Here is a 136,068-nt window from a genome sequence, read left to right on the forward strand (position 1 = left end):
GAAGATTGCTTTGGCCCCCAGGCGCACCGACAGCTGGAAGGATGGAAGCCAACCTGGAAGGGACCCGCCCTCCTGTTTAAAGTGGCCCTGACCACACCTCTCCTCCAGGTATTGGCCAAAAGACAAGAAAAGCTCCAGGCCTTCCCACCTTCTAGCCTGTGGATGCCTCCCCGGTGGCCTCTTCAAAGCCCAGTCAAGGGTGGGATCCAGGGAGAAACCCCCCTCCCTCCTCACCCACTGCCATCCTTGCGCAAGAGATCTCCGGCTGCCCTGGAGGGAAACCTAGGATGGAGGGGGGGGGGACAGCCCCAAGGATGGCTTCAAAGCCAAGGGAGGAAAGGGGGGGAGGGGTGCAAAGGGGCCACCGAGGGTCTCAATCCTGGGGGAAGATGATGAGGGCGATCCAGCTCTTGGGGTCCTCAAGGGGTTCTGAGTGTTGGGTCAATGATAAGGTTCTACCATGACTCAAGATCTAAAATGGACATTTAACATCAAAAACGTCATCAAAAAAGCACAACAAAGAATGTTCTTTCGGCGCCAACTCAGAAAGCTCAAACTGCCCAAAGAGCTGCTGATACTGTTCTACAGAGGAATTATTGTGTGTGTCATCTGCACCTCTATAACTGTCTGGTTTGGTTCTGCAACCCAACAAGACAGACACAGATTTCAGAGGATAATTAGAACTGCAGAAAAAACAATGGCTACCAACCTGCCTTCCATTGAGGGCCTGTATATTGCACGAGTCAAAAAGAGGGCTGTGAAAATATTTACAGACCCCTCGCATCCTGGACATAAACTGTTTCAACTCCTACCCTCAAAATGCTTCAGAGCACACAAGAACAACTAGACACAAGAACAGTTTTTCCCAAATGCCATCACTCTGCTAAACAAATAATTCCCTCAACACTGTCAAACTGTTCACTAAGGCTGCACTACTATTAATCTTCTCATTGTTCCCATCACCCATCTCCTCCCACTTATGACTGTATGACTGTAACTTTGTTGCTGGTATCCTTAAGATTTATATTGACTGTTTCCTAATACGATTTGATTGCTTATTTGTACCCTATGACTATCATTAAGTGTTGTACCTTATGATTTTTGATGAATGCATCTTTTCTTTTATGTACACTGAGAGCGTATGCACCAAAGACAAATTCCTTGTGTGTCCAATCACACTTGGCCAATAAAGAATTCTATTCTATTCTATAAAGAAAAGTGACTTTGCTTTGGAGCTGTGAGCTTCCAGACATGTCTGTGGGATGCCACCTTCCACACTTGTGCAGCACTGCAAAGGCTGGTCTCTTTCTTTCCAACGACTAAAGGTATATAAATGCACAAATGAGGCATTTCCAATTTTTCAGAGGGGAAGGGGCTGCTTCTGTTGGATAGCTGCCTGTTATGTTGCAGTGCAAAAGAGAAAGAGAACTTTAAGAGCAAGGAAAAGGTAGGGCGGGGCAACCTTAGCTCATAGCTTTGAAAGCGGTAAGAAACAAGGTGCTGGTTTTATTTGGAAGGAGTGTCCTTTTATTTATTTATTTTACAGAACTTCCAGTCTGTGGCCATCTGTATCATACCTAGGCAGCTCACAAGGAATAAAAACACTCCCTCTACGAATTTACTTACATTTACGTCTTCATTTTCCCACTGAGACCAAGGCAATGTAGTAGAGTGTATTTTAGTCTCTCAACTATTTCAGGGAGGCAGGTTAAGGAATGGTAGTTGGTCCAAAATGTCACAGCTGTGGCTATTTAGATCTGATTTGCCTAGGCCATGTTAATAGTTGCAGAGATTGGGGTTCCCTGATATATATATTGAGATCATTTATAAACCTTGATTATAAATCTCTCAAACTGGAGATTATACAGATTAAGATACCTAAACTATTAATTACACTTTACTCAGTTCTGGTGGCTTTACTGCCTCCCTTTAAGCAGCTTTCTTTTCTCCCCTCTCTATAATATTGTTAATTTACTTATAGATAAAAGTTCCTGCCACTAGTAGTTTCCGACCTTAAGGGGCGGTGCTCATCTGTTTCATTTACTCATATAGCCCAATCCAAAAATATTCAAAATTAAAACCTATTTAGGTCAATGGAACTAGAAAGTGTTAGAAAGAACTCTCACTAGTATCTAACTGTGTTTAGGAGTGGGACATTTCAGCTGCAATCTTATGCAGATCTGCAGCTTTTTTTTGCAATGCAATTCACTGGTGTGTAACCTTAGCTATTTACAAGGTAATTCTAAAGTTGGAGTTTAGCATAATTCTAAGTTGTTTATTCAAAAGTAAGCACTACAGCCTTCTATGGAGCTTTGCCATCCAGGCAACTTTAATAAAGCCACAGCCTTAAAATTAAGTTGTATATATATATTTTCTCAGATGTAAGCCCTGCTGAGTTTCATCCTTCTTACTCCCAAGTGAAAATGAATAAAATTGCAGCTTTGTTGTTTGGGAGCTTACCACTTTGCATTCCATAATGTTTGTATCACAGAAGAAAACCCCAAAGAGACTAATAATAAATATGGTGCTAGCTTATAAAATAATGAAAGTATGCAACAAAATAACAAATGCTAGAGAGACTTTTTCTTCAACTTTTAAACAGAAAGTTCATACACTTGAATCAATAGATAGGGTCTCATCTGTATAAGCATTGCCATCCCAAAGCTGGATCTTAATGTGTGGTTACTGGAAGGAATGTATAGCTTGAATACAGTAGTGTGCACTTTCAATAGGATTTGTGGGATCTCTTCCCAATCCATCACTTTTTTTTAATTCATATTTATAAACCTTCGAATTAAGTTTGTTGTGAAAAGGGACCAGGAAGAAATTTTCTGAGCAATTGGGTCCAAATTGTTGCAACTGGCTTCTTTCCCCCATTCCTTGACTCCTCTTATGTCATTTATACCTGCAGTATTAATTTATATTTTTATTTGCACAAATAAGGGAAACACGTTCTGGGTGAGCTTAGAAATCTATCCTAAACTTCAACTTCGGTTCTTCTGTTCTTGCAACTCGGAGCAGCTGTGACCAATTTCACCTGAGACACTCAACCCTTTTAATCATCTTACTTACTTTCCTGGAAGTAAATTACTGAATTCAAGTGGGTTTACTTTGGAGTAAGCACATATCGCATTATTTGTATCCTTGGGACGTGTTGGAGGGCAGCAACTATAATGATGAGAATGTTACTGAGATTGAGAATTGCAACCTGCTTTCGGAGTGTGATATGGGAGAATGCTTTTAAGGGATTTGTTTGGAAATTAGACCAGGAATTCTAGTATGACAGATTGAAAAATGGTCTCTCAGCCTAGTTTCCCACTTTATACATAATCTGGTAAATATTGCCTCACATCATTTTAAATTATTCTTTCCTTCACAAGCAGTCAAGAAATACACCACAAAGTAAGAGAGAAGGAAATCAGAAGCTGCTTCTTGTTTCTTTTTTTTCTCTGCCCTTTTTGTTTTTTTCTGTTTTCTTTATTCTGTCTTGGTGTTAGTTTTTCTCTTTTAAAACTTTTAATAAAATTAATATTCTGCTTAGCCTCAGGAAGGGCATCTGGCCAGTAAATGCTCAGTTTTATCCAGTCGCCCTGACTCTATACCAAATTAAGGGATCCTTACAGAGTCGTAAATAGGAGTTTTATGTATATGGGGGGGGAGGATCTTTAAGACACCAAATTGATTCCGTGATATATCAATAAATATATTAACTTGTAGACTCAGCCCAAAATAGTTAACTTTAGGAGAAGTGAAGAAATGCTTAATCTGCATTTACGGAAGCCCCGTTTTCTCTTTCCAGGCATCTCTGAGGAGTGCATAATGTGATTTACTTTCACATTTTCCCATACAATAGCTCGTGAGGTAAATGTGGTTGAGGAAGAACAAAAGTTAAACTCAAAGGTAAAGCAGAATAGGTTTTTTTTTCGTCTGCTTTATACATTTCATTAGACTTTTTTTTAAGAATGGTTTTTAAGATCCTTTTTAAAAAAGTTTTTAAATTTTATATTCTTTCATACCCCATAAACCATTTGAGTGATGTGTATGTATGTACTTCAAAGGAGAAATGTACGGGAGGAGGAGGGACATACTTTTTATGTAAATAAATAGAAAAGAAGCTTAGGGAAGCTTTCAGTTTCATCCAACTTTACAGGTGAAACCAAAGAGTTATTTATTCTCCTCTTTTTATATCCCACTGTGCCTTCCTAGAAGATCAGAGGAAAACCATTGTGTGAAGTGAGATAGGCTGAGAAAGGATTAACCTACATTTCAGCACTCTAGGTAACTATTCCAATGGTATCTTATTCATAATAAAATTCAATTTCATGGATTTTTATATTGCCTTCCATACATAACATATATGGGTATAGGTGTTGAAAATGTTGGACTGCTTTGGGAGGGAGAGAAGATCCAGGTTGTAATTTGCCCCCCTCCCCTCCTCCAGCCCTAATGCTCTCTGGATCAGGAGTCTCCAACCTTGGCAACTTTAAGACTTGTGGACTTCACAAGCAAAGCTGGCTGAGGAATTCTGGGAGTTGAACTCCATAAGTCTTAAAGTTGCCAAGGTTGGAGACCCGTACTCTGGATGATTGTGGACTAGTTACTTTCATTTTTGTCCAGCCTACCACATAGGATGGTTGCTATGGAGGAAAAATAGGAGGAAGAGACACTTCTGTTGTTCTGCCCCAGCTCCGGATTCCTGAGGATATTGACACACACCAACGGTCCTTATCAAATTTATTAAGTAGCAAGAATAAACCAAAGTCGGGCAAAGGTTGGCAACCAGCCCAGAAAACAAGATATGATAAGATTTTTCCAAAAATGCTCTGATGATAATTACAAGTTGTTTCTAGCAAGAAACTTACTAACGGCGTGTGACTTAAATAGGCTAAGGGAGTGGCCAATTATCCTCAAGCCTTACTCTCGAGAAGACCTCCTCCTCCTGAGTAGCCACTCCTGCCTTTTGGCAGCCCTGCGTGCTCGAGCATTGAGGAGAGGCTCCTCCACTTCGCTCTCTCCACTTGAAGGAGCCTCTGGAGGTTCTGAAGGCCCTGGCTGAGTCTCTGCCTCTGGCACCACATCCTCTTCGGCCTCCTCGCTGTCCGACGCGAGCGCCGGCTGCGCAGGCTGCTGGCGTGACACCACACCAGCCTCCTCGTTGTCAGGATCAGCCACAATCCGTGCAGGCCGCTGGTGGGCCACAACATCTGTTCCTGAAGGAAAGACAAGATGTTAATCAGATTTGTAAAACAGCAGGAGATTGTTAAAATAACCAATAGATTAATACCATGTACCAGTGTTTCTCAACCTTAGCAACTTTTGAGATGGTGAAATTCAGCTCCCAGAATTCCCCAGTCAGCATGGGGGAATTGAAAACCTTCGGAGGTTGTGGAAGCTTCATCACTTGAGACTTTCAAGAAAAGATTGGACTGCCATTTGTCAGAAATGGTGGTAGGGGTCTCCTGCCTTGTGGGGTGGCGGTTGGACTAGATGACCTATAAGGTCCTTTCCAACTCTGTTAATCTATTAACAATATATCTTAAAGTTGCTGAGGTTGAAAAATATTGCTGTATAAGTAGTCCTTGACTTACAACAGCTTGTTTAGTGACCGTTTGAAGTTACATCACTGAAAAAGTGGTTTATGCCCGTTTTTTTCAAACCTACAGCTATTACGGCATCCCCATGGTCATGTGATCAAAATTCAGATGCTTGGCAACTGACTCATATTTAGGACGGTTGCAGTGTCTCGGGGTCATGTGATCCCCTTTTGCAAGCTTCTGACCAGCAGAGTCAACAGGGAAGCCAGATTCACTTAAACAACTGTTACTAATTTAACAGGTGCAGTGATTCACTTCAACAACCGTGGTAAAATGGGGCAAAGCTCACTTCACAAATGTCTCACTTAGCAACAGAAATGTTGGGCTCAATTGTGGTTGTAAATCAAGGACTTACTTGTATACTGTTAAAAACATTGAATATAGGAAAACCAACTGGGTGACCTTGGGCCACTCACAGCCCAACTTACCTCACAGGATTGTTGTTATGGGGAAAATAGGAGGAGGAAGGTCTTTTTGGCCATGTTTGGTGCCTTGAATTAATTTTATACAACAATAATAAAGGTGGGATATAAATAAATAAATAAATGCTCTGGCTGCACTACTCCTTGATTGTAGCAAGCCACAAATCATGGAACAAGTGTTTTGCCTCAGTACTATAATCTTTATGACTCCGGCTGCTATGGAATTGAGATGTAATGAAATCATTAGTGAATCTAGAGCTAGATTGGATTAACAGCTTAATTCTGGCAGAGATGAGAAGATTTTTTTTTTCTAAAGAAGAATTAGGGTGACATGATAGCAGTGGTCCATTATTTGAGAGGCTGCTACAAAGATGAGTGGGGCAATTTATTTTCAAAAGCACCAGAGATACTTTTGGCACCAAAGCAAGAAACAATGGATAAAAACTAATCAAGGAGAGAAACAACCTGATCAGATTAACAGAGTTGGAAGGGACTTTATAGGTCATCTTGTCCAACTTCCCACCTAAGCAGGAGACCCTACACCATTTCTGACAAATGGCAGTCCAGTCTTTTCTTGAAAGTCTCAAGTGATGAAGCTCCCACAACTTCTGGAGGCAAGCTCTTCCATTAGTTGATCGTTCTCACTGTCAGAAAGTTCCTCCTCATTTCCAGGTTGTTGGTCAGTTTCCATCCATTATTCCTTGTCTGGCCTTCAGGTGCTTTGGAAAACAGCTTGATCCCCTCCTCTCTGTGGCAGCCCCACAAATACTGGAACACTGCTATCATGTCTCCCTGGTCTGAACCTAGAATTAAGGAGAAACTTCCTAACAGTGAGGACAATTAACCAGTGGAAAAGCTTGCCTTCAGAAATGGTGGGTGCTTCATCACTGGAGATTTTAAAGAAGAGGCTGGACAGTCACTTGTCTGAGATTGTATAGCTTCTGGACTAGAAGACCTCCAAGGTCCCTTCCAGCTCTATTCTATTCTAATTTTTTTTTCTTTCTTTCCCTTTCTCTCCTTACTTTCAGAAAACTTATTTTGGCACCTACTGTTGTGAGCTTAAAAGAAAGCAAGGCAGAGGAAAGACCTGCTTCCAAAACTCACCTGCCTACTTTGACAGCCATCAAACTTAATGTAGTTTCAATTAAAGTGATGGATTGCATTTTTAAGGCAATTCAAAAAGCAATGAATTTTACGAGCCTCCGTAATGTAGGCTCCTGTGTTTGCTCTTAAATCAGTCCGATATCAATGGCCTCGCCAAAGGAGCCTTTCAGGAATTAGACCCATTAAGGAACAACCTGCCTTATAAAATAAAAAGCCAGTAGATATTATTATACCTTAAGATATTGAAGATCATGATTTAACATTTCCATGGAGGGGTGGAGGGTGGAAATAAAGAAGCTAACTCCTTAGAGAATTCACACCCTTGGCAGATTGCACCCCACAGTTGCAATCTAGAGTATTATTGTGCAATCAATACTTTCTGATCTTACTCTTGAGGTAAATGCCAGCACACCTTCCCACCCTTAAAAACCTTCCTCCTTTTTGAAATGTCCCAATCCGCCCCAGGGGATGCTTACCCTAACCACTAGGCCCCATGGCCCCCAGACATTCCAGAAGGCATGACAAGCCTTGCCTTGGCCTGGCCGGGTAGTGCTCATCAGGCCTTACAAAGTGATAAAACCCCAGCAGATAGCTGAGAGATAAAACCACAGGAGTCAAGGTCTCCCACTCTTTTCTCAGCCCCTCCCTCCAGGACAATGTATCAAAGGGCCTTCAGGCTCCATTATCTTGCTAAATGGGCTGTCAAGTTATCAATTGCTCTTCTCAAGTCCTTGATGGCTCTCCTGGTGGGTTGGTTTCCTGGACTCCTATTTTCTCTTGCCTACAGGGGCTGCAAGCCTCCCCCCCTCCTCCCAGCTCACTTCCAAAAGGATCCATCAGCTTCCCCCAACAATGAGGCATTCACACCTCTCTGCTTTCTGACAAGCGCCTCCTCCCCAAATTTATCCAACTCTAGTTGTAAACAACCTTCATCCTCTGCCTGGCAAAAATCAAGGTCATTAGATCCTGCAAGAGATCTCAGGCTCTGCTATAGCTACCTATCCAGTGCATTTTTATTATTTTAATTTTAATGTTGAACCGATGTCCCATCAGAGCTAAGAGGCTGAGTGACAAGAATCAGATCGTGGTCTTAAGCAAGCCAGCGTCTGGGATTAAGCCCACCTGTCTGCACAGATGTAAACCAGGCAGGCTTATTTGGTGGAGGTGTATAGATTACAACTAGATCCAGATAATATTTGCAACAGCTTCTTGCATGAGAAGCAAAATGTTTTCAAGGGGGAAAACCCCCCAAAAAAGTCCAGTTTCCTTTTAGTTACTAGTTACTAAGTCTACATTACTATTAATCTTCTCATCCTTCCTATCACCCATCTCTTCCCACTTATGACTGTATGACTGTAACCTTGTTGCTGGTATCCTTAAGATTTAAATTGACTTGTTTCCTAATACCATTTGATTGCTTATTTGTACCCTATGACTATCATTAAGTGTTGTACCTTATGATTCTTGACAAATGTATCTTTTCTTTTATGTACACTGAGAGTGTATGCACCAAGACAAATTCCTTGTTGTCCAATCACACTTGGCCAATAAAGAATTATATTTTGGAAAAGCACCTTTGGGACAACCATGACCTGGATGATTTGAGAATCTCCATTGACTTTGGTGGTGTGTTGTGCAAAAGCCCATTGACTGCCATTTGTTTAGGGTTGCGTATAGTGTGCAAACCAGGTAACTTGGTTGATTCAGTGAATTAAAGGCTAAATCAAACTGAGATGAGCAAATTGTTGCAAATATTATTTAGATCTTGTTGTACTCTATACACCTCTGCTAAATAAACGGTCTCTTTGCAGATGAGAAGCTAAATGTTTTCAAGGAGAACCCCCCCCCCCCAAGAAAGTCCAGTTGCCTTTTGGGACAACACATGCTAAATTACAGAAAAGCTACCCTAGATTAAAACTAATCAAGGATATTGCACAAACTTGTGTGCATGCATCTGAGGAATATAAAGACAGAAGTATTGTATTGCGTATTTCACCTTGAGCTGGAAGAAAGATAGGATATGGCTCTTAAATAAATATGAAACACCCAAAAGAGCTCTAAGTATTTCCAGAATTATTACTCAGGTTACAAATCTATATTCACTGCAATATGCAGCTTTGTTTACCATCATGCCAACTGAACAATATTCCAAAACCTGATGCCATTTATATGTTGAGTTGTGACCGGGGCCGGGTTTCATTAAATATTTTTTTTTTTAAAAAATTTTTTTACAACTTTCTTCTTTTCAACAATTTCACATCAGTAAACATTTCTTACACATCCATTTTTCTCCCTTATTTCAATTTGCCATCTATACATATAGTTCATATATTGATTTATATACATAAAGATAACAGTGTGCTCAATCGCGATCATACATTCTGTGTCTATTCCATTGCCACTCATATGTTACTGCATTTCAACTCCTATATCTTCCTCATTTACTCTTTCCTTGCCTTTTATCCCTGTCCTCTAAACATTCATACCATTTCTCCCATACCATATAGTATTCTGTTTCTAACTTTTCTTGTATTTCTTTTGTAAGTTTGTTCATCTCTGCACACTCCAAAACTTTTATAATCAAATTTTCTTCTGTTGGTATATTATTATTTTTCCAATTTTGTGCTTGCTGCTGTTGTAATATGTATAATTAAATATTGTATTTTTTTTCCATAGGTCCCTGAAAGTATTTCTAATACAAATACTTCTGACTTCATCTCTATACGCTGTCTGGTTATCGCTTCTAATTTTATTCTAATTTTACTCCAATATTGTTTTGCTTTGGGGCACATCCACCACATGTGGTAGTATGTTCCTTGATGTTGTTTACATTTCCAGCATGTTGATGGGGTATTGAGGAACATTTTGGTCAGTCTCGCCGGCGGAAGATGCCACCTATAAAACATTTTATACATATTTTCTTTATAGGCTACAGACATTGTCAGTTTATAATTTTTGTTCCATAATTTCTGCCATTTATCCAATTCAATGTTATATCTGAAATTTTTAGCCCAAATTATCATGTTTTCTTTGACTACCTCCTCCTCCATTTTGTATCTTAATAAGTAATTATAAATTAAAATTACTTATTAAGGGGCAGGTTTCAAAACCCGTCGCTATCGGTTCGCTTGTGGGCGCTCGTGAGCATGCACGACGCTTTGTGCATGCGCAGAAGCATCCGGGTGGGTGGGCGGAGCCTCCTGCCACCACTGCTACCCGTTTCCCCCCCCCCCCCCGATCTAGGGTGAACAGGTAGCAACCCACCACTGATTGTGGGTTCCAGAGTTGCTGATTGGAATGAATGGAGTCTATTGTCATACATATGAATGATAGTTGGGGAAGGACTGGTTATATGATAGTGGCTGGGGAAAGTAGAAGTTGTAATACCATGCCTCAGGGGGCGTGCCGAGGTGCTGGCTTAGAAATGTAGAAACTGTGATTTTTACTCTCACTTTAGCCATGAAAACTGGGTGAGTCAGTGGGTTTGGGCCAGTTTCTCTCTCTCTCTCTCTCACTCTCTCTCTCTCTCTTTGTCTTTCTCTCCCTTCCCCTCTTCCCCTCTCCCTCTTTCCCTCTCTCCCCAACTCACCTGGTTGTTGTGAAAATAGGAAGAGGAGGGAGTATTAGGTATTGTCACCATTTTGATTTACTTATAAAGTAATAAAGATGGGATAAAAATCTAAATAAAAATAATTAGGAAGGCCGACAACGTCTTATGGTGTGAAGCTGAATCGAGTAATAGCAAAAATATAGACTATGTCAGGGTGAGGAGTTTATTATAAAAATGATCTTTTTACATCCCAATCTCAAATTAACCTATAAGACTGAAAGAAATATGCACACATGGGTTTTCTCCATCTTTTGATGTATTAGCAGATCTTCCTTCAAGCCATAACAACAGGCGTCAAAGTCAGTGCAGAATCTTAGGATACTAGATTGAAGAATGACTTGAGTAGGTGTTTCTCAACCTCAGCGAGGTTAAGATGCGTGGACTTCAATTCCCAGAATTCCCCAGCCAGCCATGCTGGGAGTTGAAAGTCCACACAATCTTAGTGGTTGAGAAATATTGAACTACAGTTTTAATGTTTAATCAATGCATGGGAGTTGGGGGGTCCTTCTTTAAAAGAAGTATTATGTAGACAGGATAAGGTCAAGCAAATACTGTAATTATAAGGTGATGCGGAATTTTTTTTAAAAAATGGGAGGCATATCTTGATTTTTTTCCCCCATACCTTTGATGCAGTTGTAGGAAGTTAGCACCCACCCCTTTCCTGGAAGAGTGAAATATTTTAGGAAATATGAAAAAGGCAGAATATTATATTTCCCTGGATGAGAAATGGATAAGCATGTTTTGAAGCAGCTCCCATCTTCCTGCCCCCCCACCCTTTGTTAATGGACCAGAGGCAGAAAACCCAATCCTTTGTCAAAGGACATTTGCAACACAATAGCAACAGAAACTAACACAATGAGCCCCATCTGGCAACCAAAACTCACCACATGTGACCTGGGAAGCACATGTGACCATCAGCTAGCAAGGCTAGCTAAGACCCCCACCCCCTGGGAGTCTGACAACCAATCAGGATAATCTTTTGGGACCCCAAGAAATGCAAAGCCAGAAAGAGCATTAAAAACCCGTGGACTCGCTGTATTCCTCCCTTTTCTGTTCAGGAACTCAAGCCATGTGATCCTGTCCACCATTAAACCATCTTTCCAAGCAGTCTCCATGTTTCCAGTGTCTTTTTCCCCACTTGGAGCAGAACCCAGAAGGATGTTTCTTCCAACACAATAGAATAGGAGTATGCAAGCTTGGCAACTTTAAAACTTGTGGACTTCAACTCCCAGAGTTCCCCAGCCAGCAAATTCCCCATGAATACATACAATGGAGGTTGCATCCATATATTTTGAAACAAAATTGCCTACTTTAGTCAGCATTTCATGACAATATTTTTGGTAATTTTATGCACAGGTGACAACAAATGTTGTGTGATGGAATACTGACCACCCACCACCACCACCCTGTCAAATCAGCAGATACTTTAAAGCAGTGTTTCTCAATCTTGGAAGCTTGAAGATGGGTGGACTTCAACTCCCAGAATCCCCCAGCCACCATTGCTGGCTGGGGGTTTCTGGGAGTTGAAGTCCACCCATCTTCAAGCTTCCAAGGTTGAGAAACACTGCTTTAGAGCATGGGTGTCCATTGTCCAACAATGGCAACTTTAAGATTTGTGGACTTCATTCTTGTCTTGTGCTATGCTCACCACCCTCTGTAATGTCTTTCTATCCGCGGCTGTCAAGCCAGTGTTGGAAGAAACATCCTTCTGGGTTCTGCTCCAAGTGGGGAAAACAGACACTGGAAACATGGAGACTGCTTGGAAAGATGGTTTAATGGTGGACAGGATCACATGGCTTGAGTTCCTGAACAGAAAGGGGGCAGATACAGAAAATCCTCGGGTTTTTATGCTCTCTCTGGCTCTGCATTTCTTGGGGCCCCAAAAGAGTATCCTGATTGGTTGTCAGACTCCCAGGGGGTGGGGGTCTTGCTGGCTGATGGTCACATGTGCTTCCCAGGTTACATGTGGTGAGTTTCTGCTGCTATTGTGTAGAGGGCTAATCCCATCTTTGGCAATTCCTACTATAGCTCTGCCTGAAGGAGGTAGATCTTTGTTATGTAGAGTAGACTGGCCCAGGCCTTAATGGCCCATTGACAAAGGGTGGGGGGCAGGAAGGTGGGAGCTGCTTTGTCTGTAAAATATGCTTCTCATATTTCTGCCTTTTTCATATTTCCTAAAATATTTCACTCTTCCAGGAAAGGGGTGGGTGCTAACTTCCTACAATCCCTACTCTTTTTTTTTTTCAAAACATGAGTTTTGAAACAAGTTCTTGGCAAAAGATTAAAATTGATCACATCAGGGAGCCTTAATGGGTGCTTTTAATTTTCTAATGCAAAGGGGAGGCATTGATAGAGGCAACAGAAAAGGATTCCTTCAGTGGCTTCCAAAAGCTTTCAACCATGAAGGTCTAGCAGCCAGGAAAAAATTTCTGGTAAGAATTTTACAGTATCCAATTTTCCATGCCAATTAATTTCAGATTTCAGATATTACTTTCTGTGAGCTTCCAGTCAGGTTTCAAGCAAACACATGTCCCAAAATTTTTCGCAGCCATCATTTTCCTTTAAATTGCAGGCTGCCCATTTCCAAGGGTTGGTTACTGAACCTGTCCTAGCTCTTAGTTTAGTGCATCCAGGATTTGTGAGTCCAAATTGAGGTTAGCCAGTGTACAATATCCATTCTTTTTTTTTTTTTTTTGGTGTTACACATAATGAGCCCTGGGATTTCTACTCATGAGACCACCAGTGCAATATATCTTCCTTTACTGGGCAACTGGGCAGCATCATTTGTGAGTCACAGTCAGGGCTTGGGTTTTGGAGATCACTTTTTCTGCTATCTCTTCAAGTGAGGGAATTGCCTGAGGGGGGATTGCCCCCTCCCTATGGAATTAGCAGGGAGATATGACTTCTTGGGCTTTTAGTGCTACAGAGCAAAAATCAACCTAGGAGAAGCTTTGTGTGGAGGTAAGGGAAGGGAATAGTTGCAGTCTAATTCTGAATAATGTGTGTCTCTCTGTGTGTGCATGTGTATGCAGCTACTTTTACAATACAGGCAATACAAACATTTTGGACATATTTCTCCTCTCCACCAGACAGAAATCTAGAGTGTACATAACTTGCTGTGGCAATCACTCCCAAATACAATTTTTACAATAAACTGATTACAATATAAATGAGACAAGAAAGAAAACCTTACAATGAATTTCCACCCTCCCCCATAGTCTTTCCAGCTGTCTTCTGGGAATTGAAAAGAGTCTTTTGGTCTTTACTTATACATCTCAAGGGTCTTTTCTTTCATGTCTGCTGGGTAGCATGCTTGATGGTAAGGCTGGTCAGTCAGGCTTGGAAAGGTCTGCTCCACTCTGGTTGCTGTGCTGACTTTCAGTGGAGGCTGGATTCAAACCCAATTCCTGGTTCAAACAGATGGAGGGTCTCCTTTGGAGGCAGCATCTGGATCCATGTGCTCTGCTTCCACAGGTTGCAGAGTCCTTTGTGCAGGGCTGAAAGACATTAGAACAGGGTCCCCTCCCCCCTTTGTGGGTAATCTTCCCAGGAAAGGCAATGTAACAGGATTAGAGATGGGGGGGGTGTAGATAGCTTGCAAGCAGAGTTTGAAAACAAACAACACAACAGTATTGCAGTTACTAAACAGATGATACAGTTCCAACAAAATGGAGACACAACAGATAAGAAAAAAACTGGATTCACATGCTTCAGGAAAGAGATGAACAGGTAAACCCATTTAAACACATACAGTAAATGCAAGACTGATTTTTTTTCTTGTAAACAAACTTAAAACGTTTCCTTATAAACTTGAGTTGTTACTTTAAGATACAGAGAGAGGAGGAGGAAAAAAAAAACAGAAATGAAATGAAATGCTCTCTTTAATCTGTGTTTGTTGGCCGGACAAACACAGGGCAAAGGCTCTTTCTTTCCTTTTTCTCTCTCTCCCCCATTTTCATTGCTTCAACCCTTTTTTTTTTTCCTTTTCTAACAATTTAAAATTCTTGTCTCTAGAGATCAGATACATTTTACAGTTACAATTACCTCGAGGGCGCACAAAGACTTAGACACACACACATAAAACAAGGAAGACAAAGAGAAGACAACAGAACTCTGAGATTTCACACACACTGATCATTCCCACATAAATCTCAGTTAAATTAGGGAAGGCACAAATCTTAAACATACCACGTGGTTGCATAGAAGACAGAGAGACAAACAAACAAACAAAACAAACAAACAAAACAAACAAAATCCCCAACATTCCTATTTATATATTTCCCTTTTCTTTTAAGTACCTTTATTTAGCCAAATTTGTCTCCCGGTGTTATCTCTTAGCAAAGCCCACTTTTGACACAATTTTCCTAATTTCCTTTTATCCATGCCCCTCAATATGGGCACCCGCCTGGCGTCCCAGGCCGCGAGCACTTCATCTACTGGGGTCCCCGCCACCCGTGAACTATCGCTACCCATGACCCTTTCCTTTTCTCTGGAAGGATCATTTCGACTTAGCCGGGTGGCACGCTCTCAGTTTTCAGAGGAAAAAGCTCTGGGAAGGACTTCGATTCCCTTGCGAAGTATGGGCCCCTTCCTCTAGGGAATCACCACAACTTTTCGGATCCAAAAAGGGGATCCGCGAGGACCTGCTGACCCCTGCAGCCAGGTGTGGGCACCTCCTCTTACACAAACACACGCTCGCCCCGTGTCTGGGCTGGACAAAACCGGGTTTCCCTTTCACAATTTTATTACCCCCCTCTTCACACGCTTCTGTTCGCTCGGCTTCCATTCCTTTTAAACACAAAGTTCCACGTTTGGCAACCCCCCCTTGCTTTCTCTATCCTACCGGTCATGGCTCGGTGGAGCTAGCAGTAGGCAGAGGGGCGGCTAGAGGTCACTCAAAGAGGTGAAATCAGACTGTTTTCCAGGTGGAATCCCACACACACACTTCCTCCTTCCCTAACAGAAGGTCCTGTGCTCTGGCAAAACCCCCATGCTCTCCAGACTGTTAGTCTTTCTGCGGCTAGGAAATGCACAGAGGAAGCAAGATCCAGCTGTAATTGGGAGAAGGGCCTTCACTCACACACATGCAGGCATACACAAATTTCCCATGCTTTTCCATACTTTAAAATTAAAATTTAGAGGTACTCACCTTCTTTCCAAGCAGCCTTTGAGCTCAAACTCAAAACCCCTTTAAAACCTAGTTCCAAATGGCCAAGGTCCATGAAAACATGCCCACAGACTCAATGGGTCTGCTGCTAGCAAGGGAGGCTTACCTGGGCCTGGTCCATTGGTTAGGTTAGCTTGGAGTCCCATCTGGGTCGCCAATTGTTGGAAGAAACATCCTTCTGGGTTCTGCTCCAAGTGGGGAAAACAGACACTGGAAACATGGAGACTGCTTGGAAAGATGGTTTAATGGTGGACAGGATCACATGGCTTGAGTTCCTGAACAGAAAGGGGGCAGATACAGAAAATCCTCGGGTTTTTATGCTCTCTCTGGCTCTGCATTTCTTGGGGCCCCAAAAGAGTATCCTGATTGGTTGTCAGACTCCCAGGGGGTGGGGGTCTTGCTGGCTGATGGTCACATGTGCTTCCCAGGTTACATGTGGTGAGTTTCTGCTGCTATTGTGTAGAGGGCTAATCCCATCTTTGGCAATTCCTACTATAGCTCTGCCTGAAGGAGGTAGATCTTTGTTATGTAGAGTAGACTGGCCCAGGCCTTAATGGCCCATTGACAAAGGGTGGGGGGCAGGAAGGTGGGAGCTGCTTTGTCTGTAAAATATGCTTCTCATATTTCTGCCTTTTTCATATTTCCTAAAATATTTCACTCTTCCAGGAAAGGGGTGGGTGCTAACTTCCTACACCAGCATACCACACCGTAATGCAATGAGGGAGGACGCTTTCTATTGTGGACCGGTAAAAGGAGATCATCAGTTGTTGTTCCACTTTATTTTTTTCGCAATACCCTAAGGAAGTGGAGTCTCTGTTGGGCCTTTCTGGCCATCTGGGTCGTATTGATTTTCCAGTGAGATCTTCACTGAGATAGACTCCCTGGAATTTAAAGGAGGAAACTGTCTCTCCACACAGCCCCCCTCGAGGGCAGGTTCCTCTCTCTTCTTCCGGAAGTCTAACCCCATCTCCTTTGTCTTGCTGATGTTCAGGTACAGGTTGTTTTGTAAGCACCATGTGGATAGTTTTTGAACCTCCCCCCACCCCGTACGCTGTTTCATCTCCACCTGTAATAAGACCAGGGGTGGGTTCTAATTATTTTTACTACTGGTTCTGTGGGCGTGGCTTATTTTGTAGGCGTGGCTTGATGGTCATGTGACAATTATTTAGGATTTAGCAGAGGTACTGGTCTACCAGGCTTTTTACTGCTTGCAGAGTTGTACCGATCTACCCATTTATTTTTTGCAGGCACTGGTCTACTCATGTATTTTTGCAGGCACTGGTCTACCCATTTATTTTTTGCAGGCACTGATCTACTCATGTATTTTTGCAGGCACTGGTCTACCCATTTATTTTTGCAGGCACTGGTCTACCCATTTATTTTTGCAGGCACTGATCTACTCATGTATTTTTGCAGGCACTGGTCTACCCATTTATTTTTGCAGGCACTGATCTACTCATGTATTTTTGGAGGCACTGGTCTACTCATTTGTTTTCTTTTAACACTGATCAGCTGGAGGGCGGCCCTTTGAAGCCCGGCAGCAAGAGTTTAAACAGTTTTTTCCTCTCTAGCCATCAGCTGGGACTCAGGAGGCAGCAATAGATTGAGGGGTGGGGCCAAATAAAAGGTAAGAATAATGTGGGGGTGCGGGCCGAGGGGCAGAACTGGTTCAGTGATGTCATATCATCACCGCTACCAGCTCGGGAGAACCGGGCCGAACCGGGAGGAACCCACCACTGAATAAGACCCAGTATGGTGGTATCATCTGCAGACTTAATGATCACAGTGGATGGGTCAGACAATACGCAATCCTGTGGGTATAGTGAATATAGGTAGGGACTGAGCACACAGCCCTGTGGGGAGCCAGTGCTAAGCTTCAGGGAGGTGGATATAACAGACTCAACCCTCACTGTTTGTGGCCGGTCCCTCAGAAAATCTTTGATCCAGATTTCTTGACCCTCTCTCTCCTTTCTGCACATCAGGCCTATGATGGTGATATGAAAACTTAGAAATGTTTTGACATCTGGGTCTCTCTCCAAGAAATAACTAAGGAGGGTAAAAAATTGCACCATCCCTAGAAGATGACCAAATTTGTCTGAACATGCCTAGTGTAGGAACAGCAATGTTTTGACGGTCAAGAGTCACACTTAACACTTTTAACCTCTCGCCTCTTTGCTGCATTATTGGGGAATGACACAACGTTGGTAGGTCTGGACCTGTCGTGGGTTTCAAATTTTTTTACTATTGGTTCTGTGGGTGTGGCATGGCTTGGTGGGCATGGCAGGGGAAGGATACTGTAAAATCTCCATTCCCTCCCCAATCCAGGGGAAGGTTACTGCAAAATCCCCAATTTCCTCCCGATCAGCTGAGACTCAGGAGGCAGAGAATAGATGGGGGTGGGGCCAGTCAGAGGTGATATTTACCGGTTCTCCGAACTACTCCAAATTTCCACTACCGGTTCTCCAGAACTGGTCAGAACCTGTTGAAACCACCCTCTGAATCACAGTAAGCATTATTTCCCCCCCCCCAAGAAACAATAGAATAATGTAATTACCTGACAAATTGTGCTATGTCATGGTTTATTTAACTGCAGTTTGTTGGAAAAATTACAATTGTTTGGTTTGGCACAACACACTAAAATATATGTTATAGTCTGCAAACCACAATAAGCTATTTTGGGACATCATGCTAGGGCATAACCTATTTTGTTTTGGCATGGCTAAATTATGCTAAACCAGAATTTTGGAGTAGCTGATATGATCATTTTGTACATTCTTCTTCTCAGCTTCCAACTCTGGCTTGTTCGGGAGTAGACAGAAGCTAAACATTAACTTCAGAGGAAGCTTGTGTAGTCGGTTTAATGCAGGAAATGCCAAGGTAAGGAGATTAAATTCATCCACAAGATAGGATTCCAGTTTAACATGACATACGAAACACAGCCCACGTGTGATCAGAGTTTATCTGCTCTTTGGCTGGTGAAAAATGGTTCCCCTGTTCCACACATGGAAATATTTGTGCACACATGTTCCTGAATGAAGAGTCATCAAACCTCCTCATCTAAGAGACTAGATGTTTTAAGAGATGGAAAAGAAGTCAACAATAACTTTCTAGTAACTCACGTTAGCTACCTTTATTAAGGTATCTCCTCAGGTCTCCAAAATAATAATTTTTAATTTCATATTAATTATATTTTCATTAAGTTAAATCAGCCAACATGGTGAAGGCATTGAGCTAGAAGTAGGGAGATTCTAATTCCCTTTCAGCCGCAAAGCTTCCTGGATGACTTCCAGGCCAATCATTCTCTTACAATTTAACAGAATAACAGAGTTGGAAGGGACCTTGGAGGTCTTCTAGTCCAACCCCCTGCTCAGGCAGGAAACCTTTTTAGTATCCCATTTCAGACAAATGGCTGTCCAATCTCTTCTTGAGTACTTCCAATGTTGCAGCATCCACAAATTCTGGAAGCAAAGCTGTTCCAGTGGGGTGGTGGTGGTGGCATTTTGGGGGGAAAACTGGAGGAGGAAACATTACTATATGTCTTACCCTTCTCAAGAAAAGGGACAATATAAAGCTAACGTATAAAATAAATAAATGGAGGGTAAATTGTCCTTCAAAGATCCCCAAAGTTTTGCATTTCTACTAGATTTACTCAGAACTGTGATCTATCAGGTTCAGCTGAGCTTCTTAATACAAAAGTATACATACAATTAACCTACACATAATTCCCCGCCCTTTTATTGTGACTTATTACTGAGAGCCAGTATTGGCTATTCACCTTTTATTCTCTCTCCTGAATGGTCTTAGTTGCCCTTTTATTTCCATATTCTACCCAATGACTGTTCGATTTAATTACCCAGCAAATCTTAAAGGTGCACATTTATCCAGGAAACCTCTCCACCCTTCTACAAGACAGAGATCTCCAAACTTGGCAGCTTTAAGACTTTAAGAACCCCCAGAATTCTCCAGCCAGCTATGCTATGCTAATTCTCTAGCTATGCTGGCTGGAGAATTCTGGGAGTTGAAGTCCCCAAGTCTTAAAGCTGCCAAGTTTGGGGACCCTTGCTTCAAGGCGATACTTCTTAGATTGGCTGGACCACGACTTCCATCAACCCATGGGGCATTTTCAGTAGATCTATTCCATGATAGAAATGCCATATTCAGGAAGATTTGTCTTTAGTTTAATCCCCCCCTGTCTGGCACATGACAATTCTTTACCAGCTTGGATGAGTCAAAACAGGACTTGATAAATTGAAGTGGATGACATTGGGTAGTAGTTTTCTCCCATCTGCTGCCTCGTCCTGTGCCATTCTACATCAATTTGAGGCACCTTGTGGCAAGCAACCCCCTGCATTTCTCCCTCAATGGAGAGGAATAAAACCTCAACCATTGATAAAACCTCATAACCATTGATACCAGCAGCAGAAACACATTGTAAATTATTGCTATTAGTTCAACTCCATTCAGTTGCTAAGCTGTGCTTTGTCTCATCCTGGTTTCTTGAGCAAAACCCAATGGGTTAGGATTACACAAAGCCACACGTTAGGCTTTAAAAACGATCATGGTTCACATAATATATGGAATCGGTGCCGCTCAATTCAAATGAACACGGCGAAGAGAGGTTTTCTGTCTTCTAGTAGGCATGAATATTTTTGCAGCTTAATTCCAGCAACCCTACATTAAGCCAAAATTAAAGGGGAACATCCTATTTATGTATTTTTATTTTTTTGGCCTGAAGGCAAATTTACAAGTGAATTTCCAGGGGAAAAAGACCTTTAAAGGCACAAACCAGTGTTTTTCAAACTTGGTAACTTTAAGATGTGTGGACTTCCAACTTCCAGAATTCCCCAGCCAGCCATGCCCATTCGTTTATGAAGAGGCTATGTGTAAAACAGTGTTTCTCACCTTTAGCAACAGATGGGTGGGCTTCAACTTCCAGAATTCCCCAGCCTGGCTGAGGAATTCTGGGAGTTGAAGTCCACCCATCAGTTGCTAAGGTTGAGAAATGTAGCTATCCAGAGGATCCAACATTGTCAGGCCTGCCCCCATCTAGAATAACAACTATTCCTCATTTGCAATTGAATTTCATATCCCCCCCCCATCGCCCATATGGCTTAGTTCTGTAAGAATAAGGAGGAATAAAAACTCCGAAACAAGTTTGTCTGCAACACCGAATGTATATGGTGTGCCCATATCTGCGGACACAATCTAGGTCCAAATTAGTGGATCAGGAAGGAGAAATGGTGAGCCCATTCACAAGACAGGTATAAGACTACAATGCTGTTGTTTAAAATAGCAAATTAGAAGGTCTTGTATACCTCCCCTTTCTCTCAGGGAAGAGGCGGCCTTTTTTTAAAGACAGGAAGGAACATGCTACGGGTTAAGAGGATTCCCACTATGACACATGATCACACTGCTTCTCAAAAATAGGCTCATGCTTCTCTAATATAGAACGGCTTTTCTACATTTACACATTAGCTTGCAGGAGGGGGGGATTCAACTAGAACCTGATACAGGAGTGTGTGTGTGTGTGTGTATATACACCCGTGCGCATTGAGGTGTTGTATGTAGAGGCCATGCAAGCTACCCAGCAGTTTTTCATTCCACAAGCATACACTGGTGTGTGTGTTTGCACACATGGAAAAGAGATCTGTGATCATGCATGCAACCCACCAGGAGATGAGCCGATTTCATGCCTGCCCTGAGGCAGCCGTGGGGTGATGGTGCAGCTCCCCTTGATTGATCAAGGTTCAACATAATACCGGTTGAAAGGAAGGTGCCCAATTGGGCATCAACCTATGTAGAAGTACAACCTATTTAAACAAACCGTTCAAGTGCTATTTAGGCCTTTGGGGATGAAAAATATACTATAATACTGTGTTTCCCCCAAAATAAGACTCTGACTTATATTTTTTTGAACCCCAAAATAAGTGCTTGGCCTTATTTTTGGGAAGGTCTTATTATTTTGGGGCATGTGGAGCAAGACGGGGTTCCTCTTGCCCTCTTACCTGATTTCCAGCTCTGTCTCCCTAACCCTAACCAGAGGAAATGGTGGGGACCGGCTGTGCATGCATTTAAATATTTTCGGGGAGAGCTTATTTTCGGGGGAGGGCTTATTTTTGGGGAAACACAGTATCTGATACTATACCATCTAAGACAGGGGTCCCCAACTCCCAGGTTGCAGCCCATTACCGGGCTGCATTCCATTTTGAACCGGGTTACACAAGCAATGGACGAGTGCGCGCAACTCCATTTGCACCAGCAACAGGCACTCGTGCTCACAGGTAGCACTCAATTTGTGTTTGCACCTGCCGCGTGTGCAAATGGAGTTGCACCAGGGGTGACATGCTACCAGTTCGGATTGGTTCAGCTGAACTGGTAGCGATGGCGGTGGGTGGTTCAGAGAATCGGTAGCGATGGCAGCGTGAGGCTCCGCCCACCCGCCCGGTCACCGTTACTTCCTGGTTTTACCCAGGAAGTAACCTGTTTTTTACCCTCTGCGCAGGCTCAGAAGGGTTTGTGCTTGCGCAGCACGTACATTTCCGAACCGGTAGAGAAGGTAAGTAGATTTCACCCCTGAGCTGCACACGTGTGCCTGTCGCTCACACAAAACCATCCTCTCCCCCTTCTGAGCCGCCAAGCCGAAAAGCTTGGGGACCGCTGATCTAGAGTATCTTAAGTGCTCTGTTCCTCGATTCTCACCAAGTTGCAACAAAGTGAGGCAGGGACCCCAAAACACATCCGTGGGCCTCTCATATCGAGCCTTTCATGCAAATGAGAGCTGCTTTCTAGCCAAGGGGAAGGGGATTCAATTGCCCAGGATTTACGCATCTGAAGTATGAATTTGAAACTATCAAAGGATCATTTTAAGGCAGAAATATGAATCTGTTAAAAAAAAAGTTCTTTCAGCGTTTTGGATTCCCCCAAATCCTCCTTTTGACTTGACCACTGACTTCAGTAGATGAAAATAATAATAATAATAGGAAAAAACAGCACATTGACACACAACGGGAGAGATTAGGTCTGTGTGTTGAGGATGGGGTGATATTCAATGAGCATCTTGTCTCTATGACAAACTTTTGGGAGTTTGTCTGCAGTCCCGAAAGAGAAGCTCTCTACAGAAACATCTTATTGCTCTTCCCTCTCCTTCCTTTATATACAATCCCAAAATCTTGTTTGCCACAAACAAATCCACCTATGAAAAATCATCCAAGTAGAGAAGACTAGTGTGATCTCTTGGTCTTGTGATCAATGACTCCAACGTCTAAGATAAGTCAGGTCCTGCAGCGGAAGCCATAAACAAGCAAGATTTGGATGGCTAACACATGTTATTATATAGAGTGCATGATATCCAATCCACACAGGGCATCTGCCGCCTCACTCTGTGATTGTCAAATAGTTGAAGAGGAGAAAAATACCAGGAAGGGAAAAGCAACATCAGTTTCAGCTGGCTCAAGGATGAGTGGAGAGAACTTCAGGAATGGTGAATCTCCCCCAAGACCTTGCTTTTCGTACGTTTTGGCCGCTGGGTTGCAATGGAATATTTTAGCATTATTCATTGCTTAAGACTCTTAAAAATAACAGCATGGTTTTATAAATACATACATAAATAAAAAACACCATCAGGTCCCTAGCCCCAGCTTTGTTGAACTTGCAAGCTCATTCTAGAAGGAACTTGCAAAACTCATTCTAGAAGGAGTGATGGTGTAGGGGATGACCAGGCTGAGCCCGAGGGAGGGGTCAAACCATCATAAGTCACGAGTTCCTTTGTGCCTGCAAGAGATTTAAGTCCAACCTACCTTGAATTCCTTTCTTAACTCTCTTAATGGTCATTTGGCCAGATTTTTCTCAAGAACTTAAGCTTGCAATAAATCTTTATATTCATTTGAACTGCCTGAAGCTCCTGATCTCCCCGATGCTTAACAGGTGGCCTCAGATAGAAGTGTGCATTTTTTTTCATTTAAAATTATATCTATCCAGCAACAGCACCCAGATGACATATGGAGCTGGGGTGGGACAAGGTCTATTCCAACCATGGAGCAAAGCGAGACAGGAGACTTAAGTTATCATCATGAAAATGTAGCAAATTATATACTGTTGCTCTTATTAATATTATTATTGCCGAGGAGAGGTGTTTTATGGGATTTTCCGCCTCCGGTGACACGACAAATTGACTAGCTTGTATATTATATACACTATGTATATATATATATATCGTCCCGGAAAGAGTGGACACCACTGATGAGCAAAATGCTTTGGGTCAATCTTAGTCCTCTAAACGTGCCTCTCCATTCTCTTTTGGTACATGACAAATGAAGTCTTCTGCTCCTTAAATCTCCACAGCTAGATTGGATACAATAATAAACCCTTCCAGTTCAAGTTGAGTTGATGGCATTAGGAGAGCTTGAATCAAGATCTCCAAACGATAATAGTAACTTCCAGGATAAAAGTTCATTGTCAGAAGACCTTCAACTGAAGCAAAGCTATGATAGAAAATCTCCTAAAAGCCTGAAAGCATTCCCGTAGTATTAGCATGAGAGGATATAGGAATAGGTGGGATGGATATGATTTCCCCTCAAAGGAAGAGGACAGACAGACGGCACCTTGGGGGTGTTTGTAAGTTTGAATCTTTCCTACGTGGATCCAGAAGATGACAAGATAAGATGAAGGAAGGAAGAAAAACAGGAGGGTAATTAGGGGGGACATCGGTGGAGGGTGGAGGTGTCGAAGAGAGGGTTGTGGATCTCCATTTCTCCACTCTGAAAAGAGAAGAAGACACTAAATTAATCAAAGCATTCTTTTAAAAGAGGGGATAATGCAAGACTAGGGGTCAATGTCTACTACATTGCCATCTCCATCACTGGATAGGTAAAGTACATGTTTGAACATGTCCCTTTGAAAGCAGTGAGATCAGCCCAACCTATCTCACAGGATTCTTATTGTGGGGAAAAGAGGAGGAGGAAGGAGTATTGGGTATGTGCACCGTCTTGAGTTAATAAAGGAGGGATAACCCCCCCCCCTTTTTAGTTTTTTAGTTGTTTAGCTTTTAATCTGTAAATGGGTTTCAATTCGAATTGTTTTATAATTGGGCCAAAGTATATAATTCTTTTAATAATTTTAAATTTTGTATTGTTATGTCTTTTAGTTTTGGCTGTGCACCGCCCTGAGTCCACTAGGAGAAGGGCGGTATACAAATTGAATAAAATAAAATAAATAAAATAATAAAAATAAACAAATAAATTTCTCATCGGTACCATGATAGTATCTCAAAGGAAAATATTTTAGGTTAACTTTATCATATTTTAGGTTTAACTTTATGCAGGGAAAGTTTTCTTTTCTTTCTCCATTAAAAGAGCATTCACCTTTGATTTTTCTACTTGTACCGTGAACAATATCCCTACACTTAGCTAATCCCTTTGTAACAGAATTGAACTCTGAACTCTTATCATACGAAATGTGAGCTTTACAATATGCCAAGAGATCTACCGTGTTTCTCTTACAATTGTGCAAAGTTATTAAATTAGGAAAGCCCACTGTTTTGGGCCAGCTGGGCAAACAATGTCTAATATGGAAATTATCCAAGCATCCAGGTAACCCTGTATTTACAGCCAGTCAAAGTTAGGGGTTACCTGAAAAAGAGGACTTATGATCCAGGATCTGAAAGTTCTGATGGTTCTCCACCTGATCACATTATTGCAGTTTGTGTGCTTGGCAACATGGTGGCATCTACGGGTATTTGCAGCACCCCATGGCCATACCACAGTTTTGATGAAAATGGCATTTCTGGTTTTTGATAAAAGTACGCCATAACAAACAATGGGTCCATTTAAAAACTGCAGTTTTTGCACTTAAGACCATAGTCTCTGCTTAATGACCATTGCAAAAAACGTCATTACATGATTGATGATGGTTTTATGCCTGTTACAGCTTGCAACGGTAATGGGCAGGCTCCATTATGGTTGCAACTCAAGAACTAACTCATCAGATCCTGAAACCTCATGTATATAGAGCCTGATTGGGATGGTTAGATATTTGCCCTTGAAACCATGTCAATTTTTTTGCTTTGCAGTTGGTAGGAAGCAAACCGGAATGAACAAAGGAAAGGAACCACAGCTTTGTGTGGAGGAAGTGAAGTCAGTGAACACTCAAAGAGAGAAGTCACGGAAGACATCTCAGCCAACGTCCACCCAAACCTGGAGGTGAGACTTGAAGCTAGAACTTTGTCTGCATATGCAAATATGAAATATTTCTGGATTCCTATCTCTTTCTTTAATCTCCTTACTTGTTCTCTAGTTTTAAACGCTCCTCAGATGGATACATCTGGTTAGTTATTCGATGGGACTATTAAGATGGAGATGATCAGACCAGACTTGGAAGTTTAAAAACAGAAAAAACCCAGAAAAAACCACACGGGCAAACCACTCCATTTTTATTGCACAGAGTAGGAGCTGAGTTCAACTCAAAGTTGTCCTTCCTTCCTTCCTTCCTTCCTTCCTTCCTTCCTTCCTTCCTTCCTTCCTTCCTTCCTTCCTTCCTTCCTTCCTTCCTTCCTTCCTTCCCTTCTCCTTCTCCTTCTCCTTCTCCTCCTCCTCCTCCTCCTCCTCCTACCCCTACCCCTACCCCTACCCCTACCCCTCCTGCTCTTACCATGCACAGAGCTGATTCTGAGCATGACCCCTTTCTCTCCTCACATGGTTTAATTCTGAGAATGCCCTTTTAGTTGTTTTATTGTATGCTAGTCATGCCTTTATATTATGCATTTATGTATCTGATTATTATTTTATTTATTTTTATTGTTTATATTTATATACCGCCCTTCTCCCAAAGGACTCGGGGCAGTGAACAGCCAACAGATAAAACACAAGAAATACAAAATTTAAAAACAGTATTAAAATCCAATTAAATTAATTTGGCCCACAATTAAAAACACCCCTGTATTAAGACCCATAATTAAACAATTTAAAAATCTAAAACAATTTAAAAGAGTTAGGCCATTGTTACACGTGGGGGGTTTTCTAAATCTTTTTTATGTATGGTTTGTTTTTTATACTACATCGTGTTATATATCTACATCGCCTTATATATCTAATCAATCAATGGCTACTTGATGCAGTAGGCAAGAATCTTATCTTGGGTATTTTTATCATTACTTTGGAATTCTCCACTCTCCAGCCAGAAATCGATTAGGTCTACATCTTCCCCATGTATCGAAGGGGATGGAAGCTATTTAAGATTAAGTAGTCCTTATGGAACAGCCTCCATCCTGAGATTAAGAGGGTCTTTCTTTGGCCTTCTGAAGGTTACTAAAAACCTGGTTTTCTACCCAGGCATTATAATACTGGGATGCTAGGGGAGCCCAAAATACGTGTTTGTGACTATGAAGATTCTCAGTCATCCAGATCATGGTTGTCCCAAAGGTGCTTTTTCAAGAGGCAACTGGATTTTCTTTGTTTTTCCTTGAAGTTTTTTCGCTTCTCCTCCAAAGAAGCTGAACTGAAGAAATGTCTTCAAGGAGAAACAAAGTCCAGTTGCCTCTTGAAAAAGCACCTTTGGGACTAGGTGTGTTTGTAATTACTATTAATCTTCTCATCATTCCTATCACCCATCTCCTCCCACTTATGACTGTCTGATTGTAACCTTGTTGCTGGTATCCTTAAGATTTAAATTGACTGTTTCCCTATGACTATCATTAAGTGTTATACCTTATGATTCTTGACGAATGTATCTTTTCTTTTAGTACACCGAGAGCGTATGCACCAAGACAAATTCCTTGTGTGTCCAATCACACTTGGCCAATAAATAATTCTATTCTATTCTATTCTATTCTATTCTATTCTATTCTATTCTATTCTATTCTATTCTATTCTATTCTACTCTACTCTACTCTACTCTACTCTACTCTACTCTACTCTACTCTACTCTACTCTACTCTACTCTACTCCACTCCACTCCACTCCACTCCACTCCACTCCACTCCACTCCACTCCACTCCACTCCACTCCATTCCATTGTGGGATTATTAGCTATACCAAAGTAATTTTGTATTGGATTATTTTTAACTTCATCTTTGTCCAGTTTTAGGGTTATTGTTTAATTTTTATGTTTTTGACTGTGTGAACTAGTTGTGAGCTGCCCAGAGTTGTGCTTTTAAGATGGTCATATGAATTTTAGAAGGCAAACCCCCCCCCTCACCTCCTACTCCATTTAGCAAGTCTTCAGCATCAAATCTAACTACAGCCCAGAGAGGTGGGTCTAATGTGACTTAGGTACAAAATAACTCATTTTAGCATATAACCTGGAGCTCCACAACCTGTGATTCACAGGCAAGATATCCTGAGCCTCTTTTCTCCATTCCCTGGGGCCATCCATAATCCAGCTGTTGAAACTGGTGGCAAACTATCCAATTATGAGGGCTTCCCCCCCCCATTTGAAAAGTAATCAGACAAACGTGTGTGATTTAATGCTTCTATTTTACTAAAAGGGAAAGGGAAAATACTAAAAGAGAATCAAACATTGTGTCCTTACTGCTTTCACATAATTGTTCTTCCCACTATCCCAAAGGCTTAAAATACTTTTTTTTACCAAGGCCCAGTTATACCTAGAAAAAGGTTGTCCACCTATACATATTAACCGTTTTGGTATATTCAATTAATTCCTATAGAACCGCAGCTATCTCTGTATATAGCTATCTACTATTACAATGCTTAGGGATGCAGTGGCTCAGTGGCTAAGACACTGAGCTTGTCGATCGAAAGGTCGGCAGTTCAGCGGTTCGAATCCCTAGTGCCGCGTAACAGGGTGAGCTCCCGTTACTTGTCCCAGCTTCTGCCAACCTAGCAGTTCGAAAGCACGTAAAAAAAAATGCAAGTAGAAAAATAGGGACCACCTTTGGTGGGAAGATAACAGCGTTCCGTGCGCCTTTGGCGTTTAGTCATGCCAGCCACATGACCACGGAGACGTCTTCGGATAGCACTCTTCGGCTTTGAAACGGACATGAGCACCACCCCCTAGAGTCGGGAATGACTAGCACATATGTGTGAGGGGAACCTTTATCTTTATCTTTATTACAATGCTTAAAAGGCAAAGGAACTTTATCAGCAAAAATATGCAGGGGATTTCCCCTTTTCCCCCGCCATTTTCTTTTGTGTGCTCTATATGCTATTTAGATTTACATCATGGTGTTCCTGTGTTCCTGACTATCTTGTCTACTGTAAATATAAATGTAAAATATATCTATCTATATAAAATTTACAAGTTTGTGTCAGTGTCTCTGACTTCATTTGGACACTTGCTGCACAATTCCCTGGCAGGATCTTTGTCAGCCGAAATAGGGAGGGGAAGGGTGGATGAATGAATCAGAATCAGAATAGAGCTGGAAGGGACTTCGGAGGTTTTCTAGTCCAGCCCCCTGATTGAGCAGGAGATCCTATCATTTCAGACAAGTGACTGTCCAGTCTCTTCTTAAAAAGCCCTAGTGATGAAGTGCCCACAACTTCTGAAGGCTGGATGGAAGGTGGACGAATGGAAGGGTGGACGAATGGTGGTTTATTGCCTTATTATAACTAGGAATAGTTTCTTGGCTGTGCTTAAAGGTATGGATTGGGGGTAGGGGAAGCTCGGGACTGGAGCAGAGGTGGGTTTCAGCAGATTCTGACCAGTTTTGGAGAATGGGTAGCGGAAATTTTTAGTACTTCGGAGAACCGGTAGTAAAAATTCTGACTGGCCCTGCCCCCATCTATTCTCTGCCTCCCGAGTCCCAGCTGATCGGGAGGAAATAGGGATTTTGCAGTAACCTTCCCCTGGATTGGGGAGGGAATGGAGATTTTACAGTATCCTTCCCCTGGAGTGGGGTGGGAATGGAGATTTTTCAGTATCCTTCCCATGCCACGTCCATCAAGCCACACTCACCAAGCCATGCCACAGAACCGGTAGTAAAAATATTTGAAACCCATCACTGGACTGGAGTGTGTTAAGAGGTCAATGCAAAATATGTATCCCAACAATCTCAAAAGAACTACGATAAAGTTAACACATTACTAACATTTTCCGAAGAAAAATTCAGCCCAGTATACTTATTCTCTTGAAAGTCATCCTAGTGGCTTTTGGTCTTGTTAGATGTAACGCCTCCAGAGCAGTTTAAAACATAAAAACTCATTAAAATGATATCGATCAAATTGCATAAAGGGTAGTCTCACATTGACCGCTTATTGAGCAATTTGGCTAAGAACTGTTTGCAAAGTTGTGTCTCCACTCCAGTTGTTATTGTTTAGCAGGACACCTGAGGCTTTGTTGTTACTTCTTATCTAGATTATGCTAGATTGTAAAATATGGGCCTTGCTTATTCACTCGGATAAGTAGATTATGTCTTGGTGAATTAAAGCCATTAAAAGAGATACTTTATATATTTACTATCTTTGTATACCAGCAGTGGGTTTCACATTTTGTTACTACTGGTTTGCCGCACACATGCTTGCTTCGCAGCGCGCCCCCCGGTTTGTGCGCATGCCTGCCTTCTGTGCATGCGCCCAGCCTTCCGCGCATGTGCCCAGTCTTCCGCGCATGCGCCCAGCCCTCTACGCATGCGCCCGGCCTCAAAAATGTGCCTAAATAAGACAGCATAGAGCTGGGGCGGGTGGGCAGGGCCACCCGTGATTTCTACTACCAGTTCGCCCGAACCGGTCTGAACCAGCTGAATACTACCTCTGTGGTATACCGCTTCTCACTATTGCAAATACAGGTAAGCCTTGATTTACAACCACAATTGAGCCTGTAATTTCTGTTGCTAAGTGAGTTTTGCTTGGTAAGTGAGTTTTGCCCCATTTTACGACCTTTCTTACCGCATTTCTTAAGTGAATCGCTGCAATTATTAAGTTAGGAAGAAGGTTGTTAAGTGAATCTGGCTTCCTCATTGAGTTTGCTTGTCCGAAGGTCACCTGACCCCAGGACACTGCAATAATCATAAATATGAGCCAGTTGCCAAGCGCCTGAATTTTGATCACATGACCATAAGGATACTGCAGTGGTCGTAAGTGTGAAAAGCGTTCATATCTCACTTTTTTCAGTGTGCTGTTGCAATTTCGAACTGTCACTACATGAACTGTTGTAAGTTGAGGACTACCTGTCCATCCATCCATCCATCCATCCATCCATCCATCCATCCATCCATTACATACCGGGGCCAATCCAGGACATTCATATACAGTATAGTCTCCATTTTCACTCTCTGATTCTGTAGGGTTCGGTTCCACTGTTTTGGGAGATTGTCTCCTGGGGAGAAGAACACAAGATAAAAGTGATGGGATGTTACAGAGATCATAGAGTCCTCATCGGTTAGTTAGCGTCATCAGGTAGACCAGACTAAGAAGTCAATTTCACAGGAAGGCTGAAGCTCTTTTTAATGAGCTCATGCGTTGGCTGAGGAATTCTGAGAGTTGAAGTCCACAAGTCGTAAAGTTGCCGAGGTTGGAGACCACTGTCCTAAGTGATCAAGTGTTTGTCTGCTCAGCGTTGGGAGATCTGTTTCCCAGCTCTGGAAAACAAATCTTTTAAAGATATCCCCCAACCTAGAGATCTTTTCTCTTGAGATAAAGAGAGAGATGAAAGTTCTGCTCTCCCGTGTCCTCTGTCCCAAGGAGCCATGGCTTTTCCAGTTCTGAGACTTGCTCCATTCTCGCAGCTCTCCCATTCCCTCCCACCTCCAGGGAAAGTTCTAGAGAAAAACACTTACTCTTCACCAGTAAGAAGTTTCTTCCGATGCTGATAGTGGTGGACTTGACAAGACTGTGCTAGCCTGGAATCCATATACTGAAAAAGAGGAACAGAAGATGATTAAGGAGAGCCTCATGAGATCAGGAAAATCATCTTCTCAAGCATCCTCCACCAACCCAATGTCTCTTCTGAAAGCTGATAGGCAAGACAATTATGATGGAATATTGTCCCTCCCACCCCACCCTTCCCCTCCTAGGAGTCTCCACGCGACCCATTTTGGATGCCAGGTAAGTGCAGGGTCTGCATGGAGACGCTGGGAGGGCAAAAAACGGGCTTCCCAGGAAGTTCTGGAAGTCTGGAAACGGGCCCGTTTCTGGCCTCCAGAGGGCCTCTGGAGCCCTCCTGGAGGCTCAAAAAAAGCCTCCAGAGCCTGGGAAGGGCAAAAATACACTCCCCCCCCCCCCGGCCATGGTGCAGGAGGCTGAGTAGGCCAGGCCCACCATGGCCACGCCCACCCAGCAACCGGGCAGAGAACCGGTTGCTAACATTTTTGAATCCCACCCCTGGTAGCAATCAATAGACAATACAATTTAAATAGTTTGTGACGGAGAAAAAGGATGTGAAAACAGCTCCTCCTTAACACTTCCCAGAATATATGGCCTGGGGTGCAAAGTAGCCTGCTTTAGTTTGGCAAGATTTCTGTCTATGGGCGAGGAACAATAAAGAAAAAGTTTAGAAGAGGCTCAATATGTCTTTCCTGATTTTTGGAGCCCTGTAGGCAAGAATACCAATTCAACCTAACTCTGATCTCTGGGACGTTATCCAACTGTCATCATTCATGACCACTAGAATATCCTCTGGAAACTTTGATTTTGGGATTTACCAATTAGATAGATTTGTTGTTATAGAAATGGCTAGTTTCTATGATTATGAAAAAGTAAAAAAAGTTGAGGGTAGAGCTTAATGCCTTAATTTACTGCACCAAAGGAGTCAGAAGTCAATGCCTAATTCCCCAAATATTTGCTTTTCCATTTTTTTTATATGTCATATTATAAATTAATAAAACTATTAACAGACTATTGACTGTTTCCTAATATGATGTGATTGCTTATTTGTTCCCTATGACTATCTTTAAGTGTTGTACCTTATGATTCTTGACGAATGTATCTTTTCTTTTATGTACATTGGGAGCATATGAACCAAAGACAAATTCCTTGTGTGTCCAATCACACTTGGCCAATAAAGAATTCCATTCAATTCTGTTCTGTTCTGTTCTGTTCTGTTCTGTTCTATTCTGTTCTATTTTATGAGAAAGCAATGACTACTAGAATATCCTCTTCCCCCCTCCCCCTCCCCCTCCTCCTCATTTTCATTCCATTGAACACAATCTACTAAGCCCCATTTGATTGAGTTCATACGATACAACATGAACTATGATTTCCAAACCATAAACACAACATGCTACAGTATATATAACATATCCTATAAGCAAGGTCTTCATCTTTCATTAACAAATCCCATTTTGCAAAGCCAACGTACTGCACTGGGTTGATGGTATCGGTACTGGTTCCCCCGAGTAGCTGTGTATGCCATCTTTTGAGCCAAGCGTACTTCTTTCTGAAGCCTGCAAATTAATCATAAATGTTTTGAGTGAAACACAACAACAAAAAATAGGAATAACTCCCAACGCATTGTTCTCATTTTCCCGATTCATAGATCATTAAATCTGCAGCCCAGTTCCCCCTCAGCAATAGGAAAAACAAGGAATAAAGGAATTTTACTGATCATGGGCAGAGCTTCTCCCAAGGTGTCCTCGGTGCTCTCTGAGCTTGCTTATTTTCTTGCAAATGTTTTATTACCCTAACTAGGTAACATCATCAGTGCTAGTCTGTTTCTCCCACCTCAAACATGAAAATAGTGATCATTATAATAATAGAGAAAGAATATATGAAAAAGGGGGCGATTGTTGTGGTCTGCCAGCAGCCTGCGGAGCTGGCAGCAGAGTCAGACAGTGAGGAGGCTGGGGAGGACAATGGGCCAGTCCTGGAATCTGGGGAAGGCTCGGACGAGGGTTCTGCGTTGGAGGCAGAGATGGGGCCAGGGCCATCTGGGAGTTATGTGCTGACTCCGGAGCCTCCAAAGTCTGACGTCAGTGAGGCAGAGGAACAGGGGCAGCTTGTTCCCAGTGCGCACATGTGCAGAGCTGCCAGAAGGCAAGATCAGTTAAGACAAAAGGGGCGACTTGGGAGTAAGGCTTGGAGATGATTGGCCCCTCCCATAAGACATAAAGGTGGAGCAAAGGGACATGAGCCTTTGTAGGAAGCAACTTTGTTCGTTCTGATCGGTTTAAATTCTGAAGCTCTGTTTTGACTCTGTGCTCCATGTGGCCTTGCAAAGCTAATTGCCAATTAGGTCTTTGGCAGCGTGTCAAGGGAGATAAAGGCGGGTGCTTATCCGCCTTATCCCGAAGGACTGTGGCAGACTTCTGTCGGACTCTTTACAAACTATTTGTGACTCATCACGGGCTGGGAATGAACAGAATTCACAGCCGTTGAAATAAAAAGAGGGTTTTGGGGACTAATCGTGTGCTTTTTACTCTCTCAGGAAGCCTAGGTCAGAACAATGATCAGATTCATACCTGTACCAGCAAATGGCTGCAACCACCAATCCAGAGACTCCTGTCACTGTGCACATGACCACAAGAGCTGAAAGGAACATAATGAACAACTCTGAGGGTTGGACCCACAAGGATATGACAAAACACTGCTTTGCCAGCTATGCAAACACAAACATTTCACCATTCAGCTCTTCTCCTCGTTCTTGCCCCATCTTTTCTGGTTCCCTAAAAGAAGACTAAACTAATGCCAACAGGTGCAAAAAAGCAGCCTTAAAATTGACAATGAAGCTATCAAAATTCTACTCTTCAATGAAGCCATCATAGCGTCTCCTGTTCAAGATCAACCATCCACAGTAAAGGAACAAGCAGTCAAGAAATATGCTGCAGGCTAGCACTTAGTAGAGCAGCCATGAAGGCCCTGGAAATGATACTCAAACACCATGATGTGTCTATACCTACAAAGTTAAACAGACCACGGTATTAACAGAGTAACAGTTGGAAGGGGCCTTGGAGGTCTTCTAGTCCAGGGGTGTCAAACTCACGTCGTCACGGAGGCATCACATGACTTATCAGGATTTTTTCCCCCCTTTGCTAAATCAGGTGTGGGCGTGGCCAGCGTGTGATGCATCTGGCCTGTGGGCCAGTGGTAGAATTCAAATATTTCTACTACCGGTTCTGTGGGCAACCAGCCAGTCAATGTCAGTCACAAAGAATCAGGACCACATGTTAAGATCTAGTTAAGTTAATTTATTGCTCATGCCTATATATTAAGGATCTAGTCAACTAATGGTCAGCACTAAATTGGTGCTAGGTAAGAGTTAACAGAATTCAAGATGAGTTAAACTTAGCAATAGCAATAGCACTTAAGACTTATATACTGGTTCACAGTGCTTTACAGCCCTCTCTAAGCAGTTTACAGAGTCAGCATATTGCCCCCAGTAATCTGGGCCCTCATTTTACTGACCTCGGAAGGATAGAAGGCTTAGTCAACCTTGAGCTGGTGAGAATTGAACTGCCAAATTGCAGGCAACCGGCAGTCAGCAGAAATAACCTGCAGTACTGCATTCTAACCACTGCGCCACCCACAGCTCTTCTTAGACTGCTTATGAGAATGTAATGACTCTAGGCTGGTTACTCTCTTGACTCCACCCCCAGACTCTGCCCGTTCTCCTATGGTCAATTAGTCAGTCTACTCACTAAGAGTCACCGCTTTATTCATGCTAGTAACTGGAGGACGCGACCTCTGTTTGAAGTCCACTCTTACTCTCCTTGGTGGTATGGTGGCTGAAATTGGAGTGATTTCATATGACTGAGAGGAAACTGCAGAAGTGTTCCCAGAATAGGAAACGCTTGTTGGCTGAGAAGTCGGGAAGTCAGTCTGAGAGCTGGATGGTTCAAATACCTCAGTAATACCTGTAAAATCAAAAGACATTAATTTTAAAGAATGCCATTTTTCCCCCTGCCTGCTTTCTATTCGCTGCTGTTTAGTACCAGATCCTGCAAATTTCTCTGTGAGACAAGTCTTTGCGATAGTTTCATCAATCTAACAGCAGAGCTAAGCTTAAAATTTGAAAATAGGCCAAATTCTAAACATTTTTGGAAATATAGTCCAGTAAGCAATGTTGCTCAGAGATGATAAGGAACTGACAACAAGTGTGATATTCTGTCTTTAGTCTGTGAGCTAATTTTTACTCTAGGTGAGAAAAATAATTAAGAAATAATCCCCATCCCCATCCATTCAGTTGTTTTCCTCCAGATATACAATAGTAGAGGGATTGCCTGGTGTCTACCTTTCTATTCCTATTCGACTATTCTACTATCCATCCATCCATCTAGCTATAACTGGAAGAACTGAAGGCCATTTCCTTCAGGGTTGTTTATGCAAACTCTCGAGTACCATTTCCTGTGGGTTTGGAACAGGATTTCTCAACCTTGACAACTTTATGATGGGTAGATTTCAATTCTAGGGAATTCTGGGAGTTGAAGTCCACTCATTTTAAAGTCACCAAGTCTAAGAAACATTGCTCTGGAAAATGCTGTGCCTTTTGATCGAGAGAATGTAAATTCTGGCCTGCAGCTCATATGTTTTCCCCTCTTCCTTATTTTCCCTGCCTTTTATCTTCTTCTTCTTCTTCTTCTTCTTCTTCTTCTTCTTCTTCTTCTTCTTCTTCTTCTTCTTCTTCTTCTTCTTCTTCTTCTTCTTCTTCTTCTTCTTCTTCTTCTTCTTCTTCTTCTTCTTCTTATTATTATTATTATTATTATTATTATTATTATTATTATTATTATTATTATTATTACCATGTTTCCCTGAAAATAAGACCCTGTCTTATATTTTTTGAACCTCGAAATAAGTGCTTGGCCTTATGTTAGGGGATGTCTTATTATTTTGGGGTGCATGGAGCAAGATGGGGCTCCTCTTGCTATCTTACCTGATTTCCACCTCTGTCACCCTAATCAGGGGAAATGGCGAGGAATGGCTGCGCATGCGGTTAAATATTTTTGGGGAGGGCTTATTTTCGGGGAGGGCTTATTTTCATGGGGGGCTTATTTTAGCACATGCACTCAAAAGCCCGATTGGGCTTATTATCAGGTGATGTCTTATTTTAGGGGAAACAGAATATTATTATTATTATTATTATTATTATTATTATTATTATTATTATTATTATTATTATTATTTACATTTGTTGATGTTTAATCAATAAGCCTAGGGAATACTGAACTGAAGGGTATGTGTGCTTGCTCTCATCTGGATGCGGGGAATGACTGGGAAAATGCTGGATGCAGTTTGAACTGGAAATGATCTCATTTTCCAACACAGTTAAGAGATAAAAATAGATAGTGGATAAAATCATAATGCATATTCAATCTTACTTCCAGGCAGTACAAATGTCAGAGAGACAGGGAAATAAATATATATAGAGAGAGAGACTGGCTCAATGCTTTGGATTAAAATTCATTGGAAAGTAGACATTGCCATGTAATTTGAGGAGTGGGGTGAAGCACAATCCAGAGTCAAGCTCTCCAAATTCTGTGCCAAAGTTTCCATGACGGTGGCAATCAGAAGGTGCCACATGACCCAACAATCTCTTGAATCATGAATCATTCCAAGGCATGGCATTATTATGCAAATACTAAATGCACTTAGAAATGAATGCAAAGCAGACTCTAATCTTACACATGTAGCCCTCGACCTACGACCACAATTGAGCCCAAAATTTCTGTTACTAAGCAAGAGGATCGTTAAGTGACATTTGCCCTTGTCTTGCCACAGTTGTTAAGTAAATCATTACAGTTGTTAAATTAATAATAAGTGAATCTGGCTTCTCCATTGACTTTCTTTGTTGGAAGTTGGCTGGGAAGGTTGCAAATAATCGCAATAGCATACTTCATACAATATATACCACTTCACAGGGCTTTACAGCGCTCTCTAAGGGGTTTACAGAGTCAGCCTATTGCCCCCAACAATCTGGATCCTCATTTTACCCACCTCGGAAGGATGGAAGTCTGAGTCAGTGAGAATCGAACTACCGAACCACTGGCAGCCGGCAGTCAGCAGAATTAGCCTGCAATATTGCATACTAACCATTGTGCCACCATGGCTCTTAAAATGGTGATCACATGACCCCACGACACTGTAAGTTACCATTATAAATACATGCCAGTTGCCAAGCGTGCGAATTTTAATCACGTGACTATGGAGAAGCTACAACAGTGGTGTGAAAAACAACAATAAGTCACTTTGTGCAGTGCCAGTGTAACTTCAAACGATCACTAAAGGAACGGTTGTTAAGTGAAGAGCTACCTGTATGCAGTCACTTGCTCTGCCAGTATTAGTGCGTGTGTGTCTGTGTGTGGTTTCCTCCTTGATAGTTACTTGATTAATCTGTTCAATGATTTGAAATTATTAAAGAGAATTGGGCCCGGGGGTGGGCTTCAAAAATTTTAGCAAGAGGTTCTCTGCTCGGTTGCTGGGTGGGCGTGGCCATGGTGGGAGTGGCCTAGTAGGCCTCCTGCACTACGGGGAGGCGTTTTTGCCCTCCCCAGGCTCTGGAGGCTTTCCTTGAGCCTCCAGGAGGGCAAAAACGGCCTCCCCAGGTTCCGGAGGCCCTCTTTCTGGCCTTCCCAAACTTGTGGTAGGCCTGTTTTTTGCCCTCCCTGAGCCTCCATGCGCGCCCTACACTTACCTGCATCCAAAATGGGCTGCGTGGGGACTCCTGGGAGGGGTGGGGTGGGCCAGCCAGGAGTGGGATTTGCGGGTTCTTCGAACTGCACAGAATCATAGCTAGAGGTTCTCCCGAACCCCTGTGAACCCCCAGCAGAACCACCCTTGATTGGGCCCCTTATGCTGATTCCTTGCGTTAGATAGGAAACACCCCAAATAATTTGTTCCCTTTTGGAGAAAGAACGAAGAGTTGGTGAATTTACATACCAGGTACGGTGGTCTCCATCGTGGACGGTTGCAATGCCTTTTCATGCTTAGCCAAAAGGTAACGCAAAAGACCCGGCAAATCATTAGGTCTCTTCTGAGTTTTGAGTTTGCTTTCTGAAAGAGAGGAAATGGAGAGGGGAAGTGCAGCCAGTAACACACACAAACACACACACACACACACACACACACACACACACACACACACACACACACTAACACTGGCAGGACAAGTGTTTAATGTTTGACATTCAGTATCATGTTGATGTTGAGATTCTGGAAAAAGTGCAAAGAAGAGCAATAAAGATGAAGAGTGGATGCAGGAAATGGGTTTGTCTAGTTTAGTGAAAAAGAAGGACTAGGGCAGTGATGGCTAACCTTTTTGCCATCGCGTGCCAAAAGCAGGGGGAACACTGGGGGGTCATGCGCCTGCGTGCCCACATCCATAATTAAATGCTCCCCCCACACACTCCCCCCGCTTTTGGCCTGGTGGGCCTGGTAGGCCTGTTTTTCGGCCTCCCCAGGCTCCAGAGGCTTTCTAGGAGCCTGGGGAGGGCGAAAACAGCTTTCTCCACCCCCCGGAGGCCTTCCAGAGGCGGGAAACAGCCCGTTTCCCGACTTCCGGTGGGCCCAGAAGGCCCAAAAATCAGCTGGCCTGCATGTGCATGTGCGCTGAAGCTGAGTTAGAGCAATGCTCATGTGCCCACAGATATGGCTACGCGTGCCATCTGTGGCACGCATGCCATAGGTTCGCCATCACGGGAGTAGGGTGATATGATAGCAGTCTTCCAGTATTCAAGGGGCTGCCACAAAGAAGAGAGGGTCAACCTATTCTCCAAAGCACCAGAAAGCAAGACAAGAAAGAAGGATGGATGGAACCTAACCAAGGAGAGAAGCAACCTAGAAATGAGGAGAAATTTCCTGACAGTGAGAACAATCAACCAGTGGAACAGCTTTGCTTTCAGAAATTGTGAGTGCTCCATCACTGGAGACTTTTAAGTCTTTTAAGGCTTAGGACCTGGTTATTTACGGGACCGCCTGCTACCACCAATAGCCTCCCACCGACCAGTATGCTCCCATAGAGAGGGGCTCCTCCGGGTGCCGTCGGCCAAACAATGTCGACTGGCGGCCCCCAGGGGGAGAGCCTTCTCTGTGGGGGCACCTACTATCTGGAACAAGCTCCCCCCGGAGATACGGAGGATCCCAGATCTGCGTACCTTCCGTCGCGCGCTCAAGACCTTCCTATTTCATCAAGCCGGCCTGGCCTAAGTCTTTCCCCTTTTTAAATGGAAATTTTAAATCTGGTTTTAAATTATTGGGGTTTTAAATTTGTTCAGCCAAATTATTTAATTCGTTTTAATCTATTTTAAATTTTGTATTTATATGTTTTATTCTATGGCTGTTCACTGCCCTGAGTCCTTCGGGAGTAGGGTGGTATACAAATTCAATAAAATAAATAAATAAATAAAGAAGAGATTGGACATCCGTTTGTCTGAAATGATATAGTGCTAAGATTGCTCTTCTTTAAGATTAATCATCTTTAATCATCTTAGTTGCTCCTAATATAAAACATATGAAGAATGGTTGCAGGAATTGGGTATGGCCAGTTTAGAGAAAAGAAGGACTAGGGGTGACCTGACAGCAGTGTTCCAGTATTCGAGGGGCTCCCACAAAGATGAGTTGGGTCAAACGATTTTCCAAAGCACCAAAAAACAAAACAAGAAACAATGGATGGAAACTAATCAAGGAGAGAAGCAACTTAGAACTAAGGAGAAAATACCTAACGGTGAGAACAATTAAACAGTGGAACAAATTGCTGTCAGAAGTTGTGGGTGCTCCATCACTGGAGGTTTTTAAGAAGAGACTGGACAGCCATTTGACTGAAAACGGTATAGGGTCTCCTGCTTTGAGCAGGGTTTTGTTTTTGTTTTTGTTTTGGCAGCAGCAGCAACTGTTAAGCAAACCCATTGTTTCCTATGGACAGAAAAAACATTGTAAATCACAGTCACATGACTGTGGGGCACTGCAAACAGCCATAAATGTGGACCGGTTTCCAAATGCCCAAACTGCAGTCACATGACCACGGGATTTGCGGAGGGGATAAGGCACTTCAGAACCGAGTTGTCAATAGCTTTTGGATGTTTCATTGTAACTTTGAACAGTCACTAAGTGACTGGTCATAAGTCCAGGACTATCTGTACATTGTGGCTGAAAAATTCTGGAATTTTGTTTAACCGGTGGCAAATCATTGTCTGGTTAAACACAGCGGAGCAAAGGCAATAGTTTTTTTTAATATATAAATATTTATTATTATTTTATATCATACATTTCCTTTCTATGTTGAGCAGTGTGCTCTCTAGATGTCCAAGATGTTAACATACAAACGTGCAAACATCATCATCATCATCATCATAATTATAATTGTATATATATATATATAAACAAATATGCGGTAATATATAAACAAATATGCAGTAACATCAACATCAACATCAATGATGGATTTATACAGTATATACTGAGTTGAGAAGGAATTACCAAGAGGAACAGGAGGAAGAGCTGCAATCAAAACAATTGTCAGATAAAAGAATCTGAGTCTGGTACAGAACTGTAATGTGAGAAAGCTTCTCTGACAAAACCCTCCCTAGTTCTCCTGAAGGGAGGGAGGGGGAGTAAATGTATTCAGACTTGCAGGATTGCATTACTTTAATCTTATAATAAAAGTAATATTAGCATTCATAAATGTCCTACTCTGGTGTATGTTGAAGGGCTGGCACCATTTACCTAAGTCAAGATGTACCTGCTTCTTATCAGAAATTTTACTACTAAAAATCTGAATGGAAGACGAAAGGAACATGATGAAATTTAAGTATGAAAAAAGCACACAGAAAAATCCAACCACTCATCCTTTTCCCAGCAGTTAATTTCGCCAAGAGCCCTCTTTTATTAGCTGGTGGAATCAAAATTGCCCGTTTTATGATGATGGCGATGAATTATGACAAGCAATATAAAAACACTTCAGAAAAATAATGAGGTACGTCGGCACCTCACCTTCCGCCACAAAACAGCTCCATAATTCCTTTTTATTGGAAGAAAGACAGAAATCAGAGGAACAGAATACAGAGTTGGCATTTGTTTCTATTTTGACCCAGGGCTTAGATCAGAGGAAGAATAATGTACCCAGTTTTTACAATGTTGGCAGAATTTTCAACTCTTATTCTCTGATCTCGACTGTTGGCTTCTGATCCTTTAATAATACGCCAATCTCCAAGTGGAGGTACATAGAGTGGAGTGACAGATAGCAAGGTCATCACTTGGGACTGGGAGAGAAAATCTCTTTGGGTGTGTGAGTCACTTTTATTTATTTAGCGTATGGCTGGTCACACACAATATTAAAACACTTCATTTTTACAGGTTAAAACAATTAAACAATTTTTTAAAAAAAGCAGTAAGAAAACCTAAGAGGAAAACAGAAATAACATTTCAGAGTTTAATGTCGAGTTTGGAGATCCAGTCAGTAGCTGTCGTTGTTGCTCAGAGGAAGTCCCTAAAATCTCCTGGATACCTTCTGTTAGAACATTCCCTCACTATATGTTGGATAGTCCGTCGGGGGCCCCCGCAATCACATTGCGCTGAAGGTGTCTTTCTCCATTTATACAAGGAGTTGGCACACACCCCATGAGTCGTTCTAATTCTATTGTATGTCACCCATATGTGTCGGGGTAGATTAAATCCTGGAGGTATACTATTAGGATTAATATGCTCAGAAATATCTCGAGGGGAATAGCTACTCCACGCTTCCATCCACTTTTGTGTGGTGTTCCGATGATCGGCCAGCAGCTTAAGCGCTGTCAAGAGTGGTGGATTTCTTGACTTTAATCGGCATCTTAAGAGATCAGGAATGTAGCCATGAATGGGTAGAGAGGAATTTAACAGATCCTGTTAAATTCCTCGTGAGTCACAACCAACCCTGAATGCCACTAGTAGGAGCTGGCTGTGGAACACTTTATAAGCCATGGACAGAGGAAAAGATGGCTGCTGGGAGCATTTCTTTCAGCCCACTTTGCATACTAATGGCCAAAAACTTCAACTGTGAACTGTTCGCATGGGTATGTTGACCTTCAGCTGTGAAGACAACTATGTAAAAATTGCAACCCTATTCAGTTCCAGTGTTTCTTGATTCTTGACCTTAACAGAATAACAGAATCGGAAGGGACCTTGGAGGTCATCTAGTCCAACCCCCTGCTCTGGCAGGAAACCCTACACCATTTCGGACAAATGGTTGTCCAATCTCTTCTTAAAAGCCTCCAGTAATGGAGCATCCACAACTTCTGGAGGCAAGTCGTTCCCCTGATTAATTGTTCTGTTAGGAAATTTCTCCTTGGTTCTAGGTTGCTTCTCTCCTTGATTAGTCTCCATCCATTGCTTCTTGTCCTGCCTCCAAGGTACTTTGGAGAATAGGTTGACACCCCCCCCTCGTCTTTGTGGCAGCCCCTCAAATATTGGAACACTGCCATAGTCCTTCTTTTCACTAGACTAGCCATGCCTAATACCTGCAACCGTTCTTCATATGTTTTAGCCTCCAGTCCCCTAATCACCTTTGTAGCTCTTCTCTATAAAACCTTCAGACTGGTTTTAGATGATGCTTTGGAACTGAAATATAGAGTATGTGCGGCTGGTTTAGTGGCCTCTTGATTTTGGTCCACAAACTATTTTCTCTCTGGCTCCCTCCATGCCCCTTTGGGCTAGAACTAGGGGTGAAATCTACTTACCTTCCTTACCGGTGATGTCATGTGCGCGCACACATCTTCTGTGCATGCACAAAACATGAGAAGAAAAACATTACTTCCTGGTTAAAACCAGGAAGTAATGACACCCGGGCGGCGATCGCTACCGGATCGCTGAACCACAGGGAAAAATCGCTACCGGATCAGGTGATCTGGTCCGACCCGGAAGCATTTCACCCCTGGATAGAACCATCTTCCTAAAATATAAGATGTGTTGCAAAGGGCAAAGGCTAGAAAATAAGGAGAGTTGGGATAACCTACTCCCTTTATTAAACTCCAGGTTGAAAGTCCTCTTTGCTGTCATGAACCTCTTGGGTCAGGTTGCCTTGCTCTTCCCAGTAAAATTTTGAAAAAACTCTGACGCTGATGACACTTCAATAATAATAATAATAATAATAATAATAATAAGAGTAACAGAGTTGGAAGGGACCTTGGAGGTCATCTAGTCCAACCCCCTGCTCATGCAGGAGACCTATCGAACCGCCGAACTGCCGACCTTTCTGATCGACAAGCTCAGCGTCTTAGCCACTGAGCCACCTAGCCAGGTCAAGCTTTCAAACCCCACAGGACTTACCATGCTTAGAGCCTTTTTTCGGCACACAGTTTCCATTGGAATCCTCTTCATGACCAGGGAAACAAGAGCCGCAGCTCGGTGCCCCATCTGGTCCGCAGCCCATTCGCTGGTGAAGTAGGCAGTTGATCTTGTACCTGGCAGGGCACAGGGGGTCTGCAAAAAAAAGAGCACACAAAGAGATAGCAACAGCACGTAGACTTATATACCTCTTCACAGTGCTTTTACAGCCCTCTCTAAGCGGTTTACAAAGTCAGCATATTCAGGGGTGGGAATCAGCCGGTTAGGACCAGTTCGGGCGAACCGGTAGCTCCAATGATCAGCTGAGAGCGAATCGGTTCGCTCCGATGATCAGCTGGGCCCGCCCGCCCCTGCGCTATACCGACCTATATTTCCTTTGTTTGAAGCCCAGCTGATAGGAATGGCAGAGCGGATTGCTGCGGCTCAGCTGTTTTACTCACTGGGGCTGCAATAGAAGGTAAGTTTTAGAGCTGTTTTCAAACGCACTGCGTGTGCACGGAGCATGTGTTTGGAGCGTGTGCGCTCAGCGAACCGGTTGTTACACAGGTTGAATCCCACCACTGAGCATATTGGCTCCCAACAATCTGGGTCCTCATTTTACCAACCTCGGAAGGATGGAAGGCTGAGTCAACCTTGAGCCGGTCAGGATCGAAGGAATTGAACTCCTGGCCATGTGAGCAGAAATAGCCTGCAATACTGCATTCTAACCACTGTGCCACCATGGCTCATGGGGATGAGGAACACTTGCTTTAAAGATAATGACATCGATGTCATCCATTCAGTCGTGTCTGACTCTTGGTTGGGGGTCTCTCCACAGTTTCCAATCGTGCACTTCTTTTCTGAGTTTTTCTATGTTCTGGCTGGTACCAACTTTGATGATGTCCGGTCATCATGTTCTTTGATGGCTTGGTTGCCTTTTACTGCTAATTCATCCAAAGATAATTGCTTTCCTCAGTGAATTCCCTTGCATGACATGGCCAAAGTGAGATGCACTTTCATGGTTTTGCCTTCTACCCTGTTTCCCCGAAAACAAGATATCCTCTGATAATAAGCCCAATTGGGCTTTTGAGCGCATGCGCTAAAATAAGCTCCCCCCCGAAAATAAGCCCTCCCCGAAAATATTTAAACACAGAACTGGAAATCAGGTAAGACGGCAAGAGGAGCCCCATCACGCTCCCCAAAGTAATAAGACCTCCCCGAAAATAAGGCCAAGCGCTTATTTCGGAGTTAAAAAAATATAAGACAGGGTCTTATTTTCAGGGAAACACGGTAGTGACAAAGCTTTAAAGAAGGAAGGCCAATTCCTTGAAGTTCTCTGTGTGCTTTGCCAACAAGCTTCACTCTCCGTCCAAAATACCTCCAACTTCTTCCTCATTTTCAGGCATTCGGGAACCCTGACATTTAATGTCTAAGCAACATGCCCGTCAGGCCTAGAAGCCATATTTTGTATTGGGCCTTCAGTCCTGCCACATTTACTACTGTGGGAGGGGGGATTGTACGGAGGCAGGGTGATATATAGTCATAATAACATGCTTTTCTCAGAGGTTCAAGGACATCTTGCCCTGCATCTGGAAGGCTAGACTTGGGAGGCATCTCCAGTTGGGATGGTGTTTTGATTGGACCATGTGATGGACTTGTGGGTGCTGGGCAGGGACTTGAACTTTTCTATGGGTGGGGAAACCCTGGAAGCTTTCAGATTCGAGTTTTCCCAGATGTGTCAATATGACATCTCTAACAAAATGGAACTTTGAGGAACCTCAAGCCTCAAAGATTTCTTTCGTTGGGGGTGTTACTTGGAACCTTGACAATGCTATGATGAATCCCTTTGCTTGTTGAGAATGATGGAAACTGTTGTACAATAAACTGCACACATTAGCATACGATGATAGAATGGATGAGTTGTAAGGGACAGTGGAAAATATCTAATCCAAACCAATTCTCAAACCACAGTACAGGTAGGTAGTCCTCGACTTACAACCATTTGGTAAGTGACCATTCGAATGGTACTGAAAAAAGTGACTTATGACCATTTTCCCCACAACCATTGCAGCATTCCCATGATCCCATGATCAAAATTTGGACGCTTGGCAACTGGCATGTATTTCTGACAGTTGCAATGTCCTGGAATCATATTTACTTCAATATATGATTCCCTTTTGCGACCTCCTGATCTGCAAAGTCAATGGGGAAGTCAGATTCAGTTAACAACGATGTTTTTACTTAACAACTTCAGTGACTCAGTAACTGTGGCAAAAATGTGGTAAAATGGGGCAAAACTCACTTAACAACTATCTTGCTTAGCCACTGAAATTTGGGGCTCAATTTTGGTCATAAGTCAAGGACTACCTGCATTCCCCCTGGTGGCGCAATGGATTAGAATGCAGTACTGCAGGCTACTTCTGCTGACTGCCGGCCCCCAGAAGTTTGCCAGTTCAAATCTCACCAGGCTCAAGGTTGACTCATCCATCCTTCCAAGGTTGGTAAAATGAGGACCCAGATTGTTGGGGGCCATATGCTGATTCTGTAACCCACTTAGAGAGGGCTGTAAAGCACTGTGAAGCGGTATATAAGTCTAAGTGCTATTGCTATTCCCTGTGACACCATATAGAAGTGAAAAATGGAATTTGAAAGATCAGGATAGGAAGAGTCTTAGATTTAGAATAACAGAGTTGGAAGTGACCTTGTAAATCATCTAATCCAACCCCCTGCTCCAGTAGGAGACCCTACACCATTTCTGACAAGTGGCTGTTTAGTCTCTTCTTGAAAGCTTCCGGTGATGAAGCTTCCACAACTTGTTTTCACTGTCAGAAAATTTCTCCATATTTCTAGGTTGAATCTCTCCTTTGATTAGTTTCCATCCATTATTCCTTGTCTGACCTTCAGGTGCTTTTGAAAATAGGTCAATCCCCTCCTCTCTGTGACAGCCCCTCAAATATTGTGCCTCCCTAAATTGACCAAATAAGGCTAGACCACATGCGGAAGCAGTGTCAAGAGAAAATAAATAATTGCATTATCTCTAATCATGTCATGTGTGATGAAGCAAAGGTTTTTCCTCAGACCCTGGGAGAATAAATCATTTGCACTGGACAAGAGATACCAGGAGAAAGGACGTTCCAGAATTTGGATGCTGCGGTGCTGTTTGAAAGATCAAACCTTGGCATCCCACCTGTCTCACCTCTGAAAGGTCAGATTCCCCACCTCTCTCACCTCCATGACAGGTATACCTTTGCCACCAGCTTTTTATGAAAGATTGTAGAATCAATGACAAAGACCAGGGGCTTACATTATTTTCCAAATCACCAAAAGGCAAGATAAGAAACAATGGATGGAAACTAACCGAGGAAAGAAGCAACCGAGAACTAAGGAGAAATTTCCTAACGGTGAGAGCACTCAATCAATTGAACAGCTTGCCGTCAGCTCTTGTGTGTGCTCCATCACTGGAGGCTTTCAAAAAAAGACTGGACAACCATCTGTTTGAAATGGTATAGGGGGGTGGACTAGAAGACCTCCAAGATCCCTTCCAATTCTATTATTCTGTGTTTTTTCTATGTTCTGTGTCTTCGGTGATATCCAATCATTGTTTTGAACTGTATCCAGAAAGAGACTTAGAGGGCACAACTCTTTAACAGTAATTCTTTCTGGCTTGATTAATTCCACTAAAATAAAAAGATAATTCTCCCTAAAGTCTGCAACGAGAGAGAGAGTTGATATGAGCCACTGGGGCTAAATAAGCTGCAGTTTTATTCTTTCTCTCTCTTTTGAAACAAAGATTCCCCTTTGAAAAAGATGTTTGGTGTTTCTTTCCATTTAATACTAGTGTATGCACTGATACAGAAGGATTGGTACCATTGGGAACTAAACCTTGGAGCAGGAGATCAGGTTGGGCATAAGATAAGATTGCTTTCTTCATTCCGCCCCTTTTACAGGGCTGCTGTGGGCTTCCTCAGGCGGAAATAAAACTAGTCCAGCAGCAGCTAGCTGGGCACTTGTATATAGACATGAGCTGCACCTGTTGAACATCTTCCCGGCCATCCATGTGTTAAAAAGTACTTTCGTTTAAAAAAAAAAAAAAGGGAAGAGGGCTAGTTCTTACTAATGGGTGAATTTGTGAAGTGGAACAAAGAGTTTTGGATGGAGAAGGAAGGTGGCATGTAATGGGTGAGTCACAAGCTTTTGTTCTGCTACAAACCCTTGTGCCCAGTGAATTATAATGATGAAGGCTGGCAAGAAACTTAAGACCTTTAGAAAGGAAAGACAGTTTCTTCCCCGGGGCAGAGAATTCTTGAGTTGGGGGGGGGGGAAATAAGCAACAATTCAGCTTTGGAGCCAAGACCAATTTCTAGAAATCTATCAAGGACAAGGTGTCTCCCCTACTCCACGATCCAGCCCCAAATCGATTTATCATATCCCTGGAAGGATATGATCTTTTTGATCCAGGGAGAGTGGTAGATTTGAAGAAAGCAACATTCAATTTCTTAGAATGACTTGAATAAGTTACAGCCAAGATGCCATGAAGCCCCTTCTTATCCTGGAACCAAACCTAGGTTGAAACAACTGCATTCCGTTTCTCCTTCCATCCATCCCAAGTAACCAGCAACCCACCTCCATTTATTCCTTCATTCCAAGCCTTTGCCGTTCTCTCCTTCCTCCATTTATTCCTTCATTCCAAGCCTTTGCTGTTCTCTCCTTCTTCCATTTATCCTTTCATTCCAAGCCTTTGCCATTCTCTTCTTCCTCCATTTATTCCTTCATTCCAAGCCTTTGCCGTTCTCTCCTTCTTCCATTTATCCTTTCATTCCAAGCCTTTGCCATTCTCTTCTTCCTCCATTTATTCCTTCATTCCAAGCCTTTGCCATTCTCTTCTTCCTCCATTTATTCCTTCATTCCAAGCCTTTGCCATTCTCTTCTTCCTCCATTTATTCCTTCATTCCAAGCCTTTGCCGTTCTCTCTTTCGTAGCTTTTCCGCTTCTGGGTGGACAGTTTCTCTCTCCTTTTGTTACCTCCCCGCCCTTTTCTCCTTCTGCTCTTACATTTTTCTGCTTTCTCTCCCTTTGGCAGTCACTCCCCTCCTCTCCTCTTCCCGAATCCCCCAAGTTGCACCCCCTCCCCACCCCCCCACCCCCACCTCCAACCAGGTGCCCCCCTCACCTGCTTCCCAGTTGGCCCCCGTAGTAGCCAAGATTGTGAAAAATCCCAGCCATCCTGTGGCTTGGCTCAGCATCATCGCCTTTCAAAGAAATAAATGAATCGGGGAGGGGGAAGGGTAAGTAGTAAGCTAGAGAGGGGGCTGTGCCCCTTCGCAGCTCTTGGCATGGAGCCCAATACGAAAGAAGAACCTGCTGGCCAGGGCCAGTGGGGAGGGACTGCGGATATTTATGAATGAACCACCGAGGATTGGAGGATGGATGGGGAGAGTGGGGGGGGGGTGGATAAGGATGGAGAATTGGACAGGAGAAAAATGTCCCTGAATATTTCGCTTGCTGGAAAGGGGGAAGGTACAGGAGACGTTGTGATGCGCGGATAGCTTTAGACTGACAAGTTAATTGGATGAGCTTTTACTAAATATAATGGATCCAACTAAAATCAATGCACCGCTGGACAATGATAGGTCTGGGAATCATCCAGCTACTATCTGGCTAGGGAAGGGGTGGGGGAACCACAATGTAATATTCGAACTGTACGTTTTGGTGCTTGTACATCAAGCATTTTGTACAAATATTTTCTAGAGTCCCAACGTCCCTATACCGATGTGGAAGGTTTACTTTAACGTAGCGTTCACGCTGCATTTCGGAACTAAAGTTTTCAAGGTTCCCATGGGATTTTAAAAGCACTCTGGTACTAATACATCTACATGAACAGAGGCTTTGGGGAAAAAAATAAAAGATAAGCTGACGTGAGCCATATGATTTCAGTGGTATAAAAATCGGTCCAATCCATCCATCAAGGGTTAGCATGCGCAGGTTGTCCTCGACTTACAACAGCTCATTCAGTGACCGTTCAAAGTTACAACAGCACTGAAAAAAGTGACTTATGGCCATTTTTCACACTTACGCCCGTTGCAGAATCCCCATGGTCCCATGATCAAAATTTGGACGCTTGGCCATTGACTCATATTTATGACGGTGGCGGCATCTGGGGGTCATGTGATCATCTTTTGCCACCTTCTGATACGCAAAGTCAAAGAGGAATCCAGATTCACTTAATGTTCTGCCCCAGCTACGGACCCCAAAGAACTCAGCACACACAAACTCTATACAAAGCTTATTTTACTCAAATAACTTAGTTTTTATCAATCAAAGGCTGTTAATAAACTGTCTTAACAGCCTACCAGAATTCTAAGATAAAGTAATCACAGTCTTACTAGAGTTGGCAGAAAGCCCAGAAGCAATTTTGCAGGGAATCCAGACGCGAAGGAGAGTGAACTAAAGTTGTTCTCTACAGCTTGCTGCAAGTGGCATTCCTCCTTAAATAGGCTAAGGGAGTGGCCATTTAGCCCCAAGCCTTACTCTCGAGGAGACCTCCTCCTGAGGAGCCACTCCTGCCTTTTGGCAGCTCTGCGCGCCCATGCATTGAGAAGAAGCTCCTCCTCTTCGTCCTCTTCACTTAAAGGAGCTTCTGGAGGTTCTGAAGGCCCTGGCTGAATCCCTGCCTCTGGCACCACATCTTCCCCAGCCTCCTCACTGTCCGACTTGAGCGCCAGCTGCACAGGCTGCTGGCGCAGCACCACACCAGCCTCCTCGTTGTCGGAATCAGCTACAATCTGCACAGGCCGCTGACAGGCCACAACACTTAACAATCATGTTTCTAACTTGACAACTGCAATGATTCACTTAACAACCATGGCAAGTAAAGTCATAAAATGGGGCAAAATTCACCTAACAACTGTCTCTTTTAGCAAGGGAAATGTTAGGCTCAGTTGTGGTCGTAAGTGGAGGACTACCTGTACACACATATGTACACATTCATCACAGTGATGCAGATTTATAGCTCCACTCATACCAATATAAGCTTGATATGAGCCACAGGCCACTATCTATCTATCTATCTATCTATCTATCTATCTATCTATCTATCTATTTGTATTTTGTATTTCTAGACCACCCATCTCCCTTAAGGATACCCTCAGCAATGTATTACCCTAGTGCAGGGATGTCAAATTTGATTTCATTGAGGGCCGCATCAGGGTTGTGCTTGACCTTGGGGGGGGGTGGAGGGGGGGTGGCCAGGGGGTGTGACCAGCTTCAAGTCACTCGTGTCGGGGGCGCCTGTGGGGATGGCCTCCTGCAGCCCTCTGCCAGTAAAAACGGAGCTTGGGTGGGCTGCCCTCCCAAGCTCCATTTTCATTGGCACAGCACAGTGGGCCAGCCCTTTGCTGTTTCCAGGGTGCCCCCGCGGGCCAGATCTAAGCACCCCGCAGGCTGGATCCAGCCCCCAGGCCTTGAATTTGACATCCCTGCCCTAATGTTTAGCAACTTTAAGACACATGGACTTCAACTCCCAGAATTCCCCAGCCAGCTATGAATTCTGGGAATTGAAGTCCCAGTGTCTTAAAATTGCTAAAGTTGAGAAACATTGTTTAATTACCCTCTATACTTTTACCCGGAAATAGGTTTTACTAACTTCAATGAAACATATTTTTGTCCTAGTGCAAAATGATGCACTAAAAGTCACTAAAAGATAGTGAGATGGGTGTCATATAAATTCAATAAATAAATACATACGTCTGCATTTCTAAAGCTAATGGAAACAGAATTCTGTTTTCATGCGTCACGGAGTTCCACTGAGCAGTTGGAGTTGCTTCATCATTGCAAGGTACCAAAGTTGTGCACAGAGAGTGCAGTCTTTACATATCCATACACTAGTAAGCAAGCCCCATTGAGTTAATCAGAATTTATTCACTGAGTAAATTTACTCATTATAGTGCACCTTGGAAAGCCCATCAGCATGAACAGAACAAGCTAGCAGACTTAGGCAGTGCAGGCTAATGTAACATTGCTATATACTAAATAAATAAATACTCCCTGATAGGTTTTTATAATGTAGCAATTTAAGAACATAGGACGAAATCCTTCTTTCAGATTCTAGGTTAATCCACTCACATCAAATCATCCAAATTTAGCAAGCAGAAATTTTATATTTGGAAGTTTGGTACCAGAGTCACTGACTGCATTCACACCTTAAACTATCTGGTTTGTGGTTAACTTAGAGGATTTTCTCACATAGGCCAAGCTACAGAGGCAGTTTGGTGTAGTGGTTAAGTGATCAAGGTAGAAACTGGAGACTGTGAGTTCTAGTCTTACCCTTAGGCATGAAGCTAGCGCCGTGATCTTGGGCCAGTCCTTGTCTCAGAAGAACTAGGCAAGAGCAAGTCATTTCCAAAAATCTTGCCAAGAAAATTTCAGGAACTGGTCCAGGCAGTCACCAAATTTAAAAAAAAAACAACAAAAACACAAGAAGACTCAAAGGAGGAGAGAGAGAGAATCTATATCCCAAACATTCTCTGACAACATTTTTCTGGCACATTCATTCATTCACTCATTAATTAATTAAAATCAAGGATCTTGGAATCTTAGTGGACAATCAGCTAAATATGAGCCTACAGTGTGCAGCGGCAGTTAAAAAAGCCAATGCAATCCTAAATTGCATTAACAGAGGGATGCAATCAAGATCAAGTGAGGTACTAATACCACTCTATAAAGCCCTAGTAAGACCACACCTAGAGTACTGCAACCAATTTTGGTCACCACACTATAAAAAAGATGTTGAGACTCTAGAAAAAGTGCAGAAGAGAGCAACCAGGATGATTAGGGGGCTGGAGACTAAAACATATGAAGAACGGTTACAGGAACTGGGCATGGCTAGTCTAGTGAAGAGAAGTGTTCCAATATTTGAGGGGCTGCCACAGAGAGGAGGAAGGGGTCAAGCTGTTTTCCAAAGCACCTGAAGGCCAGACAAGGAATAATGGATGGAAACTGACCAAGGAGAGATTCAACCTAGAAATGAGGAGGAACTTTCTGACAGTGAGAACAGTCAACCAGTGGAACAGTTTTGCCTTCAGAGGTTGTGGGAGCTTCATCACTTGAGACTTTCAAGAAAAGATTGGACTGCTACTTGTCATAAATGGTATAGGGTCTCCTGCTTGAGGGGGGGTTGGACTAGATGACCTATAAGGTCCCTTCCGACTCTGTTAATCTGTTAAATCTGCTATTGGGATGTATCATTTAGGTGAGATGGGGTGTACAAAGGTGCTGAATTCAGAATGTGTTCCCCCATCTCACCTAAATGATACATCCCAATAACGTTTCCTTTATTTTGTCCCCAGCCCATAAATAAGACAAGTTTAGTTAATTTTCGCTGTATCAATATTAAAACTAGCATTGTCGCCTTTACTCCAGCACCCTTCAAGAGCTGTTTAAAGTATGGCCAATTTGTTACATTTTTCTCCCACTGCACTGGAGACCTTGTCAGTGACCGGAAACAGGTGTGATCACACCTGCACTTATTACCTGTTTCAGGCTGTTGCTGCTCCCCTCCAGTCCCAGGATAGTCTTGTTATTGCTTTTCTGCTGCTAATTCTCTAAGGCGAGGGATGCATGCAGCAATCCTATGCCAGTGGTCAATCAGAAGTGAGCAAAATAGCACTAATCTCCTCAGCTGGCAGCAGGTGCTTTAACTCTACTGTACAACGTTGTTCATAGAGGCAAGGCTGAATTAACAGAATGATGGAGTCAGTTCCCTTTGCCATTGCCTTCCAGACGGAGCAAGGGAGAAATCTGAAAGTTGACATTCCTATATAAAGGAAGGAAGGAAGGAAGGAAGGAAGGAAGGAAGGGGAGGGAGGGGGAGGGGGGAGAGAGAGAGAGAGAGAGAGAGAGACACCTGCTTGGGACTTGGCAGTCTTCTGGACTCCTCTCTCTTTTTAAACATTTAAAAACTTTATTTAGCTCAAATTATGACAGAATGGGGAAGGGAGGAGGAGAAGGAAGAGAAGATAATTTAAAGAAGAGCAAGATGTTTTAAAGAAGGAGAGGAAGAGAAAGGAGAGGAGGAGGAGGATGAAGATGTTTTAAAGGAGTGGAAGAGAGAGGAGGAGAGGAGCAGGAGAAAAGGAGGAGAAGAAGAAAAGGAGCAGAGAAGGAAGAAGAAGAGAAGAAGAACCAGGGATGACCAAGGGGATCCTGTAACTAGACCTGCCCACTTTTCCAACAGTACCATAATTGATGATTACTTTCCCCACCAGCTAATTACATGCGGTAGAGGGATTACAGCAAAACTAGAGCATGCTTTGCCAATGGCATGTGGTGCATGCAAAACACAAATCGGCATCATTCATTACTAAGTAACAACAGATGCAGTAGAGTGCGGTTACCTATCAGCAAGAGGGGAGGCAAATTTAATTCTTTCTGCCACTCAATGTTGAGTGAATAACTCTTTTAACACAGCAATGGGAACAGACCCTTGGAGTGTTGAGCAAACTCAGCAGTTGTAAAGCATATTGCAGAGTTTTAGATACAGCTGAGGTATTTATAACCAATCATAATGGTTGATGTAACTGATGTAACTGACACATTCTCTCCCCCCCCCAGGTGAGCCCTCATTTTCTTGACCTTTCATAAAAGCTTGTAGATTTGGCTGTCAAATTGCTTATTTTATTATTATTAATCAAATTTCTAATCAAATTTGGGGCCCACAGAGGAGCATACAAACATGGAGTTGGCTAGCGCCCCAAAGCTCCCCTTTTTAACAGAATAACAGAGTTGGAAGAGACTTTGGAGGATTTCTATTCCAACCCCTGGCTCAAACAGGAGATCTATAATTTTAATTATTTTTGTTTTTAACTTTTTATTATGTTGATGAAGACTCTTAGTCATCCAGGCAGACTTGTCTGGAAATTGAATCCTGGCAACTGGATGTCTTTTTAGCTTGAAATGTTTCACTGCTTATCCAAGAAGCTACTTAGATGAGCAGCAAAATGTTTCAAGCCAGAAAGAAAAGAGGCCCAGCTGCCAGGACTCAACTTCCACTAACATTTTATTACTTATATATATATATATATAACTTTTATATTTTTATGCCTATTTGTACACCACCAAAAGTCATTCTATGAGGGAGAGAGGCAGTTTCTAAATATAATGCATAAATAAATGAATGTGAATTATGTGGACAGTGTCCCATGTAAACAAAAAATAAAATTGAAGTAAAAGCACAGAAAAGAAAATATATAAAGATTGTGAAAAGGATGAGCGGAAGAACAACTAAAATACACAATTAAATTTGGACGGGAAAAAAATGAGAGAACCAAAAGCCAAAGACAAATGTTAAAAAAAAGAAAAAGGATAAGAAAAAGAGACCATTGAGAGAGCAGATATGAGAATGAAAATAAACAGATAAACTATAAATACATTGAAAGTATGGATCCTATAATACTGAACTTTAAAGCACTGATTCTGAAAATAAAAGGCACTAGAGTTTGGGTAGATAAGTTTGAGAAGAAACAGGATGGGCTACTCTCAGGTTTGTAATAGAATACATTGCAGAGATATTTTCCTTATTGTCTCTCTTTGTGACCGAAAGGATCACAAAAATTTGAAAAACCAATCATTTTATAGGAAGATAAACTACCATATGTGAACAACAAAAGCAACCAAGTTATGCAGAAAAGAATATCACTCAGTGAGCCTTGATAACTCTCCGATAAGATTAAAGGATCTCTAGACAAAAACAACTTTGAACATCAGTCATCCACATGATGTAATGGGGAAGTAGAAAGGAACACAAGCATTCTTCAAATTGTGATTGTGAAGAAGATAAATGCTTCTTATGTAGCAATCTCATCATGTGGATCTACTCCTTCAGTTTCAGGAGGGGCCTGAACTATATTAATGGGGACATTAACTGCAGACTCCCTCATGAATGGAAACTTTGCAGCTAATAATTCCCCAGGTGACTTGATTTGAAAGTTTTAAAAACAGGATAAATGACAAGGAAACAGCAATAGCAGTTTAATTGCAGTGCTGGAAGCAGAAGTACCACCATTGCCTTCACAACTCCCAGGTATATTTATTTATTGGTTCGATTTATATGCCACCCTTCTCCGGAGACTCAGGGTGGCTTACAATGCGTTAAGCAATAGCCTTCATACTTTTGTATATACCTGCTTAGTAGGGCTTTCGGGGCCCCCCCAAGTGATGTTCTTTTTTTATACAAAGTCAACTTATTGCCCCCACAAACCGGGTCCTCATTTTACCTACCTCGAAAGGATGGAAGGCCGAGTCAACCTTGAGCCTGGTGAGATTTGAACTTGCAGTAATTGCAGGCAGCTGGTGCTACTTTAACAGCACTTTAGTCTGCTGCGCCACCAAGGCTCTTATGAGTTACATGGAACTGTGCAAGAAGAGGCAACAGTATTACATCTTGCAATAGGAAGATTGCTTTATGAAAGATGGGTCACTAATCCCATGTCTCCTTTTACATAGGGAAAAAAAAAGGCCAACCAAAATGCTTCATCCCCAGAGATTTGAAAGAAGAGATTGTACAACCATTTGTCTGAAATGGCATAGGGTTTCCTACTTGAGCAGGGGGTTGGACTAGAAGACCTCCAAGGTTCCTTCCAACTTGTGTTATTCTTCCTAGAAGAACCATCAGACCCCATGAAGATTTACACTTAAAAATGTTATTAATAACTGGTCAAGAAGGGCCCACTATTTGGCTTAAAGAGGTGGATATTCAATCAAACAATCATCAGAATAGAGCTGGAAGGGGCCTTGGAGGTCTTCTTCTTCTTTTTTTTTTTTAATTTGATTTATATGCCGCCCTTCTCCGGAGACTCAGGGCGGCTTACAGTGTGTTAAGCAATAGCCTTCATACTTTTGTATATTTATACAAAGTCAGCTTATTGCCCCCACAAACTGGGTCCTCATTTAACCTACCTTAGAAAGGATGGAAGGCTGAGTCAACCTTGAGCCTGGCGGGATTCGAACCTGCAGAAATTGCAGGCAGCTGTGTTAATAACAGGGTGCATTAAACCACTGTACTACCAAGGCTCCTAGTCCAACCCCCTGCTTAAACATGTGCCATTGGTTTGCCATCATGGCCCAAACCATTTCAAATAAATGGCTGTCCACTTATTATAGCATTAATAGCAAAGGATTGGGATGTACTATGTAGCTGTTATGGATCCTCTGGATCCATAGAGGAATGCTTGGTTTTCTTCAGATCAAGGGCTGGGTCAGGTTTTCTGTAGCATTATACTCCCCCCCTCCCCCAAAATGGATGGAGCCAAGGTTCAGTTTTGGGAGGAACTGGAATTTTCCAAACAAGAAATGGCTTGTTTGGAGCTACAAGCATTCTAAGGCATCTATGATAACCCCTAGAATCCATCCAAAGGCAAAGCATCTGGAAAGTATAGGACAGTGATGGCTAACCTTTTTGCCATCGCATGCTAAAAGCGACGGGAGTGCGGGGGAGTCACGGACGCATGTGCCCACACTTATAATTCTATGCGCCCCACCCCCTGCGCATGTGTGTGCGACACCCCCGCGTTCCCCCCATTTTTGGCACGTAATGGCCCGGTGGGCCCGGTAGGTCCTATTTTTGCCCTCCCCAGGCTCCAGAGTCTTTCTAGGAGCCTGGGGAGGGCAAAAATAGCCTTCCCCACACCCCCAGAGGCCTTCCGGTGGCCGGAAATGGCCCATTTGCTGACTTCCGGTGGGACCAGAAGGCCCAAAAATCAGTTGGCCAGTGCACGCATGCTCACGTGCCCACTGATATGGTTCCGCGTGCCACCTGTGGCGCACGTGCCATAGGTTCGCCATCACAGGTATAGGATCTAGCTACTCTAAGGAGTTTTGTAAAAAAAACAGTGATGCTGGGCCATATATTAGCTTTTGCCCATATCTTTTTTGGAGCCTGGAGTTAATAAGCCAGAATTCAGTAAAGGAGTGGCAGTCAAAGCATCAGGTTAGAAACCAGGAGACTGTTAGATCTACCATAGTCCTGCCTTCAGCATAAAGCCTCTTAGGCAGAGGTCTTCAAATTTGGCAGCTTTAAGACTTGTGGAGTTCAACTCCCAGAATTCTCCAGCCAACTATGCTTGAAGACCTCTGCTCTTAGGTGTCCTTGGGCCAATATCAGCCCTCAGAAAAAGGAACAGGAACAAACTACTTATAAAAATATTGCCAAGAAAACTGCAGGAACTTGTCCAGTCAGTCGCCAGGGGTCAAGATTGACCAGAAGGGAAATTGTTCCTTTATCTATCCAGGGATAGTCTTCAACTTTAAAATGATCCTTCCTCAATATCCCATAGGTGTTTTTGCTTTCCCCCAAAAGACAACTGGACTTCCTTTGTTTGTTTGTTTTCTTTGAAAATGTTTCCCTTCTCATCTAAGAAGCTTCTTTAGTTCTAACTGATGGGTGGGGAATGGATAGCTCAGAGTGCTAACGACTAGATGACTACGAAGAATATAAATCCTTCCATTCCCCACCAGTCAATTATACTTTTGATAAGTGTTATATGGAGCAGTTTCTCTTTTTACATCAGAGGTGGGGAACAATGGATCTTTTTATGACTTGTGGACTTCAACTCCCAGAATTCCTAGCTCAGGAATTCTGGGAGTTGAAGTCCACAAGTCATAAAGGGGCCATAGTTCCCTCCTCTGTTTTATACCCTCTAAAACAGTGGTCACCAACTGGTGGTCCATGGACCACTGGTGGTCCGCGAGAAAATTTTGGGGGTCCGCAGAAAAATTATTTGCATTTTTTATATATTATATTTATGTTTTTTAATATTTGTATTCTATGTTTTTTATCTTGGCTGTACACCGCCCTGAGTCCTCAGGGAGAAGGGCGGTATATAAATTGGAAATTAAATTAAATTAAAAAAATTATATTGCACTAAGTGCTATTTTTTTTTTAAAAAAAATCATATTAGTGGTCCACGGGATTTAAAATTATGAATTTAGTGGTCCCTGAGGTCCGAAGGGTTGGTGATCCCTGTTCTAAAAAGATCTCTGGTAGGAGCATTGGGAGGAAGGTCAAAATAGTGACTGTCATTGCATGATCAAATCCCACCCCCACCCCCCTATTTTTTAATGGATATTATGAAGCCTATAAAAAAAGGGGGGGAGAAAGCTTTGTGCATTTGCAGGGACCATTTTGACTTTTCTGACCTTCTTGGGGGTAGCTGTGCTCTCCTATAGAGGCATAAATACTGGACCAGGGGTGAAATCTAGCAGGTTCTGACAGGTTCTGGAGAACCAGTAGCGGAAATTTTTAGTTCGGAGAACTGGCACATATCACCTCTGGCTGATCCCAGGGTGGGTGGGAATGGAGATTTTGCAATGTCCTTCCCCCAGAAGTGGGGAGGGAATGGGGATTTTGCAGTATCCTTCCCCTGGAGTAGGGTGGGAATGGAGATTGTGCAGTACCCTTCCCCTGCCATGCCCACCAAGCCACACCATGTCCACCAAGCCACACCCACAGAACCGGTAGTAAAAAAATTTGGATTTCACCACCGTACTGGACTCTTCAGTAAAACGTAGGAAATACTCATAGAGCAAGAAAGTACTGATTGCATCTTTATAGGAATTCAAACAGTGCCTCCCCATCCCAGTGTAGAGATGGAGAAAGCACTACCTGTTGAATTGTTGACAGGTTGCACAACAGTGCTGATAAAGAATTGGTGCCAGAAAGGAAACAAACAAAACCCCCAACCGCCCCAGCGTTCTCCTTGCTTCACAAGGCCTGGTGCAGCCATGTCATCTTTATTTCAACGCCAGCGGTTCCCATAGCAACTATTACTCCTGGTTGCCCTACGTTGTTCAAGCCTGGGCTCCCTGGTTGCCATAGCAATGGAATGACATGGAGGAGGAGAATAAGCTTCATTGCTCTTGATGGAAAAAAATGATGCAGTTATTGACGAGATGGGCAATAAAAACAACCATTTCCAGCTGGATATTGTGCAGAAAATTGGAGGGAAGAGGAATTCCAGGCTAATTTGGTCAAATTAAGTGGGTTATATTGAAGAAAAAGTGGTTTCTGTTTATAGTGCCAAAGTGGCCTTGCCCTAAAATTTGACAGAGGAAAGTGGCAAGAAAATTAGCCATGATGACGGACAAATAACAGAAAGAAGGATGTTATTAGCTCCTCACCATGGTAAGCTGAAGGCAGAAGGATCACGCCGACATGTCTACATTAAATTAACAGCAAAATTAATAACACGCAAGGAAGACAATGCATTTATAGTAGAAATACCATGCAAGTAGACAATGCATTTTTGTCTCCTATCCTGAAAGAGAAATTCATTGAGAAATCAGAAGAATTCAAAGTTATATATATTGGGGAGGGGCACGTTTATAGTGTTATGATTGGCTATTAGAGCTGTCATTCACAGAGGACAGGGGGCATTCTCTCCCACCCCACCATTTTATTTTCTGCAGGAAGGAGAGATGAAGAAAGAATTGAGGAAGGTTGGTAGAAATATAGATCTGAATGCTCCAGGTCTCAGCCCAAGGAAATCATCCAACTATTTAAGATACAGAACTAGGAATAAATAGCTGTTACCAGGAGAAAACTGGCATTCTATAGGCACTAGATTGGTAGAAGCCATTCTGCTGTAGCTACAAAATAACAGAGTTGGAAGGGATCTTGGAGATCTTCTAGTCCAACCCCCTGCTCAGGCAAGAAACCCTATACCATTTCAGATGGATGGTTGTCCAATCTCTTCTTTAAAATCTCCAGTGTTTTTAAGAAGTCTAAGAGCAGAACTTCAAAGAGGCTAATTCATTTTTATTTATTTTTTTGCCATGCATTAAAGTATTAAAAGTATTTTAAAGTTTCAAAAAATGCTTTGAAAAGTGAGAGTGCTGTTGTGTATTTTCCTCATGTTCTGCCAGGTGATGTTAGAACATAGAATTACAGCAGTGGTGAAATCCAATTTTTTTTTACTACCGGTTCTGTGGGCGTGGCTTGGTGGGTGTGGCTTGGTGGGCATGGCAAGGGAAGGATACTGCAAAATCTCCATTTCCACCCCACTCCATAGGAAGGATATTGCAAAATCCCCATTCCTTTCCCACTCCTGGGGGAAGGATATTGCAAAATCTCCATTCCCACCCCATTCTGGGGCCAGACAGAGGTGGTATTTGCCAGTTCTCCGAACTGCTCAAAATTTCTGCTACTGGTTCTCCAGAACCTGTCAGAACCTGCTGGATTTCACCCCTGAATTACAGGGTTGAAGGGACCTTGGAGGTCTTCCAGTCAACCCCTGCTCAAGCAGCTGACTTTACAGCCAAAGTGGCGCAGTGGTTAGAGTGCAGTACTGCAGGCTACTTCAGCTGACTGCTAGCTGCAGTTCAGCAGTTCAAATCTCACCAAGCTCAAGGTTGACTCAGCCTTCCATCCTTCTGAGGTGGGTAAAATGAGGACCCAGATTGTTGAGGGCAATATGCTGACTCTGTAAACCGCTTAGAGAGGGCTGTAAAAGCCCTATGAAATGGTATATAAGTCTAAGTGCTATTGCTATTTATATATAATCTTTATTTATTTGAATAACAGAGTTGGAAGGGACCTTGGAAGTCTTCTAGTCCAATCCCCTGCTCAAGCAGGAGACACTATACCATTTTGGACAAATGGCTTCAAATCTCTTCTTAAAATCCTCCAACTTTGAAGGCGAACTTTTCCACTGATTAAATGTTCTTACTGTCATAAAAATTCTCCTTAGTTCTAGGATGGGTCTCTCTTTGATACGTTTCCATTACTATTTGTCTTGCCCTTAGGTCAGTGATGGCTAACCTTTTTGCCATTGCGTGCCAAAACTGGGGGGAGCATGGGGGAGGGGTCGTGCGCGTGTGTGCCCATACCCATAATTCAATGCGCTGTGCTCCTCTCACTTTTGGCATGTGATGGCACAGTGGGCCAAATAGGCCCATTTTTCGCCCTCCTCAGGCTCCAGAGGCTTTCTTGGAGCCTGGGGAGGGCAAAAACGGCCTTCCCTAGCTCCTGGAGGCCCTCTGGAGGCCGGAAACAGCCCATTTCCTGAGTTCCGGTGGGACTGGAAGGCCCCTTTTTCACCCTCCCCCAGGCTCCAGAGGCTTTCTAGAGCCTGGGGAGAGCAAAAACGGTCTTCCCCACATCCCCAGAGGCCCTCTGGAGGCAGGAAACAGCCCATTTCCTGAGTTCCGGTGGGACTGGAAGGCCCCTTTTTCACCCTCCCCCAGGCTCCAGAGGCTTTCTAGGAGCCTGGGGAGGGCGAAAACGGTCTTCCCCACACCCCCAGAGGCCCTCCGGAGGCAGGAAACAGCCCGTTTCCCAACTTCTGGTGGGACTGGAAGGCCTGAAAATCAGCTGGCCAGCATGCACATGTGCGCTGGAACTAAGCTAGGGCAACACTCGCATGCCCACAGATATGGCTCCACGTACCACATGTGGCACGTGTGCCATAGGTTCACCATCACAGCCTTAGGTGCTTTGGAGAATATGTCGACCCCGTATTCTGTGACTGCCCCTCAAGTACTGGAAGACTGCTATCATGTTATTCCATTCCTATATTCTTACACATACCCAGAGCCAACATAATTGAGAGAAATAAGAATTATTCCTGTAAAGAGCATAACCTGAGTAACGCCATTTTAAATGCCATGTTTTACCTGATATAACCTGATTATATAATTTGGTAGTGAGGACATGAGAAAAGAAACTGTGTTGTTCCTGTGATGCTTGTTTTGCAGAATATGTGATGCATATTTTTGAGGAAATGGATGTTCTGGTAACATTCCGAAATGGGCCTGAGGAAAAGCCTACAATTGACGATACCATTTAGCATGGAAACATCTGTGTAGGATATTTTCGAAGGGTATTGTTGGAGGGGAATTTCCAGGGCGGAACATGTGCCAAATATGTTATATAAGATCTGAAACGGATCTCTAGGGAACTGCGTGTATCCTGTTGTATTGGGCTTCTGAATCCTGAAAACTGTATTTAAATCGTGTAATCGAAGTGGTAAGATGTCCTCTCTTTCATGGGAGAACCAGCTTTTGCAAAAGCTTGAAGTATATTTAATAAACCTGCTGTTTTTTTCTTGTTCATGTTCTCTGTGTCACTTATTTTAAGGAAATGCTAATTTATGCATCTAACAATAATGCAGTAGTGGTGAGCGTGTTGGGCTAGGAATTGAGAAATCCAGCTCCCACTCCACCTCTGAGCCAGAAAAAGCCGTTAAAATATCTCAGGAAAAAAAAGTATCTCAGAATAATCACCTATCAAAATAGAAGAGAAAAACAAGAGAATGACTAAATTGGGAAAAGGTTTGGTGGTGGCAGCAAAGCCTATAAATCTGTTGAAGGCTTCCACAGGGCATTGTGCTGATGCTTTAATGTTGGAAAGCCAACGATAAACAGAAAGGAAAACCATTACAGCTAAGCCTGGATTTTAGCATCCATCAACTTCAAAGAAGAATAAAAAAGCATCCTGAGACAGCATAAAAGATGTGCTGCTATATGTTACTTGACTGTTCTTTGTTCAAAAGGTCCCCCCCTTATTGGTTGGACCAGGTTCTATTGTAATGAAGACTATCCAACTATGTTTTGTAACTCACAGTATGTACAATATATTTGAGTCTTGTGTGTTTTCTAATGTTGTAATCCATATCTAAATTTATCCCATTCCATAGCAGTTGTTTCTATCATGCTTTTTATATGGGAGAATTCTCTCTTGGTTATTACTGGAAATTCTTGATTAGGCCTATTGTAATTTGAATTGCCTTTCTTGAAAACTTCATTTATTCCCCCTAAATACAGGTCCTTGATTTACGACACTAACGGAACCTGCCCATTACAATATTAAGTCATGGTGGTTATAAAGCAGGTCACCATGTCACTGACCCAATTTTACAACCTTTTTGAACCCACAGTTGTTAAGTGAAACCATTGTTTGCTATGGGACATTTTTTTTGCTAAATACCAGAAATAAACACCAGGGTTTTTTGCAAAAATATTGTGATTGAAGCCATGCCACAAAAAAGAGAGCGGTCAACCTCTTCTCCAAAGCAGCTGAAGGTAGGACAAGAAGCAATGGATGGAAATTGATCAAGGAAAGAACCAACCTAGAACTAAGGAGGAATTTACTAACAGTGAGAACAATCAACCAACGGAACAGCTTGCCTTTGGACGTTGTAGGGGCTTCATCACAAGTTTTTAAGAAGAGATTGGACAGCCACTTGTCTCGAATGGTATAGGACAGGGGTGTCAAACTCGTGTTGTCACGGCAGTATAATGTGACGTATTTTTCCCCTTCACTAAATCAGGTGTGCCCAGTGTGCGACACATCTGGTCCGTGAGTTGCGAGTTTGACACCCCTGGTATAGGGTCTCCTTCTTGAGGAGGGGATTGGGCTAGAAGACCTCCAAGGTCCCTTCCAACTCTTACGTGATCTCGAGTCACTGCAAATGTCTGTAAATGCAGGCCAGCTGCCGAGTGCTCAAAATGAGCTCAGGGAGGCCAATCATTGGAACTGGGTCATAAGTACCTTTTGGGAGGTTGGTCATAATTTTGAACAGTCATGTTTTGATGAAAGTTGCCTGATCTTCAGGCTGCTGGCAAGAAGAGGCCGTATCCTGCTGAGAAAGCTCCGGATGCTGCTTTGTAACTATCCTCCAAAGATAAAGTGAGTGATATGTTTGAAGGAAATGAAATCTCTTTTAAATCTACCCCAACTCCTGCTGACTTCAAAGGCTCGTGCATTTAGCTTTCTTGGAACCCGGCAACAGTGGTAGTTATTATCTTTGTTTCAAGGTGTTTACAGTATTCAGCTTTCAAGTAACTAGTCTACACCTCTGGAAGCTTCTGGTGGGTTCTCATCCAAGAGCCTTGGTAGTACAGTGGTCTAAAGCACCCTGTTATTAAGAACAGCTGCCTGCAATTACTGCAGGTTCAAATCTCGCCAAGGCTCAAGGTTGACTCAGCCTTCCATCCTTTCTAAGATAGGTAAATTGAGGACCTAAATTGTGGGGGCAATAAGCTGACTTTGTATAAATATACAAAAGGATGAAGGCTATTGCTGAGCACATTGTAAGCCGCCCTGAGTCTCCGGACAAGGGCGGCATATAAATCAAATAAAAAAAAAAAGTAGTAATCTGGTTGATTTTAGCTGGCTTCAGAGTCCAGAGAAGATCAACCATGTGCTGCCACCTATTGAGATAGTTTAGACAATGGAGTCTGTGCTTCCTTTTGTTGTAAAGAATACCTGAATCCTCTGAGTTCAAGTCTTTAATAAATGTAGTAAGTGGAAACTTTAGGTACTATTGCCCAGAAATTTGTATTGAAATGTTAAAAGGTAATCAGTGAATAGAAGGAAACATTATGGTAAAGAAGAACTCACAAAATACAGAAACTAAAGAGTTAGTTGAAGATTGAGAATTCCTAGGACTAAGTAGATAATACAGGTAGTCTTCCACTTACTGTCAACCCTGGAGCCATCTTTGAATGTCTTCAGGGTTGCCACAGTGAGGCTGGATAGAGCTGTGGGAAAGGGAGAGGGGAGTAGAGATAGCTGGGGGAATATGTAGCCAAAATAACATTCTCTCTTCTGGGAACTAAGGACCTTCTCACCAGCACCTGGAGGGGCGTGGATGGGGCCTTAAGGGACTGGGAGGGGTATTTGATTGGGGCATGTCAGGGGTGAAATGCTACTGATTCGGACCAGTTCAGCCGAACCGGTAGCAATGGCGGCGGGTGGTTCAGAGAACCGGTAGCGACGGCAGAGCGAGGCTTCGCCCACCAACCCGGTCATTGTTACTACCTGTTTTTTACCCTCTGCACATGTGCAGAGGGTCCACGCATGCATGTGACACACGGCATGTGCACTTCTGAACCGGAAGGAAAGGTAAGTAGATTTCACCCCTAGGGTATGTGATGGTTGTGGGAAGAACTTTGGATTTTGAATTGGGTGGGGAAAACCCAGGGAGCTTCAGAGTCGGATTTTCACCAGCCGTGCCAATATGACATGCTTAATAAATCTATACTTTGAGGAAACTCTCTGGCCTTGGAGTTTTGATTTCATCTGGACTGTTACTTGTGAAGGAAGTTAGCACCCACCCCTCTCCTAGAAAAATGAAATATTCTAGGAAATATTAAAAAGGCAGAATATAAGATTTCCCAGGATGAGAAATGGAGAAACATTTTTTTAGGCAAGAAACAGACTCACTCTTAAAAGCCCCCACCCTCCTCAATAGCCCACAGCAGATGCCGGCACTTAAGAGATAGAGATAGCTAGGTCTATTCCTAGGCAAATGCCCTCACCCAAGATCCAACAAAGGTAGGATTAGCCCTCTACACATCTCACCACATGGCACCTGGGAAAAGGCTCAACCAAGCCTGGGACACAGACAGCCTACACAGTTAGCTAAGACCCCTGCCCCCTGGGAGTCTGGCAGCCAATAGAATACATTTCTTGTAGGGGAACAGGAAACTCTAAGGCAGGGCCCAGGAGAAGGTATAAATCGGGTGGGTTCTACTTACCTTTACTACCGGTTTGCAACGGGGCCGTGCGCATGCGCAGAAGAGTTTTGATGATGTCAGGGTCAGTGGGCGGAGCCTCCCGCTGGTTTTACTACCAGTTCTATAAAAACCTCTCTCTCTCCCCCATGTGCCTTTTTGCCTGGGACCTCAAGCCATGTGGTCCTGCTGTCCATCATTAAACCATATTTCCAAGCAGTCTCCATGTTTTCAGTGTCTTTCTTCCCCACTTGGAACTGAACCCAGATGGACATTTCTTCCAACATTTGGAACCCTGATATTTACAATCATTCATTTAGTGACTGCCCAAAGTTACAACAGAACTGAAAAAGATGACAATGGGTCCTCCTCACACTTACTACCAACACAGCATCCCCAAAGATCGTGTGATCAAAATTGGGCTGTTGGCAACTGGCATGTATTTACAACGGTTGTAAATGTCCTGGAGTCCTAAGGATCACCATTTGAGACCTGCCCAACCAATTTTTGGCAACCAATGTCACGATTCACGTAACATTGATTTCTTAAAAATCATGGCAAAAAAAGTTGTAAAATTGGGCACAATTCACTTAGCAGCCACCTTGCTCAGCAATGGAAATTTGGGTCTCAAGTGTGGTCGTAAGTCAAAGATTACCTGTCAAGGTTTTTTTTATTATTATTATTCAATTTCTAAAACAGATTGCTTGCCAAGCAAAACTGAGCAGTTTAGAGAGGGTTAAAAGCAACAGATAATGAAAAATAAAATCATAGCAATAAAAGCATCTGAGTCAGGAACAAAGAGAGACTCAAATTGTTTTAGTTGTTAGGAAAAATAGAAAATTGTTGTTTAGGCTGAACATCTCAAGCTATTTTATAAAGAACTAAATGAGGGAGCAGCCTCTTAAAGAGAATTTTTAAAAAGTTCTTTTTGATACATGAATTCCTTAGGCAAGAGATATCTGCAACAGGGATAAAAAAAATCAAGATGGTGTCTACAAGTATTGATGAAAGCTTCCCTTTTTTTCCATGGATCATGGCCACCATCATGATTTATTTTAACCCCGTCCTTGCAGATATCTCTGCCGTTAGGCTTGGATTCTTCAGTATTCAAGCTATTAATTATAATTAGTCTTACAATGCCTGCATCCCCACCAGAGGTGGGTTTCAGCAGGTTCTGACCAGTTCTGGAGAACCGGTAGCAGAAATTTTGAGTAGTTCAGAGAACCGGTTGTAAAAATTCTGACTGGCCCCGCTTCCATCTATTCTCTGCCTCCCAAGTCCCAGCTGATTGGGAAGAAATGGGGATTTTGCGGTAACCTTCCCCTGAATTGAGGAGGGAATTGAAATTTTGCAGTTTCCTTCCCTTGCCATGCCCACCAAGCCACGCCCACCAAGCCATGCTATGTCCACCAAGCCACACCCACAGAACCGGTAGTAAAATTTTTTGAAACCCACCACTGATCCCCATTAATATTTGAGAAAGGTATAAACTTGTAGAATCATCAGACTGAAAGAGAATAAGAGAAAATAAATAAGAGAAAGAGAATAAGCCCAGGCTGGCTGGAGAATTCTGGGAGTTGAAGTCCACACATTTTCAAGATGCCAAGGTTGAGGAAACACCTTGGCAACTTAAAAATCTGGTTTCAACCTTCTGAAAAATCAGGTTTCGACCTTCGATCATCACTCTGCTAAACAAATAATTTCCTCAACACTGTCAAACTATTTACTAAGTCTGCACTACTATTAATCTTCTCATCGTTCCTATCACCCATCTCCTCCCACTTATTACTGTATGGCTGTAACCTTGTTGCTGGTATCCTGAAGACTTATATTGACTGTTTCCCTATGACTTTCATTAAGTGTTGTACCTTATGATCCTTGACGAATGTATCTTTTCTTTTATGTACACTGAGAACATATGCACCAAGACAAATTCCCTGTGTGTCCAATCACACTTGGCCAATAAAGAATTCTATTCTATTCTATTCTATTCTATTCTATTCTATTCTATTCTATTCTATTCTATTCTATTCTATTCTATTCTATTCTATTCTATTCTATTCTATTCTTTGATCAGCTGCAGGTGATTCTTGGCTTGGGGGTCTCCTGAGGCTGACATTTCAGTTCTGCTTTAGCAGTGTCTTCACATTCAGAGTCACGGTCTAATTCCTGGATTATGATATTGACCTACTTGTTCTATTTGCCATGACTGCAAGTTCAGGCAGCTCCATCTCATTGGCCAAAGTAGAGAATAAGTTAGGTGCAAGGTACTGTATGAAGAATATTAGCTTGGAAGAATCAGGCCAAGTTAAGACCTGTCCCCCTTGTGATCTGAATTACGTGCATATAAGAGGTTTTGTTTGGCGATTTTGCTCCCTGACACTGTATCTTCATCAGCTTTGCTCATCACATTATTATTGTCTTCCATTAAAACATTAAAACTGCACTTCCACAACAGTTAACATTTGGAGTCACTTCTTGGTGGTTGATGAAGGGAAAAAGAACAAGATTGGCTTTTAACCAACAAATTGCATGTCAGGGAACCAATTATAGGATAAGAAAATCACCACATAGCAGGAACAGCAATTATTTTAGGGTTATTACCTTTCGATTTGTTCAGCTGGTTTTCCATGTGTTCTTTTTTTCTGATTTTTAAATTGTTATGTTATGATGAGTTAGAAGAAAATGTAATACATAGTAAAAGTGATAATGGCAAGTAATTATGACCGTACAAGAGTGACATTCCTATGAAGAAAATTAACTCAGAATAGTGATTCAGTGTAATAAAATAGAGAAAACAGGGCGATCCATATGTTACTAATGCAGGTAGTCCTCAACTTACAACAGTTTATTTAGTCACCATAGAAAGTTAGAATGGCACTGAAAAAAGTGACATGACCATTTTTTCATGCCTACAACTGTTGCAGCTTCCCCATGGTCACATGATCAAAATTCAGATGCTTGGCAACTGGTTCTTATTTAAGATGATTCCCTTTTGTGACTTTCTGACAAGCAAAGTCACTGGGGAAGCAAGCTTCGCTTAATAGCCACGTTACTAACTTAACACCTGCACAGATTCTCTTAACAACTGTGGCAAGAAAGGTCACAAAATGGGGCAAAACTCACTTCACTGCCTCACTTAGCAGCATAAATTTTGTGGTAGTAAGAGGAGGACTACCTGTATACACTTAGCCAATCTTTCAATATATTATAATTAAATCCAAACTATAGTGAAACATTCCTTTGTTTCATTTTTTCCCCAATAAAAGCACATTTCAGAAATCAATTAGATCAATAGATCTCTTGGATCTATTTAATATTACAATATGCACCTCTTCCCAATTATACAACATCTCTGTAGAACCTAGGATTGACAAAGGAACAATTCACCACAAAAAGTCAAATTCCATGTTTTGGGAGTGTATTCAACCTCATATTTCCATTTTAACTATTATATTTTCTTGCCTTTGCCATGCTGTCTCCCATGAAATTGCCTTCATCACAAACCACGAATGAAGCGATCATAAATTATTGTTCCTGCATGCATGACTTTCCCCTCTTATCCTAACGCCATCCAAGGTCAGCCTGAAGGTACGCAAAAACCACTAGACGTAATCATTAATTATCTCGGAAGGAAGTCAGCTGAGCGAGAACCAAAACAGAGAGGCAAGATAAGGATAGCAGTGGGAAAAGGCCCAGAAGTCTGACACATTACCCCAGTATTTCTCAACCTTGACAACTTTAAGATATGTTGACTTCAGGCTGGCTGGGACATTCTGGGAATTGGATTGCAGTGCACACATCTTAAAGCTGTTGAGATGGAGCAACACTTGGTCTACTCTGACAAGCAACTGTTTTACTATGTTTCAGAGGCAGAGATCTTTCCCAGTACTGTCCCACAATTCATCTTTTCAACTGCAGGTCATCAGAAATAAAAACTCTGAATCCTGTCAGTGATTTGGCATGGCGTCTCTCTGCCAAGGATGTCTTTTGTTTTGTACACAAAGACTCTTACAGAAGATGGTGTTTTCATCCAGATGAAAGCTGAAAAATGGTTTGAAAAGGTCCCAAAGGTGCTTTTTTTCAAGAGGCAACTGGACTTTCTGGTTTTTCTTTGAAGATGTTTCACTTCTCATCCAGGAAGCTTCTTCTGAAGAAAAGGGGGTATCAGCAATGTTGCATATAATAAAGGGACAGTCATCCACTGTGATGTGAAGCGTGCTGGGTGGGGAATTCTGGGTGTTGAAGTCCACACATCTTCAAGTGGCCATGGTTGAGAAACACTGCTCTAATCAAACTCATCTGGGGTACAATTATTTAGAACAATGAATCAGTGGAACAACTTGCCTCCAGAAGTTGTGAATGCTCCAACACTGGAAGTTTTTAAGAAGATGTTGGATAACCATTTGTCTGAAGTGGTGAAGGGTTTCCTGCCTAAGCAGGGGGTTGGACTAGAAGACCTTGAAGGTCCCTTCCAACTGTGTTATTCTATTCTATTCTATTCTACAAGACACTTGCAATAAAGGCAAATCTGGCCCAGTGATCTAAAGCAGGGACCTCCAACCTTGGCAAGTTTAAGCCTGGAGGACTTCAACTCCCAGAATTCCCCAGCCAGCTTTGTTCCTGGACACTTTTCTCTGGCTGGTTTTAAAACCTGAACTACCTCACTAATCTCAACAGGTGTTGCCTTAAAACCTGGCTAGAATCAGAGCATGGATTACCACAGAATGTGAGGTTAATTGGTTATGTGCATAATAGTTTAATCCTGATACTGCTTGAGAAAGTCTAATTAGTTTTGAAGCAAAAAAAAAAAAGCATGTATCCAAAATATTAGTGTTAGTTTCTGATGATATTAACCATAATTTGTGTTAATTTAGAGGAATTCTCTAGAAATATTAGCAACTTTAAGTAAAGTAGAAAGGCAGAGTGTCAGGCAATAAATCAAACACACACATAGCTTTCAAAGACTAAATTCCCTCAAGGGGCCTGGTGGCTCAGCAGACTGATAGCATTGTGATTAACACCAGCTGTCTGCAATTACTGTAAGTTCGAATCTCACCAGGCTCAAGGTTGACTCAGCCTTCCATCCTTTCTAAGGTAGGTAAATTGAGGACCCAGTTTGTGGGGGCAATAACCTGACTTTGTATAAATATACAAAAGTATGAAGGCTATTGCTTAACGCATTGTAAGCCGCCCTGAGTCTCCAGAGAAGGGTGGCATATAAATCAAATTAAAAAAACAAAAACAAAAGTATTCAAAGCGTATCCAGATTAGAGTCATTTTTTTCTCAAAGTGAAACTGCAAGAAAAAAATTCTATAAATGTTAACGAATAAATACTTCTACAATTGCCGGTGCTGAATATAGATGGAAGGAAACCAGATTGGAAGAAGATAAGTGTGGTTTTAAAATGGAAGGAAGAAGCATTAATAACTTTCACTACGCAACGACACATTTCTGTTAGCAAAAAAAAGATAAGCTCTATTAAATGAAGATCATGGAGCATATATGTGTGTATGTATATGACAATATATATGACAAGTATAGCAAGCATCCTGAGAAGGTAAGCAGATGGTGTAATGTAGATAGCTTCTGCCTTTTAGGATTGACAATCAATAGTAAAGGAACCAGAAGTCGTATACTACAGAGTAGCACTTGATAGAGCAGACATGAAGGCTTAGAAAGATATTTATTAAATTTATATGCCACCCATCTCACTATAGAGAGTTTCAGATGCCATTGTGTGTCTGTATCTACAAAGATAAAACTCATGCGAGCAGTGGTATTCTCTACGATCCTCTTATGAAAGTGAAAATTGGACTTTGAAAAGGAAAGGCTATTTACACTTCTGAAATTTGAAGAACACTCCAGAGAAGATCATGGATAGTCGAGAAAATAAATGGATCATCAGGTAAATCAACTCAAGAGTTCTCACTCAAAGTACACAAAGGGCCAGGCTGAAAAGTTCAAATGAGATTGGATGAGAAGTTCAAAAGTTCAAGTGTTCATTTTGAACACTTTATACAAAGATCAAAGTCCATAATGTTTGGAAAGGAAAAAAGAGAAGCAAAGGATAACCAACAGCAAAGTGGATGGACTTGATATGGCAACAATGACTTGCAACGCCAGGTTGCTGATAGAAGATCCTAGAGAAAGGTCAAATTTATGGTTGCTAACACTCAACACCAACTTGATGTCACCTAATCAGCCAACCAACCAATCAGTTATTCTTCTTTTTCAGCTGCCTTAATTAACAACTGAAAGAACTAAGAGAGAGCAGATAATAGGAATTGCTCTGCATATCTACATTCCTAGTCTTACCTCACAGCTAAAGCAATTACTGAGCACAGAAATACAGGGAGGCCAAAGGCTCTAGTCTAGAAGATAGAATTCAAACAACTGAGTCTGGTCATGATTGCATATAACTTTTTTATATTTTTCCTTGTAGGTTGAGATAGGTTGGAGATTGTTGTATATTATTTTGAAAGCTGCCTAAGATTGGATAACATAAAAAAAAGAGATTTAAGTAGAATACATGTTAGCTTTGTGTATAGTTATTTGTTAAATGTTTGCTTCTTTAGAGCTTGGCATCTAAAGACTGGATTCTTTTCAAGTCAAAATTGGAATGGGCTGAAGTCCTTTCAATGGAAGAATTAAACTAATTGAAACCTAGCTCATATAGCAGTAATTCTATACAGATCAAACTCACATTTTACAGCCAAGTGGATGCAACCAAAATCCATTGGCCATAGAAACCATTGTCTGGAACTGTGATGGCAAACCTATGGCATGTGTGCCACAGGTGGCACACAGAGCCCTCTCTGTGGGCACACAAGCTGTCGCCCCAGCTCAGGTCCACCACGCATGCATGCGCACCTCCCACCAGCCAGCTGGTTTTCAGGTCTCTATCACAGATGCGCGGGGGGCGGGGCGTGTGTGTGGGGGTCATGTGTGCATGTGGGGGGAGCGTGGGGGTCGCATGTGCAGTGGGCACATGCATGGGGGAGTGGGGGATCACGCAGAGGGGGTTGCACTGCATACGCAGGGGTGGGTGGAGCATGGGGAGGTCACGCACGCATTGCATTATGGGTGCGCCCATGTTTTCAGTACACGACGACAAAAAGGTTAGGCATCTAGATCTAGAACATGCATTTTCAAAGCACCTACTTCCTCTTGGTCACTACAAAGACTTACGCATCTGTTGTTTTTTTAAACATAAAAAAATATGACTTGTACTACAGGTAATCTTTGATTTATGATTGTAATGGAACCTGGAATTTCTGTCATATATCATGGCAATCCTAAATCAAGGCACCCACAGAAATGACCTGATTTTATGCCATTTTTTTTGCAGCAATGCAGTGGTTGTTAAGCAAACCCATTGTCCGCAGTGGACTTTTTGCTGGAAAGTGGAAGAAAAGACTGGTTTTCCGCGAAAAACATTGTAAATCAGGGGTCCCCAAACTTGGCAGCTTTAAGACTTGTGGACTTCAACTCCCAGAATTCTCCAGCCAGCTGTGCTGGCTGGAGAATTCTGGGAGTTGAAGTCCACAAGTCTTAAAGCTGCCAAGTTTGAAGACCTCTGTTGTAAATGGTGATCACAGGACCACCACATGCTGCAAATGGCTGTAAATGGGGGCTGGTTGCCCAGTGCCCAAAATGCAATCGTGATTGTGGCAGGCATGGGTGGACTGGTTGGTTGAATTTCAAATCTGAATAGTAAGCACATTTGTTACTACTGAGTAGTAAGCACATAGGAATTTGTTATAACTTTGAACTATTGCTGGTTGCAGCTTGAGGACTACCTATCTGCAATGGAGCCAGAGCTAATTGGAGCATCAAAATTAAAATACTGGAGCTGGATTGGGACCGTAAACAACATTACGGTTACAAAAGCAAGAAATTGATTATGTATCATCAAGTCCTGGGGGAATGTTGTCCATGAGGTCATGATGGGTCGGACTTCACAACTAACAAGTTTGTGTTACTGTCTTCGACTTTATCTGGACAGCAGTTGCACAATTCCATGACAGTCCTTAATATCCAAAATGGTAAAAGAGAGACAGGAAGAGGAGAAAGGCGGCCTGTCTCCTATTCATCCATTGGCATCCTTCAGTCTCAAAAGATTATGGTATGGTGCACTGGAAAGAGGTCCTAAAACAGAATCTAGTGTGACTAAGAAGGCCAATTCGAGAGTGGCAATCCTTTTCACACTGAGGGCAGATACATTCTGTCCCCTGCCCAGACCCCAGATTTTGCTGATTCCGGTACTGCCTCTTTGCCTCAGCCTGCCGAACAAATGTCTCTTCGAATTGGAGAAGGCCATGCTGCGTCTTTAGTCTCCAAGCTGAACGATCGGAGGCCAAGTTTTCCCAATTGTTAACGTCCATTCCCAGGGCCTTTAGGTCCCTCTTGCAGATATCCTTATATCACAGCTGTGGTTGTCTCCCTCTGAGGCGCTTTCCCTGCACTAATTCTCCATACAGGAGAGCTTTTGGAGGTCTCCTATATAGGATCCTTAAAATGAAACCATCAGTACAGATCTGGCTACTGTATCGCACAAAGGTTATAACAGAACTGGGAAACGCACATACTGTACACAAACACAGCTCAAAGAATGAGGTCGGTGGGAATAAAATAGCTCCTTTTTTGTATGACTTGGGATTTCTACAGAATGGGGTGACATCATCAAAATCACTTGAATCAGGCAAGGCATGACAAACGCAAACAGACAGTTCTCAGTTCTTCTCAGCAACATAGGACTTCAGAGCACTCATGAAATGCAGAAAGAATACAAAAGCGAAATACCTTTTGATACAACACAAACTTAAACTGGAATTTGCAGCCCTGAGGAATTCATGCAGGACCTGTCCTATCAATAGCTGTTAATCTTAATGGCTCCGTATTACCCCTCAAACCTTAAGATGCAAACCTTAAATCTCAATTTAACCAGTAACAACAGAAGAGAAACGTTGCCTTCCTGTCTTGGGAGTTTCCTGCTGGCAGCTGGTTATGTTTAACTTAATTTAATCTACTCAATTTAAGATAATGCCCGACTCCAACGCACTCTTATTATCACTGATTTGGATTTATTTATTTTATTTGGTGTATGTGGTCACTAAGAGTCGACAACAACTGGAGGACACACATCACCAATTGAAAAAAAAAATCACCTCACAGTGGCAACTAACTCCAAGTACAGGTAGTCCTTGACTTACAACAGTTCACTGAGTGACCATTCGAACTTACAATAACTGTGAAAAAAATGACATGACCATTTCTCACACATATGACCATTGCAACATCCCAGTGGTCACGTGATCAAAATGCAAACGCCGGGCAAGCGACTTGTGTTTATGACAGTTGCAATGTCCCACGGTCACGAGATCACTTCTGACAAGTCAATGGGGAAGCCAGATTCACATAACAACCATGTTGCTAACTTAACAACTGTGGTGATTAACTTCACAACTTTGGCAAGAAAGGTTGTAAAATGGGGCAAAACCAGGGGTGAAATCCAGCAGATTCTGGAGAACTGGTAGTGGAAATTTTAGTTCACAGAACCGGCAAATACCACCTCTGGCTGGTCCGAGAGTGGGGTGGGAATGGGGATTTTGCAGAATCCTTCCCCTGTCATGCCCACCAAGCCATGCCCACAGAACCAGTACTAAAAAAATTGAATTTCACCACTGAGCAAAACCCACTTAACAAATGTCTTGCTTAGCAACAGATATTTGGGGCTCATACGTCAAGGACTATCGCTATAAAACAAGCTATACTTTAAAGAAAAGCATGTAATAAAGAAGCATAAAATGCCAACTGAAGGCCGAAGAATGGTAAATGAACTAAACCTCAAAGGTTAGCCACTGCGGGAAACAGAACCTTTGAATTGATGGGTCATCCCCGATCCTACATTCCTACCTTCTTCTAAGATGGATGGTAGGAGAACCTATTCATAGCTCACATGCTCACCCTAGTGGCCGAGGGGTATAAGGCAGGCTCCCTAACAAAGAGTGTGACCTGTAATAATCCCTTCCAGTGGCTACGGTTGAAACAAGCCAATCATTTTAAGGTTCTTCCAGGATGTTTTTCTGCATATTTTCAAAGCTGACCGACTTTACCCCATGCAGTGCCCAATCTGAAAGCTGCAGCCAAGAAACCAGATATGACTTAAGAGTCATTTATGCGATGAAAAGAAATGTACATTTTTCATTAGGTCAGAAAGATTTAACAGTTCTGAGAATTGGCCTGGTGGTGGCGGTGAAAAACTTACATCAAAATACCACACTTTTGGGGGGTGGGGAATGAGTAAGGTTTTGAATGCCATTTGGACACATTCCTCTCTTCTTTCATTTTGCTTTTGTGTTGGGTTTATTTTTCTTGGGGCTTTGTTGGCATCACTTCAAGGTGGGCTCTGTACCCGCCTGTCTCTGTAGCATTGATTTATTTGAATCCAGACAGAGCTTTTTCCCGAACCTTGTGATGGTTTATCTAAAATTGAAACCTATCTTCCTTCCTTCCTTCCTTCCTTCCTTCCTTCCTTCCTTCCTTCCTTCCTTCCTTCCTTCCTTTCCTTCTTTCTTTCTCTTATTTCCTTCCTTCCCTTCTTTCTTTTCCTTCCTTCCTTCCTTCCCTTCCTTCCTTTTCTTCCTTCCTTCCTTTCCTTCTTTCTTTCTCTTCTTTCCTTCCTTTCCTTCTTTCTTTCTCTTCTTTCCTTCCTTTCCTTCTTTCTTTTCCTTCCTTCCTTCCTTCCCTTCTTTCTTTTCCTTCCTTCCTTCCTTCCTTCCTTCCTTCCTTCCTTCCCCACAACAACCTGGCAAGGCAGAGAGAGATTGACTGGCCGAAAGTCCCCCACCACCACAGCTGACTTTCATACCTAAAACTGAACTAGAACTCACCATCTCCTGGTTTTCAGGCCAGCATCTTCACCATGGCTCTAGGTAAGGCTGGAGTGGATCACCTGATGTGTATTATATATTCTTGTCATGATATATGTTGGTTTCCCCTATGGTGTGTGTGGGTTGTTGTTTTTTTTTAAAAAAATGTGTTTGGTATTGGGCTTGCGTACCCAGAGTTGTGCAGTTGTAAATAAATACATAGAAATCATAAACAAATCCTGCATCTCCTCAGTGGAAATTGGTGCAAAGGACATGGTAGCCTTTTCGGTGAACTGGGACTTAATTCTTTTGCTCTGTTTCTAGTCAATTTCACTATCACTGAATGAACTGGTTGATTGCTTTTGTCTATTTAAGCAGCAGGCCCCGAATTCTTGTCTCATCCTACCTCTGGACTCAACTGAGTCATTATTACTCTCAGGTACACATGCAGAGAAATTCTCACACACATACACTGCAAATTATAACTACAGTCCAAGTTATTGCATAATTCCTCTGACTGCTAAATATTATCTAATCTATCAATAGCTAACTCTTTCCCAACAGAGTGGCAATCATAACTGCTTTTCTTTGTTTGCAAATGCACAGATCGTGTGTTGAATGTGTGAATGGAGGGAGGTGCCAGGCCAAAAGAACTAAGAACAACACATGGAATTACTTCTGAGTAGTTTCTTTATTGTTGTTAACCCGAAGACAGAATCTTACCAGACTAAAGCAACTATCTGCATCGATTCACTATAGGTATGTAGATGTATGTGAAGTGCTAGGGAGGATCTGTCTTAGCCTTCTTCCTGCATACCAGAATTTCCAACCTCCATTGCCTTTTTGCCTTCTCGGAAAGATCCCTTCCCTTTCGCAAATCCAGACTACATTCCACTACATCAAATGTGTGTGTGCCAGCAATTTGTTTTCTTCTTCTTGGTTGGGGTGCTTTGGTGGTAAGAAGTGTAGAAAGTTAGCATCCACCCCTCTCCTTGAAGAATGAAATATTTTGAGAAATATTAAAAAGGCAGAACATTATATTTCCCTGGATGAGAAATGGAGAAAACATGCTCTTGGAAAGCAGCCCCACTCTTTCTTAATAGCCCTCAGCAGATGTCATCCCTTAAGAGATAAAGAGATAGCTAGCTCTATTCATAACCTTCACCCAAGATCCAACAAAGGTAGGATTAGCCCTCAGCCACAATAGGAATTGCCCAAAGCCCCTTCACTGTATCATCTCAGTTGCACCACCCCCAGCAGGGTTTCAACCAAACTTAGTTCTTAGGATTTGTACATGGCCCTATGGGAGTTTGACAACAGCCAATAGAATACATGCTCTTGGCACAGGAACAGGAAGTTCAAGTGCAAAGCCCAAGAGAAGGTATAAATACCCCCCACTCTCAAGTCCATATGGTCAGCTACCCAGAGTTACACGTGCTTGGTGATTCTGCTTCATCAATAAATGGACCCTCTTTCCAATCAGCCTCCAGCCTCCATTTTGTCTCCAGTGCCTTTTTGTTTTACAGATTAACAGAGTTGGAAGGGACCTTGCAGATCATCTAGTCCAACCCCCTGCCCAAGCAGGAGACCCTACATCTGCCTCTACCTAGGATCAAACTCACAACCTCCTGATTGTGAGGCAAGAGCTCCACCTCTAGACCACAGCAGCTGGAACTTATTTCTCCTGGATTGGAACTGAACCAGATGGATATTTCTTCCAACATAAGATCTTAGTGGAAGCATCTGAAACACTTCAGGTGGTGATGGCTCTTGCTTAGTCCCATGTTTTGAACTCTCCTATTGGACAGCTGGAAGGAGTACTGATTGGTTCATGGTGTTTCCAGAGCATTCTCAAGAGTTTTCAGGATGGCCATCCTAAAGAGGGTGGAAGGTAAACTCTAGAGCTGTGAGGGACAAGAGTATAAGGACCCATATATATGCAATGTGGGGGGGGGGGGGAGAGAGAGAGAGAGAGAGAGAGAGAGGAGAGAAAAGTGGATAACTGCTACTGAGACATGGAAGTTGGGGATATCTATGGGAAAGGCAAAAGTATGAAAATGGTAGCCACAACTGGATGCTCAAAGATTCATCTTTTTCTGTGTGTTTTGGAATGCATGTGATCCACATCAAAACAGGAGAAATTTGATTGCATGTTGTGGTTCCCCTCTTGAATTTTTTTAACATACTGTAGATATACTTGATATGGCTAAAAGGGAGTCTAGATTCTTTGGCAGTCCTTTACGGACTTTCTGTTGGGACTGAAAAGATGATGTTTTATGCATTTGTTTATAGATAAAGAGATGGGATACAGGATGAAGAGATAAATGTTTGTGACCGGAGGGGTTAAATAGTAATAACTTTGTTTATAGTTGTGATGAAGTAACTTCTTTATATTTTTTCCTTTCTTTAATATATTCATACTTTTTCCTTACATTTTTTTCTCTTTATTTTTTTCCTTTTCCTTTCTCTTTCCTTTTCCTTTTCTTCTTTTCCTTTTCAATTTTTACTCCTTCTTTCCATTCTATTTTCTTTCTATTTCTATTAAATTTAACAATTAGATTAACAATTATAATCAACATTGGCTTTTGTGTAAAAAAATTATTTATTGAAAAAAGATTAAAATACAAAACATCAAAATATTAAAAAAAAATAAAACCACAACAGCGAAGACATTAACAAAAAAGTGTTTTAAAAACAACAACATATATACATACACATGACATCCTCCCCAACTGAATGCTGATTGGTACAATACAACAATTTTGGTTTCTCATCCCTTGAGAAACAGGCCAAAATAATTTTAAACTGTTAAACTACTGAATCTACTTACAAATTGTTAGCCTGTCCTTGGTAAACTATATTAATAACAAAGTAGTTAACAGAAAAACAACAACAATGAACATATATAATCAACATTCTTAAGAAAAAGTATATGTAACAGAATGATTGATACCTTAACACACCCAGATAAGAAAACAGATATGAAGGGCCATTCTTATCTTCACAGGAAACATGTCACAAAACAAGTATGCAGAACTGGCTTTCCCACTCAAAAGAGGCAGGTGCTGGTACATCCCATCTTTTAAAAGATAGCCTCCACAAAAACTGGGGCAGGTGGGCTGATTTTCAACACCAGCAACAACAGATCCAAGCCATCATTTTGAATAATTTAATTTTGTGAATTAGATTGATCAGCAATCTGGTTAAAGTAATCATCACAAGGAGTTTACAGTGCAGACCCAAGCTTGAAGGATCATGGCTTTGGCTTCCAATCACAATTACAAATAAGATCATTTATCAGCAGAAGGAGACTGTAATAAGCAGTTAATTTGACCCAAAATGATTTGCATTGTATTGTATGTAATCATAATACCACAGGAAGTAAGCTTCTACTAAGAGCTTGCAGCTTGGAATCATAACCTAGGTTCGACAGGGGTGTCGAACTAGATTTCTTTGAGGGCTGGATCAGCATTGTAGTTATATGTGGGCTGGTGGGAGGAGGGGGGGAGCGGGGGGGGAGATGGGACGGACACCTTCCTGCAGCCAAAACGGGGCATGGGGACCGCGGGAGGCCTCTATGCAGCCTGTTTTTGGCCGGCAGAATGCTGCTGGAGGCCAGGGAGACCGAAAACAGACCGCACGAGGCCTCTACACAGCCCGTTTTTTGCCGGCAGAGTGCTGCAGGAGGCCGTGGAGGCCAAAAATGGGCAGTGGGGGGGCACATGTGGTCCATTTTGGCCGACAGAGGCACCGTGGGCCTGTCCTTTGATATTTCCAGGCCAGCCCTGCGGGCCGGATTTAAGCACCCCGTGGGCCTTGAGTTTGACATCCCTGACTTCGAATAATGTTTCTCAATTTTAGCAAGTTTAAGATGTGTGGACTTCAACTGCCATAATTCCCCAGCCAGCTACATCAAACGGATATTGAAGCACCCATATCTTAAACTTAATGTCAACCGTCCCATTAGCATACACAGCAAAAGAAACTCCTGGGACCATTTTTTTTAACCAAGAGTATAACTTCACTGATAGATCCATACAGCACAGAAGAAGCGAAGTTAACTCTGAGGATTTTGTGTGAAAAACAGCATAATTAATTTTCCCTTTTTCCCCTTGGGCCAGACCTTGCCCATTGTCCACCAATGGACATGTTCTTTTTGTTTTGGGAAATGAGTCTGTGCCTTTGGAAGGTTCCCATCACACGGCCTTGAAGTGTCAGGATTTTCTCAGGCTGCAAACGGCTCACATAAATTCCTCATCTCCCTCCCAGCTTCCAATACATTCCAAGCATTCCCTCCCCCCTCCCTTTGTTTCTGTTGTCAAGTTGAGAGTAGACAAAAGTGTGTTATGAGTCAGTCTTGACAAGGTTAAGAAACGCTGAAGTAGAATATTGTATTCAAATCAAGCTTAGGAGAGAAGGTGGTTTGCACAAGCTTCAGAATGTACAAATGCATCCTTCAAACTTATTGAAAGCACATTAAGTTACAAAGGAAGAATCGCCAAGAAAAAACTCCTTTTGTTCAGATGTTCAGAGTAAAATTTGTCATTATGAAAGTTCTCCCTCATGAAGAAATACAGGTAGTTCTCGACGTCCGACCACAACTGAGCCCCAAATTTCCCTTACTAAGCAAGACAGTGGTTAAGTGAGTTTGCTCCATTTTATAACTTTTCTTGTCACAGGTATTAATTGAATCCCTGCAGTCGTTAAGTTAGTATCGCGGTTGTTAAGACAATTTTGCTTGTCAGAAGGTCATAAAAGATGCTTGACGGAAAATCGCAAAAGGTGATCACATGACCACAGGACAATGCAACCGTCAAAACTACATGCCAGTTGCCAAGCATCTGAATTTTAATCACGTGACCATGAGGATACTGCAATCATGTGAAAAATGGTCACAAGTTACTTTTTTCAGTGCCGTTGTAACTTCAAACAGTCACTAAGCAAATAATTATAAGTTGAGGACTACCTGAATACCTATAGCATATATAACTGATATATTTGGTAATTTAAAAAAAAAATCAATAACTCCTTCTACTGAGCAGCTTATGGGCTAAAATCTAACACAAGGGAGATAAAACAGGATGAATGGAGTTTAAATAACAAAGAAATTATATTTACCTACTTATTTGCTTAAAATTTGCATGCCTCCCTTTGTAATCACATGGGTAGCTCGCAAGTTTCTCTTCACGATCAGGAATCCCACTGAATTCTATTTATTTTAAGAAAGCCATTACAAAGAGAAATATTTATTGTAGTTCGTAAGTAAGACCATGGAGCCGTGGAAAATATAGAGCAATTATTTCTGCTCCATTTCCACAGGCACAGTTGAATATTGAAACTATGCTAATGCTCATGCTGATAGTTGAGCAATATCTTTCCATCAATGGTCCACCAAGTGACCTGTATGGCTGGTTCCCATAGAGAAGAACCGGTTCCAGATGTTTCCAAAAGACGAATGGAGGTGTTTCATAAGAAGCAGCGATGAGATTGAGAAGGAAGAAGTCCTTCTAATAGCTTGAATAAATAGATCCATCTGCCTACTTTACATATGTTTATCGTTGACTTGGAATTTCAACTTTTACCTCTTACAGGCAGCCGAAAACAGTACAAACTTTTTAAAAATTACACATCCCTCATATATTCTTCTGCATCAAGTTGGATTTCTTCTGGCCACAAACACATCAGTGGTGGGTTGCCCCCGGTTTGGACCGGTTCGCAAGAACCGGTAGTAAAACTGGTGGGAGGCTCCACCCACCGCCCCGGATGTCGTCATAGGCGATCTGTGCATGCGATCCCGTTGCGAACCGGTAGTAAAGGTAAGTAGAACCCATCCCTGAAACACATCCCATTTGTTTAGTGCAGGGGTGGGGAACAGGGGTGGGTTCTACTTACCTTTACTACCAGTTCGCAACAGGGCTGCGCACGCGGGGAAGTGTTTTCATGACATCAGAGTCAGTGGGGGGAGCCTCCCGCCGGTTTTACTACTGGTTCTATAGAACCGGTGCGAACTGGGGGCAACCCACCACTGGTGGAGAACTATGGCTCCTTTATGACTTGTGGACTTCAGCTCCCAGAATTCCTGAGCCAGCCATGAGAATTCTGGGAGTTTTTTTTTTTTTTTAAATTTGATTTATATGCCGCCCTTCTCCGGAGACTCAGGGCGGCTTACAATGCATTAAGCAGTAGCCTTCATACTTTTGTATATTTATACAAAGTCAGCTTATTGCCCCCACAAACTGGGTCCTCATTTCACCTACCTTAGAAAGGATGGAAGACTGAGTCAACCTTGAGCCTTGGAGAGATTCGAACCAGCAGAAATTGCAGGCAGCTGTGTTAATAACAGGGTGCACTAAACCACTGTACTATCAAGGCTCTTGAAGTCCACAGGTCATAAAGGTTCCCCCACCCCTGGTTTAGTGGATTGAAAAGAGCAAGTCTTTGCGTTCTTGTGCTCTCTGCTTTTCTTCAGCTAGTTTTTGCTTTGTCCTTGCAGCACAAGGTGCAAATATGGATTATTATGGTTGAAGGATAATGTAGGCCTCTTATGTGTGAATTTAAGACCTTCTTTTTCTTTTGGCATATCATCCCTTCTGATAATGAGGTCCTAGAGAGCTGATTATTTTTTTAGCCTGAGAAATCTCTTTGGAAAAACTCAGAAATCCCCAGATAATATTGCAACTACCTCTTTCCTTGCAAGCCCCCATCAATGTCATCATGTTAAAGCATCGAAATGACGCAGATGCTTCACCTGTTTGACGGCTAATGTGGCGTGCGAATATTCCGTCATCGGAAAGAGATAATCAAGCAGATGCTTCTGGCCTTTGCCTTAACATTTTCTCAGTTGGGTCTCCTGCACCATTTTGTTTTTGGGGCCCTGCCAACTACTGCCATAGCAACTATCTCTCCTGGTTGCCATTGGTTTGTCAAGTCTGATTCCCTAGTTGCCATGGCAATGGAATGACTTCAGGGACAGGAATAAGTTCCATCGCTGTTTGATGGAACAGGATGCAGTCGCTGATGGAGAGATTAGGGTACCAAATATGATTAGGGTACCAAGAAACTTTCCTAAATGTGTGCTATGCTGAATTTTTTAAAAAATCACTTAGATAGAAAAATATTACGCCTCAAAGAAGGAATTGTCCTGAAATTCCTGATATTTTATCACGGGAGTGAGGAGAGCAATATTCATCAGACATATACAACATGCTTATATTAATACTAAATATTAATAATACTGATAAAGTAGCATAAACCTAACATTTCTCTTCTTTACTTTAATATAAGAATGAATATAAGAAATGAATATGGTGGTAAGTTTAATTGTTAAGACACAAAGAATTTTATACCCAGATGACACACTGTTTAATGAAAGATGGAATGTTTGTATTAAAAGAAAATTTATAAAATAACTGTAGACATGCAATGAGGGAATAATTAAATTATCTATTGATTTACAACAAAGGTGGGGAGGGATCCCACTGACAGATCTTGCTGAAAACTGGAAATGAGAAAGCTAATGCAGGTAGATTACAATTGGACCCCAAATTTATGCTGCTAAGGGAGACATTGTGTTTTGCCCTATTTTACAACCTTGCTCTCCACAGTTCTTAAATGAATCACTGCATGTGTTAAGTTAGTAACATGATTGTTAAGTGAATCAAGCTTTTCCATTGACCTTGTTTGTCAGAAGGTCACAAAAGGTGATCACATGATCCCCAGGACACTGCAACCATAAAAAAAAGTGCCAAAATTTTGATCACAGTTGTAAATGTGAAAAATGGTCATAAGCCACTTCTTCAGTGTTGTTGTAACTTTGAACGGTGATTAAATGAATTGTTGTAAATCGAGGACTACCTGTAATGTGGAGTATCCTTTCCCTGTCCTTGTGTTGATGCCAGGGGATTAATTCAGAAAGCAAGTTGGATTTGATATGATTTTAGTGATCCATCCATTTCTTGAAAACCTTTTGAATGCTTAGATAATCTTCAATTTAACAACCCTTTGAAACTGGGGGTTCTTAGGACCCAGATCCAAAGTTCCGACAGTCGCCCAGCCCCACACAGTCATATGACTGTATGTCAGGCAGCCAGTTCTGCTTAATGACCCCATGATTCACTGAACAATTGCAGTGATTCATTTAACAACTATGGCAAAAAAGGTCATGAAATTAGACACAACTCACTTAACAATCAGCTTGCTTAACAACAGAATTTCTGGTCCTAATTGTAGTCGTAAGTCAAAAAGTACCTATAAGCTCCTTAATACCACGTACTACCTTGGTAACAGTGGTGGGTTGCCCCCGGTTCGGACCAGTTTGCAAGAACCAGTAGTAAAACCGTCGGGAGGCCCCGCCCACTGCCCTAGATGTCATCATCAGCAATCTGCGCATGCACAGAAGCAAGTCACGCATGCGAGCGAAGTGAGCACACGTGCGCGATCCCGTTGCGAACTGGCAGTAAAGGTAAGTAGAACCCACCCCTGCTTAGTAAGTATTAACATATTGGCAATAATGATAAATAAACCTGCCATTCTATTCACCACAACTTCCCTTCCCTCCACTGTCCACTCCCCTCAACACGGCTCACATAGAAACATAGATTTATGCCCCTTTTCATTATAATTTAATTTCTGCATATAAGGCATTGAGTTTTACAGTTTTGGGGGATTCCTGTGCAATGAAAAAAATAACAATAATAGCAAGAACAGCTACAAATATGTGGGATGAAATTCAGCTGTCTGTTTGTGTGACCAGAAGGTGATACTAGAATTTTGTAATTCCATTTTGTCTCTGGCGTTCTATTTTGATCACATCTAAAGAAGCATATGCAGCTATTTTTAGCATTCCTTGCCAACTTGAGCTGTTCTGCGATTAAGATTTGAGAGAAATCTTTGCAATTGGGAGTTTCTTGCCTCTTGCACAAGGGGCGTTTCCACAGCCCTGGTTTTCACTCTGTATTTGATCCCAGTCCAAGGAAAGGGGACAATAATTAATGAAACCTAACAGTAGATCGTGGTGTTACAATCAATCTTTAGTCTGACATTCTGACACTCATTTGGACAGGTAGTCCTCGACTTACGACCGGTTGCTTAGTGACAGTTTGAAGTTGCAACAGACCTTTCTGGGAAATACTTATGACCCAGATTTGAAGTTCTAATGGTCACCCACCCCTACATGGCCACACTTCAGGTGCTCGGCTACCAGGCTGCATTTATGACCATTTGCAGCGGCCTACAGTCACAGGACTGCATTTTAAGTTTCTTTTTGTTAAAACTGCACCCAAAGTGAACCATTAGTCCACTTAATGACTGCAGTATTTGCATAATAACCTCTTTATGATTATAGCATTCACTTAATAACCACCATAAAAAAGGTTGTAAAAATCAGATCAGTCACATGGGTGATCCGATTTATGACCATCACGAGTTATGACGGTGATGGGCAGACTCCATTATGGTTGTAACTTGAGGAGTAGTGTGTTGCTTCATAACCTTTCACTGTATTGACATCACAGTGGCTTGCAGGGACCCCTGTGCTTACTAAGTAGTTGGAAGCAAATTTTCTATTTTCTTTACATCAGATAATCTTGAAACTCTTGAGCAGAGGTCTTTAAACTTGGCAGCTTTAAGACTTGTGGATGTCAACTCCCCAGAATTCTGGGAGTTGATATCCACAAGTCTTAAAGCTGCCAAGTTTGAAGACCTCTGCTCTTGAGGGTAGAGAAGGACCCTCATGAACAAGTCAAGTTCATGTGAGCCTTGGTAGTGGTCTAAGGCACCCTGTTATTAAGCTGGTTATTAAGACCAGCTGCCTGCAATTACTGCAGGTTCGAATCTCGCCAAGGCTCAAGGTTGACTCAGCCTTCCATCCTTTCTAAGGTAGGTAAATTGAGGACCCAGTTGTGGGGGCAATAAGCTGACTTTGTATAAATATACAAAAGGATGAAGGCTATTGCTGAGCACATTGTAAGCCGCCCTGAGTCTCCGGAGAAGGGCAGCATATAAATCAAATTAAAAAAAAAAAAGTTCTCCTCTACCCAACCAAGAGAAGACTGGACCAACCCAACCAAGAGTCCCCGATTGGGTGATTGAACCTCTGCCTGCAGTCGCCTCATTTTTACTTTTTGGAACATACCCTTTGGGGATCCCTGAGAGCTTTCGTTGCAATACACATAAAAAACAAGCAGATCTGGACATTTTTTGACCATATGTTGGGAACGCCCCTGTAAGCATCTGTGTGTTTTGAGCTGCCACAGCTCCCAAAGCTGCCAACATCCTTTTAAATCCAAAAATACATAACCAGAACACGCTTCTCTTCATTCACACTTTCAGTGTTCTTTGTGGACCTTGTCCAGACCATTGTCTAGGCCAATCCAGACCATGCTGGCTGGGGAATGCTAGGAGTTAAAATCCATACATCTTCAAGGTTGAGGAATGCTGGTCCAGACACTTGCTGGAAAAACAGAGAGTGGGAGGTAAAGAAGGAGAGAGGGGGGAGGGAGGGAGAGAGAAAGAAAGAGAGGGGAGGAGGAGAGGCAGGAAAGGGAGAGAGGAGGAAAGGGACAGAGAGAGAGAGGAGAGTCAGGAAAGGAATAGGGGAAGAGAGGGAGAGGAGGAGAGGGAGAGACAGGAAAGGGAGAGGGGAGAAGGAGGGAGGGAGAGGAGGAGAGGGAGAGGAATAGGGGAAGAGAGGGAGAGGTGAGAAAGAGAGAGAGGAGAGAGGACATAGTTGTTAGGGAGAAGGAAAGCTGTCCTACTGGGATGGATTATTCCTGCTGTTTTTATTTTTATTTTTTCAAAAATCCCAAGTAGCAATGATGCTGGCAGAACAACATGACAACATTGTCACAATCAGATATTTTTTCCTAACAGTTGCATAGATGCCTCAGACAGCCTGTGTGTGAGAGAGACGGGGAGAGACAGAAGATGGGCTTCTTTGACAGAATGATATGAAAATTCACCCTGCTGATAAAAGGAGGAGAATCAAGCCAGACAATCTCTTTCCAAGGCTATGAAACTGATTAAGGTCAAAATCATTGATAAAGCTGTAATAATCTCTTCTGCCTTAGGTAAGTTGTAGTGGACTCTGACCAGGGACTGGAAAGGGTGGGAGGTAGGAAAACAAAACCAACAGAAAAGCAATTTACTTCCAGTCTTAATGTTGCAAAATCCTCTTGAGTTTGGATAAACTGGGTTTAAACTAGAAAAACATATCAATTTAGTCCTTGGAATGAAGCAATGTAACTGGAAAGGGATGGGCAGCTTCAGAGCCAGAAATGAGTGGTATGAAGAATGTGTGCGATGGAACCCAGAGATGAAAAGATAAGAAATATTAGATGTGACTAAATAGCTGGAAAGGTGTATGGCTTTTCTATGGAGATGGAATCTCATACTTTCCATAATTTCACCCATTTTCATTTCCTCCCTGGAGTAGGCAATTATTGCCTAGTCTGAACCTGTAGCTTTTGATATAAGATAAATAATTACATAAACATGTGGTTAGCATGCTACCTAACCTGTGGCCACGTGATTTTGAAGCTCCCAGAGCAGAATAAATTAAGAGAAAGAGTGACGTGTTGCATTACAGCCTTTCAATCATACATTTGCCAACTCAACAAGCCAACTCAACTTAGTAGCTCCTTTCTTAGACACGTCAGAAGAAAGCCAACACAAAGATTCAGGTCAACATACTTTTATTTTTTGGGGGAATTTTAACCCAATATTACATGGAATTATTTAACAATATAGAAGATCTCTGCATATCAAGGATGGCGAAGTCCATCACGACCTCAATCTGTTTTGTTAGGTCCTGGTTTGGGTTCCTCATAAGGATGCTCAATCACTTCTGAAAGACAAATAAAGGCCAAAAGGTCAGAGGTCAGGAAAGAACAGGAAGTAGATTTATTGAATGAATAAGAATATTTACTAGGTGAATGAGAAAGCTGAAAGCTATTGGTTCATTGAGGAGAAGAGTTGAAATAGGAACTTTTCTCCTCAATGAACCAATAGCTTTCAGAGTTGAAATAGGAACTTAGGAGTAAAATGATTGGATTCTCTACCCCAATGTTTTATCAATCTTGACAACTTTAAGTTGTGCGGACGTCAACTCCCAGAATTCCCTAGCCCCAAAACAGTCTGGGATATTGCCAAGATTGAGTAACAGTGTTTAAGAATTCATTAGTGATGAAAGAAACTAGAAACTTTACTGACAAGCTGTTATGACCTCTTTTTTGTATTTTATTTATTCTTGGATTGACTTTATACACCCAGTATAGCTGTAATAAAGTGGTAAATAAGGAATTCTTCATTTTGTATCAAGGCCATTGAGCTTCCTGATTTCCCAGAATTCTACTCGTCAGGGACCATAACAAGAATAAATCCAAGCATTTGGCACATTGAATGAATATTCTGCGAGTGCATTCCTAATACACCAGGTAGTCCCTATATCAGACAAAGCTATTCTTCATTGGCATCCTTCAGTCTCAAAAGACTATGGTATCGTGCTCTGGAAAGAAGTCCTAAAACAGCATCTAGTGTGACTAAAAGCTGTTTTAGGACCTCTTTAAGCTATTATAGCTATTATAAAGCTATTATAAACTGAGTCATCTGCTGTGCTAATCCATGGTTTACTTAGTTATGGCGTCCTGACTAAACCATAACTGGCTGAATTCCCAAAATATGATAAGCTAAAACCAAGAAGTGACATGACATCTTAGTTGAATATGTGACTTCAGTCTTTAAAACAAAATGGGATGTTCATTCACAACTTATAGCCATTTATCACCGTACACTGTGGTTGCCCATAATTAGACATATTGGAAGTTGCTGTGCGTAAGCAAGACACCAAGATTTGGAGAAGGGCTCAGGCCAACAATTTCACGATGTCACCCCTTAAGTGACATAATCATTTCATTGGCCTGCCTGTTGCCTGCCCTGGAGGTCATTAAGAGACACACAACTACAAGGAGGGTGTTGAATCCATGCCTCAAAGCCCGAAGAAACAGGACAGCCTATATAAAATCAATTCAATGCATAAAACAGATTTTGAAACGTGGGAAGATTTATCTTTTGATCATTAAGATATCCGGTTGTCAAAACATGTCTAGCAAATTGTATTATCAATGCACATGTTTTAAGATACAGTGGTCTGCTTAACTTCATTTGATAAGTCTCTGTATTTTCCTTCCCTGTGTGCTTTTCAATGCAGCTGGAATTAACCCACACCCATACAATATTTTTTTAAGTGAGTTGGGGCCTTGAAGTTGCTTGTGAGAGTTCATTTCCAGAAACAGCCTCCCCTGAAAAGAAATCACTTGAGCTCTTTTGGTCATACTACAGGTAAAGGTTCTCCTTGCACATACCATATATGATATTCGTTCCTGACTCTAGGGGGCGGTGCTCATCTCTGTTTCAAAGCCAAAGAGCCAGCACTGTCCGAAGACGTCTCTGTGGTCATGTGGCCAGCATAACTAAAGGCCAAAGGCTCACGGAACACTGTTACCTTCCCACCAAAGGTGATCCCTATTTTTCTACTTGCATTTTTTACTTGCTTTTGAACTGCTAGGTTGGCAGAAGCTGGGACAAGTAACCGGAGCTCACCCCATTACGTGGCACTAGGGATTCGAACCGCTGAACTGCCGACCTTTCAATCGACAAGCTCAGCGACTTAGCCACTGAGCCACCATGTCCCTGCTATACTACAGGTAAATTAGTGAATTATAGTATTTTTTTTTAAGTTGCACCTCTTAAAACAATACACTCCTTTTGTTTTGCTTTGTAAATGTGCAGCTTCCTTGCATATCCTCCTCCCCCATTCCTTGAAGATGCTGAAATGGCTACTTCACCAGGATTTATTTATTTAGCGTATGATGCTAAATATCCTAACCAGGATAAGACAGTGGGATTAATCAAGAGCTAACCATAGCTGGTCTTTAGAGCAGCTTTGCATAAAGCTTTATTAAGGCTAATCTGTATCTAGTATAAACAATGAGGCATTTTTCAACAACCCTTTTCTTACCTTTGGTCTTGTCAAATACCCTTTTTACAGTCCTCAGGGCTGACCTTACAGCATTGGCAACACAATCCATGTTACACATCTTGTCAGCTTGTCAATTACAGCACCTGCAGGAAGATATGAAGATGAAATGCTATCTGAGCCGGGTAAATCTGGACAACCAGTGGATGTTAAGAAAGAAATACAAATCACTCTTGCCACCGTCCATCCACCGTCCATCCAGTGGCCAGCTTGCCCTAGGAAGGAACCGTATTGGTTCCACAACAACCAAAACAAGTATATATACAGGCAGTCCTCGACTTGCAACCCTTCATTTAGTGACCATTCAAAATTACAACGGCACTGTAAAAGTGACTTATGCCCGTTTTTCACACTTATGACCATTGCAGCATCCCTTTGGTCACGCGATCAAAATTTGGATACTTGGCAACTGGCATGTAAATTTATGACCGCTGAAGTGTCCTGGGGTCACGTCATCCCGTTTTGTAAACGTCTGAAGAGCAAAGTCAATGGGGAAGCCAGATTCACTTAACAACCGCGTTACTAACTTAAGAATTGCAGCGATCCACTTAACAACTGTGGCAAGAAAAGTCGTAAAATGGGTCAAAACTCACTTAACAACGGTCTTGCTTAGCCACAAAAATTTGGGGCTCGATTGTGATTGTAAGTCGAGGACTACCTGTATATCCTATATTTCCCCCTAAAGACTTCCTTGGATTGACTGAAGTTGCACCTTTTTCTTGATACCTTTAAGAGGTTGTACTAAATGTTGGATGGAAGCAGCAAAAGATTCTTCCTTCAGTTTTGTGCCATACCAGAAAATTGCCTTGACTTATTTATTTTTTTGTATGTCAGGTTGTTATAGGAAATACAAAATATAGGGCTATTAAAAAAATAAAAGGGTGTTCCGCCTTTTACAGATTAACAGAATTGGAAGGGACCTTGTAGGTCATCCAGTCCAACCTCCCCACCCAAGCAGGAGACCCTACACCAGTGATGGCTAACCTTTTTGCTGTCGCGTGCCAAAAGTGGGGGGAATGCGGGGGGACACGCATGTGTGTGCCCACACCCATAATTCAATTCCCCCCACGACCCATCCCCCACCACATGCATGTGTGACCCCCCCCTTCGCGATCCCTCCACTTTTGGCACGCGACGGCAAAAAGGTTACTGGTGGGCCCGGTAGGCCTGTTTTTCACCCTCCCCAGGCTCCAGAGGCTTTCTTGGAGCCTGGGGAGGGTGAAAATGGCCTTTCCCACCCCCCTGGAGGCCCTCTGGAGGCTGGAAATGGCCCATTTCCTGAGTTCCGGTGAGCCCGAAAGGCCCGAAAATCAGTTGGCCGGAATGCTGGAGCTGAGCTAGGGCAACACTTGTGTGCCCACAGATATGGCTCCGAGTGCCACCTGTGGCACGTGTGCCATAGGTTCGCCATCACGGCCCTACACCATTTCTGACAGATGGCAGTACAATCTCTTCTTGAAAGCCTCCAGTGATGAAGCTCCCACAACTTCTGAAGGCAACTTCTGTTCCATTGGTTGATTGTTCTCACTGTCAGAAAATCCCTCCTCATTTCTAGATTCTAGGTTGAATCTCTCCTTGCTCAGTTTCCATCCATTATTCCTGGTCTGGCCTTCAGGTGCTTTACAAAATAGCTTGACGCCCTCCTCTCTGTGGCAGCCCCTTAAATATTGGAACACTGCATCACTTTGCTCTTGCCATCCCTTAAAATCCACCGTCAATTCAAAAATTAAAATACAAGGGAAGCAAATAAAAAAAAAAAGAAAACAGTAAAAGCAGCAGTCAGAACGGTTCCGAAGTTTTTAATAGCATACAGGCTTAAAATTAATGTACTGTCGTTAGTCCTCAATTTATGACTGTTTGTATAATGACTGTTCAAAGTTATGACAGTGCAGAGAAAAATCACTTACAACCGGTCCTAAAACCAGGTGCTTGGAATCCAGTATGTATTTGTGAGGGTTGCGGAATCCTGGGGATCATGTGATCACCATATGTGTGACTTTCCCAACTGGCTTCTGACAAGCAAAGTCAATGGGGGAAGCCGGATTCACTTAAGGACCACATGATTCATTTAAGGATTGCAGTGATTTGCTTAACAACCACGGCCCAAATTTCGTAGAATTGGGCCTGGCTTACTTAACAGCCACCTTGCTTAGTATCAGCATGGTTCTGGTCCCAATTGTGGTCATAATTTGAGGACTACCTGGAAGTGATTTGAAAGTCTGAAAAAATAAAAACAGAGCAATATGTTCATAACATCCAGGATTCACGTTGCAACATTTTGTAATGTTGCTGGACCATCTTCAAGTGACAGCATTGCTGTAAAATCTGCTCCAAGAATCTAAATGAGAATCTACTTGGGCACATAGTGTAATGGGATTAACAGAATAACAGAGTTGGAAGGGACCTTGGAGGTCTTCTAGTCCAACCCCCTGCTCAAGGGGGAAACCTTCCTCAGGGTACCTTCGGCTAGACAATGCCGACTGGTGACCCCTAGGGGGAGAGACTTCTCTGTGGGAGCCCCTACCCTCTGGAATACGTTATCCCTGGAGCTCCGGATAATCCCCGACCTCCGAACCTTCCTCCGGGCCTTGAAGACCTGGGTCTTCCAACGGGCAGGCCTGGGTTGACTCTAGACTGATTTTGTAGCTTTTTAAATTCTTGAATCTTAAATTTGAATTGGTATTCCCACGTTTAACCTTATTTATTGGATATTCTGTTTTAATTTGTTTTTTAACTTTTGTATTCTCTGTTTCTTATTGTTGTGAGCCGCCCTGAGTCCTTCGGGAGAAGGGCGGCATACAAATCCAATAAACAAACAAACAAACAAACAAACAAACAAATAAATAAATATCATTTCAGACAAATGGTTGTTCAGTCTCTTCTTAAAAACATCCAGTTTTGGAGCACCCACAATTTCTTGAGGCAGGTTGTTCCACTGATTCACTGTTCTCACTGACAGGAAATTTCTCCTCAGTTCTAGGTTGCTTTCCTCCTTGATTAGTTTCCATCCATTGCTTTTTGTCCTGCCTTCAGGTGTTTTGGAGAATAAGTTGAACCCCCCCCCGCCCTTTCTTTCTGGTAGCCCCTGAGATATCGGAACACTGCTACCATGTCACCCCTAATCCTTCTCTTCATTAAACTAGACATACCCAATTCCTGCAACCATTCTGTATATATTTTAGTCTCCAGTCCCCTAATCATCTTTCTTGCTCTTCTCTGCACTCTGATCTATCTCTCTGTAAGTAGGGTTGTGACTGGCATACCAGCCTAAAACAGAGTTGTGCAATCAAAGCGCTGCTCCTTTTTATACGTGTTGTGGGTGCCACACCAATAAAAAAAAATGGGGCAAGGCTTCAATCCTGTGGTAGCTGCCATCTTGAACTCCCTCTGCAGGTGCTCCTGCTGGCAAAAAAAAAAAAGGTGCTTTGTGCCATGGAGAATGTTGGTAACTCTAACGATAAAGATGACTCAAGAAGAATCTTCCCAGTCTTGGTTGCAGAACAGGGCAAGCAGCTCTTGCCACCCACCACTGGTGATTCTATCATATCTAGATTGAGCTTCTCCTTCTTGACCTCATTATTCAAGCCAATTTATTTCACTAGATTTGTATTCCATCTTTAAAATAAAGCCAAAGCTGGGATACATACAGGTAGCTCTCAAATTACGACCATAATGGTGCCTGTCCATTATAATTGTAAGTTGTTAACAATTACAAATAGTCCTCAATTTACAACAGTTCGCTTAGTGACCAAGAGCCCTCGTGGCGCAGTGGTTAGAATGCAGTACTGCAGGCTACTTCTGCTGACTGCTGGCTGCCTGCAGTTCGGCAGTTCGAATCTCACCAGCTCAAGGTTGACTTAGCCTTCCATCCTTCTGAGGTAGGTAAAATGAGGACCCAGGTTGTTGGGAGCAATATGCTGAATCTGTAAACCGCTTAAGAGAGGGCTGTAAAGCACTGTAAAGCGGTATATAACAGTGGTGGGTTGCTACTGGTTTGCCCCTGTTCGCCCAAACCGGTGGCGGTAGCGGGAGGCTCCTCCCACCTACCCGGAGGTCATCAAATATGCTCTGCGCATGCAAGCTGGCATGACTACACGCCAAAGGTGCACTGAAAGCTGTTATCTTCCCACCAAAGTGGTCCCTATTTTTCTACTTGCATTTTTTATGTGCTTTCGAACTGCTAGGTTGGCAGAAGCTGGAACAAGTAATGAGAGCTCATCCTGTTACGCAGCACTAGGGATTTGAACCGCTGAACTGCTGACCTTCTGACCGACAAGCTCAGCATCTTAGCCACTGAGCCACTGCGTCCCTTCATGGCTTACTTACACACATGCAAAATCCATGTTAACACCGTCCCCTGTCAGTACAGAGAGAGGACAGCAATCCTGACTAAATTATAAAGGAGCCTCAGATCATCTGCCCCTTTAGAACAGCCCTTTTAGCTCTCAAGTCCTCCAAGTTACAAGACCAACATCCCAACTTATACAGCACCAGATCTGAGGAAAAACAACCTTCCTTGTGAATGTATTTAAAAGTTCGTCTTTGCATAGAAGTAATTTAAGAGCCTTGGTGGCGCAGCAGACTAAGTGCTGTTAAATAGCACCAGCTGCCTGCAATTACTGCAAGTTCAAATTTCACCAGGCTCAAGGTTGACTCAGCCTTCCATCCTTTCGAAGTAGGTAAAATGAGGACCCGGTTTGTGGGGGCAATAAGCTGACTTTGTATAAAAAGAACACCGCTTGGGGGGGGGCGAAAGCCCTACTAAACAGGTATATATAAAAGTATGAAGGCTATTGCTTAACACATTGTAAGCCGCCCTGAATCTCCAGAGAAGGGCGGCATATAAATTGAACCAATAAATAAATTATATCCCAACTGTTTGTCTTCACTATACCTCAAACTGATTTAAGAGCTAAGGGATAGGTGTGCCCTTACTGGAAGTAATTGATAAAAATAATGTTGCTGTTATCAGGAAGAAAGTTTAACCTAAACTGGTCCTCATATAATGGTCTTCCTGGAACACTTTTGTCCTCGTTTTGGGGACAAGAGGCACCATGAATCTCTCTTGTAGAAGCCCTTTCCTCCTCTTTCCCCAAATAATGACCCATCATGAAGGACCTCTACCACAATTTATCTCTGGTGACATCCTACGCATTCAAGACTCAGCAATTCACCTGCTACAAGATCCAAATCTTTTGGGTGTCCTTCTTTGTCTTCCTGTTTGTTTATTCTCCCAAGTCCTGAATCTCAAGTTTTAGTGATACCAATTAGCATCAGAATCAGAGATCTCTGCTCTAATTACCTAGCTAGGTGTTTCCTAAACAAATATCCACACCTGGTACTTTAGCAGCTAAATAGCCTTGCAGGTGATGTAGCATTTCGCTTACCTCCCCAAAATGTTGCTTCTTGAGCATTCATGCTGGGGGATGTTCAAAAGGGGAGTGGAGTCTCCATTCCCATCCCCAATATAAATGCACCCCGTAACTACCTCTCTTCACTCCTGTCCCTCTGCCACTATTATCTCTTTCTACTTTCCATTTACTGAATGGAATCAGTAAATCCATTTACTGAATACTTTCCTTCCTTTCAGAAGAAGGAAAGCGTTTGGAGGCATTTCTTAAAGGGTAGTAAGAGGATTGGAAGTAATAAACAGACTAAATGGGTTTATGAATCCTCCCTATCCCATATTTTAGCATCTGGGCTGTATTTTCTTTCTTTGTTTTTGTAAAAGGGGAAACAAAAAAGAAACACCTACAAGCAATGATCACAATGCAAGGGATTATCACAGACTCTTCTATTAAAATTATATTATTGAAAGAGAGAGGGGGGGAAGGATGGAAGGAAAGAGGGAGGGAGAGGGGGGAAAGAGAGAGATATGCAAGGAGCAAGATCATGTGTAAAGAGTCCTTGGTACTCTCTGAGCTTGGTGGTTTTCTTGCAGATGTTTCATTATCAAAACTAGCTTAACATCATCAGAGCTGGTGCCTCATAGGTGCTAGGGCTAGGTTACACCATCAGGACTAGCACTGATGATGTTACTAGTTTGGGTAATGAAATGTCTACAAGAAAACAACCAACAAAGCAACCAGAGAGCAAAAAGGATCCCTCATCTCAACCTTGAGCTACAAATATTCTATTATTGGATTGTATTGCAGGCTGACTCTGCTCACTGCCAGGAGTTCGGTCCTGACCGGCTCAAGGTTGACTCAGCCTTCCATTCTTCCGAGCTCAGTAAAATGAAGACCCAGATTGTTGGGGACAATATGCTGATATGGTAAACTGCCCAGAGAATGCTGTAAAGCACTATGAAGCAGTATATAAGTCTAAGTGCTATTGCTATTGCCATCCATTAGAATGGAAACATGATAGAAAGTTTCCAGCCAATTGATGATTTCAGATTATTCCTGCAAATCCACTAATATATATACATACATACATACATACATACATACATACATACATACATACATACTATATATTGGAAGCAAAAGTAGCCATGATTCTCCTTTCCTCTTTATCTTCCTCTATATTTCCTTCTTTTAATCCTGCCTTTATCATTTTTATAAATAACCAAAGGCAGTGAACATACATCATATTCCTTCCTCCTCCTATTTTCCCCATATCAACAACCCTGTAAGGTGAATTTGGCTGAAAGAAAGTGACAGGCCTAAAGTCACCCATGCAGCTTTCATGCCTAAAGTGGGACTAGAACTCACCATCTCCTGGTTTCTAGACTGGCGCCTTAACCACTGTGCCTTAACCACTAGACCAAACTGGCTTTCAAAGTACTTTCTTTGCCAATAATCTGACGTTCTTATTTATCCATTCCACTTTGATTAAAAACCCATCTGATCCTATAGTTTTTTTTGTACAGCCTTAGTTCTCTTCTCCCCTTAAGGTTCCTACTTACTCAGAAAGATTGTCTTCACTTTTCTGGAGCTCTTCTCCTGCTGATGTCCTGGAGAATTTTAGATGGCTTATGTACCCAGCTGCTGGATCCATCCATCCTGCCCACACTGGGGAGGGAGCAATTACACACATGTGCAATCAATTGCCTCTTTCACAATGTCTTTGAAGGATAATAAACTGATCTGACTAATCTCCACTCACTATAACCTGCTTACAATCTGTGGGTGAAGGAACATTTAATTTCAATCTCGTCGTGACCTCTTTGGGGAGAACTGGAATGTATTCTTATCTGATGCTTGGTGAGATCAGCACAGACACACAAAAAGACACACATGTCCAAGATAGATCCAAGCCCTGTTCAGGCCTTTTGTTGAATGCCTGAAGGACGCAAATTAGAGATGGAAGAGGTGACCATGCTGGCCCCATCCTCTTTCCTTGATCTCCACTTATTTGGCTTTAACAGCTTGGGGCTCCCCATTTTTTAAAGTTCTAGATTACATGGAGAAGTTGTGCCAAAGACAGTGCTCTTCACCCATCATGAAAATATCAGGGATGGGATTCAGCCGGTTTGGACAGGTTCAGGCAAACCGGATGTTAATTTTAATCTGGTTCGTCGAACCAGTAGTTACAAGGACTGGCAGAATCTCTGGAGATTCTCAATCATCCAGGACACAGTTGTCTCAAAAGGCAACTGGACTTTGTTGTTTTTGTTTTGTTTTTTCTGTGAAAAAGTTTCGCTTCTCATCCAAGAAGCTTCTTCAGATCTGAACTGAAGAAGCTTTTTAGATGTGAAGTGAAACGTTTTCAAGGAAAAAAAAAACAAAAAAATATCATTTGCCTTCTGAGCTAAGTTGTTTTTCTGTAGACATTTTATAACCTGAGTCATGTAGCACTGATGATGTTATTTAGTTTGGGTACCGTAATGAAAAGTCTACAAGAATACAACCAAGCTCACAGAGCACCAAGGACCTCTCAAACAATCTTTGTCAGGGCACAGCAGAAAAAAAGAGGTTGTCAGATCATCTTGGGGCTGTGGTTAGGTTCCTTTTTCCTGTCAGGTGTCCAGCTGATTTCATGAAGGTTAAAAAAAAAGTGCCCCATTCTCAAAAAAGTGCCCGTTGAACCCCTGCTTGCTTTCAGCTAAGTGCATAAACAGCCATAAAAGTTCTTATTTATTTGTTTGTTTATTTTATTTATTAATTAATCAAATTCATATGGTTCCACATGTCCCAGGTAGGGTTGCCAGGTGTCCACTATTTGAGCGGACGGTCTGCTTTTTTCACATTATGTTCACTATTTTTTTTCACAAAATAGTGGACATTTTTTTTTATTCAAAAGCTTTATGATGAAATGGTACGTAAGTTTTGCGAGTCAGAATTCCATGAAGTTTTGCGCCACGTTCCAACACGTTGGTTAAGTTTGTTTAAAGCAGTCGAAAGACTTTCTTTTTTGTAAGAAAATATACAATTTAATTGTAATTTTTTTTTTTTTTACTACTTAACACCCCCCCCCCCGCTTGTCTGCTATTTTTTGGAAGCAGACCTGGCAACCCTACCCAGAAGATGACTCTGGTGGCATACAACAATGCAGTAAAAACAGTAAATAAATAAGACGATCACGGGTTAAAACTATTATATAATATATATTTTAAAAGAATTAGAAATTATAAAACCAGCTGGAACAGGAAAAGGGAATAATGGACGGAGGGATGTGAATAAGAACGGAGCTACCCAGGGATGGGCTGCTGGGGGTTCGCAGGGGTTCGAGAGAAACTCTAGCTAAGATTCTGTGCAGTTCGGAGAACCCCCAAATCCCACTCCTGGATGGCCCCTCCCAGGAGTCCCCACGTGGCCCGTTTTGGATGCAGGTAAGTGCAGGGCGCACATGGAGGCTCGGGAACGGGGAAAAACCGGCCTACCGGAAGTTCAGGAAGGCCATTTCCAGCCTCCAGAGGGCCTCCGGAGCCTGGGAAGGCTGTTTTCGCCCTCCCGGATGCTCAAGGAAAGCCTCCAGAGCCCAGGGAGGGCACAAAAACGCCTCTGCACCGCCATAGTGCAGGAAGCTGACTAGGCCATGCTCACCCTGGCCACGCCCATCCAGCAACCAGGCAGAGAATCCCTTGCTAAAAAATTTTAAAGCCCACCCCTGGAGCTACCTCACAAATTCACCTGTCCCCTGGATGCCCCAGGCCTGCTAGCATAATCAGGTCTTGAAGGACCTTCAGAAGCTCAGGAGTAATGAGGCCAACCTTATCTTTGGAGGAAAAAAAATCCAGAATATAAGCCCCACAGCAAAAAATGCCCATTTACTTTTGCTCTCCGGAATTTGGCTGCACCGAGAGTAACCAGATTTGGGCATATAGGACCAAACATGGATATTTAGTTGAAACCTCAGACTGATCCTAGAAATCAAACATATTACTAAAGCCTTTTTCTTTTAAGGTATGCCAATTATCTTTAAATGAAGTATTTTAAGACACTTCTCTTAAAATAAGTAACACAAAACATGTAACACATTGCTAGCTATGAAGGTGATGTTAAGGAGGTCAGTAAACTTGGTGACTTGATATATTTTGTAATTATCGTGTTTCCCTGAAAATAAGACCTCCCTGAAAATAAATGCCCCCAAAATAAGCTCTTTCCCGAAAATAAGCTCCCCCAAATAAGCTCTTTCCCGAAAATAAGCCCCCCGAAAATAAGCCCTCCCCTGAAAATTAGCCCTCTCCAAAAAATATTTAAACGCATGTGCAGCCAGTCCACACCATTTCCTCTGGTTAGGGTTAGGGAGACAGAGCTGGAAATCAGGTAAGATGGCAAAAGGATCCCCATCTTGCTCCACGCACCCCAAAATAATAAGACCTCCCCGAAAATAAGTCCAAGCGCTTATTTCGGGGTTCAAAAACATATATATTACTTTCGGGGAAACACAGTAATATGATACAATACAGATAGTTCTTGACTTATGACCACAATTTGGACTGGAAGGCCTGTTGCTAAACTGTGCAGTTGTTAAGTGAGTCACACCTGATTTTATGACTTTTTTTTTGTCATGGTTGTTAAGTGAATCTGGCTCCACCCATTGACTTTGCTTTTCGGGGCACCTTAGGAAGGACACAAGCAGGAAACACAAAACCTTGGGAGACTGCAACTATCATAAAGATGTGCCAGTTTCCAAGCACAATAATTCTGATTACATAACCTCAGGGATGCTGCAACAGTTACAGATAGTCCTCGACTTACAACAGTTCATTTAGTGACCATTCAAAGTTACAACGGCAGTGAAAAAAGTGATGTTTTTCACACTTACAACCTTTGAAGCACCCCCCTGGTCACGTGATCAGAATTCAGACACTTGGCAAATGGTTCATGCTTATGACCGTTGCTGTGTCCTAAGGTCACATGATCCCCTTTTGTGACCTCCTGGCAAGCAAAGTCAATGGGGAAGCCAGATTCACTTAACAACCAGGTTACTAACGTATCAACTCCAGTGATTCACTTAACAACCATGGCAAGGAAGGTCGTAAAATGGGGCAAAGCTCACTTAACAAAGGTCTCACTTAGCAACATACATTTTGGGCTCAATTGTGGTCGTACGTCGAGGACTACCTCCTGTATATATGTGAAGAACATCATAAATCACTTTTTTTCAGCAAGTTGTAACTTCAAAAGATCATTCAGTAAACGGTTTTAAGTCAAGGACTACCTGTTGCTTAGCAAGGGCTAAGTGAGCCATGCCCCATTTTATGACTCTTTCCCCCCAGTTGTTAAGTGAATCATGTAGAGAGGTGGGCTTCATATAATTTAACAGCCGGTTCACCCAGAATCGAATATGTGAGCGCGCCGTCAAAAACATGGTGATTGTATGGGATGGGATAACTTCGCTTGCGCATGTGCCTTGCACAAAGGCACTCTGTGTCAAAAACACGGCGATTGTGTAAGATGGGATAGCGCCGGGGCGGACGGGTGGGCCCAGCTGCTGACCATAACTACCAGTTCGCCCGAACCACTCCGAACTGGCTGAATCCCACCCCTGATCATATAGTTATTAAGCGAATCTGGCTTCCTCTACTGACTTTGCTTGACAGAAGTTCTCTAGGAAGGTTGCAAATGACAATCCCAATGCCTCAGGACAGTGTAACTGTTGTAAATATATGCCAGTTGACAAGCACCTAAATTATGATCACATGACTAAGGACGCTGCAATGGTCATAAGTGTGAGAACTGGTCATAAATCAGGTTTTTCCTCCAGTGCTGTTGTAACTTTGAATTGTCACTAGCCTATAATGAACATGTTGAGCGTGCATCTTATTTTATTGTGCCTGGACCGAGATGTCTTAAGATGATCTTAGCTTTTTGCTACTTTAATGGCATGATAAGGTAGCTCTTGGAAGATGTAAAAGGAAGCTGAGAATTTTTAGACCAAGTTGGAAGGTTGGGAAGTCATGAACTCATTGGATCATCTCACCAAACAGAAGCATAACCCGATTACCACTTGGAAACTTTAGATCGTTGAAGGCTCCATTAAATGGATTACTGAGTGACATGACAGCTGTCTTCTGCTACATGAGGGGCTGCCACAGGGAGGTGGAGAATCAGATAAGCAATGGGTGGAAACTCATCAAAGTGAGATCCAACCTAGAATTAAGAAGAAATTTCCTGACAGTGAGAACAATTAATCAATGGAACAGGTTGCCTCCTTGAGTTGTGGGTGCTTCAGCACTGGAGGTTTTTAAGAAAAATTGGACAACCAATTGTCCGAGATGATATAAGGTCTCCTGCCATGGACTTGGACAAGAAGGCCTCCAACGTTCCTTCTAGCCCTGTAATTCTATGTGGGTTTCACGTGGTTCAAAACCTACATCATGAATAATGCATGCCAATTTAGGATTAGCGGTTGATTGCTCCAGCAACCTGGTTCTAGAGAAGGACTCAAAGTCGGTTGAGGGCCTTTCTTCATCGCTGTGCTGAATTACCCTCCGCCCATCCTTGAGTTGACAGGAACACGGCAATCGTGGAATATGATTTCTCATAATTGATCTCTGTCCTGCCTTGGTTTCAACTCATCGGATTTATTTCCAAGGTATTAGATGACAAACCCTACCCATTTTTACACATTGGGAGGCTGCCCTTGGATTAGGATGGAGTAAGGGAGAAAATATTACCACAGCTTCGGTAGGGCTAAAGATGATGTAAGCCTATCTCATTCATGAGCTGTTGATGAGATGAAGTCAACACTATAGTAGGGTGCCCTGGAAAGACCCCAAGAGGCACCTGTTCCAGTGGTGAAATTCAGCTGGATCTATCCGGATTGTGCGATCCGGTAGCATCTGTGGCGGGAGGCTCCGCCCACCCACCCGGACGTCATCACGTCCCGTTTTTGACTCTCTGCACATGCACAGAAGGCTCTTCACATGTGTGGAGGAGGCGCGGTGCTCACAATTGCAAACCGGTAGCGAACGTAAGTGAATTGTACCCCTGATCTGTTCCTATAGCTTATGGTCTGTACTGCCAATTTTGGCAAGATCACAAGTCCAATAGCAACTTCACAAAACCATAAAGAGGATGATGTTGGAGGAGCCAGCTATATTAAATGTTTGCTAAATTTTTCCTCCCCCACCACCCAAGTACCGACCCAAGAAGTAAGCTGACCTGGGTAAGTGTTTGAGTGTTGGACCACCGAGAAAAAAATTAACTGGGAAGTCCAAAACATCAGGGGTGGGTTCTAATTTTTTTTATTACTGGTTCTGTGGGCGTGGCTTGTTTTGTGGGTGTGGCTTGATGGTCATGTGACAATTCTTTAGGATTTAGCAGAGATACTGGTCTACCAGGTTTTTAACTGCTTGCAGAGCTGTACCGGTCTACCCATTTGTTTTTGGAGGCACTGGTCTACCCATTTATTTTTGCAGGCACCAGTCTACTCATTTGTTTTTGGAGGCACCGGTCTACCACCACACTGCCTTTTAACACTGATCAGCTGTAGGGCGGCCTTTTGAAGCCCCGCGGCAAGAGTTTAAACAGTTTTCTTCCTTCTAGCTGATCAGCTGGGACTCAGGAGGCAGCAATAGATTGGGGATGGGGCCAAATAAAAGGTAAGAATAACACGGGGGGGGGGCAGGGAGTGGGGGGCAGAACCGGTTCAGTGTCGTCATATCGTCACCGCTACTGGCTTGGCGGAACCAGGAGGAACCCACCACTGCAAAACATGATGAAAAGTGGCAACGTTAAACCATTTCTGTAGGAGGTAGAGTGCCCACAATGAGGTAAACATCAATATGTCAGCCTTACAAGTAGGAGCTTTTTTGATATCTTAGACTGCTTCCTAATCAATGTTTATATAAAAAGTAATTTTATTTGAATCAACATCTTCTCTTCTGCTTACAAGGCCAGACCCATATGCAGGTAGTCCTCATTTTACGACCACAATTGAGCCCCAAATTTCTCTTAATGCAAAATTTAATGAGAGGCTTAATGAGACAGTTGTTAAGTGAGTTTTGCCCTGTTTTATGACCTTTCTTGCCACAGTTGTTAAGTGAATCACTGCAGTTGTTAAGTCAGTAACACGGTTGTTAAGTGAATCTACTTTCCCCATTGAGTTTGCTTGTCAGAAGGTCATAAAATGGGATCACATGACCTTCAGGACACTGCAACTATCATAAATATGAGCCCGTTGCCAAGCCTCTGGATTTTGATCATGTGACGATGGGGATGCTGCAAAGGTCGTAACTGTGAAAAACAGTCATAAGTCACTTTTTCCAATGCCATTGTAACTTTGAATGGCCACTAAATGAACTGTTCTTAAGTCGAGGACTATCTGTGCTCTATAGCTTATGTTACGGATATAAACCCTTTCTGTGGGAATTTATCATTTCAAATTAAAATCCATTATTCTGACACAAAGCCCTTGATTCGGGCTTTGATCTATTATCTCATAAATCCTTATGAAAGAAGTCTTGATTTTTTTAAGCCCCAGGTTTGAAAAGAAGAGGCAACCGTTAATTTTATGTAATTGGCTCCTTAAAGAAGCTGCATCTTTTCCAGGCATGAATAGAAATCTAGAAAAAAAAAACACGAGCTATTTTAATGAGCAGTACAGAGTTCGTTTTCCAAATTATTTTTGAAGAATTTACAGCCTTCTGAAGTAGTACCTCTCTATGTCAAAAATAAATACCCTTTTAACATTATTGGTGATATGTTTGTTCTCTAAGCAACTACGGTACAGCTGTTTCCTGGGAAAAGAGCTCTAAAAAAATGAGAAGTCCTCTAAAAATTTGATTAGACAGCAGAAGAATTGTAATTAAAGCTAATGCTTTTTTTAAAATCAAGAAGAGGATTGCATCACAAAACAGGAATTAACCATTTTCAAACAGTGCAGCTGCTGTGGTTTGACTCAACTGCTGCTAAAAATGGGTGGATCTGAATTTAATATGTTTTGATTGTCAAGGGTCAGAATGACATTTGGGCCTAGATTCGTCTGGTTTAGAGACGAGGAATTAGGATAAACATTTCATATCCATGGCTTTGAGAAATGTCATCATCCCAGGGTCAAATTTAATATAAATGAAAACTTCAACTTGTTAAACTTGCTTTAAAAGTTTGGGGGGTTGATTGTTAGGACCAACTGCATGACGAGTTAATTTTGTTATATGGAATGTGGATTTGCAACTTCTATGTGATTATTTACAAGGTAAGCTTTTAGCCTGAAATTAGGTTTTCTGTTATTAACCCCAAATTTTAAAATTGGGGCATGGTATGCTAACCAGAGTTGACTGATGGGAATAGCCTTTAAGTTCCATAAGTCACGGATCCCAAACCTCTGGGCCACAACTCACTGCTAGGCCATGGCCTATTTGAAAATGGGGCACGGGAGAAATGGGCAAGGAGCCAAGGACGCGTGTCTGAAGCTCCACTCTCATGTGCGGCACACGAAACTCCATTTGCACAAGTGAAGGGCGCACGCGCGCCACTCACACAATTGGAGCTGTGAGCATATGCGCATATGCCAGAGATGGGTTTCAGCAAGTTCTGACCAGTTCTGGAGAACCGGTAACAGAAATTTTGAGTAGTTCGGAGAACCGGTAAATACCACCTCTGACTGGCCCCAACCCCATCTATTCTCTGCCTCCCGAGTCCTAGCTGATCGGGAGGAAATGGAGATTTTGCAGTAACCTTCCCTTGGAGTGGGGAGGGAATGGAGATTTTACAATATCCTTCCCAGAGGTGGGTTTCAGCAGGTTGTGACCAGTTCTGGAGAACCGGTAGAGGAAATTTTGAGTAGTTCGGAGAACCGGTAGTAAAAATTCTGACTGGCCCCGCCCCCATCTATTCTCTGCCTCCCAAGTCCCAGCTGATCGGGAGGAAATGGGGATTCTGCAGTATCCTTCCCCTGGAATGGGGTGGGAATGGAGATTTTACAATATCCTTCCCAGAGGTGGCTTTCAGCAGGTTCTGACCAGTTCTGGAGAACTGGTAGAGAAAATTTTGAGTAGTTCGGAGAACCGGTAGTAAAAATTCTGACTGGCCCTGCCCCCATCTATTCTCTGCCTCCCAAGTCCCAGCTGATCGGGAGGAAATGGGGATTCTGCAGTATCCTTCCCCTGGAATGGGGTGGGAATGGAGATTTTACAATATCCTTCCCAGAGGTGGCTTTCAGCAGGTTCTGACCAGTTCTGGAGAACTGGTAGCGGAAATTTTGAGTAGTTCGGAGAACCGGTAGTAAAAATTCTGACTGGCCCTGTCCCCATCTATTCTCTGCCTCCCAAGTCCCAGCTGATCGGGAGGAAATGGGGATTCTGCAGTATCCTTCCCCTGGAGTGGGGAGGGAATGGAGATTTTACAATATCCTTCCCAGAGGTGGGTTTCAGCAGGTTATGACCAGTTCTGGAGAACCGGTAGAGAAAATTTTGAGTAGTTCGGAGAACCGGTAGTAAAAATTCTGACTGGCCCTGCCCCCATCTATTCTCTGCCTCCCAAGTCCCAGCTGATCGGGAGGAAATGGGGATTCTGCAGTATCCTTCCCCTGGAATGGGGTGGGAATGGAGATTTTACAATATCCTTCCCAGAGGTGGGTTTCAGCAGGTTATGACCAGTTCTGGAAAACTGGTAGCGGAAATTTTGAGTAGTTCAGAGAACCAGTAGTAAAAATTCTGACTGGCCCCGCCCCCATCTATTCTCTGCCTCCCAAGTCCCAGCTGATCGGGAGGAAATGGGGATTTTGCAGTATCCTTCCCCTGGAGTGGGGTGGGAATGGAGATTTTACAGTATCCTTCCCCTGCCACGCCCACCAACCACGCCCACCAAGCCATGCCATGCCCACCAAGCCACACCCACAGAACCGATAGTAAAAAATTTTGAAACCCACCACTGGCATGTGCCTGCCAATCACATGCCTGCCCCCTACCAGACCAGGCCGCCAAGCTCAAAATGTTGGGGACTGCTGCCATAGGTGACTAAGTAAACTTACTCAGCATTTTTAAAAGGTACTCATTCGTAAACAAGTAGTCCTCAACTTATGATTGCAGTTTTGACCAGAATTTTACTTGTAAGTGACCAGACCCAACTTTTCAACCATTTTTATGGCAGTCGTTAAGCATATCATGCAGTCGTAAGTCCAAATCATAGAGTTGTTAAGCATCTTGTCTTGCTTTCTGATGTATTTTCCAAAGCACCAGAGGGCAAGACAAGAAACGATGGATGGAAACTTTCAATCAAGGAGAGAAGCAACCTGGAATTAAGGAGAAACTTCCTAACAGTGTAAGTCAGATTTAGGAAACTTTCTTTATGGATCTGGTAATCCGTGGGTATCAGGGAAGGGGGAAGCAAAGGATGTGTTGTGACATCACAGTGCAAACTTTCACCCCTTTTGAACTTGCACTGTATTCCATGGAAATTTGCAAGGAGCGAGACTGAGCTGCAAAGTCACAACAAACTTTTATCATTTTTGCATCACTGTTTATAGTGGGTGCTTCTGAAGGCCATGTTATTTCAAGCTAGAGAAAGAAAACAATGTTTTATGAGTGGAAAACTGAAGCATAGACAGTGCTATCTATCTTTATGTCCAAGACTGGATAAGAATTGGTAATTCTTTATGTTTGGTGTTATTTAGGTCTCTCGTATATCTAGATAGCAGCCAGTTAGAATTCTATGCCTCTCTTAAAACCCATTTACTAAAGAACTCTTTTATTACTCATCTGGATTTTTTGCAATCTGGAAATGTAGCCCTAATAATCTTCAGGGTTCTTTAATCCATTGTACAAGACTTAAACAAGTCCCATTGTTTCAGTCTCCTGATTTGTCTCTTTAGTAAAGAGGATGGGTAATCAACTATGCATAGCAATGTCTCAACGTGAAGTCTTCCTTTCGTGTATTTGTCTGTGGTGATAAAGCGACAAATAGGTTTAAGCTGTCACCCTGGTGATCTGGGGACAAGAGGAAGGCAGTGACACGGGGATCAGGTGGAAAATAGAGATTGCCGGAGCATTTTTGAACCATGGTTAGTGACAAGTGTGGGAAGACTCAAAGGAGTACCAATCCCTACAACTTGCTCTTTTGGATGTCTATGGAGATTCTCAGTCATCCAGGTCATGGTTGTCCCAAAGGTGCTTTTTCAAGACTTCCTTGTCTTTCTTTGAAGACATTTTGCTTTTCATCCAAGAAGCTTCTTCAGCTCTGACTGGGTGGTGAGGAATGGGAGGATTTATACTCCTTGCAGACAGTTGGTCATTTGCATTCTTTTTATAGAGTCATTAAGGCCACCTGGAGGTTTATCTGTGTCCTCAGGGTCACCTGAGTGGTGCAAATGGGTGTGGAGCCTTCTTGGAACTGTTCAAAGGACTGTGTTATAGACTGGAGATAGATGATGTCATATCCCTCCCCCTCTGTTGAGAGAGGGCTGCTCAGTTTTGACCTAGATGGCCTCTTTCACCCCTCTTTCAAAACTCTCTGTCCAAAATGTGGACTTTGCTACCTTCAAAAGAGTGTCTTTTAAATGCAGATGGACTGCTGATGGACTGTTGTTCTTTATAAATCAGTGTTTCGCAACCTCAGCAACTTTAAGATATGTGGACTTCAACTCCCAGAATTCATTTCATTTCATTTCATTTATTAAATTTTTATACCGCCCCTCTCCCGAAGGACTCGGGGCAGTGAACAGCCAGGATTAAAAAACATACAATATAAACATTAAAATAATTTAAAACATAATTAAATCTATATTGGCTTCCCCCAATTTAAAACCCCTTACCCATAAAATTAACCAATTAAAAATTTTAAGCCAGCGCGGCATGCTGAAATAAAAAAGTCTTCAGAGTCCGACGAAAGGTCCGGAGGTCCGGGATCAGTCGTATCCCTGGGGGTAGCCCATTCCAGAGGGCGGGTGCCCCCACAGAGAAGGCTCTTCTCCTGGGGGTCGCCAGCCGACATTGCCTGACCGACGGCACCCTGAGGAGACCCTCTCTGTGGGAGCGTATTGGCCGGTGGGAGGTTATCGGTGGCAGAAGGTGGTCTTGTAAATAACCGGGCCCTAAGCCATGGAGCGCTTTGAAGATGAGAACCAATACCTTGAAGCGCACCCGGAAGACCACCGGAAACTAATGCAGCTCGCGCAGGAGAGATGTTACGTGGGAGCGCCATGTCGCCCCCATAAGTACCCGCGCAGCTGCATTCTGCACCAGCTGGAGCCTCCGGGTGCTCCTCAAGGGGAGCCCCATGTAGAGAGCATTGCAGTAGTCCAGGCGGGAAGTGACGAGGGCATGAGTGACCGTGCATAAGGAGTCCCGATCCAGAAAGGGGCACAACTGGCGTATCAGGCGAACCTGATAGAAAGCCTAATTCCCGAACCATCATGGCTGTCTGGAGAATTCTGGGAGTTTGAAGTCCACCCATGTGTGGCTGGAGAAATGTGGGATCTAAAGTCCACACATTTTTAAATTGCTGAGGTAGAGAAACACTGTTTTATACTCTCTTTGACAGAGTGACATGTCCATATTTTGGAAGAAATGTCCAACTGGGTTCAGTTCCAAGTAGGGAAAAAGACACTGGATTCAAGGAAGTTGCTTGGAAAGATGGTTTTAATGGTGGACAGGATCACATGCCTTGAAGATCTTGGGTGAAGAGAAAAAAAGGGAAGAGATGCTCAGAGTGCCTGAGTTTTATACCCTCTCTGGGCTTTTGAATTTGAGCTTGTATGGGGCCATGCAGGGGTAACTTTGTAGGTTGTGTTTTTGAGTCCCAGGTTTGGTTGACTCTTGCTGGGTGATGATGTAATGAAAGAGCTTTGGGATTCCTATTATGGCTCTGCTTGAAGGAGATAGATCTTTGTTATGTAGTCAGTTTATTGCCCCCACAAACTGGGTCCTCATTTAACCTACCTTAGAAAGGATGGAAGACTGAGTCAACCTTGAGCCTGGTAAGATTCGAACCTGCAGTAATTGCAGGCAGCTGTGTTAATAACAGGGTGCTTTAGACCACTGTACTACCAAGGCCCTTTGACTTAATGGCCCATTGGCAAAGGTGGGGGAGGCTGAGTTTCTGCCTCACTTTTAGGGGAAATATTCTGTCCTTTTAATTTTTCTAAACTATCTCATTTTCCTAGGAGACAAGTGGGTGCTAACTTCCTACACATGGCAGGTCCCATAGAGATCTAGACATTCTAGACATTCAAGATGTTTAGACTTTCAAACTATCATTAGAAACATGTCACCGATCTAAAATTACTTTTACTACCATTTATTCGCAGTGACCTGCTATGCAGGCTCACCTTTGAAGCTGCTACACGGCCCAGATTTTTGTGAGCATCGCTTTTTCTTCCTGTTTATTGACTCTCACAAGGCTTGCACCACAAGGCCCCGCAGTACCAATTAGCCTCAAAAATCAAAGATCTAGTCTCCGATCATCTTGCAATGGACTTCCCTAGTAAACATCCACGCCTCGTACCTTAGCATCTAATTTATCGCAGTCATGTAACGATGCAGGTGATGTAACTTTTTGGTTCCTGGAATTCTTCTCAGGAATTCTGGAGGCTCTTTCTCCATCAGGCTGGGGAGGCCATAAAGGCCAGTGCATACACACACACACACACACACACACACACTATCATCCTCTAATCCAGGGGTGGGGAACTATATCCCTTTTAAGATCTGTTAAGATCTGGGAGTTGAAGTTCACAGATCATAAAAGAGCCATAGTTCCCTATCCTTGCTCTAGTTCTTCTCTTTCCTTTCCTTCCACCTCTAATATTCTCTTTTCAATAAAAAGGTACACATGCCCTCAAGCTCTCTTCCTACAATTACCTCACGCTTCCATGTTATTTTCTTGGCAACAGCTCAGAAGTGGATTGAATTTGAATGTCTCTGTGCGCCTTCAACTCATCGCTTACCCTTGGCAACTGCCTCAATTAGTCCCTGGAGGTTTCGCGACAAGATTTCAACAGTGGTTTGTCATTGCCTGCTTCCCAGGGCTGTAAAAAAGGGATTGACACAAAGTCACCCAGAATAACAGAAAAACAGAGTCGGAAGAGACCCTGGAGGTCTTCTAGTCCAGCTGGCTTCATGTCTCAGGCTAGAACTCACAGTCTCCCTGTTTCTACCCTGGTGCTTTAACCACTGCACCAAATTGGTTTTCTGTCTGAAATAGATAGCAATACTTAGCTGCTATGAATAGTGTTGGGAAATCAAATTCTCAGTTCCGGAGAAATTTGGTAGGAAAATTAATAGCAGGAAAGTGTTTTAAAAAATGTTGGAGCATTGCTATAGTTTATAATACCTCAATGGGGTCTATATATATGTGTATCACGATCTTGCTCTCTATCTACAACAGAGCAGCAAAAAAAATAATAATTCAGGCTTACACATCTCCATGGCTCCACCAACAGCTGTGTTGTTGAAGAGAATGTTGATTATCATATGGCAGACTATATTTATTAAAAGTGGAATTGATAAGGGATGTGTTTTTAATGGATCGTAATTGTAGTGTGGAGGTAGATGTTCTGATTGATAAAAAATAAAGATACAAGTTTTGCAGAGTTTACTTTTCTGCCATGAGGAAAGAAGCAGTTTAGAAAGTCGTTGGGTGAGCTGCTGATGGATTATCTTGCATTCATTTTATTTACGAAGGCAGAATAAGTCACTAATTCAGAAGCAGAATAATCTCAAAGCAACCTCTGATAGTCCTCAATGTATGACCACAACTGATCCCAAAATTTCTGTGGCTAAGTGAGACAGTTGTTAAGTGAGTTTTTTTGCCCTTTCTTGCCACAATTGTTAAGTGAATCACTGCAGTTAAGTTAGTCACACGGTTGTTGAATGAAACTGGCTTCCCCATTGACTTTGCTTGTCAGAAGGTCACAAAAACTGATCAGAAGACCCCAGGATAATTGCAACCATCATAAATATGAGCCAGTTGCCAAGCGCCCAAATTTTGATTGTGTGACTATGGGGATGCTGCAATAGTCATGTGAAAAACATGTCACTGCGTGATTTTATTTACCAGCTGAGCTCATTATTTCTGGACTATCTGACTCTCCGTAGCTTGCCAACTTCTTATCAGTAAGCTACGTGTTTTCCGCATCCACCCACATTCCATTCCTCCACAACGATATTCTTGGCAACTGACAAAAGCACCCTTGCTTCTTCACATTTTTTCCTTTTGTTCTCTTGCCAGAGGTCCGGCTGGACCGGCAGGAGATCTCGCTTGCCAAAATGTAACAATTTATCTTTCTTAGTTAGTGAGGTGTTTTATTTTCTTTATAACAAATAAATGAGTTTTATTAGAAACTTTTCCTCGCGTTTCTTTTTCAGAATATTGCAAACAAGGAGGAGCCACGATTCATCTCCTCTAATTAAACCAGGGTAATTAGTCCCAGAGCCAAACATGGGATTAATAAATGCCCTGACAAAACAGTCGTAAGTCTCTCTTTTCAGTCCAGTTGTAACTTCGAATGATCACTAAATGAATTGCTGTAAATTGAAGACTACCTGAACTCTATTTTTCTCTCCTTATAAATGTATCCCCTTTCTAATTAATTTCAGGGGAATGTCTAGTAATGTCCAGATATCCCTGAAACCAAAATATTCTCCTCACAACTTATCCAGATAGACTGGAGTATTGTACCAAGTGTCAGGGTTCCGAGAGATGCCCTAATTAAATCATGCGCCTCGAGCCAAGCTTCAAAAGAAATCCAGTTATTTATTAGGAGCTTCATGTCGGCACGTTCCCAAGTGAAGCCAGCTCTGACCCTATGTAATTTACGCCCCAATCATGACCCTGTTTCCCCCCTCTCCCCCAGGGTGTATCATCAATCACATTCGCCAACGGAGCAATTTCGCGGGTTTTAGAGACCACTTCCCTCCGGCCGCTGTAGGTAACCCTGAGTTACAGTCTTGAGACAAATAAGTCTGGAATGTGCATCTGTCTTTGGCTGCCGTGCCATTTCGTCGGTTTCCCATCCCCCCTTGCTTATGGCAACTCGAGAGCAAACCAGGGATGCTTTGCGAGTTGACACCAAGACGGGGAAATCAAACCTTGGAAGATTATGTTAACATAGAGGTCTACACCCCCGGTCCTGGACCAGCATCGGTCCACGGCATGCCAGAAACTGGGCTGCACAAACAAGCGAAGGCCCATCCGCAGGATGCAGGCAGCACATGAAACCACGCCCCCTCCGGTCCACAGAAAAACCTCTTTCCATAGAATCTGTCCCTGATGCTCAGAAGGTTGGGGGCCGCTGACTTAACATACTTTATGTTGGGTCTGAAAGATCAGGACCACACCTGAAGTTAAACTGATTTATTGCAATTAAACTGATTTATTACTAATCATGCTTATGCACTGGAATCTACTTAACTAATGGTTAGCACTCTCTTGGCATTAGATAAGGGTCAACAAAACTGAAGAGGAGTTGGACATAGTCTGTTTGTGGCTACATGGAGATTCTGGGTTGATTCCTCTTTTGACTCTGCCCCAGGCTCTGTCACTCCTCCTACAACATAAAGTCAAAAGTCGAGAGTTGGCCCCTACCCTTTGTCTCTACCAAGTCCACTTCAAAGTAGAACATGTGCATTTGGGAGATAATAAGGAAACTGAATCACTTGCCTGAGGCAGGTGGACTGAAAGATCTCCAGAACAACAGTCTTATTCCCTCCACCAAGTTTCACACCATAGAAAGGCATGCCCAGGATTTGACAATGATAACTTAAAGAGTTGCACGTAATGGGTTCTCCTGATGTGGAAAGTACTATGTGACCGGGCAGCACCTTCAGACATGGCAACAGAGGAATGGATTTTGTCAATAGGATCAGCAAATGCCATGCTGGAAATTTTCTTCAGGAAGATCCATGCGGTCCCTTTCAATCCATAATTCATTCAATCTAAGGATCAAAGAGAGCCAATAGGCCAGTGATGGCTAACCTTTTTGCCATCATGTGCCAGGAGGGGAGGGGGCGGGGAAGGTTCGTGTGCACTCATGCCCATACCCATAATTCTATGCGCCCCACCCCACCCATTTGCATGTGACTCCCCCTCCCCCCCGCTCCCGGCACGCAATGGCCCGGTAGGCCTATTTTTCTATCTCTCTAGGAGTCTCTGGAGGCTGGGGACAGCAAAAAAGTCACTTCCCGTCCAACCAGAAGTTGGGCAACGGGCTGTTTTGGGCCTCTGGAGGGCCTCCGAGGGGGTTGGGAAGGCTGTTTTCACCCTCTCCAGATGCATAGAAAGGCTCTGGAGCCAGGTGAGAAAGAAAAATGGGCCTTCCCCACCCACCCCCAGGCCCTCTGGAGGCAGGAAACAGCCTGTTTCCCTACGTCTGGTGGGCCTAGAAGGCCTGAAAATCAACTGGCCGGCGCACGCATGTGCACCAGAGCTGAGCTGGCATGCCCACTGATATGGCTACGTGTGCCACCTGTGGCATGCGTGCCATAGGTTCGCCATCATGGCAATAGGCAAACAAATCAACCAGAGTTCTCACTCAAGGTGCAAATGACCAGGTTCAAATTATCCTACTTTGCCTACATGATGAGAAGATCCAAGTCTCCAGAAAAGATGCAGGGAAAAATGGAAGGAACAACAAGAAGGGGACAGCCAGGGGATGGACTTAAGTTATGGCAAATGGGGTGGCAATGTGTGCTCCATTGGGAGTCCTGGTCAGGGACAGATCCCTCAGGAGAAAAATCAGTATATATGGTCTCTAAGAGTCAACACCAACTCAATGGCACACAATCAATCTTGAACAAGACAGAATAACAGAGATGGAAGGGACCTTGGAGGTCTTCTAATCCAACCCCCTACTCAAGAAGGAGATCCTATACCATTTCAAACAAATGATTGTCCAATCTCTTCTTAAAAATCTCCAGTGACAAAGCACCCACATCTTCACAATAGGCATGAAGTGATGGAAAATCTTTTTTTATGTGATGAGTAGCTTTTTAAGCTACTTTAATTAATTCTGTTGGTGGGAAGGCACCTTGGGAAATCTCATAATATCCAAGTAAGGCCTGGCTCAGGTAATTGATTAGGCCTTGTAATTAATGGTTGCCGAGTTGACAGTGTTAATCAATCAATCCAGAATCATAAATCTAGGATTCCAAAGATTCAAAGTTTTTTTTTTTTTTAAATTCAAAAAGAGCCCTCAACTCAGTTGGGAGGAATTTTTATTTTTTTAATTACTGTGTTCTGACCCAGAACCCTTTTAATCCGTAATGGTTGTGAGCGTTGCTGAGTCATTTGCGTGGGCAAAACGTACTGCAATTTATTGCTGAGTCATTTGGAAGAATAACTGATCCGTTCAGTGATTTGACTCATTTCAGAAAATAAAATGGTCTGTTCTGAATTAGAGAGAAAGGAAACCATAAAAAACTGCCACTGTGTTCATTGCAAAAGCTACAGGGCAAAAGAACCTTGCTCACTGCAGTTTATTACCACGTGTGTTTACATAATATGTAATACAAAATATTGTGGGTGCCATTTTTGTATCATATACAAAAATGGCACCCATCTAGGAAGGCATGTTTTAACTTGTACGAAGTTTGTGGGTTTTTGTTTTTGTTTTTGTTTGAGGGAAGATTTTGTAAGGCGGCTTTTGTGAACTAGGAGGAATGAGAGATGTAGGACAGTCAAGGACATCAGCGTCCTAGTAGAAAGAAGATTAAGGATTAAGAAGGAGCTGTCCATTACAAGATATGATGGATGCTGCGCGTGGAAATTGGATTTAGAAAGTGGTGGGTGAATGGTGGGACACTGGGTGATAAAAGGGTAGAAAAAGATGTGTCTAATCAGGTCTGGAGCTCAGCTGAAGTGTGTGTGGTGCAGTGGTGGGTTGCTACTGGTTCACCCTGGATGGGGCAAACTGGTAGCGGCTGCAGCAGGAGGCTCCGCCCACCCGCCCAGACATCTCTGTGCAGAAGTGTTATGCGCTTGCGCTTGTGCTCACGCACCCACAAGCAAACCAGTAGCAACGGGAGTTGAAACCCACTACTGGTGTGGTGCAGGGGTGGGTTCTATTTACCTTTACTACTGGTTCAAAACAGGGCCATATGCGTGCCCTTGCTTCGGTCACATGCGTGTGCTTCTGCGCATGCGCAGAAGCGTCCTGATGACGTTGGGGATGGTGGCCAGAGCCTCCCGCTGGTTTTACTACCGATTCTATAGAACCAGTCCGAACCGGGGGCAACCCACCACTGGTGTGGTGATGTTGAGTTACAACCAGACAGGGCTGAAGGGGATAAAAAATATGGAAGAGGTTGTGGTTTCCTCTTGGAGTAGCAGCCAGAGGAGACAATACGAGGGGGTTGTTAGAGAGATGAGAGAGGTATCCCAGTCAGAAAACAGAATTCATGTGGTAAATCAGAGGCCTCCAAACATGGCAACGTGAAGAGTTGTGGACGTCCATTCCCAGAATTCCCCAGCAAGCCATTCAGTAGATATTGAACTGATAAAGCATCTTGTGAAATAAGCTGATTTATCCACATGACTGTGACATACTGTTGTTTTATCTAGGCATTAGCTAAAATATTACCTGTCAGGATTCAAAAATCCTCTTGACAACTAAGTTTTTGTTTTACAATAACTTCACCTAGGGTAGATCTGATTGCAAAGGCTGGTGTGCTTGATGCATCTTGAAAAACAAATTTGAATTTGTTCAAGTAAGAGGCCTTCAGTAGATCCTACAATTCTGATCTGTACACTCGTAAAAGTTTTGCCTTAAAAACGTTTAATACAGTTTATCCAGTGCAAGGACTTCTGTGGTCTTATTTCCTCAGGGAACTTCTTTGGGATCTCGACTTACGACCACAATTGAGCCCAAAATTTCTGTTGCTAAGAGAGAGTGTTGTTAAGTGATTTTTGCCCCGTTTATGACTTTCTTGCCACAGTTGTTAAGTGAAACCCTGCAGTTATTAAGTTAGTAACACGTTTGTCAAGCTTAATCTGGTTTTCCCATTGATTTTCCTTGTCAGAAGGTTGCAAAAGAGGATCACATGACCCCAGGGCCAGTGGTGAAATCCAAATTTTTTTATTACCGGTTCTGTGGGCGTGGCTTGGTGGGTGTGGTGTGGCAGGGAAAGGATACTGCAAAATCTCCATTCCCATCCCACTCTGGGGCCAGCCAGAGGTGGTATTTGCCATTTCTCCAGAACCTGTCAGATTTCACTGCTGGATTTCACCCCTGCCCAGGACACTGCGACCATCATAAATATGAGTCAGTGGCCAAGTGGCTGAATTTTGATCATGTGACCATGGGATGCTGCAATGGTCGTAAGTGTGAAAACCAGTCATAAGTCCCTTTCTTTCAGTACCAAACGGTCACTAACGGATCTGTTGTAAGTTGAGGACAATCTGTATATAGACATATTGACATAAAACCCCTCGTGTTCAGATATCAAAGAAGAACTTATATTTCATCAGTGTCAGGTGCTGAATTCCAGACTATTTCTGAATTAGATCCTTTCGTTTACTTCTTGGTGGTTCAAACCAAATCACGCAAGGATAATAATATTTTGACTGATTGATTACATGCTTTCAGGTTGGTGTTGACTCTGAGTGACCACAGATAGATTTTCTCTGTGATATTCCTAATCTGTTCCTTCAGATCATCCCACAGGGCACTCATCACCATCTGTTCTGTCCCCGTACCACACACGCACCCCCACAGATGGCCCGGAGTTAATAAGCCACACGACAAAACTCTTTGAAGATAAAGCTGGCAGCAACCCAGTGGCTAGCTGCCAATTCAGACTTTACTCACACAAAACAAAGATTAGACTGCAAGCATTCCGATAAAACAGGCAGAGTTTCAACAATACAAGGATTAATCCAAATGCAGTCCGATAAAGCAGGCAAAGTCCAGTAACGCAGAGATCATGGATTATTTCCAGTTTTTGCTCATCACAAACTGAACCAGCCACCACACCCACATTTATACCCTGTGGGGTGTAGTCCAGTGACTCAGCTAATCTCTGGCACGCCTTCCCCTCTGCTGCACACGCTTCTCCCTGCGCCTCTGCCGAGGGTCCAGCCAGCACTTATCTTCTTCATCGCTGTCCACCTGTGGCTGCGGGGACGTGCTTGGCTCTGAGCCTATCGTTTGGCCTTCGGTGTCCTCCAGAGGCATTGCCAGAGAGGAGGGTCCTGGAGAGGGAGGCCTTGCTAACTCCTCTCCTTCACTCTCAGAGTCTGCATCTGTCGATAGCCCAGGCTCAGGCAACGGAGCCACAACACCATCATAACTGAATCCATCCCCCTTGGTCATCGTCTTCTTCTTCTCTTTCCTTCCACCTTTCCCAGAATGAGGGCCTTCTCTAGAGAGCTGAGTCCGTGCATAATGTACCTGAAGTAGGATAATTTGAGCCTGGTCCATTGTGCCTTAAGGGAGAATGCTAGGTTGATTGTCTATCATCCATCGGTTTGTTTTCTTGGCTGTCCATGCTGTTCTCAGGAATCTTCTCCAACACTCAAGTTCCAAATGCAGTGTGAGTTTATAGCTTGAGCATTAAACCTTGCTTCATGCTGCCCCATGGAATACCAATGCTCCGTGGGACAGGACGAAGTAAACTCACAAAGATGACTGTGTGGGTGAACCTATGGGCTGATCCCAAGTTGAAGATAGATATAAATAATAAAGAGATAATTAGAGATAAGAAGAAGTAAGGGAAAGAGGTTCACCTTTCTTCTAGAGCATGCTTGGTATGCTAAGAAGGACTAAAGACCCATATTTCAAAATATTACCACACCGGGTTTTACTGAGACAAAAGTCATGTAAATTAAACATGCTTGTGGTTATGGTTTCAGCCTTGCAAGATTGATTGTTTATTTATTTATTTGTCAAGCATGTATAAGATAACAGATAAAAGTATAAACATGATTATGAATACAGGAAATGGATACAAATAAATGGAGACAGTAGGACAGGGACGATAGGCACGCTGCTGCGCTTATGCGCAGACCTCTTAGGAATGGGATGAAGTCCACGGTAGACAGTTTAAGGTTAAAGGTTTGGGGGTTTGGGGATGAGACCACAGAGTCAGGTAGTGCATTCCAGGCATTGACCACTCTGTTGCTGAAGTCGTATTTTCTGCAATCGAGTTTAGAGTGGTTTACCTTAAGTTTGTATCTATTGTGTGCTCGTGTATTGTTGTCATTGTATTATCATATCATATCATATCATATCATATCATATCATATCATATCATATGTATTATATTGTCAGTGTATTGATGTCAGCCTTATCCAGATAAGAAGCACACCTAGAAAGACTAGCTCTAACTTTATTGTAAGGTTACATTCACATAATCTTGCAAGTCTGAAGGTACATTTCTTTCCCCACCTTGCCTTCACAATCCAAGAAGCTAAGGAAGGTCCCTTCTGAGATGTTTGCCACACACCCCATTCCTTCTGCAGACTCAGCAACTGCTTGTCTGATCATTGTCTAATCTTCCTCCTGTCTCCCAAGGCCATTCTCACATACCATTACAGAGAAGAACATCACAAGAGACCAGAGTACAGAGAAGAGCAACAAAAATGATTAGGAGACTGGAGGCTGAAGCATATAAAGAACAGTTACAGGAACTGGGTATGTCTAGTTTATGAAAAGAAGGACTAGCAGTGACATGATAGCAGTATTCCAATATCTCAGGGGCTGCCACAAAGAAGAGGGAGTCAAGCTATTCTCCAAAGCACCTGAAGGCAGGACAAGAAACATTTGGTAGAAACTAACCAAGGAGAGAAGCAGCCTAGAACTAAAGAGAAATTTTCTGACAGTTAGAACAATTAATCAGTGGAACGACTTGCCTCCAGAAGTTGTAGATGCTCCAACACTGGAGTTTTATAAGAAGACATTGGACAACCATTTGTCCAAAATAGTATAGGGTTTCCTGCTTGAGCAAGGGGTTGGACTAGAAGACTTCCAAGGTCCTTTCCAATTCTGTCATTCTGTTAAAACTGTTAAAAAACTGTTCACAGTTTCCATCACAAATTGACTTCCGTGGACCTTACTTCATATTTAAGTGGTCAGTAGAGGAGGCGTGCATAAGTGCACTAACGTGCCTATCGTCCCTGTCATTGTATTTTTATTCTCTTATTCTTGTTCTTGTTTTTGTTTGACAAACTCCAAATAAATAAATAAATACAAATAAAACCAAAGAGTGGACCACTGCCAGAGACAACCATACAATTCTGCTACAAACTCCGCAGAGCCTGGATGGAGTCACCGAACAACCATCCAATTTTTGTCAGCAATATTTTTAGCCCTCTAGAAGTGGTGCTTGACTAACATGGGAAAGCTTGTGTTTCTTGATTGGTGAACATCCTGAGAAGGTCGCTGGTTGAGTTCCATAATGACAAACAAGCAAAAATGATATTGAAGCCACATCACTGTCAAAAATTAGCAACTCTATACACAGGAGCCTGGAGTAAGCAACATTTCATCCAAGAGGCATGTTATATTTGTAAATGGTTCTAAAATGGTTCTCTGCTCCTGTAGGACCATTCATCACAAATGTAAGACTCTATCAAATTAAGGTCAGCAATAATCCAGGTGAGAAAGAGGGATCTATTATGAGTTAAAGAGACAACTGATTCCCCAGGTGTAGAAATGATCTCCTGTTCAATAAATTGGAGGTGCCTTCTATTGTGCCAAACCATTGGCCCATCCCAGCTGGTTATGTGAATACTTGTTAGCAAACTTTATTCTCCATTTCACAACAAGAACAGGGTGTTGTCTGATGACCTACAAATGATAGAGATTGATCCTATAATGTTCTGTGTGAACAGAAGATGTTCTATCTCAGCGTGACTATCTCTTCCCAAAATATTTTCCATTAGGGAGATGCTCACCAGGGCCGGATTTTCCTATAGGCTAACTAGGCTTCAGCCTAGGGCCTCAAGATCAAGAGGGGCCTACATTCAAATTGTTAGCAAAATTAAAATTACACTTTCACTATAGGTGAAAGGGCCTCATAAGTGGAATAGCCTAGGGCCTCTTTTCATCTAAATCCGGCCCTGATGCTCACTTATGAAGAACTAGAACTTTAGCTAGGTGGGACGCTAAGATTTTATATTGGTTTTTAAAATTGATACTGATTTTAATTGAAACGTTTTAAATTATGGGCCAAACTTTATTTAATTATTTTAAAACTATTTTAACTTTTGTGTACAAATGTTTTATTTTTGGCTGTTCACCGCCCTGAGTCCAAAAGGAGAAGGGCGGTATAGAAATTTAAATAAATAAATAAATAAATAAATAAATAAATAAATAAGTGTACCTTCCCTTCACATTCATCTGGGTGCCTAGGATTTTTTTTTTTAAAGCACTGGATGCAGAGCTTGGGTGGGTGGGTGGGGGGAGGATTAAAAAGTGATTGTATTTATTTTTTATTTTTTATTTATTTATGTCAGACCTGCCACAACTTAAACTGCACAACTTAAACTGCATCCAGTTTATGTCACCTCGATGTAAAAAAGATGTGGAAACTCTAGAAAGAGTGCAGAGAAGAGCAACAAAGATGATTAGGGGACTGGAGGCTAAAACATATGAAGAATGGTTGCAGGAATTGGGTATGTCTGGTTTAATGAAAAGAAGGACTAGGGGAGAGATGATAGCAGTGTTCCAATATCTCAGGGGCTGCCACAAAGAAGAGGGAGTCAAACTATTCTCCAAAGCACCTGAAAGCAGGACAAAAAGCAATGGGTGGAAACTAATCAAGGAGAGAAGCAACCTAGAACTAAGGAGAAATTTTCTGACAGTTAGAACAATTAACCAGTGGAACAACTTGCCTCCAGAAGTTGTGAATGCTCCAACAATGGAAGTTTTTAAGAAGAGATTGCACAGCCATTTGTCTGAAATGGTATAGGGTTGTCCTGCCTGAGCAAGGGATTGGACTAGAAGACCTCCAAGGTCCATTCCAACTATTCTATTCTATTCTATTCTATTCTATTCTATTCTATTCTATTCTATTCTATTCTATTCTATTCTATTCTATTCTATTCTATTCTAGCCCAGCCCAGCCCAGCCCAGCCCAGCCCATTCCTCTAAAGAGAAATGATCCTTGGCTCCATTTGTTGAGAAAAGTATATTTTTTTAGAAATCAAGTGTGTTGCAGTAATGCATAGCCAGAACTGAGAATCACATGCCAGAATATGTAAATTCTGCTTTTCCCTCCCTTAACTGTCTCTCATTGCCCACCCCAGTGTAACCAATCAGGTTCAGGCAAGGTATTTTCATAATGGTTGGTCCAAGCATGGTTTGGTATGAAGCCACGTCCTTCTTCCAGCTGGGTGACCTTGAGGCAGCATCTTGAGGAGATACAGCAGTTACTTTCGTTCCCCACTTCATTCCCACTCCTCACAGTTCATGGCAGTCTGTTACTACAGAGCAACGAAGCACAAGCAAGCATAAGGAAGCAGCTGATAATTTATTTCTATAGCCGCCCAACCAAGTGACTCTGAGCAGTTATAGAAATTGAACAAACAAACATTAATATTCCATACAGAATACAGAATATAGAATACCAGAGTTAGAAGGGACTTTGGAGGTCTTCTAGTCCAACCCAAGCAGGATTTATTTATTTTATCAATTTGTCAGTCATTCGATTATCAGGAAGGGTCAGTGTGACATACAAAACAGATTCATAGATTTGGAAGGGAATATCTGGTCTAAACTCCTGCTTAATGGAGGAATTGCTAAAGCATCTCTGGTAGAATTATGTCTTCATTGATCAACCTGTATACTGCTTAAATCCTGAAGCATCTCTGGAGAGCTAAAATGAAAAATAGTAAATAAAAGTAACCAAATGACAAAATCCACAAGAGAAAACACCAGGAAAGGACACCTACAAGCACTTATTCCTTTTGGATAGTTAGATTTTATGGCTTAATGAAAACTCAACGTGGCTGAGACATGTACCTCAAAGAAATGCTGTTCAACTTCTGTTTAAAAACATCTTTAAAAAAAAAAATCATAACCTTCCTTAAAAAAGAAACACGGTTGCAGTATAATAAGAATAGGTAAGGTAGGTAAATGTGTTCTTAAGTCAACCCCCTATGACTTTACATAGAAATATTCATACGTATTTTTTGGCAATTAGGTGTAAAATGCTTTTTCAACTTCTCAATAGAGCCAAAGGAGCAAATGAACTGATGAACATTAAAAATCCCCATCAAAGTAAACATCTAGTGTGGGCAGTGGTGAAACCCATTTTTTTTTACTATCGGTTCTGTGGGTGTGGCTTGGGCATGGTGTGGCTTGGTGGGCGTGGCAGAAGGATACTGCAAAATCCACATTCCCTCCCCACTCCTGGGGGAAGGATATTGCAAAATCTCCATTCCCATCCCACTCTGGGGCCAGCCAGAGGTGGTATTTGCAGGTTCTCTGAACTGCTCAAAATTTCTGCCACTGGTTCTCCAGAACCTGTCAGAACCTGCTGGATTTCACCTCTGAGTTCGAGGATGTCAAACTCAAGGCCTGGAGGCTGGATCCGGCCTGCTGGGTGCTTAGATCTGGCCCACAGGGCTGCCCTGGAAACAATGAAGGACTGGCCCGCAGTGCTTCTACCAGCAAAAACTGAGCTCAGGAGTCACCACAGGTGCCCACAACATGAGTGATGTTGAGCTGGCCACGCCCACCCCAGCCCCCCAAGGTCAAACACAACCCTGATGCGGCCCTCAATGAACATCAGGGGTGGGTTCTAAAATTTTTTACTACTGGTTCTGTGGGCGTGGCTTATTTTGTGGGTGTGGCTTGATGGTCATGTGACAATTTTTTAGGATTTAGCAGAGGTACTGGTCTACCAGGCTTTTAACTGCTTGCAGAGCTGTACCGGTCTACCCATTTATTTTTGCAGGCACTGGTCTACTCATGTATTTTTGCAGGTACTGGTCTACCCATTTATTTTTGCAGGCACTGGTCTACTCATTTGTTTTTGGAGGCACCGGTCTACCACCAAACTGCCTTTTACCACTGATCAGCTGTAGGACGGCCCTTTGAAGCCCCGTGGCAAGAGTTTAAACAGTTTTTTCTTATAGCCCATCAGCTGGGACTCAGGAGGCAGCAATAGATTGGGGGTGGGGCCAAATAAAAGGTAAGAATAACGCGGGGGTGGGGGGGGCGGGGGGGCAGAACCGGTTCGGTGACATCATATCATCACCGCTACCGGCTCGGCGAAACCGGGTGGAACCGGGCGGAACCCACCACTGATATATAGACTTCAACTCCCAGAATTCTTCAACCAGCCATGCTGACTGGGGATTTCTGGGAGTTGAAGTCCACACCTCTTAAAGTTGCCAAAGTTGAAAAATACTCACCGGAACTCTAATAAAGTTTATTGAAAGTGTTTATACAACAGGTGTAAGGGAGTCAGCCACACTAACAGCCCAAAAGCATAAGAGATACATCTGGGGAAATGTTTTTTAATGATCTAGTATCAGGGCTGCATAACATTGTGAAAATATCACTTGCATCAGGTCAAATTTTAATACCACCAGAAGAGAACTATCAAGACAGTAACACCCCCCCACCCCCCTCAGTAATATAGAAAGTAAAACAGGGATATCTTCCTGAAGGCAGGACAAGATGTAATGGGTGGGAGATCATTAAAGAGAGATCCAACCTAGACCTAAGGAGAAATTTCCTGATAAGTGAGAAAACAGTTAATCAGTGGAATGGCTGCCTCCAGAAGTTTGGATGCCCCATCACTGGAGGTTTTCAAGAAGATACTGGACATTTGTCTGAAATAATATAGGGTCACCTGCATGACTGGAAGACCTCCAAGGTCCCTTCCAACCAGAGGTGGGTTTCAGCAAGTTCTGACCAGTTCTGGAGAACCAGTAGCGGAAATATGAGTAGTTCGGAGAACCGGTAGTAAAAATTCTGACTGGCCCCACCCCCCATCTATTCTCTGCCTCCCAAGTCCCAGCTGATTGGGAGGATATGAGGATTTTGCAATAACCTTTCCCAGGAGTGGGGTGGGAATGGAGATTTTACAATATCCTTCCCCTGCCATGCCCACCAAGCCACACCCACAGAACCGGTAGTAAAAATTTTTGAAACCCACCACTGCTTCCAACCCTATTATTCTGTGTTCTAAATTCGAGGTGGCTGTCCTTGATTATAGCAGTGATGAATATACCGTTGGAAGATCCGAAGGACCAGGAGAGAGACAGATACGTTCTACTTATGTGACTGCTAATAGTTGATACCACCTTGATGAGTGGTGGTATTCAGCCGGTTCGGACTGGTTCGGGCCAGGAGTGGGTTCTACTTTCCTTTACTACCGGTTCGCAACGGGATTGCTTCTGCGCATGCACAGATCACTGATGACAACATCTGGGGCGGTGGGCAGGGCCTCCCGCCGGTTTTACTACCGGTTCTTGCAAACTGGTCCGAACCGGTTCGTCTACCACAGGTTCGGGCGAACCGGTAATGGCGACCTGCGAATGGGCCCCTCCTGCCCCCTCTGCCCGCCCCACCTGCCCCGGCTCTATGCCGTCCTATTTAGCCATGTTTTCTAAGCCGCATGCATGTGTGCAAGCCACGCACGAAAGCAAAGCGCAGACGCGGAAGGCCGTGCGCATGCACGGATGGCGCACGCTCACATTTTTGGTGTACGACGAACTGGTGGTAAAATTATTTGAAACCCACCTCTGTCCTTGATGATACAGAATCGGTCAGAAAACAACCCTGTTAAATCCACAGCATTCAGGTTAAACATTTTCTTTTCTTTTTCTTTTAAGAAAAAGATGGAGGGGCCACATCAAATTATTTGTTTGGCACAGAAACATTAGGTAGGTTCTTAGCAAGTCTTTCAAGGACAGAGGGTGTTCTACAAAAAGGCACCACTGCGGAAGAAGTCACTTTTTCTCTTTTTTATACATTGTGGAGGGACCCCAGAGGTGAAATGTAAAATTTGTTACTACTGGTTCTGTGGGGTCGGCCGAAGAGGTTGTAAAAAAAAAAAATGCTTTTAAAAGCCTCTGACGATCCCAGCTGAGTTGCTTGATCGTCAGAGGCTTTTTTTTCTTCTAAAAACATTTTTTCTACAATCTCTTCGGCCGAGGTTGTAGAAAAAATGCTTTTAAAAATTAAAAAAAAAGCCTCTGATGATTGCGTGGCTCAGCTGGGTGGGGGGGGGCAGGGATTTTTGCTACTGGTTCTCTGAACTACCCACCGCCATCGCTACCGGATCGGGCGATCCAGTCCGAACTGGGAGCATTTCACCCCTGAGGGACCCTAAGAATGGTTTCCATAACAATTGACTCCAGCTCATCAGTTAACCATTAGAATTCCTGTTTAATTGTCAGAATGTACAGGTAATCCTCATCTTGCAACCATTCATGTAACGACCATTTTAAAATTACAATGGCACAAAAGTGAGTTGCAATCAAGTCCTTGCACTTACGAGCATCCCCCTTGGTTAAAATTCATGGCACTTTGCAACTGGCATGTACTTACGATCAGTGGTGGGCTGCCCCCGGTTCTATAGAACCGGTAGTAAAATCGGTGGGAGGCCCCGCCCACCAACCCCGACATCACCAGAATGCTTCTGCGCATGCGCAGAAGAGCGCGCACGCGGGCGGGCAGCCCTATTGCAAACAGGTAGTAAAGGTAAGTAGAACCCACCCCTGCTTACGATGGTTGTCCTGGGGTCATGTGATCGCCATTTGTGACCTTCCCCAGCCAGCTTCTGACAAGCAGAGTCAGTGGGGGAAGCTAGATTCGCTTAATAACAGTGTGGTGGTTCACTTAACAACTGTCCTATCTTGTCAATTGTCTTATCGGCTATAAAATTGGATGTGACTCCCTTAAAAAATGCCTTGCTTAGGAATGGAAATTCTAGCCTCACTTGGGGTTGTAAGAAAAGGATTACCTGTAGTTGTGAATCTCCTTCCCCTGCCTCAATTAACCTTCCCAACCCAGAGGTCTCTGCAAACAATTACAAATTCTAATCATTTGGAGGTCAGCTCAATTTCATCGCATCCATAAAAACACATCGAGTCATTGAAATATTCACAATAATGGTGATGGTTATTGTTAATAACAGTGGTTATAGTTTCTTCCGGGTATATTACACACTGAGATCAGAAAAACTAGACAGGTGAGAGGTGAAATAGGGGATCTGTGTCAGGGGTGGGTTCTACTTACCTTTACTTCTGGTTCGCAGCGGGGCCGTGCATGCGTGCTTGCTTTGCTCGTGCGCACGCGCGCCCTTCTGCACAAGCGCAGAAGCGTTTTGAGGATGTCGGGGTTGGTGGGCGGAGCCTCCCGCCAGTTTTACTATCGGTTCTATAGAACCAGTGCGAACCGGGGGCAACCCACCACTGATCTGTGTGCCATGTTGGTTGGTCGGTTTTTCTTCCTATAGCATGTTCAGTGTGTATAATATAACTTTGCGTACAGGAAATTTGAGCGGATTCCATAGCTTCCATCAGAGGATACAACACTGCAGTACATTTTTTATAATCAACCTGCAAATTCTTTCGGTTTACCCTAAAAATATAGGGTGTGAATAAGATACAACACTGCAGTACATTTTTTATAATCAACCCCCAAATTCTTTCAGTTTATCCTAAAAATATAGGGTGTGAATAAGATTAGACAGATACACAGATATATAATTTCAAATGTATGCATCCAGTAGATAAGAACTTGGAATAACTTCAAATTCTGGTAAAAGAACCATCTGATGCTATCCACAAATGGGCAAACTGGATATTGTTTTTGCATCAACTTCCTGCATATTCATGGCCATATCTGCCAGGCTGAGGAGAAAGAGTCCAAGAAATTAGTTCATCTTGGATAAACAGTTCATGGTTTAACATGATATCTGAACCCAAACAGTTATCTGTGACTTAAGTAACCCACTATAAGACTTTTTTAAAAGACATATTCAGACCAGAGGTGCGTTTCAGCAGGTTCTGACCAGTTCTGGAGAACCGGTAGCGGAAATTTTGAGTAGTTCGGAGAACCGGTAGTAAAAATTCTGACTGGCCCCGCCCCCAACTATTCTCTGCCTCCCAAGTTGATCGGGAGGAAATGGGGATTTTGCAGTAACCTTCCCCTGGATTGGGAAGGGAATGAGGATTTTACAGTATCCTTCCCCTGGATTGGGGAGGGAGTGGGGATTTTACAGTATCCTTCCCCTGGTGTGGGGTGGGAATGAGGATTTTACAGTATCCTTCCCCTGCCACGCCCACCAAGCCATGCTCACAGAACCAGTAGTAAAAGTGGTTCAGACATCAAAGAGGTTAGGACACCTTTCCCAATAGATTTCAGCTACATTAAATTACAGCCGTACGCAGATATATTAACTTCAACCACATGCAGTTCGTCCCAGCTATGATGATACCAAAATGTCAAATTAAATCTCATGATGTCCTAAGATCAGCCCATTATCTTTGTGAATCATGCTGGCAGAAGTTAATGAAGTTCTAGTCATGTAAATGTCTATGGAGATTCACCGTCATCCAGGTCATGGTTGTCGCAGAGGCGCTTTTCCAAGAGGCCCCTGGACTTTCTTGGTTTTTCGCTTCTCATCGAAGAATGATAAAGTTCTTACAGTTCTCGAAGAACTAAAGAAGCCTTTTGGATGAGAGGCGAAATGTCTTCAAGGAAAAACAAAGAAAGTCCTTTTGAAAAAAGCACCTTTGGGACTTTGGAGCATAGAAAGGCATGGACAGCTGTATTATGTTCGATCTGTCACATCGAAGCTCCTATTTAAATTCTAAACAAACCTTAGATGTCAACAAAGAGTTATAAAAATATCTAATAATAGATATTCCCTGGACTTTTTTGCAATTCGGATATGATAGGCTTCAGTGTTCACTTTCAACCTTTGGAGACCCCTTGATCAGTGGTGAGTTTCAAAAAATTTTATTACCGGTTCTGTCGGTGTGGCTTGGTGGGTGTGGCATGGCTTGGTGGGCGTGGCAGGGGAAGGTTACTGCAAAATCCCCATTTCCTCCCAATCAGCTGGGACTCGGGAGGCAGAGAATAGATGGGGGCGGGGCCAGTCAGAGGTGGTATTTACCGGTTCTCCAAACTACTCAAAATTTCCGCTACCAGTTCTCCAGAACTGGTCAGAACCTGCTGAAACCCACCTCTGGGATGGATTTAGTTGGGAGGCTTGAAAGAACAGATTAGAGAGGATTGTTATGGGGGGAAAAAAAATCTATGCGGTCACTAGGAGTTGAGAATAACTTGATACAGTGGTGGAATTCAAATTTTTTTACTACCGGTTCTGTAGGCATGGCTTGGTGGGCATGGTATGGCTTGGTGGGCATGGCTTGGTGGGCGGGGAAGGGGAAAGATATTACAAAATCTCCATTCCCTCCTGACTCCAGGGGAAGGATACTGCAAAATCTCCATTCCCACCCCACTCCTGGGGGAAGGATATTGCAAAATCTCCATTCCCACCCCACTCCTGGGGGAAGGATATTGCAAAATCTCCATTCCCACGCCACTCTGGGGCCAGCCAGAGGTGGTATTTGCTGGTTCTCCAAACTACTCAAAACTTCCGCTACCGGTTCTCCAGAACCTGTCAGAACCTGCTGAATAGCACCCCTGATTTGATGGCAGGTAATCAGTCTTGAGAAAAAGATTCTGCTTTTCTCTTACTTTTAATCATTTGTATGGGATTTTTTTTTTTTTTTTTACAAATACAAAACACACACATTTATTCTCAAAGGGATAAGGAACCTGTGGACTTTTACGAATGAAGGCAAATATACACATCGTCCCAGGATAATGTTGCAGATAGAGTCTGGGTTGATCCAGTGGTGGGTTCCTCCCGGTTCGGTCCGGTTCGGCCGAGCCGGTAGCGGTGACGATATGACATCACCGAACCAGTTCTCCCCCCCGCCCTCCCACCCCCACCCACGTTATTCTTACCTTTTATTTGGTCCCACCCCCAATCTATTGCTGCCTCCTGAGTCCCAGCTGATGACTAGAGGGAAAAAAACTGTTTAAACTCTTGCCGCAGGGCTTCAAAGGGCCGTCCTACAGCTGATCAGTGTTAAAAGCAAACAAATGAGTCGGGTCATAAGTGCAAGGACTGGTCGTAAGTGCGAGGACCTTCCAGAAATGACTCTGATCAGCTAGCCACGCCCACCTAGTCACATGACCTCCAAGCCACACCCACAAAATAAGCCATGCCCACAGAACTGGTAGTAAAAAAATTTAGAACCCACCCCTGGGTTGATCCCATCGTGATGAATGGAGCCCATCCTCAGTTAACTACCAGAATTTGTGTTACTATGCATACAACAATCCAAAGCACACATTCTGATAGAAAGAAGTTCCCTGAAGATGGGGTCCAGTACGAGTCCGAAAGATCAGAAGACTAAACTTCTAGTCCTGGTGACCGAGCCAGATTGAATGCTGTGGACTTTTTATTATTATTATTATTGAATAAGATTTTCTATCATCTTTTCCTATTGACTCTCTTCATTAAGGCTGGTAGAAGTTGCAATTCAACAAAACCGGTAGGCCAGAGGTTCTTTTGACTTGGTGATAGAATGCAGCCATTTAAATCATTTTTTAAAAAAAAGCAGTCTCAAAGGACACGTATATTTGTGTGAACCCAATTAAGTGTTTCTCTTTAGTAGTTCATAGCTTCTGGAAATGGAGAAATCAATCCAGCAATGTAAACCTACTGATATATCCAACGATGAGTTGCAAACCACGCAGCCATCCACCTACTCCAGGTTCATGCCGTTTGATTGCATCTGTTCGTTTGTTCACACGCATAATTTCACTGGAATGTAATCTTCCATTGTCAACATTCCACAGCAGTAGCAATGTCATAATGAATGGGTGTATAGATGACTAAGTATATGGAGGAAATCTCACGCTAGGAGGAATGGGGACGTGGTATGAAGGACAGAGAGAGTGAGAGAGAGAAAAAGAGATTGATAATTCACAATCCACCAATGGCTTCTTGGTGGCCAGCAGTCTGTATGCATAACCATTTTTTCATCTAGATTTTTCAGTTATGAATGAGTGAATGAATGGGGAAAGTGACATGTTGTACAGCAAAGCAGCTCTCTCTAGCATCATCTTTATTTACAATAATGCCTCTGGATCCCACATAGGTATTGTTAAGAAATAAAAATAGTCAGAGGTAAAGTCATTAGATAGAATAACAGAGTTGTAAGGGACCTTGGAGATCTTCTAGTCCAGTGATGGTGAACCTTTTCGGCACCGAGTGCCCAAACCGGAATGGATGTGCATGTGCGTGCTTGTGCATGTGCCGGAATGCCAGAGCGCTGGAGCGCCGGAAACCCAAAGACGAGTTGGCTGGCATGTGCGTGCCTGTTTTTGGGCCGTTTTTGGCTGGTTTTGGGGCCATTTTTGAGTTGTGTTTGGGCTGTTTTGGGCCATTTTTAGGCCATTTTTCAGGCTGTTTTCAGTCCAGTTTTTGGCCTAAAAAGGGCGTAAAATTGGCCCGAAAAACAGCCTGAAAAAGTCCCAAAAAAGCCCCCAAAGCAGCCCAGAAAATGGCCTGAAAAAAGGCCTGGTTTTGACCTGGATTGTGGGGGCAATAAGCTGACTTTGTAGAAACACCGCTTATGGGGGGCCAAAAGCCCTAATAAGCAGGTATATACAAAAGAATGAAGGCTATTGCAATAAGTGCATTGTAAGCCGCCCTGAGTCTTTGGAGAAGGACGGCATATAAATTGAACTAATAAATAATAAATAAATAAATTTTCCAGGCCATTTTTAGGGCTGTTTTTAGGCGGTTTTGGTGCCATTTTCAGGCTATTTTTCGGGCAGTTTTCAGGGTGTTTTGGGGGCATTTTTGGTGTGAAGATCAGCTGGCTGGCGTGCCAGAAACCAGAAGAGCAACTGGAGACAGCACACGTGCCCACAGAGAGAGCTCTGTGTGCCACCCCTGGCACACGTGCCATAGGTATGCCATCACAGTTCTAGTCCAACCCCCTTGCTTAGTCAGGAATGTAAAGTAATGCTTTGTAGGTAGTCTTTGACTTAGTTCATTTAGTGACCGTTCAAAGGCACAACAGCGCTGAAAAAAGCGACTTATGACCATATTTCACCCAAACTGCAGCACCCCCATGGTCCTGTAATTAAGATCTTAGCAATATTTATGATGGTTGCAGTGTCCTCGAGTCATGTGATCCCGTTTTGCGACCTCCTGACAAGCAAAGTCAATGGGGAAGCCACAATTCACTTAACAATTGTGTCACTACAGTAATTTAACAATTGCAATGATTCACTTCACAACTGTAGCAAAAAAATAAATAAATACGTAAAATGGGGCAAAACTCACTTAATAACTATCTTGCTTAACAACAGAAATTTTGGGCTCAATTGTGTTCATAAGTTGAGGCCTACCTGTATCGGCATCCTGGCCTATCTTCCTCTGTCCGAAAGGAAGAAACTACGCTTGTGAAGAGGTGTACAGAGATGACCTTCTGTAGAGGTGTATAGAAGAAAATAGTTGGTAACTGCTGGAAATTTAGCTCAGGAAAACAGGAAAGTGTGAGAAAGAAACTCAAGATGGTTCCGCCTTGATTCTCTTGGGTATAACAGGGAGGGAAGGAGAAATCTGTCAGGCTTTCAAAATTCTTGTTATAGTCTATATCGATAAGGTAGAGTTCTAGGATTTCTTGTGGTATTGATTTCCTGGTTTGACCTATTTCAAAGGGCTGACAGCTGAGATGAAAGAGAATAACCCGGAGGATTAAAAGGAGTGCTAGGATAACATTTCTCAGTTGATGTTGTGGCCCCTATGGTGGTTATTTTGTAAATGGGCAATGTAAATTGTAATCACATCTCTCAAGATTGTAAGTTCAAATCTCCCATTTATTTATAATGCTTGGTAAGACCACACTTGGAATATTGCATCCAGTTTTGGTTGCCACAATATAAAAAAAGATGTTGAGACTCCAGAAAGAGTACAGAGAAGAGCAATGGTTAGGGGGCTGGAGGCTAAAACATATGAAGAAAAGTTGCAGGAATTGGGTATGTCTAGTTTAATGAAAAGAAAGACTAGGGGTGACATGATAGCAGTGTTCTAATATTTGGGAGACTGTGACAAAGAAGGAGGAGTCAACCTATCCAAAGCATCTGAAGGCAGGACAAGGAGCAATGGATGGTAACTAATCATTAATCAGGGCATTGTAAGCCGCCCTGAGTCTCCGGAGAAGGGCGGCATATAAATCGAACCAATACATAAATAAAATAAATAATCAAGAAGAGAACCAACCTAGAAATAAGGAGAAATTTCCTGCCAGTTAGAATCAGTGAAAAGACATGTCTCCAGAAGTTGTAGATGTTCCAACACTGGAGGTTTTTTGGAAGAGATTAGACAACCAATTGTCTGAAATGGTATAGAGTTTTCTCTCTGAGCAGGGGGTTGGATTAGACCACCTCCAAAGTCCCTTCCAACTCTGTTATGTCTGAAGGTAAGAGGAAAGGATTCTCTTCAAGGTAATCCTCTGCTGGTTCACACAATCACAATAACCTTGGTTTAGATGCTTTTCCTACTAAATCTGGATTCCTACTGTGATTAAGGCTCTCCTCTTTGGGTGCATTTTGATCCAACAGCCAGATCTGTGCAACACACCGCCTCTTGAAATCACCTGCCACCTTATGTAAAAACGCCTGATGGATGAGGAAAGGAGTTGAGGATCTTTTCTCTACCAACAAGATGACTCATTGGCTTGAGTCACCCAAAATCATTTTCTCTAAATACTATTAGATGGAGTTATGAAACATCCTTATCCAGTCAGTACAAAATAAAAGGAAACAGACTTGCTGCTCTTTTAACCTCATCCAACTTCGCATATCCTCAATGCCAATTTCGGAGATCCTGAAATTTCTTCTGCTTTTGCTGGAAACTCTTGGCTCTGGAGTTGAGTTGATATGTCTTCAGTTTGGTTACATCTAACTGTAGCTTATAGAGAACCAATTTGGTGTAATGTTTAAGGCACCAGGTTAGAAACCTGGAAACCATGAGTTCTAGTCTCATCTTGGCATGAGAGTTGGTTGGGTGACTTTGAGCCAATCACTCTCTTTCTCAACCCAATCCACCTCACAGGATGGTTGTTGTGAAGAAAATAGGAGGAGGAAGGAGTATCAGGTATGTTTCCTGCCTTAAGTTTCAGAATCAGAATATAGCCGGAAGGCACCTTGGAGGTCTTCTAGTCCAGCCCCCTCTTCAAGCAAGAGATCCTATACCATTTCAGAAAAGTGACTGTCCAGTCTCTTCTTAAAAAAACGCCAGTCACAACTTCTGAAGGCAAAGCTGTTCCACTGATTGATTGTTCACACTGTTAAAGTTTCTCCTTAATTCCAGGTTGCTTCTCTCCTTGATTAATTTCCATCCATTGTTCCTTGTCTGACCTTCTGGTGCTTTGGAAAATAATTTGTTCCCCTTTTCTTTGTGGCAGCCCCTCAGATACTGGAAAACTGCTATCATGTCCCCTCTAGTCCTTCTCTAGACCCGCCATATCCCAAATCCTGCAACCCTTCTTCATATGCTTTAGCCTCCAGGCCTTTCATCATCTTAGTTGCTTGTCTTTTGCACTTTTTCCAGCTATTTATAAAAATAAGAGCTATTTATAAAATTAAGAGTTATTTATAAAAATAAGAAGAAAAAAAAAGCTGACAAACTGCAGGCATTTTCTTCACCGCAGCACGCACAACAAATCCGACAACTCTTAAAAAGTTACAGAAATAACTCTTCCTTGCACAGAGAGCACACATACACAAAAAATGGTGGCGGCTCCTTTAAGAAGAGCTTCCTGTTTCCGGTTCGCTTCCGGTTGCTCCTGAAGTCACTATTTCTGTCGCCTTCCGTAAGACCGACGTTCTCACCGCGCATGCGCAGCCCGGGAAGTTCTTTCTTACTAATTTTTTCCCCCCACTTTCCCTCCCCTGGTTCTGCGAGTCGATCCACGCGGGGTCTTTGCTTCTGCAGCGGGCAGCGTGAAATATGGTGAGAGCAGCGGTGGTTATGTGTGGGGTAATAGCTTTGCACTGTCGGGGTGGGGAAAGGAACGGGCATTTTAATCGTTTATTTTGGAGATGCCTGGGTGAGTCCGTCTTTGCACTTAGAAGTCACGTGTGAATCCGATTTTTGCAGCCCGGTAAACTGGTGTTAGGCATTGTTAGCTGGGATCGTAACAACAGGGGCTCCTAGCGCCAAATCCTGAATATATCCGCAGATGCTCAAATCGCTAAATGCTTTTCTTTCTTTCTTGAGGCCATAAAAACCTAAAAATGTGTATTGAATGTCTGCTGTTA

General features: G+C 42.7%; 2 protein-coding genes and 2 long non-coding RNA genes across 6 annotated transcripts in view; 2 read left to right on the plus strand and 2 right to left on the minus strand.

Annotated features, from left to right (window-relative positions):
• Positions 1–22,903: 22,903 nt before the first annotated feature.
• Positions 22,904–84,267, minus strand: LOC117667942 (neural proliferation differentiation and control protein 1-like). Of its 3 annotated transcripts, XM_034421560.3 has the most exons (10): positions 84,136–84,267; positions 82,510–82,596; positions 44,010–44,162; positions 38,652–38,765; positions 35,417–35,632; positions 34,241–34,307; positions 33,142–33,226; positions 31,622–31,698; positions 31,068–31,161; positions 22,904–24,653 (listed from the first exon to the last, which is right to left on the minus strand). In XM_034421560.3, exons 3-10 carry the CDS (start codon positions 44,110–44,112, stop codon positions 24,588–24,590), a joined length of 822 nt encoding a protein of 273 aa, XP_034277451.1. In that variant the 5' UTR covers positions 44,113–44,162; positions 82,510–82,596; positions 84,136–84,267; the 3' UTR covers positions 22,904–24,587. The 3 variants fall into 3 exon arrangements, with proteins under 3 accessions (XP_034277451.1, XP_034277450.1, XP_034277452.1); XM_034421559.3 differs by lacking the exons at positions 82,510–82,596; positions 84,136–84,267 and adding an exon at positions 49,177–49,396; XM_034421561.3 differs by lacking the exons at positions 82,510–82,596; positions 84,136–84,267 and adding an exon at positions 48,630–48,929.
• Positions 84,268–88,154: 3,887 nt separating this feature from the next.
• On the plus strand, positions 88,155–89,779 carry LOC117667941 (uncharacterized). Its single transcript, XR_004592178.2, has 2 exons — positions 88,155–88,453; positions 89,704–89,779. It is a non-coding gene; the product is annotated as an uncharacterized LOC117667941 (long non-coding RNA).
• LOC117667940 (uncharacterized) lies at positions 89,061–98,434 on the minus strand. The gene is made up of 3 exons (XR_004592177.2): positions 98,330–98,434; positions 91,402–91,505; positions 89,061–89,229 (listed from the first exon to the last, which is right to left on the minus strand). It is a non-coding gene; the product is annotated as an uncharacterized LOC117667940 (long non-coding RNA).
• Positions 98,435–135,572: 37,138 nt separating this feature from the next.
• The window catches only part of LSM2 (LSM2 homolog, U6 small nuclear RNA and mRNA degradation associated), a 5,791-nt gene continuing 5,295 nt past the window's right edge, over positions 135,573–136,068 (plus strand). The window contains exon 1 of the mRNA XM_034421558.3: positions 135,573–135,760. Coding sequence (XP_034277449.1) covers positions 135,758–135,760 — 3 coding nt within the window. The 5' untranslated portion in view covers positions 135,573–135,757. The remainder of the gene's footprint in view (positions 135,761–136,068) is intronic.

The sequence above is a fragment of the Pantherophis guttatus genome, chromosome 2 (genome assembly GCF_059756535.1).
Source record: "Pantherophis guttatus breed Tessera chromosome 2, ASM5975653v1, whole genome shotgun sequence".
In the NCBI taxonomy this organism is placed as follows: domain Eukaryota; kingdom Metazoa; phylum Chordata; class Lepidosauria; order Squamata; family Colubridae; genus Pantherophis; species Pantherophis guttatus.

Bases quoted from the DNA above. Each gene is read 5' to 3' on its own strand.
- LOC117667942 (XM_034421559.3), bottom strand. From the start codon at position 49,252: ATGATGCTGAGCCAAGCCACAGGATGGCTGGGATTTTTCACAATCTTG. The intron at 33,227-34,240 runs GTATGAATCTGA...ATTAATTTGCAG, and splicing joins GCAGCCATTTGCTGGTACAG to GCTTCAGAAAGAAGTACGCT. The intron at 31,162-31,621 runs GTAAGTGTTTTT...TCTTCTCCCCAG, and splicing joins AAACTTCTTACTGGTGAAGA to GAGACAATCTCCCAAAACAG.